This window comes from Taudactylus pleione, unplaced genomic scaffold (genome assembly GCF_031769625.1).
Source record: "Taudactylus pleione unplaced genomic scaffold, aTauple2 ptg000302l, whole genome shotgun sequence".
Taxonomy (NCBI): Eukaryota; Metazoa; Chordata; class Amphibia; order Anura; family Myobatrachidae; genus Taudactylus; species Taudactylus pleione.
In genome coordinates this window covers 6,713,626-6,857,804 of record NW_028284703.1, presented here as the reverse complement: position 1 = coordinate 6,857,804, position 144,179 = coordinate 6,713,626, and the positions used below count along the sequence as shown (strand labels likewise).

At 44.9% G+C, this 144,179-nt stretch overlaps 1 protein-coding gene across 1 annotated transcript; it reads right to left on the bottom strand.

Moving 5' to 3' along the window:
* Positions 1-38,337: 38,337 nt before the first annotated feature.
* Positions 38,338-120,048, bottom strand: DTHD1 (death domain containing 1). Its single transcript, XM_088442012.1, has 10 exons — positions 119,761-120,048; positions 73,513-74,098; positions 71,815-72,145; positions 68,816-68,995; positions 58,869-59,113; positions 56,820-56,978; positions 54,974-55,263; positions 52,560-52,777; positions 42,536-42,593; positions 38,338-40,000 (listed from the first exon to the last, which is right to left on the bottom strand). Exons 1-10 carry the CDS (start codon positions 120,041-120,043, stop codon positions 39,699-39,701), a joined length of 2,652 nt encoding a protein of 883 aa, XP_088298138.1. The 5' UTR covers positions 120,044-120,048; the 3' UTR covers positions 38,338-39,698.
* Between the last annotated feature and the right edge of the window lie 24,131 nt (positions 120,049-144,179).

Here is a 144,179-nt window from a genome sequence, read left to right as displayed (position 1 = left end):
GCACTACTCTCCAGCAAAAATAAAAAAATATTTTCTGTGTTTGTGTGCTCCTTAGCCGCACGTATATATCAATATAACATAAATGGAGGACCAAACTTTCTCCGATAAAAATAAAATAGGGAAAGATCAAGAACCACTTCCTCCTTGTGCTGTTGCTGCTGCTGGGAGTTGTTCATCATCCCAGAGAGGAAGTAGGAACACCACTACTTTTACTAAACAATTGACCCTCCAACAGTCCTTAGCAAGGAGGATGAAGTACGACAGCAGTCATCCTGAAGCAAAACGTATAACTGAGGCCTTGACTGCTATGTTGGTGTTAGACGTGCGTCCGGTATCCACCATTAGTACAGTGGGATTTAGACAATTGATGGAGGTAGTGTGTCCCCGGTTCCAAATCCCGTCTAGATTCCACCTGCATCCTCAAAGCAGCAGCGACAAGCGTGCGTCTGTCTGTTAAAGGGTGATGTAACCATCAAAGTGCGCTCCTCAAACAATAAAAAAATTCTTCTTTTTTTTCTCTTTCTGAAATGTGTGGGCTGTAGCCGCACCTGCATCCTTAAAGCAGCAGCGACAAGCGTGCGTCTGTCTGTTAAAGGGTGGTGTAACCCTCAAAGTGCGCTCCACAAACAATAAAAAAATACTTCTTTTTTTTCCTGTCTTTGTGAATTGTGTGGGCTGTAGCCGCACTTGCATCCTCAAAGCAGCAACGACAAGCGTGCGTCTGTCTGTTAAAGAGTGGTGTAACCCTCAAAGTGCTCCAAAAAATAAAAAACTATTTTTTTATGTGTTTGTGACTTGTGTGCGATGTAGCCGCACGTGCATCAACATAGTAGCAGCGCCAAGCATGAGCCTGTGTCATAAGTCAAGGGCCGGTTTGGACATCTGGTCCGGACTGAAGGATGTGCCAACAATTTCTGACAAATCTACTGTCACTGCATATGATACTGTCCTCAAAGCAGCAGCAACAAGCGTGCATCTGTCTGTTAAAGGGTGGTGTAACCCTCAAAGTGCGCTCCACAAACAATAAAAAAATTCTTCTTTTTTTTCTGTCTTTGTGAAATGTGTGGGCTGTAGCCGCACCTGCATCCTTAAAGCAGCAGCGACAAGCGTGCATCTGTCTGTTAAAGGGTGGTGTAATCCTCAAAGTGCGCGCCACAAACAATAACAAAATTCTTCTTTTTTTTCCTGTCTTTGTGAATTGTGTGGGCTGTAGCCGCACTTGCATCCTCAAAGCAGCAGCAACAAGCGTGCATCTGTCTGTTAAAGGGTGGTGTAACCCTCAAAGTGCTCCAAAAAATAAAAAACTATTTTTTTTATGTGTTTGTGACTTGTGTGCGATGTAGCCGCACGTGCACCAACACAGTAGCAGCGCCAAGCGTGCGCCTGTGTCATAAGTCAAGGGCCGGTTTGGACATCTGGTCCGGACTGAAGGACGTGCCAACAATTTCTGACAAGTCTACTGTCACTGCATATGATACTGTCCTCAAAGCAGCAGCAACAAGCGTGCATCTGTCTGTTAAAGGGTGGTGTAACCCTCAAAGTGCGCTCCACAAACAATAAAAAAATTCTTCTTTTTTTTCTGTCTTTGTGAAATGTGGGGGCTGTAGCCGCACCTGCATCCTTAAAGCAGCAGCGACAAGCGTGCATCTGTCTGTTAAAGGGTGGTGTAATCCTCAAAGTGCGCGCCACAAACAATAACAAAATTCTTCTTTTTTTTCCTGTCTTTGTGAATTGTGTGGGCTGTAGCCGCACTTGCATCCTCAAAGCAGCAGCAACAAGCGTGCATCTGTCTGTTAAAGGGTGGTGTAACCCTCAAAGTGCTCCAAAAAATAAAAAACTATTTTTTTTGTGTTTGTGACTTGTGTGCGATGTAGCTGCACGTGCACCAACACAGTAGCAGCGCCAAGCGTGCGCCTGTGTCATAAGTCAAGGGCCGGTTTGGACATCTGGTCCGGACTGAAGGACGTGCCAACAATTTCTGACAAGTCTACTGTCACTGCATATGATACTGTCCTCAAAGCAGCAGCGACAAGCGTGCATCTGTCTGTTAAAGGGTGGTGTAACCCTCAAAGTGCGCTCCACAAACAATAAAAAAATTCTTCTTTTTTTTTCTGTCTTTGTGAAATGTGTGGGCTGTAGCCGCACCTGCATCCTTAAAGCAGCAGTGACAAGCGTGCGTCTGTCTGTTAAAGGGTGGTGTAACCCTCAAAGTGCGCTCCACAAACAATAAAAAAATTCTTCTTTTTTTTTCTGTCTTTGTGAAATGTGTGGGCTGTAGCCGCACCTGCATCCTTAAAGCAGCAGCGACAAGCGTGCGTCTGTCTGTTAAAGGGTGGTGTAACCCTCAAAGTGCGCTCCACAAACAATAAAAAAATTCTTCTTTTTTTTCTGTCTTTGTGAAATGTGTGGGCTGTAGCCGCACCTGCATCCTTAAAGCAGCAGCGACAAGCGTGCGTCTGTCTGTTAAAGGGTGGTGTAACCCTCAAAGTGCACTCCACAAACAATAAAAAAATTCTTCTTTTTTTTCTGTCTTTGTGAAATGTGTGGGCTGTAGTCGCACCTGCATCCTTAAAGCAGCAGCGACAAGCGTGCGTCTGTCTGTTAAAGGGTGGTGTAACCCTCAAAGTGCGCTCCACGAGCAATAAAAAAATTCTTCTTTTTTTTTCTGTCTTTGTGAAATGTGTGGGCTGTAGCCGCTCCTGCATCCTTAAAGCAGCAGCGACAAGCGTGCGTCTGTCTGTTAAAGGGTGGTGTAACCCTCAAAGTGCGCTCCACAAACAATAAAAAAATTCTTCTTTTTTTTTCTGTCTTTGTGAAATGTGTGGGCTGTAGCCGCACCTGCATCCTTAAAGCAGCAGCGACAAGCGTGTGTCTGTCTGTTAAAGGGTGGTGTAACCCTCAATGTGCGCTCCACAAACAATAAAAAAATTCTTCTTTTTTTTTCTGTCTTTGTGAAATGTGTGGGCTGTAGTAGCACCTGCATCCTTAAAGCCGCAGCGACAAGCGTTTGTCTGTCTGTTAAAGGGTGGTGTAACCCTCAAAGTGCGCTCCACAAACAATAAAAAAATTCTTCTTTTTTTTTCTGTCTTTGCGAAATGTGGGGGCTGTAGCCGCACCTGCTTCCTTAAAGCAGCAGTGACATGCGTGCATCTGTCTGTTAAAGGGTGGTGTAACCCTCAAAGTGCGCTCCACAAACAATAAAAAAATTCTTCTTTTTTTTCCTGTCTTTGTGAATTGTGTGGGCTGTAGCCGCACCTGCATCCTCAAAGCAGCAGCGACAAGCGTGCGTCTGTCTGTTAAATTATTACATCGGTGACAGCATCCAAGTAGGCATGTCAGACAGTCCGTACATGTACTGGCAGGAAAAAGAGGCAATTTGGAGGCCCCTATACAAACAGGCTCTATGTTACCTGAGTTGCCCCCCTCCAGTGTGCACTCCGAAAGAGTGTTTAGTGCAGCCGGGAACCTTGTCAGCAAAAGGCGTAGGAGGTTGCTTCCACAAAATGTGGAGAAGATGATGTTCATAAAAATGAATTATCAACTTTTCCAGGGAGACCAGCCTCCAGAACGTACAGAGGGACCTGTTGTGGTGGATTCCAGCGGGAACTAATTAATACTCTGTGAGGATGAGGATGTACACAACACTGAAGAGGGTGAGGAATCGGTGAATGAGGAGGATGAGGACGACATCTTGCCTCCGTAGAGCCAGTTTGTGCAGGGACACATTAATTGCCAGCTTGTTTTGTGGAGGCCCATACGAACCAATCATTTCAGCCACAGTCGTGTGGCAGACCCTGGTGCTGAAATGATTGGTTTGTTAAAGTGTGCATGTCCTGTTTATACAACATAAGGGTGGTTGGGAGGGCTCAAGGACAATTCCATCTTGCACCTCTTTTTTTTCTTTGCATTATGTACTGTTTGGGGCCTAGTTTATCAAACTGCCATCCTGTCTGCCACTGCAGTGTCACTCCTAGATGGGCCACGTGTTTGTGCCGCCCACTCGTGTCGCTTAGCATAGTCATCCATCTACCTCGGTGCAACCTTTTGGACATAAAAACACTATTGTGAGGTGTGACGTGTTCAGAATAAACTGGAAATTAGTGGAAATTAAGGTTTTTGAGGTTAATAATAGCATAGGAGCAGAAAAATCAACACATTCTGTGATTTTAGCTGTTTTTATGCTTTTTAAAAAAAATATATAGATCCAAAACACAAAACCCAAAACCCAAAACACGGAAGGGTGGTTTTGGCAAAACCAATCCAGATCCAAAACACGAAGAAAGATCCAGATCCAAAACCAAAACACAAAACACGAAAAGTGGCCGGTGCACACCCCTAATAGTTACTGTAGTGAGGAGAATCTTGCTGATAAATTAAACAAAGTCGCAGCATTGGATAATCTGCGTTGAACATTGGTCATCTGAGTAACCCTCTGATTACATGCTGCCAGGGCCAATGAAGCAAATGTCCAAGGATGCAGCCACTGGCCTTGGCACGGACAGAAAACTGGGCTGACACCCCCCATTTTCTATCATGCTGGCATTTGCCACCCCTTCCCTGCCCCCAAATGACCGCAGCATGATCATCATAGACACAGATTGGTACATGCATAATACAGAACCTGCGCATGTGCCAATATGCAAATATCTGAGTTGTACGTAAACAATCTGGTTTGCATATTACTCTGAATCAGGCTCACTGTTGGCTACATTTAATTGCTGAGTCTTCCTATCATGGTTTTAATGAGCTACAGTAGCACTTGGTTCACTCACTTTACATTCTGAGGCCTACATTTTGTGACACTTTAAGCACTTGTATTTGGGCCTTTTAGATTTCACGCCCTTTGACAATAGAATGGAATTCTCAGCATTAGTCTCACAGGTACAATATGCGCTCTTGAAACTGCAGTGGTTTGGCCCATACAATATCTCTTGATAGCTTGGTAGTGCATGACTCCAAAGCTACTACTAGAAAATCATACTCTGGAGTAAGGTTTTGCTGTATCACCATTGCAACCTCCTCATCTATTTGTAAGCCTACTGAAGTCAATTGCTGAGTTAAAGATGGCATCATATCTATACTGTATATTCATATTTTTGCACACAGTTATCTTAGTGCTGTACAGAGTGTACCTCACGTTGATTCTTCACATTAGGCCTATGTCTTCATGTAACATCTGGAATGCAATCCACATTTCAGTGCTGTGTTCTGTTACCTTCCTGTTAATTATGGATGTACATATTGTTCTCCAGCTAGACCTATTATTTCCATGGCTCTATACACATGGTCTGGATTGGGATTATCTCCAGGATAATTCTAGTTTTAACTCCATCTGCATGGTGAACTTCCATGTATGGTAATTCTCTGAACCCTCTATCTTGGCAAAGTTCATGCTTGCTCCTGCTCTGTACATTGTTACCCTTGGTGTGAACAAAGGATGTTTCTGTACCGCCTCACTGCTCTTGTTATTGTTAATCTGCACACGCTGATGGCTTGGGAGCCTTATAGTGTGGTGAGGGCCAATAACATATTTATGGATCCTATAGTTGATATAGGTAGCAGCAGTGTGTGATGGAGATTAATTCACACAGTAGATAACTTAACCAGTTCTTAGGTTTATTAACCAGGCAGATCAGATTTACAGGATGACACTGGGCTAATGCAGCTTGTATGTATAACAGGTGCACAGCGCTTTATATAATGTATGCACCAGATCCAGCCAGGAATATATAGGGGGGTGCAGGTGGTGTGCGACAGGTGGGAGCACACAGCTGTATCTGTATATACATTGGTGGCAGTGGAGTATACACACAGGCTCTGTACATATATAGCAGTGGTCGTTCAGTGGAACTATCTGGGGTCACTGACCTCTGTAATGCCCTCTATTTTGGAGTATTGTTTGAGACTCTTAAGGGCACATCCTTCTTCCATGGAAGACGATAGCTGAAGATGCATAGATACTCTGCAAATGAGCAGTAGCACACATGGTTTGAAGTCACACCTACGCAGTCCAGGGTCCTAGTACTGGATGGAATGACAGTGCAGGGCACTCAATCCACCTACACCACAGTCACCACCGGTGGTCACTCAGTTACTTTGTGTCTGCCCTCCCACCCCTCATGTCAGTGCCCTTGTGTCTTTTCACCAACATGAGATGATGGATGCAACTTAGGCATTGTCCAAATATGGACTTTCCTTTTAAATGTTTCCTGTATGAAAATGTTATATCATAGCTACGTGCCAACAATTTGAATTCATTTTATAAAATAATAAATCATTGGCTGATTTCAGTAAAAAAACAAAAACAAAGAACAATCCAATCAAAAATTTGCAGATGTAGCAAGCAGACCGAACCTGGGAACACTGATCACACAATCACCATCAAGCGAGATGCAACTTTAAAAGAGCATTTTCATTGCACTGAAAACAACTCAGAACGATCCTGTTCACATCATTATGTTAATTCCTGCCTGAAACATCTGTTATACAGTACATTTCTTATTTAATCCAATTCAGGTCAGTCCAGAATAGGGCTACTTTCTTGTGTTTTTATTCTATTAGAGGAAAAATCTCAGTTAAAATGGAAAACAAGGCGTATGTTGACCACTGCTGATTAAACAAAACAAAAGATGCAATAAACATAAAATTGTAACATATAATAAACCAAAGAAGTAAAATTGTAAACATAGGAGAAGAGACTCTCAAATTACCACCTAAAAAGGGGATGTAGTCGGCATCCCGGCATGCGGAAAAGGGGATGTAGTCGGCATGCCGACGGTCTAAATACCGGCACCAAAATCCCAATGGTAGGATCCCAGCACCAGTATCCTGACCATCGGCATCCCAAAGGTAAGTATGAGTTTAGGTAGCGGGTTAGGGTTAGGCATTAGGGGAGGGTTAGGCACCGGGGATGGAGTGTTAGGATTAGGGTGCGGGGAGGGGGAGGTTAGGTTTTATACTTTAGAGGGGAAATTAGGTTTAGGCACCGGGGAGGGGTGTTAAGTTTTAGGGTGCGGGCAGGGGGAGGCTAGGCTTAGGCACTATGGGGAGAGGTTAGGGTTAGGCACCGGGGAGGGAGGGTTAGGGCAGGGGATGGGAAAATACTTTCCATGCATTCCTTTGGGTGTCGGGATTCTGACCAGGGGCATCCCAACAGCCGGGATTTCTTACCCAACCCCCTAAAGAGGGTTTTAAACACAGTCATATCACAATGATTTTACTAGTGCTCTATTAGTTTATGATGCCATGCTATATTATGTATAGGGGCAACATCATTTAATAAACAATAGAAATATGAGCACAGAGTAGTGTTTTTGATAAGAATAATTTAAGCTTTCAATTTTTCCATAAATAACAGTTTATCCCATGCCCAGTGCCTGTGTTATCTCCAGAACAATAGAGGATAGCACTTGATATCACAGCATAGTAAATTGCTAGTATAAAGGATATCATAATAACCAGTGCAAAGCCTGGGTCATACAGCAAGTTAATCTATCTCTGTGATAGCAATTTTTCTTATACTGTAACAATAGTCAAAGGTGTAGCTATAATATGTGCAGAGGGTGTGGCTGCTACAAGGATGGGCCCTCCTGCTGCACCCAGTTAGCATGCATCTGTTACTCCTGAGCCCCGTGGATGTCTTCTTCTTTCTCAGCATTGTGCATCTGCAGGCACATCTGCTGTCCCAGCCGGCTCTGTCTGTCCTCACTAATACCAGGAGGAGGCGTGGCGTGAATTTTCAGGGAGTGCATGAAGGTTTGGAAGCTAGAGGAAGGTGTGTGAGGCAGGGCATTCCACAGAGTGGATACAGCAAGAAACTCCAATGGCAATGGGAGCAGGTAATGAGTGTGAATGACAGATGCAGAACTCGTAGTCGAGTCGAGGGGTCGCGTTGAGAAATATCTTAAAATATTTGTATTGGTAAAATACAAGCAACCAACATATGGAATCGACAGAGCAGAGCAACAGTAGAAGAATATCTTGCGACGAAGATCAATATACAGCCATGGCCAAAATTTTGGAGAATGACACAAGTATTGTTTTTCACAAAGTTTGCTTCTTCAGTGTGTTTAGACCTTTTTGTCAGATGTTACTATGGTATACTGAGGTAGAATTACAAGCAACAAGCATTTCATAAGTGTCAAAGGCTTTTATTGACAATTACATTAAGTTTATTGAAAGAGTCAATATCTGCAGTGTTGATCCTTCTTTTTCAAGACCTCTGCAATTCGCCCTGGCATGCTGTCAATCAACTTCTGGGTCACATACTGAATAATGGCCGCCCATTCCTGCCTAATCAATGCTTGGAGTTTGTCAGAATATGTGGGTTTTTGTTTGTCCACCCGCCTCTTGAGGATTGACCATGAGTTCTCAATGGGATTAAGGTCTGGGGAGTTTCCTGGCCATGGACCCAAAATTTCGATGTTTTGTAACCCGAGCCACTTAGCTATCACTTTTGCCTTATGGCAAAGTGCTCCATTATGCTGGAAAAGGAATTGTTCGTCACCAAACTGTTCTTTGATGGTTGGGAGAAGTTACTCGTGAGGATGTTTTGGTACCATTCTTTATTCATGGCTGTGTTCTTAGGCAAAATTGTGAGTGGCTCACAATTGCCTTGGCTGAGAAGCAACCCCACACATGAATGGTTTCAGGATGCTTTATATATAATATATATATATATATATATATATAAATATATACTGTGTGTGTATATATATATATGTGTGTGCGTGTGTGTGTATATATATATATATATATATATATATATATATATTGATCCAAATGCGACACTCAGCGGACTTAAAATGAAGACTTCACATAACCTTACTTGCATCGTTTCGGGCTTTATTTCCCTTCATCAGGCTGCACAATACCGGGTTTCCATGGTGACGGCCGCGTCGTCGATGTGCTGATGCACTTCCGGTTTGACCGGAAGCGCTGCAGGCAGGACGGTGTGTGACCGATGGGACCCGGCGCTGACCGGAGGGGGACATGGGGCATTTAAGGTGAGATTACACTTTGCATTTTGTTGATGTATTGTGCAGCCTGATGAAGGGCAATAAAACCCGAAACGTTACAAGTAAGGTGATATGATATCTTCATTTTAAGTCCGCTGAGTGCCGCATTTGGATCAGTATACATGTTTATGTTGCTGGCACCGCGGCGATTAGAGACTAGAGGGAAGGAGTGTGCCGCACCCTTGGACTGTTTATTTATATATAATATAATGGAATGTTATATATGAGTGCCGGTCTAAACGTTGTCTTTACATATATATATAGATATATACTTATATAGATATATACTGTATATATATATATATATATATATATATATATAATGTCCTGGAAATGGCCACTCTTCAATACAAAACAACAGCATTCCTGGTGCTCATCCTCACAACAACATGAATAGCCAGAAAAAATGGATGTCACTCAGGATATCAGAATCGACTACTGTAACTAAATGGTGTTCCAACATTTCAGGGCGCAAACCCTTTTATCAAGACCAACAGAAAAAGTAATGTACATACCTTATATAGATGAACCACAAGTGCTCCCCGTCCACAAGACCATGCAGCTCATCCCGTCGAGACCCGATGAAGTCACGTGTGTGCTGCAGCGCTGACGTCCCGGTCGTCTCCAGGGGGCGTGGTGTATCACCATAGTGACCAACTAAATAAAAACAATACAATAAAAAAGGAATCAGGTATAAATAATACAAATATAAACAGGCTAGCATAGAGAATAGAGGAACCTATAACACAATCGGCTCCTAATTGGCACTTATCATAAAAAGGCAGAAATATCCATGAGCCTACAGAGAAGAAGTACATTGGATAAATCTATAGAATATTATAACAGACCTATGTCATAGAAAACGGTCTGATGAAAACTTATCTGAAGACAGAGATATGTTATACAAAATGACATGGCATACAGAAAAACTAGAAAAAGATAAAATTTCATTGAGTCCTAGTGGGTTCACTGTTTGTAAGGTGTGTATCCACCAAGATTCTCTTTGAAGTTACCCGCTAGGGCTCAATTAAATTTTATCTTTTTCTAGTTTTTTATAGTATACATGTTTTACACCCATTGGTGTTTAGCTGTATGCCATGTCATTTTGTATAACATATCTCTGTCTCCAGATAAGTTTTCATCAGGCCGTTTTCTATTACATAGGTCTGTTATAATATTCTATTTATTTATCCAATGTATTTCTTCTCTGTAGGCTCATGGATATTTCTGCCTTTTTATGATAAGCGCCAATTAGGAGCCGATTGTGTGATAGGTTCCTTTATTCTCTATGCTAGCCTGTTTATATTTGTAATATTTATACCTGATTCCTCTTTTATTCCTGATTCCTCTTTTATTGTATTGTTTTTGTTTAGTTGGTCACTATGGTGATACACCACGCCCCCTGGAGACGACCGGGACGCCAGCGTTGCGGCGCACACGTAACGTCATCGGGTCTCTGACGGGACGAGCTGCGTGGTCAGGTTAATGGGGAGCACTTGTGGTTCATCTATATAAGGTATGTACATTACCTTTTCTGTTGGTCTTGATAAAAGGGTCTGCGGCCTGAAACGTTGGCACACCATTTAGTTACATTGTTCGTTTCTGATATCCTGAGTGACATCCATTTTTTCTGGCTATATATATATATACATCTGTGAAAGATTATAGTGAACTGTATCACTGTTGTAAAGGGGGATTTGCCACCACAGTCTGAATTGTATCTGCATGTCTTTGTGCAGTTTGCAAATTTTGCACACGTCTTGTAATTAGACTCTTGGAAACGCCAATGGGTGCACCGAAAAATCCGCAATGAGGGGATGTGACAAAGAGACAATAAGCGAGAAATATATGGGTTGGGGCTTCATTTAGTCCCACATATCATCATTAGTATAGAAGAAACCTGCTTTATCTGTACATGTTTCAGAATAGGTTATTATTAGCTTTCAGTCAGGGCTGGAATTAGGTTTGTGGGGCCCCAGAGCAATTAACTTGTGGGGGCCCCACCAATAAAGTACATCCCTATTCCCAGGAGTTCATATTTCAATTCATAATTCAGTGCTTCAGCTGGTAGCGAAATACAGGAGTAAAGTTTACACTTACCTGTATCAATCACTGCTGCTTTGTGAACGTAGCCTGTTCTCTGTTGAATAATGAGACGACCAGTTACAGCCAGCCAGATGTATACGGGACAAAAGCCTGTATTGTAGAAGGGGCTCTCACTGCCTCACCGTGATTAGACTATTATCTTGAGAGGGATTCCAGGCCCGGATGGCCGGGAGGTCCTCTCAGGTAAAAGTGAAAGTGCCATGCTTTCCTCTTTCATTGATTTAGTTGCACTATACCCATTTGTCTGTGCCCCCCCTTAATTTGTCTATGCCCTTTGGCATAGTATAGAGCCCCCTCGTGTGTATGTGTGTGGGGGGCAGGGTGCAAAAGCATTGGTCACACCATCAGTAATCCAGCACTGCTGTATATGACAGAGAGCTCAGGCTGGTTATTGGTCCAAATGAAAAGTACAGTAATAACCAATCATCATCATCAGTCTTCAACCATTCATGCTAACTTTGATTATAGCTTAAATGGCTCATGCCTAAGAAGGGAAATTAGATCTTTGTGATATCCCATTAAAATAGGTCCATTTTGGAAAAAGGCGTACAGGCAAGCCCAATTTAAAACAAAACTTTATTTATAAAAGAGCAGGTTGAGGATTGACAGTTGGAGCCGTTGAGAGATGAAAGCTGATTGGGATGCCATAGAGCAGCTGGAGACAGAGAAATATAAGGGTGGCAAGAGAAATAAACAGGAGACAGAAACAGGCAGCAGAGATAGAGGCCCTATCAGGCGGTCGGAGGATGAAGCGGTCGCTCAGAAACTGGGCGGCCGCTTGCATCCTGACCGGCCGCCTCTGTTTCGGTCGTTAGGCTGTGGGTTTACACCCACAGCTCTAACGACCACTAGGGTGATGGTCGCGATGGTCATAGACTATGATGTCATAGTGATGTCAGTGGGGCCTCCCCCAAACGGCAGGCGTTCCCATGGGAACGCCTCCGTTTGGGCTGCCACCCCCCCGGCCCACCTTCCAAACGTGGCGAGCTGTTAATCAACATCGACAACTCGCCCCTTTTGGAAAGAGACCCGCTACGACCGGCGCTGTCGGTCGTAGCGGGTCTCACGCATGCGCACGAAGGAGCCGGCTCCCTCGTGCGCATGCGCACTGGACAAACATCGAGGCGGCCATGCGGTCGTAGACCGTACGGCCGCCTCTGATTGAAGCCCAGAGTGTGTAAGCAGATGGGAGTGATGCAGTAATGGGAGAGAGAGATAAAGTGGAGAGAGATAAAGTACCAACTAATCAGCTCCTAATTGTCTCTTTACAGGCTGTTTCTCCACTTTATCTCATTATTTGATAACCAGGAATTGTCACAATGTACGTTCACCACACTTCCAGATTATTAGTCCTCTCCTGTTTCCCACATGCTAAAACAGGGCTGTTCTACAAATTATGTGATTTATTTGGGGTTATGCAGTCAGGGGGCAGCACATGGGTGGGGGGATTACGACTGTTAAATTATGCAAATAGTAGAATGAGAACTATCACGGGGGTAACAGATGCTTGTCAACCTAACTGAGTGTCACTAGTTTTGATATATTCCTGGCAAACATATCTACATACCTCCCAACAATTGGACATCTTAAATCGAGACTATGCACGTGCCAAAAACAGGGTCTGGTCTTAGGGGGGGTGTGGCCTCACAGCACATCCCCCGTTTTCTTCACTATGGGGGCTGCCCCATGCTCTCGGCATCTATTCAGTGTTTATCCACTGCTATGCTCCCACAACCTTCCCCTCGCCCGCGTGACACTCTGGCCTGCAGGTGGGACAGCAGGACAGTGTCTGTAAAACGGTACTGTTTTGGTTTTAATTCATCCTAGTGCTTTGGTTCGGATTTGATTTTGGTTTAGGATTTCTTTAAAGATTTATAAAAACAGCTAAAATCAAGTAACTTGGGTCTGTTTTTGTTCTTTGTGTATTATTAACATCAATAACATTAAGTTCCAGTCATTTCCAATCAATGTTGACCACTTCACAGCACCTGAAATCACCAGGATGGGACTTAAATGTAATCCAAAACACACAAGATTCAGTTTTTAGATTCGAGTTCCAAATTGCGAGAAGACACAAGTCGGGACTCAGTTCTACGTGAAAACCCAAAGTGATTCCAAACTGTGACTCAATTCAACTAGGAACCTCTAATTTCGGGTGTGTTCATATTTCAGTAAACCGAACTCACACATCTATACTTTTTTTGTTTAATTTATTTTTAACTTTTGGACCAAATTTCCTGATTTTTGGGGCGAATAGCAGATACCAATAAAACACAATCAATACTTTAGTATTTAGGGGAGCTAAATACTAAAGTATTTATTGTAGACTGAAATAATCCCAATAACTGCAATTCCACCTTATGTAAGGATGAAATGATATACAGTACAGTACCTCTACTTCCTTATTATGCATGCATATGTTATGGGGGTACGGGGGGCACTGATCCATTTCTCTACTTTCATGCTTCAAGTCATCAATATTTACTGTACTGTGATAAAATGTTTTCCACATCTAGTATTAGAACAAAAGTACAAAATACAATGCATTAAAATTATATATTTTATTATTTATTAAAAAAGATAGAACTCTCACGATGTCCAATAGTAAAGAGGAATTGCCATAATGAACTACACTTACTGGTTATGGCATTTTCAGGGCCGCTAGGTGATCAATTTGGCCTCGGTATGAGGGTGTGGCCAAGCGAGCTGGAGCTTGGCCAGGCCAGTTGTGAATACTGGGGCCCTTATTACAGGCTAAAGAGGATGTAGCATACTTGCCTACTTTTGAAAAAGCATTTCAGGGAGATTGTGAAAGCAGCACCAATGAGCGCGTGTTACAGTGGGCGTGTACTGATAAATCTGAGAGGCGTGTCCTAAACCTGACTTATATCCAAATGTAAACCAGCCCAAAAGCAGTTAGTAAGATCTGTTTGTTGATGAAAACACACTGATACTTTTCAGAAATTCATAGGGATCATTGTGCCTTATAATAACCAATGCAAGGAAATGACACTAATGATCTCATTTGAATGTATATATCTCTGTTTTTTTATATAACAGCTTCATAATGGGGGTAAGAATGAAATGAGGGAGATTGCCAGACTCTTCAGGGAGACAGGGAGATTGCTACTATTTCAGGGAGTCTCCCTGACAATGAGGGAGAGTTGGCAAGTATGGGATGTAGTCACGTCATCTTGGGGTCATGGCTGCGTTTTCTGACAGGGACCCGAGTCAGGCACTGATCAGGGTAGTTTGTACCCCCCTTTTGCCCTTCCTCTCAGCAACCCAGGCATAACAGCAATTATAGTATAAGCTTTAATCAGTCTTGTGCAGCAGAAAGAATTTGGGCTCACTCCTCTATGCAGAACTGTTTAAAGTAACTCAGTGGGATTTGCATGAAACTTGTGGTTAAACTTCAGTATTGTTCCAGTGTTCTTTATTACTTTTATTATAATGCATTTTTCCATCACTGACCTAGAACTATGCTTCCAATAAGTTATGGCTGATGACACAATTAAAGTGATGTCTAAAATAGCAGCTTGTGGTTTGAATGCTACACCTAAATAGATTTGTCATTTTTCTCCTGCTTTAGACAGATTTATTTTAGAGGTGAGCCGGTTTGGATTTCTGAAATCCGAACCCCCCCGAGCCCCCCGATCCGAGACCGATCCGAGTCAGGCTCGACTTTTCCCGCCTGACTCGGATCTGAAATCGAGGCAAAACGTCATCATCCCACCTTCCGGGTCTCGTGGGTTTTGGATCCTATATAAGATACCCGCGTCGGCGCCATTTTCTCACTCGGCTGTGGACAGTGTAGAGGGAGGGTGGGAGTTAGGGCTGGCTGGCCTGTGTAGTGTAGTGTAGTGTTGTAGTGTAGTGTAGTGTAGTGCAGTGTAGTGTTGTGCTGTGCTGTGTTGCGCTGTGCTGCTGTTGTCCATAGGGGCTGTGTCCACTACTTCAAAGTCCATAGGGGCTGGCTGTGTTGTGCTGTGCAGTCAGTTGTCCATAGGGGCTGTGTCCACTCCAAAGTCCTGTGTAGTATCCCAGTCCTAAAAGGGTGCTGTAGTGTTGTCCAGGGGGTGCTCTGTCCGTCAGGGGTGCTCCCCCCAAGTGCAAAAAAAAATAAAATATTTTTTCTGTGTTTGTGAATTGTGTGCACTGTGGCTGCACGTGCATCAACAAAGGAGCAGCGCCAAGCATGCGCCTGTGTCCCATAAGTAAAAGGCCGACTGGCTTGTCCATTAAAGGGTGCTGTAACCCCCAAAGGGCACTCCAAACAAAATAAAAAAATATATTTTTTTGTGTTTGTGAATTGTGTGCGCAGTAGCCGCACGTGCATCAACAAACTAGTGGCAAGCGTGCGCCTGTGTCCCATAAATAAAGGGCCAGCTGGATTGACCGCTAAAGAGTGCTGTAACCCCCAAAGGGCAGTCCAAACAAAATAAAAAAATATTTTTTTTTGTGTTTGTGAATTGTGTGCGCAGTAGCCACACGTGCATCAACAAAGTAGTGGCAAGCATGCGCCTGTGTCCCATAAATAAAGGACCGGCTGGATTGACTGCTAAAGGGTGCTGTAACCCCCAAAGGGCACTCCAAACAAAATTAAAAAAAATATTTTTTTGTGTTTGTGATTTGTGTGCGCAGTAGCCGCACGTGCATCAACAAAGTAGTGCCAAGCGTGCGCCTGTGTCCCATAAATAAAGGGCTGGCCAGATGATTTGACCACTAAAGGGTGCTGAAACCCCCAAAGGGCACTCCAAACAAAATAAAAAAAATAATTTTTTTGTGTTTGTGAATTGTGTGCGCAGTAGCCGCATCTGCATCAACAAAGTAGTGCCAAGTGTGCGCCTGTGTCCCATAAATAAAGGGCCAGCTGGATTGACTGCTAAAGGGTGCTGTAACCCCCAAAGGGCACTCCAAACAAAATTTAAAAAAATATTTTTTTCTGTTTGTGAATTGTGTGCGCAGTAGCCGCACGTGCATCAACAAAGTAGTGACAAGCGTGCGCCTGTGTCCCATAAATAAAGGGCCAGCTGGATTGACCAAAGGGCACACCAAACAAAATAAATTTTTTTTCTCTGTTTTTGTGAATTGTGTGCACTGTGGCTGCACGTGCATCAACAAAGGAGCAGCGCCAAGCGTGCGCCTGTGTCTCATTAGTAAAGGGCCAGCTGGCTTGTCCGTTAAAGGGTGCTGTAACCCCCAAAGTACAATCCAAACAAAAAAAAAAATATTTTCTGTGTTTGTGAATTGTGTGCACTGTAGCCGCACGTGCATCAACAAAGGAGCAGCACCAAGCGTGCGCCTGTGTCCCATATGTAACAAGCTGGCTGGCTCATTTCTTAAAGGGTGGTGTAACCCACAAAGTGCACTACTCTCCAGCAAAAATAAAAAAATATTTTCTGTGTTTGTGTGCTCCTTAGCCGCACGTATATATCAATATAACATAAATGGAGGACCAAACTTTCTCCGATAAAAATAAAATAGGGAAAGATCAAGAACCACTTCCTCCTAGTGCTGTTGCTGCTGCTGGGAGTTGTTCATCATCCCAGAGAGGAAGTAGGAACACCACTACTTTTACTAAACAATTGACCCTCCAACAGTCCCTAGCGAGGAGGATGAAGTACGACAGCAGTCATCCTGAAGCAAAACGTATAACTGAGGCCTTGACTGCTATGTTGGTGTTAGATGTGCGTCCGGTATCCGCCATTAGTGCAGTGGGATTTAGACAATTGATGGAGGTAGTGTGTCCCCGGTTCCAAATCCCGTCTAGATTCCACCTGCATCCTCAAAGCAGCAGCAACAAGCGTGCATCTGTCTGTTAAAGGGTGATGTAACCCTCAAAGTGCCCTCCACAAACAATAAAAAAATTATTCTTTTTTTTTCTCTTTGTGAAATGTGTGGGCTGTAGCCGCACCTGCATCCTTAAAAAGCAGCAGCGACAAGCGTGCATCTGTCTGTTAAAGGGTGGTGACACCCTCAAAGTGTGCTCCACAAACAATAAAAAAATTCTTCTTTTTTTCTGTCTTTGTGAAATGTGTGGGCTGTAGCCACACCTGCATCCTTAAAGCAGCAGCGAGAAGCATGCATCTGTCTGTTAAAGGGTGGTGTAACCCTCAAAGTGCGCTCCACAAACAATAAAAAAATTCTTCTTTTTTTTTCTGTCTTTGTGAATTGTGTGAGCTGTAGCCGCACTTGCATCCTCATGCAGCAGCGACAAGCGTGCATCTGTCTGTTAAAGGGTGGTGTAACCCTCAAAGTGCTCCAAAAAATAAAAAACTATTTTTTTTATGTGTTTGTGACTTGTGTGCGATGTAGCCGCACGTGCATCAACACAGTAGCAGCGCCAAGCGTGCGCCTGTGTCATAAGTCAAGGGCCGGTTTGGACATCTGGTCCGGACTGAAGGACGTGCCAACAATTTCTGACAAGTCTACTGTCACTGCATATGATACTGTCCTCAAAGCAGCAGCGACAAGCGTGCATCTGTCTGTTAAAGGATGGTGTAACCCTCAAAGTGCCCTCCACAAACAATAAAAAAATTCTTCTTTTTTTTCTGTCTTTGTGAAATGTGTGGGCTGTAGCCACACCTGCATCCTTAAAGCAGCAGTGACAAGTGTGCGTCTGTCTATTAAAGGGTGGTGACACCCTCAAAGTGCGCTCCACAAACAATAAAAAAATTCTTTTTTTTCTGTCTTTGTGAAATGTGTGGGCTGTAGCCACACCTGCATCCTTAAAGCAGGAGCGACAAGCGTGTGTCTGTCTGTTAAAGGGTGATGTAACCCTCAAAGTGCGCTCCACAAACAATAAAAAAATTCTTTTTTTTTCTCTTTGTGAAATGTGTGGGCTGTAGCCGCACCTGCATCCTTAAAGCAGCAGTGACAAGCATGTGTCTGTCTGTTAAAGGGTGGTGTAACCCTCAAAGTGTGCTCCACAAACAATAAAAAAATTCTTCTTTTTTTTTCTGTCTTTGTGAACTGTGTGGGCTGTAGCCGCACCTGCATCCTTAAAGCAGCAGCGACAAGCGTGCATCTGTCTGTTAAAGGGTGGTGTAACCCTCAAAGTGCACTCCACAAACAATAAAAAAATTCTTCTTTTTTTTCCTGTCTTTGTGAATTGTGTGGGCTGTAGCCGCACCTGCATCCTCAAAGCAGCAGCAACAAGTGTGCATCTGTCTGTTAAAGGATTACATCGGTGACAGCATCCAAGTAGGCATGCCAGACAGTCTGTACATGTACTGGCAGGAAAAAGAGGCAATTTGGAGGCCCCTGTACAAACTGGCTTTATTTTACCTGAGTTGCCCCCCTCCAGTGTGCACTCCGAAAGAATGTTTAGTGCAGCCGGGAACCTTGTCAGCAAAAGGCGTAGGAGGTTGCTTCCACAAAGTGTGGAGAAGATGATGTTCATAAAAATTAATTATCAACTTTTCCAGGGAGACCAGCCTCCAGAACATACAGAGGGACCTGTGGTGGCGGATTCCAGCGGGGACGAATTAATACTCTGTGAGGATGAGGATGTACACAACACTGAAGAGGGTGAGGAATCGGTGAATGAGGAGGATGAGGACGACATCTTGCCTCCGTAGAGCCAGTTTGTGCAGGGCCAGAATAATTGCCAGCTGGTTTTGTGGGGGCCCAAACGAACCAATCATTTCAGCCACAGTCGTGTGGCAGACCCTGGCGCTGAAATGATTGCTTTGTTAAAGTGTGCATGTCCTGTTTATACAACATAAGGGTGGGTGGGAGGGCCCAAGGACAATTCTATCTTGCACCTCTTTTTTTTCTTTGCATTATGTACTGTTTGGGGCCTAGTCTTTCAAACTGCCATCCTGTCTGCCACTGCAGTGTCACTCCTAGATGGGCCACGTGTTTGTGCCGCCCACTCGTGTCGCTTAGCATAGTCATCCATCTACCTCGGTGCAACCTTTTGGACATAAAAACACTATTGTGAGGTATGACGTGTTCAGAATAAACTGGAAATGAGTGGAAATTAAGGTTTTTGAGGTTAATAATAGCATAGGAGCAGAAAAATCAACACATTCTGTGATTTTAGCTGTTTTTATGCCTCTTTTAAAAAAAATACAGATCCAAAACACAAAACCCAGAACCCAAAACACGGAAGGGTGGTTTTGGCAAAACCAATCCAGATCCAAAACACGAAGAAAGATCCAGATCCAAAACCAAAACACAAAACACGAAAAGTGGCCGGTGCACACCCTAATTTATTTATAGTGTATTTGAGGCTGCACTAATTTGCTGCAAAATCCTTTTCTTTCACTTTAATTGGCTTCTAAAAACAAATGCACTTTAATGTATGTGAGCGTTTATGTGGTAACATGACAAGTACAGACCGGCCTCACTTCCATCGCACCAGAGGAGGTGGTGTTAGGAGAAATAAAAATCCCTGTGGTGTTCTAAAGAAAAAGAAATGGTGTATTACTGGATGTAGACTGCATTTTACTTAATTAAAATAGGGACACATGGAAAATATGTGGTTCAGGCTTTGATGTGAAGCTGGGGGCAGTTAGGGACAGATTTTGACTCACCTGTAAGGTGATAGAGGGGCCTATTCATCATACCTTAAAATTCGATGGAGGTAATTAGGTGTAGAACTCACAGGGAGTTCTATCTAATTACCGGAGGTATTCATCATTCCTCCTCCCTATAACTATCTATTCCGAAAAGCTGTCATTTTTGCGATAACAGCTTTTCAGGAAATAGATAATTTTTTCTATCCTCACCACCCTACCGCAGCTGGAATCCGTGCTGTGCATGCGCTGTTACATTCGTAAACCCAGCGTATGCGCAGCACTACTTACAGCTGCGGTAATTTTGTGTACCCCCACAACCCCCCCCCCCGCTTACCTCCCCCCCGTCCCGCACTTACCTTCCCACGCAGCAGCCTCCGGCTCCGTCCTGCTGGTCTGACACGTGGTCTCCCAGCACACCACAGTACAGTATAGAAAAAAAAAGTTGTCCGAGCAACCACCGGAGCCAGAGGAGGGAACAGAGCGCAGGAGGGAGCTGCGGGGGACCTGTCCAGCTGACCGCAGGTAAGTCTCACCTGCTATTCGCCACCTCACAGTGGCAAATAGTAACTCCATCAAATTCCGAAAATACATAATTTTCGGAATTTGATGAATACAGTACCATAATTTCCACATCCCGATACTAATGAATGGGGAGTGTGGAAAGTAACGCAGGGGGACTTAACAAGGAGATATCACTGATATCTCCTGTTCTAAGTGTGTTCATGAATACTAAAATAACGTTAATTAAGGAAAATGTCCTTAAAAACGTTATTTTAGTGTTGATTAATAGGCCCCAGAATCTGAATGTTTACATCTCACCGACAGAAGATACCTAGCATTCCATCACGTGCATACGCACACGCAGGGGGGGTTTCCGAGTACCTAGAAACCCCCCCTGCCCGCCGATCCACTGCCGCACAGCTTAATAAGTCACCCGTCGGCATTGGGAGTAAAGTTCATTTGGCCACTGGTGCCGGTCACGCGAGCCAATCACGGCTCGCGGATCGGCAGCCAATCAGGAGCAGCCAAGTGGCCGTTCCTAATTGGCTGTCGGTCCGCGCAGCTGGCAGCCAACCAAGAGCAGCTACGTTCCCGCTCCTAATTGGCTGTCGGTCCGCGCATACCGGCACAGTATTCTACAATACCACCAGGGATCCTGAAGGGAAGGGTGCACTCTGCAGCAAACACAGCTGCGGCGAAGCGAGTACTGAGGAGTGGGGCTACGTGAAGGGGCTGTGTGCAGAGATGCCAGTGAAGGGGATGTTTGTTTGCAGATCAGATGGAGAGGGGCGGCGCCAGAAGGTACTGTGTATGCTGATGACAGGCTGTGTGTGTATGCAAATCAGAGTTAAGGTGCTGTGTATGCAATCAGATGGTGAGGGGCTGTGTGTACTGTGTATGCAGATGGTGAGGGGCTGTGTGTACATATGGTGAGGGGCTGTGTGTACATATGGTGAGGGGCTGTGTGTACTGTGTATGCAGATGGTGAGGGGCTGTGTGTACATATGGTGAGGGGCTGTGTGTACTGTGTATGCAGATGGTGAGGGGCTGTGTGTACTTATGTTGTGGGGCTGTGTGTGTACACATAATGAGTCTGTGTTTACAGATTATGAGGGGCTGTGTGTGTGTGTATAGATAAGGGGAACGAAGTGCTGTGGCGAGTGCTGAGGGCGGAGGGGTGGCGTGAGGTGAGTGGAGAAGTTAGTGCTGAAGTTAGGTGATTGGTGTGAGGAGAGGTGAGTGGTCATGTGAGGAGGTATGCTGCTATGAGGGGGAGGGGAGGTGTAAGCAGCGGTGAGTGCTTTGGGGAGGGGAGGTGTGAGGAGAGGTGAGTGCTGTGGGGAGGGGAGGTGTGAGTGCTGTGGGGAGGGGAGGTGTGAGGAGAGGTGAGTGCTGTAGAGAGGGGAGGTGTGAGAAGTGAGTGTTGTGTGAAGGGGAGGTGTGAGAGAGGTGTGTGCTGCAGTAAGTAAAGGTGTGCTGCTGCAAGAGGAGCAGAGAGGGAGGAAAGAGGACTTCCATAAGAAAAGAAGTAGGAAGAGCTGGCCACAGAAGAGAAGGCGCTGCTGGCAAGAAGCTGAGGAACAAGAAACTGAGAACCGGAGAGTGCTGCAGCATACTTACCTACCTTTATAAATCTCTTTCCGGGAGAAGCCCGGGTAAGAGAAGCAGCAGGGGGCCGTTGGGGGTGGGGCCTAAAGATTTGTGTCATTAAGCCCCACCCCCTCACAGCAAAACTGCCGCGATTGGGTCAAATTTACATAGGGGACGGGGCCAAATGCTGTGATTCATGCAGGATCACATCTTAAGCCCCGCCCCCTTCACGGAGACCCGCGATCGCCGCGGGTATTCTCCTCATTCTGCCCACTTCACTAGGAAGTGGGCAGAATGCGGGAGAAATGCCTACCCTTCCGGGGGTGCGGGGGGTTACCCGAAAAATCGGGAGCCTCCCGCGAAAACCGGGAGGGTAGGCATGTATGTGCTGCAGTGGTGGAAAGGAAAAGACCTAAACAAATCTCCCCACTGCAGCCTCTCCCAGCGCCATGGTAGGAGGCTTCGCCCACTTTCACTTATTTAATCCTCCCTAGACCACCGGGGTTGTTGGGCTCTAGGCCCGTTGGCCCAGTCAGTCCTCAGGCCTTTGGTGCTTGTTAAGTAGGCAAAAAGCCTGTGCTCTAGGTAAGTGACCATAGGCATTAGGCCCAGGTCACTGTCCTTATTTTGAAGTGGGGGTATGGAAATATCAGGGTGGTTCAATGTTTGGGCCTAAGCAAAGCCCCACTGATATATTTATACCCCCACTTCAAAATGTTCACTTCGACCACCATGTGTGTGTATATATTAGGGGTGAGCGGGTTCGGATTTCTGAAATCCGAACCCCCCCGAGCCCCCCCGATCCGAGTCCGATCCGAGTCAGGCTCGACTTTTCCCGCCTGACTCGGATCTGAAATCGAGGCAAAACGTCATCATCCCGCCTTCCGAGTCTTGAGGGTTTTGGATCCTATATAAGGTACCCGCATCAGCGCCATTTTCTCACTCGGCTGTGGACAGTGAAGAGGGAGGGTGGGAGTTAGGGTTGTGTAGTGTAGTGTAGTGTAGTGTAGTGCTGCTGTTGTCAACTACTTCAAAGTCCATAGGGGCTGGCTGTGTTGTGCTGTGCTGCTGTTGTTAATAGGGGCTGTGTCCACTACTTCAAAGTCCATAGGGGCTGGCTGGACTGTGTTGTGCAGTCAGTTCTCCATAGGGGCTGTGTCCACTCCAAAGTCCTGTGCAGTGTCCCAGTCCTAAAGGGGTGCTGTAGTGTTGTCCAGGGGGTGCTCTGTCAATCAGGGGTGCTCCCCCCAAGTGCTAAAAAAATAAAATATTTTCTGTGTTTGTGAATTGTGTGCGCAGTAGCCGCACGTGCATCAACAAAGTAGTGCCAAGCGTGCGCCTGTGTCATAAGTAAAGGGCCGGCTGGCTTGACCGTTAAAGGGTGCTGTAACCCCCAAAGTACACTCCAGTCCAAACCAAAAAAAAAATTATTTTCTGTGTTTGTGAATTGTGTGCGCAGTAGCAGCACGTGCATCAACAAAGTAGTGCCAAGCGTGCGCCTGTGTCATAAGTAAAGGGCCGGCTGGCTTGACCGTTAAAGGGTGCTGTAACCCCCAAAAGTACACTCCAGTCCAAACCAAAAAAAAAATTATTTTCTGTGTTTGTGAATTGTGTGCGCAGTAGCCGCACGTGCATCAACAAAGTAGTGCCAAGCATGCGCCTGTGTCATAAGTAAAGGGCCGGCTGGCTTGACAGTTAAGGGTGCTGTAACCCCCGAAAGTACACTCCAGTCCAAACCAAAAAAAAAATTATTTTCTGTGTTTGTGAATTGTGTGCGCAGTAGCCGCACGTGCATCAACAAAGTAGTGCCAAGCGTGCGCCTGTGTCATAAGTAAAGGGCCGGCTGGCTTGACCATTAAAGGGTGCTGTAACCCCCAAAGTACACTCCAGTCCAAACCAAAAAAAAAATTATTTTCTGTGTTTGTGAATTGTGTGCGCAGTAGCCGCACGTGCATCAACAAAGTAGTGCCAAGCGTGCGCCTGTGTCATAAGTAAAGGGCCGGCTGGCTTGACCGTTAAAGGGTGCTGTAACCCCCGAAAGTACACTCCAGTCCAAACCAAAAAAAAAATTATTTTCTGTGTTTGTGAATTGTGTGCGCAGTAGCCGCACGTGCATCAACAAAGTAGTGCCAAGCATGCACCTGTGTCATAAGTAAAGGGCCGGCTGGCTTGACCGTTAAGGGTGCTGTAACCCTCCAAAGTACACTCCAGTCCAAACAAAAAAAAAAATTATTTTCTGTGTTTGTGAATTGTGTGCGCAGTAGCCGCACGTGCATCAACAAAGTAGTGCCAAGCGTGCGCCTGTGTCATAAGTAAAGGGCCGGCTGGCTTGACCGTTAAAGGGTGCTGTAACCCCCAAAGTACACTCCAGTCCAAACCAAAAAAAAAATTATTTTCTGTGTTTGTGAATTGTGTGCGCAGTAGCCGCACGTGCATCAACAAAGTAGTGCCAAGCGTGCGCCTGTGTCATAAGTAAAGGGCCGGCTGGCTTGACCGTTAAAGGGTGCAGTAACCCCCGAAAGCACACTCCTGTCCAAACCAAAAAAAAATTATTTTCTGTGTTTGTGAATTGTGTGCGCAGTAGCAGCACGTGCATCAACAAAGTATTGCCAAGCGTGCGCCTGTGTCATAAGTAAAGGGCCGGCTGGCTAGACCATTAAAGGGTGCTGTAACCCCCGAAAGTACACTCCAGTCCAAACCAAAAAAAAATTATTTTCTGTGTTTGTGAATTGTGTGCGCAGTAGCCGCACGTGCATCAACAAAGTAGTGCCAAGCGTGCGCCTGTGTCATAAGTAAAGGGCCGGCTGGCTTGACCGTTAAGGGTGCTGTAACCCCCGAAAGTAAACTCCAGTCCAAACCAAAAAAATAATTATTTTCTGTGTTTGTGAATTGTGTGCGCAGTAGCCGCACGTGCATCAACAAAGTAGTGCCAAGCGTGCGCCTGTGTCATAAGTAAAGGGCCGGCTGGCTTGACCGTTAAAGGGTGCTGTAACCCCCAAAGTACACTCCAGTCCAAACCAAAAAAAAAATTATTTTCTGTGTTTGTGAATTGTGTGCTCAGTAGCCGCACGTGCATCAACAAAGTAGTGCCAAGCGTGCGCCTGTGTCATAAGTAAAGGGCCAGCTGGCTTGACCGTTAAGGGTGCTGTAACCCCCCGAAAGTACACTCCAGTCCAAACCAAAAAAAAAATTATTTTCTGTGTTTGTAAATTGTGTGCGCAGTAGCCGCACGTGCATCAACAAAGTAGTGCCAAGCGTGCGCCTGTGTCATAAGTAAAGGGCCGACTGGCTTGACCGTTAAAGGGTGCTGTAACCCCCAAAGTACACTCCAGTCCAAACCAAAAAAAAAATTATTTTCTGTGTTTAGCCGCACGTATATATCAAATCGATATAACATAAATGGAGGACCAAACTTTCTCCGATAAAAATAAAATAGAGAAAGATCAAGAACCACTTCCTCCTAGTGCTGAAGCTGCTGCCACTAGTCATGACATAGACGATAACATGCCATCAACGTCGTCTGCCAAGGCCGATGCCCAATGTCATAGTAGAGGGCACATACAATCCCAAATGACAAAGTTCAGGAAAATGACCTTGAAAAAAACATTTAAATCATCTGGAGAGAAACGTAAACTTGCCAATATGCCATTTACGACACGGAGTGGCAAGGAACGGCTAAGGTCGATCCCTAGTATGTTCATGACTAGTGGTTCAGCTTCACATGACGATGGAAGCCCTCCTCCCACTAAAAAAATCAAAAGAGTTAAGCTGGCAAAAGCACAGCGAAGAACTGTGCTTTCTAAGAAGATATCACAAATCCCCAAGGAGAGTCCAAGTGTAGTGGTGGTTGCGATGCCTGACCTTCCCAGCACTGGACGGGAAGAGGTGGCTCTTTCCACCATTTGCACACCCCCTGCAAGTGCTGAAAGGAGCACCCACAGTCCACTTGCTGATATGCAAATTGAAGATGTCACTGTTGAAGTACAACAGGATGAGGATACTGGTGTAGCTGGCGCTGAGGAGGAAGTTGGTGAGGAGGATTCTGATGGTGATGTGGTTTGTTTAAATCAGGCTCCGGGGGAGACAATTGTTGTCCGTGGGATGAAAAAGCCCATCACGGTCATGCCTGGGCAGAAGACCAAACATTCCACCTCTTTGGTCTGGCAATATTTCTATCCAAATCCGGACAACAACTGTCTTGCCATATGTACCATATGTAAAGGTGAAATAAGTAGGGGTAGGGACGTCAACCACCTAGGAACATCCTCCCTTATACGGCACCTGCAGCGCGTTCATAAATAGTTACTGTCAAGTTCAGAAACCTTGGCTAAGACCGTAAGCAGTCCAGGGACACCTAATTCCCATTGTCCTGTTGTATCCAAGCGCCTGCAAACCACACCGTCAACTCCCTCCTCGTCAATTTCCTCCTTAGTCAGGATCGGAAGTAGTCCTTCAGGCCATGTCACTGGCATGACTGACTCTCCTATCCGGGATTCCTCTGGAGGATCCTGCATTGCTACGCCTACTGCTGCCGCTGCTGCTGTTGCTGCTGCTGGGAGTCGTTCATCATCCCAGAGAGGAAGTAGGAACACCACTACTTTTACTAAACAATTGACCCTCCAACAGTCCTTAGCGAGGAGGATGAAGTACGACAGCAGTCATCCTGAAGCAAAACGTATAACTGAGGCCTTGACTGCTATGTTGGTGTTAGACGTGCGTCCGGTATCCGCCATTAGTGCAGTGGGATTTAGACAATTGATGGAGGTAGTGTGTCCCCGGTTCCAAATCCCGTCTAGATTCCACTTCACTAGGCAGGCGATATCGAGACTGTACAGAAACGTCAGAAAAAGTGTCCTCAGTGTCCTGAAAAATGCAGTTGTACACAATGTCCACTTAACCACGGACATGTGGACAAGTGGAACAGGGCAGATTAAGGACTATATGACTGTGACAGCCCACTGGGTAGATGTATCACCTTACGCAGCAACAGCAGCAGCGTCACCAGTAGCAGCATCTCAGAAACGCCAGCTCGTTACAAGGCAGGCTACGCTGTGTATCACCGGTTTCAGTAAGAGGCACACCGCCGACAACCTCTTAGAGAAACTGAGGGAAATCATCGCCCAGTGGCTTACCCCACTTAGACTCTCCTGGGGATTTGTGATATCTGACAACGCCACCAATATTGTGCGGGCATTACATCTGGGCAAATTCCAGCACGTCCCATGTTTTGCTCACACAATAAACTTGGTGGTGCAGAATTTTCTGAAAAGCGACAGGGGCGTGCAGGAGACGCTTTGGGTGGCCCGAAAAATTTCTGGCCACTTTCGCCATTCAGCGACTGTGTGCCGAAGACTGGAGTGCCAGCAAACACTCTTGAACCTGCCCCGCGTTCACCTGAAGCAAGAGGTTGTGACGCGGTGGAACTCAACCCTCTATATGCTTCAGAGGATGGAGGAGCAGCAAAAGGCCATACAAGCCTATACATCCACCTATGACATAGGCAAAGGAGGGGGTATGCACCTGACTCAAGCGCAGTGGAGAATGATTTCCGTGTTGTGCAAGGTTCTCCAGCCCTTCGAACTTGCCACACGTGAAGTCAGTTCAGACACTGCCAGCTTGAGTCAGGTCATTCCCCTCATCAGGCTTTTGCAGAAGCAGCTGGAGAAAGTGAAGGAGGAGCTAAGATGGAGCGATTCCGCTCGGCATGTGGGACTTGTGGATGAAGCCCTTCATTCGCTTTGCCAGGATTCCAGGGTGGTCAATCTGTTGAAATCAGACCACTACATTTTGGCCACCGTGCTCGATCCTAGGTTTAAAGCCTATGTGGTGTCTCTCTTTCCGGCCGACACAAGCCTGCAGAGGTGCAAAGACCTGCTGGTGAACACATTGTCAGCTGAAGCGGAACGTGACACGTCAATGGCTCCTTCTTCATTTTCTCCCGCAACTGGGGCTGCCAGGAAAAAACTTAGGTATCCTAAGCAACCCGCTGGCGGTGATGCAGGGCAGGCAGGACCAAGTTTGGACATCTGGTCCGGACTGAAGGACCTGGCAACAATTTCTGACATGTCTACTGTCACTGCATATGATACTGTCACCATTGACAGAATGGTGGAGGATTACATCGGTGACAGCATCCAAGTAGGCATGTCAGACAGTCTATACCTGTACTGGCAGGAAAAAGAGGCAATTTGCAGGCCCCTGTACAAACTGGCTCTATTTTACCTGAGTTGCCCCCCCTCCAGTGTGTACTCCGAAAGAGTGTTTAGTGCAGCCGGGAACCTTGTCAGCGAAAGGCGTAGGAGGTTGCTTCCACAGAATGTGGAGAAGATGATGTTCATCAAAATGAATTATCAGCTCTTCCAGGGAGACCAGCCTCCAGAAGGTACAGAGGGACCTGTGGTGGTGGATTCAAGTGGGGACGAGTTAATACTTTGTGAGGATGAGGATGTACACACTGAAGAGGGTGAGGAATCGGTGGATTATGTACAGTTTGGGGCCAATTTTTTCTAACTGCCATCCTGTCTGCCACTGCAGTATCACTCCTAGATGGGTCACGTGTTTGTGCCGCCCACTCGTGTCGCTTAGCATAGTCATCCAGCTACCTCGGTGCAACCTTTTGGACATAAAAATACTATTGTGAGGTGTGAGGTGTTCAGAATAGACTGGAAATAAGTGGAAATTAAGGTTATTGAGGTTAATAATAGCATAGGAGCAGAAAAACCAACAAATTCTGTGATTTTAGCTGTTTTTATGCTTTTTTTCAAAAAAATACAGATCCAAAACACAAAACCCAGAACCCAAAACACGGAAGGGTGGTTTTGGCAAAACCAATCCAGATCCAAAACACGAAGAAAGATCCAGATCCAAAACCAAAACACAAAACACGAAAAGTGGCCGGTGCACACCCCTAGTATATATATATAATTTTTTCAACGGACTGGGTCCAAATCCTAAGCATAGCAAATCAGATACAGGCAGCGCTCCTCTGGTACTCAATAATCCAAGTTTATTAATCCATTTCTATGCCACGTTTCAAATGTATGTATTACCTATTTTGTCAAGGCTTCTGAAAGGTTGCACAGTAATGGATTAACTAGCTTGGATTATTGAGGAGGAGGAGGAGGAGGAGGAGGAGTGCTGCCTGTATGTGTTTTTTGCCATTGGTTTTGTAACCAAAAATTGGAAACCCCCCTTTCAAAATCCTGCGTTTGCCACTGACGTGGCTACAAGCACATAAATCCTCGGACAACACTGTCACAGCATCATGGAACATTGCCAGCACTCACTGATTACATAGCTCTGAGCTGGGGGTCCTACCTTTCCCAATACAGCATATGTCAACCCATATGGATCCCCTGAGAGAATAGCGCAACTCAGACCGAGAATCCTCTGAACCAGATCTGTCATGATGCTTGAATGATTATTCATCTTGACAAAATACGTAAACAGACTTTCAGAAAAAGTGAAGATCTAATGAACAGTATTTTAAATTTTAATACTAAAATACAAAGCAATGTACTTACAACAATACCGTGAGTCAGATTAGTTGCATAAACTATAGCTTGAGACCTAGGGGTAAATTTACTAAAGTGAGAGTTTTTAGTAGTGAGTTTTAGAAGAGATGTTGCAAATAGCAACCAATCAGATACTAGCAATTATCTTCTAGAAGGTGCTAGTTAAATGTTCAATCTTATTGGTTGCTATGGGCAACATCTCTTCTAAAACTCACTTCTAAAAATCTCACTTTGGTAAATTTACCCCCCTATTATATAGGCACATAAATCAATTCAAACAACAGCTCAGGGTGTCCGGTTCTCTTATAGTACAAAAACTGCAGAAAAGCCAAAATCTGCTCTCATTGTGAGCCTGAATCAGTCACAGACAGGGCCGATGTTGACGTAGTTAATCGGTTAAAAACTTGTGCAGTCTATGCATTACAGAGTCTATGCACAAAGGCTTGAGATGCACTGAATCAGACATGTTTTGGAAAAGTGCTGGGCTAGGTGGTAACTGGGACATGGCTATTTAAATGCACGGAGATGGCCCTTTGGCTGGCTAGTGCTGGAAACGGCTTGTGAATCTTGCCATTGCTACATTAAGATATTACCCTATTGTTACTGTATGCAGTGGGTGAGGCTTATTTCTGCTTAATATGAATGATGCTAGATAGTGCATTGTATACTCTACAATTACATAAATTGTTTAGTTAAATATTGAAAATAATTAGATCTAATTATTTTTAATATTTCACTAAACAAGGTTTTTAATAACTAAATAATACAAGTGATATTTTATGTATGATTATTTCTTTGTTGTGCACCATCATAGGACATTTCTTTCCCCTCTGGTTGGATTGTGTTTATGTACTTGTGGATTGTCCTTGGTAGTACCCCCATTAAGTCAGTAGCAATATTGGTTTGGAATGAATAACGGAGGGGTCGAATGAGCCAGTAGTGACTTAAACCAGGAGGCTGGGCTTTGGCCTGGGTGGTGATCATTGTGTTGGTGGCAACCTATGAAATCCTTAGTGGGAGGAGTAGGGACAAAGCTTATTTAAGGCCAGGCTTACAAGCCTGAGGCCTCTTTCCTGGGAACATTTGTCAGGTACTGTGTGCACAGTGAGCATATCCTTATACTCTTTTTCATACCTGCTGAATTCTTTACTCTTTATTTTCCTCTATTTCTCTTTCTGTCCCCCTTTTACCTACCTTCCTCTGTCCGCTATCCCGCTATTATCTCCCTGTGCCCCAGGTCTGAGCTAGCTTCTCCCCTGAGGTTACCTTCCTAGTTCAGTGCCTGCATCATGGACCGCCCACGGAGCTCTGCACCTCCCCCCGCCCATTTCTTATTGGCTCCAGCGGCTGCTGGTGCGGACCCGGATGTCTTGCCTCAGGGCCTGTCATCATTGACTAGCCCTGCGGCTGCGCCTGACGAAGGTCGCACGTAGCGGGTGTCACAGCGCCAGACCCTGAGTGCGCGCGCCGCACGGTGCCGGACCAGGCGCTCTAGTAACATGGCCACCTCTTCGGCTGCCTCTCAGCCCAATGCGAGTGGTCACAATGCAGGCCACGCAGGTGGCGCGGATGACGCCACCTCCTCTGGCTCCCATGTCCCTGGGAGCAGCTGCCATTTTAGGTCACGGTGGGGGGGCGGGGCCAGTGGCTCTTGTGCTTTTAATCCATCCTGTGCTGTCAGGGGCTGCATCTATGTTTGCTGGGCCCCCCTTGCCTGCCACTGTCCCTGTGCCTCTGCCTCCTGTAACTGGTTTAGCAGCTCCCTCCCCACTAGCTGGTCAAAATGTGTCCCCAGCCTTTGACCCCACTACTATAATGGGGCTTTTTGTTAACATGGCCACTACCTTGGCCCCCATGTTTGCGGCCATCCTGCCTCCTACTGCACAAGCAGCGTCACGCACCCCGGTCACTTCCCTGGCTGCTACCTCCACGTCGCAGGCTGCGCTGTTGCAGACAAATGATGCTACAGCTGTCTGCGCATCTGATGGCGTTTCGGGGGATGTTCCGCCTGGTGGGCCTCTTGCCGTTGGGGTCCTACAACCTGCCCTGGCCCTGGAGGTCCTTTCTCCATCTTTTGCAGGTTCCGATGAACCCTCATGGGATGCTGGCGACGAGGCGTCTTCTGGTGCTCATCAATCCAGTAGCCACGCTGATCCCCCAGCGGAGGCGGTTGGTGAATTTTCGTCCAGTTCTTATTCTACATTTAGCGACACCAGTGGCACCAGCCCCTCCCAGAAAGCTCGCAATGCGCGCAAGCATGCAGCTAAGTTTGCTAGGATTGAGGCCGACAGGTGCTTGCGGAGGCCTCGGCGTAATCGCCATGCCCCCCGTGATGACAAAGCGCCCGCTGACAGTGCTGACGCAGGGGTGGTACGTTACACGAACACCACGGTACTGAGGGGCCTTCGCCCTAGCATTAAAGACAAAATACGGAAGGGACATTACATGGACGTATTTTCCCTTACAGATAACATGCGCAAGGAATTACGAGCCGCTAAGCGCAAAGGCGGTATTAGTTTGGAAGCCTTCCAGACTTATTCAAATTGGCAGGCTGGGATATTTGTCTACTCGGCCTGCTACTTGGAAACTCGCCCCGCAGAACACCCCAATATCATTCGGTACTTTCACCTTATCCATAGTATGCAAAGGTCCGTCAGAGGGGTTGCATGGCGTGTTTACGACGAGGAATTTCGTTGTAAGCAGGACAGGCTCCCCATTATTGATTTTGGGTGTAAGGATGTTGAGGTCTGGCTCAACGTCACTCAGGGCCCCAAATTATCCCCAGCTGCGGTTAACCAGCAATGAAAATTAGGTGCTAGCCGGCCTGGCCCGTCCAGCGGTAGTAAGGGTAAGTGCTTCGCTTTTAACTCAACTCATTGTTCATTTGGCCAGCGGTGTCGTTTTCGCCACCTCTGTAGCAAATGTGGCAATGCCCACCCAGCTTCCGGCTGCGCAAAACCTGTTGCTTCCCTGGCCCCCAGAAAGCCTGCCGGCCCCGGGACTAAAAGTTAAAGCTTTCTCCCCTATTAAACTGGAGGCTATGGCTAAATGGCTCGCATGGTACCCTGACACAGTTGCGGCGCAGTTTTTGAGTGACAGTTTTAAGTTTGGTTTTAGTTTGCCGATAGCTTCAGCCATGCCTGTGGGTTCTACATGGAACCTTCGATCTGCAATAGAGCTGCCGCATATCGTTGGGGACAAAGTCCTTAACGAGGTGCGGCTCGGTCGCATCGTGGGTCCCTCTCTTGAACCACCAATAGTAGACTTGGTGTTGTCCCCCGTTGGCATGGTCCCTAAGAAGACGCCCGGTTCTTTTAGGCTCGTTCAGCATCTGTATTGCCCATCTGGCCATTCTGTTAATGATGCCATTCCGCAGGAGCTTTGCTCGGTGTCTTATCAGTCTTTTGATGAAGCGTTGGAGCTAGTCAGGGCTCACGGACCCAACGCATTGATGGGCAAGGTAGATGTTGAATCGGCTTTCCGTTTGTTGCCCTTGCACCCTGACTCGTTCAGGTACATGGGTTTTCGCTTGGATGACGGATACTACATAGACAAGTGCTTGCCTATGGGGTGTTCCGTGTCCTGTGCTTATTTCGAAAGGTTCAGCACCTCTCTGCATTGGTGCATTGAGGCTGGTACCAGGGGGCGCGGCATAGCCCATTACCTTGACGACTTTATGTGCGTTGGCCCTGCTGATTCCCCACATTGCGGGGTTTTGTTAGAATCCATTCAGGCCCTTTTTTCCTTTTTAGGGGTTCCGATTGCCCGCGAGAAAACCTTGGGCCCCGTCTTCCGGCTGTCCTATATAGGTATAGAAATCGATACCTTGGATGGCTGCTGCAGGCTTCCAGCTGAGAAAATTCTTAAATTGAAACATGCCATTCAGGATTGCCTGGCTGTGGGTAAGGTAACACTGCGGCAAGCGCAATTTCTCCTGGGTTTGCTCAATTTCTCATGCAGGGTGATCCCCATGGGTAGAGTGTTTTCCAGGAAGCTCCAGCGAGCCACCGCGGGGGTTCGCAGGGCACACCATTTTATTCGACTCTCTGCCGAAATAAAAAGGGATCTAGCTATTTGGCTCTCTTTTCTAGCCGAATTTAATGGTGTTCTCTTGTGGCTACCCCCTCTGGTTCCCAGGTGTTTCTTTCTGAATGCAGGCTAGGTGCTCACATGTGTCTCATACTGCACCTACTGTACATGCAAAAAAAATAAAATACATTGTTTTTTGGAATCATATATTTAAATCAGGGGTGGGGAACCGTTTTTCTGCCGAGGGCCATTTGATATATATAACATGATTCGCGGGCCTGATTCAGACCACGCCCCCTCTCCGCATGATGGTACAAGGGGCGGCGCCACAATCACTGGTGATTACAGCAATGCCCGGAGCATCCTGAGGATGCTCCAGCGAGCTGAAAGGGCAGCTGTGTGACTGAAGTATTCTAAGGATGCTACAGGCAGCCCTGCTGCATAGATTCTGGGTGCAGTGAGCCATTCTAGCCAAAGCTCCGAGGGCCAGACCAAATGGCTCCAAGGGCCTGAGGTTCCCCATCCCTGATTTAAATGATCGAAAGCAGTGGCTATTGCACATTTTTGTGGCGCTGCCAGCTTGGCATGGGACTCCCAATGCTCCCTACCCCAAATAAATATATTTTGGAGGTTTGAAGGTGTCAATGATCAGGCTGCACTCTTGATGGCATGCTTTTGTTTACTGCTGGTGCTCATTAAATGGGAAAAACTGTTTTTCCAGACAGTATTTTACAGATACGTGCGGTTCAGTTCTCCAGAAATCCAAATCCACCAGAATTTCTTGAATCCGGACAGATCTGAGTCGCGTTTATAATCTCCTGAGGAGATCCGGGTGAATCCGAGTCTCGGTTCTGATCTTACAGCAGTTTGGAATTCGGATTTTAAATCTGAATTTCGAGTTTTGGATTACAAAAACGACATGATTTTACCTGTTTTTTAAAAACTTATTATTTAAAAAAAAACCTAGACCAAAGCACGAAGATGAATCAAGATCCAAAACCAAAACACGGGGGTCAGCGCACATCTCTAGTATTTTAGGGAAAAAATGGGACAGTTAAAGAGAATGAAGAGAGCATCCTATAATTGAGTACATATTCTTTCCACAATGCGCAGTTATATCAGGACCCGTCGGCACCCCGAAGGTCATTTTTACAGGTTGTTCCAAAAACTAAAATAATTATAATTAAATTTACTGTTAGGCTGCATTTTGTTCTGGTTTAAAATTCAATGAACAAAAATCCTCCCTATTTTGAGCGTTAAATGTCACAAAATAAACCTAATCTAAAAAAAAAAATCCTGTCTGTCATGGCTGGGTTTAAATATTGTTATCTATTTAATAGCTTGCTAAGGTCTGTCCCATCTACCACATGTGGGAGCTACTGTAGAGTGCATGCCACTCGTCCAACGGCACCCACTGCTAGTTAGGTCTTAGCCTAGCAGGAAAGGAGGAGGTCCCGCGGAGCCCCTGGAACAGAGTAAGTATCGGGATGGGACAGAGGGCCTGATTCAGAGCCGGACGCTCTGAAAGAGCGCTCGTTCTGAATTAGGGCGTTTTTTTTTTTTGGTGCGGCCTCCGGGCCACTCGCATAACTGTGGGTGACCACAGCCTCCGTTTGGCCAGCCACACCCCATGCCCACCTCCAAAACGGTGCGAGCTGTCGATCAAAATCGACAGCTGCCCCCTTTTGGTGCGAGACCCGGAGCAACGGAGCGCCCGTCGCTAGCCGGATCTTGCGCATGTGCACGTCGGAGCCGGCTCCGGCGTGCGCATGACGCAGTGGCCAAACATCGACCCGCTCACGAGCGCATAGCTCTTGCGAGCGGATCTGAATCAGGCCCAGAGTGTGTATGTGTGTGTGGGGGGGGGGGATTGGGGGGGTGCAGAGAGCATCAGACAGAGTAGGGTGGAGCAAGGCAGAGCAGCGGGCAGAGAGGAGGCAGGAGGTGGAGCAGCGCATAGAGGTGAGCCAGCATATGCTGGGTCCCCTTACTAGTCATTTATAAATCACCATACTCTTCCGCAGTATGTCTGTAAATATTTGTTGTAAATAATGTGTTTTTTTTTTTCATTAAACTTTTTTAAAATCCCTGTGGAAACTCAACAAGTTAACAAGTGCCCTATGCCATACTTGTAAAATGGATATTCTGTCTTGTTATCCCTTCAAAGCAAAATTGCCTAAGGCAGTGCAAGCAGTAAACTCAGTAATGAGTGATTTAAAATGAGGATTATAGGAAATAAATATGGTATGTACAGTATGTTCTCTGCATCTGTTTTGTTTTCACTGTATTTAAAATGAAATTAAAATGAATTGGATTTTACATTTAATTTTATTTCCATTTACCCCCAAAAAAACAAGTTTGTCAAATTGATTATAAAGCGAAAGGCAATTTGTAGGGTTTGGCGTATTTATCTGCATGAAGCGTTATCACTTAAACCATCTGTTGGGCTGAATATATTGCTGCTATAGAATAAACAAGATTGACATTTTCCTGAGTCCCTGCATTAATTGCAAAATACACTCTGGCAATGTGTCAAAGCAATTCTAAAACGGCATTGATGCAAAAAGCCCTATTTTAATTAGCATCAATATTTAAAGATACATTTCTAATTTTGCCTGTGAGTCACAGCGCAGTGTTTGCTTCTCATCAGGAGAGGATTGTAAGAGTTTACCTGACAGGATATTCTAATAAGATGTGTAGTAGGTTTCAGCCTAAAGCCTGGCTCATTTTACCTCTTGCAGGAAATCTGTCAGTTTGATGGTAGGAGAGAATCAAGGCTGTCACAACAATGCATTCAGAATTTAATGTTCAATGTTTTGTTTTTATATTAACAATTTACAAAAACACCACAGTGGCTGTTGAAAATATTTATCCATTTAAAATGTTACTTTAATCTTGGAGTCTACGTTAATTAGTAGATTCATCTTAGGCATTGTCTCTGTGTATTTTAAGCCTAAAAGCCTGGAAACTTATGTTAGTTTACATATTTATTGTCACTCTACAGTATGTAGGCTGCACCCAAACTCGTGCCCCGCACATCTCTGTATGATCCCTGTCATTATACTGGCACTGTACAGGAGTAGACTAGCTATATGCTTGCCTCAAGCTCGATAGTTCATAGACCAGCTTTCATTTCTTTCTGTCGTACCTGGTGATAGGCCTGGCTTAGCGTAAGTACTGTAATGAAATAATGATATCTTCGCTAAAAGTATTATAGGGAAAGACACCTACAGAATTGCTTCTGTCCAAGATTTCTCAGCATAGGCCTCAAGTGTAAAGCAATTGAGGTATGTCTTGACCTAGTTCCAAATGAACCCTTTCCCACTCTTGCACTTATGATTTTGGTTTGGCTGCCAATGTTAGAGCAAGTTATGTTAGCCACTCATTCTCCCCCATAGCTTCATATACCTATCCTGCTTAAAGATCTGATCTCTAAATGGAAGGTCTCTAGAAAAAATTATCTAGTCTTCCGTCTTGATTATATATGTGTGTATTTACTGTATATACACTGCATATATATATATATATATATATATATATATATTCGGGTAATAATACATTAATAGCCTTTGTCTACAACAATAATAATAAGATAGCAACGAGATAATAGATAAAATTTTAGTCTGGCAGCCTCAGCATTGGATTGTTTGGCCTTTCTTTGCTGTGTTCTAAAACTGAAGGTTTATCCAGGCATTACTCTTATTAGTACATCTGTGTGCCTTGCATGAAAGTGTGATGGCAGATGAAATACATTTTGTCACATGTTCTTTTCCTAAGGCTTTCATACAAGTCATTAGCACTGAACAGCTCAGAGAAACGGGAAACAGAAAATAAGTCACCATATATCTGTATTTTTCTGTTGTATGATAACACCTGTTTTATAGTTATGTATTGATTTTTTTATGCATTTATTAATTTTCAAATCAACCAACATTCTTTTGCATCTTAAGTTTGATATACAGTATATACAGCGGAATGTGTTGGGTGTGTTGTGGTCCTCTGATGGTGGAAGAAAAAGTCTTTGAGTGCCATCTTGTGGAATATGGTATAATTGCATTTAGCATGTTAGGAAATAAATCTTTATAGGTTTTGAATGACTTATGCACTGAAAAGTGTGATAAAGTCAGCCATTTGCCTGAAGGGCATACAATTGTGTAGGGAGTTCATTTGAACAATGCAAATACTGCTATCTGAATTAGCTATTTCTCTCTTGACTGTTGAACTATATGTGAAAAACTGATAATATTTGTCTATTATAGGTTTTCCTGCCAGTGCCCCAACTGATAACTAATTTATTTGCATCAGGTATCTTGCCACACATGGTACAAGGGTTAGGAGTCTGTGTACTAAGCCTTTGAGACAGATACAGTGGATGGAGATAAAATACCAACCACGCAGCTCCTAACTGTCATTTTTAAAACACAGCCTGATGACAGGAGCTGATTGGTTATTACTTTGTCTCCATCCACTTTATCTTTCTCCAAGGCTTTGGTACATAGACGCCTTAGTGAATTTGAAATTATATTTCAAATCAATCAAATTAATACAGTGTGTAGTGCAGGCAGATTAATAGTGCAATTACTGTATTTAGTTGCTTCTTTAGGTATAAGAACAGATCATTTCACAACTACTGTATACTCATCTTGTATATATTTATCTTAAAGCTAAAATAATTATAACCCTTGGTTTTACAAGTACTTATTGTATTCATCATCTCCTTATTTGCTTCATTAAACGATTGTCAGTTGTTCAGGGAATGTAACTCTACATCCAAGGGTACTATATATACACTAGCTGCTCTCTGTAGTATATAACACTAACCAAATTGAAAACAATATAACAATACTGTATATTTAGAAAAAAATAAAGAAGCAAAAGGAACTGAATCACACTGATATGTTTATTGCAAAAAAGTAAAAACTATTCAAACAATTTCTTGCAAAATGTTATATATATAAAATATAGAAAAATATTGCTTTAAAATTGAATGGGTATAAACATAAAAAATAGCTACTGTATATAAAAGTTTTACGATAGACTAACCTCCATTTATATTAATAAAGCAAAGTGTTATTCTATGAATTTTCTAGAAAGCTGTCTAATAACTTCCATTTTTTGTTTTAATACAGTTATCATTGACTGTAGCTTTAGCTTTAGTGTTCCTCTATATGCAGTATAGGTAAAGCAGTACAAACATAATTAAAATCAAAGATATAGATATCATTTTAGTCTGGCAGCCTCTTCACTACAGATTTCCTAGCCCTTAACAATTTCCAACACTTCAGAAAGGCCTATTAACCAGTTAACTAGCACGGGACGCATGACACGCCACCGCATGATAGTAGTCAGCTTGGGTTTCCCAGACGTGGCTACAATCTACATCAAACCTACTGTATATCACTGCTGATTTTCCACCAACCCAGAATGCCATAGGAACTGGTAATCAGTCCCCACTGAGACAAGTTCCTCTGCTCTGTGCATGTGGGAAAGGGGGAGGTAAGTGTCACTGGGAATTGGTTACTGATAGCAGGAGGTGGGGATGTACTATCATTGGGGGTAATTATACATAAAGGAGTATTAGTCCTGGGAGGATGGGGGTAATATATATATACATTGTGACCCATGGCACGGTGGGAAGTAGTGCCACAATGGGGACCTATGGACACTTATGGGGGGGGGGGTTATACCACTGAGTACCTATCAATATTATGGGAGATCTATTGCCACTGGGGGAATAGAAGGTAATATTACAATGGGAATCTGTGGGCACAATGGATGTGAGATACCCCCCTAGGTGTGTATATATATATATATATATATATTTTTATAATAAATATTAATTTATTTTTATAAATTATCTTTTTAATTTAAATTAAAAAAAATCCACAATTTGATGACTTTTTGTAAAAAAATAATTAAGTGCTTAAGTTACATGGTACACACAGTTGCACCCATCTGGCTTCTGGCCCTAATGACTGGCTGGTAAGTATTGTAGCACATTAGTGTTTTTGCACTGTAAGATTAAAAGTGAACTGTGAAAGAAAACAAAAAAATAGATTTTTTTACTACAAAGTAAATGAAAAACATACAAACTTAAACCTTGCACTCAGCATGCAGCAATTACTGTAGCTGTGATTAGTACTTTGACCAGGCAGTTGCTGGTATCAGTTTTAGAGAACTATCTATAAGTCTTTCATGTTTGTGATGTTTGTTTAAATAAAGTTAAGCTATTATTTGGAAATTGATAAAGTTCACATTACTTGGTGACTGACAGAATATTTGTTACTAATTGTATAGAGGCAGACTGGCATTTTCACTCATCTTAATTTGCATACACATTTACTATTACATACTGGCCTTTTAAATAATCCCTTAACAAGCTGCTTCAGTTCTTATATAATTGTGTACAATGTTTAAAGCTTTGCGGACCCAGACATGTGGGATTCCCATTTTATTTTCATCTGCTCCCCTAGATCACTCCTCCCACTTTTGTGTAAATGGCGAGCTAAGAGATGGAGCTTGTCTGTCGATGTGGGGAGTCTCTTTTTCCAGAGATTCAGCAGCTCATAAATCTGGGCGGCCGGGTTATCTGGACTCTTCAATCTGGCCAACTGAATGGTGCTGCGGCGAATAGGGAGAGAAAGTAGCATCTCTGAGGCGTCTTCTTCTGACAGTTCATGAGCCACCCATTTCAGCACACTGTCCCATAGGAGATCTGTTGTACAATAAAAAAGGTCACTGTCTGTATTTTCCTGGTCTCCGTAAGAATTAAATAAGCATGGTAGGGTTGTTGGTAGGTAGAAAAATGTATTTTATTTTAAAAGCTTGGGAGAAATTCCTTGTGACAAGTCCTAACTATACAGCTTTACTAAGGGGTTGGGTACTGGATGCCGGTGCTCAGGATCCTGGCAATCAGAATCCCGACGCTATTATCCTGACAGGGTTAGATTACCTACTCCTGTAAGTAAGTATCCTACCCCTACCTCTAAACTTAACCCTCCCTCCCCACAGTGTAAACTTAACCCTCCCTCCCCGCAGTGTAAACTTAACCCTCCCTCCCCGCAGTGTAAACTTAACCCTCCCTCCCCACAGTGTAAACTTAACCCTCCCTCCCCACAGTGTAAACTTAACCCTCCCTCCCCACAGTGTAAACTTAACCCTCCCTCCCCGCAGTGTAAACTTAACCCTCCCTCCCCGCAGTGTAAACTTAACCCTCCCTCCCCGCAGTGTAAACTTAACCCTCCCTCCCCGCAGTGTAAACTTAACCCTCCCTCCCCGCAGTGTAAACTTAACCCTCCCTCCCCACAGTGTAAACTTAACCCTCCCTCCCCACAGTGTAAACTTAACCCTCCCTCCCCACAGTGTAAACTTAACCCTCCCTCCCCACAGTGTAAACTTAACCCTCCCTCCCCACAGTGTAAACTTAACCCTCCCTCCCCACAGTGTAAACTTAACCCTCCCTCCCCACAGTGTAAACTTAACCCTCCCTCCCCACAGTGTAAACTTAACCCTCCCTCCCCACAGTGTAAACTTAACCCTCCCTCCCCACAGTGTAAACTTAACCCTCCCTCCCCACAGTGTAAACTTAACCCTCCCTCCCCGCAGTGTAAACTTAACCCTCCCTCCCCGCAGTGTAAACTTAACCCTCCCTCCCCACAGTGTAAACTTAACCCTCCCTCCCCACAGTGTAAACTTAACCCTCCCTCCCCACAGTGTAAACTTAACCCTCCCTCCCCACAGTGTAAACTTAACCCTCCCTCCCCGCAGTCTAACCCTCCCCCTAGTGCCTAGCCCCAGGGGTGTTAAGAGCCATGCCGGGCCCGGGGAAACGTGGCGCTGTGAGCCCCTCAGCCCAGAGCAAAGCCAGGGGGCGGCGCGATCAGTGTGAATGCTCCCCCACACAGGCATAGGAGACTGCTGCTCAACAGCAACGAGCAGTCTCCCATTACAGCCCAGCACACAGCAGTGAGTGCTGGGCTGCTGTGAGGTAAGAGGGAGGGGGACCCAGGACCATGCAGCAAGCCCGGGTAATTAGAACTTGCCCCCCCGGTGCCATTTTTCTAGTGAAATATGGTGATGAAGGGCCGTAACTAGCTATGGGCGACTGGTGGCACCGCATAGAACGCAGAGGCTCTGTGGGTGTCTCTGTGGGTGGCGGTGTCGCTGCCCCATGGCCCTTGCTCCTGGCTTGCAGGGTACCTGGAACAGCACCCTGCAGCCATGATTGCTGCTGCAGCACCCAGCACCCAAGTACAGTATATGCAGCACCCCAGACGGGCACCCTGTACAGTATATGCAGCCAATTGGGCGTCCTGGGAACGCCTCCTCTGAGCAATGCAATGATATCATGCATGCACCGTCATGACATGCTCAGGGGGTGGTGCAGGTACAGGAGGAGGTTGTGCCCTGTTACGGCGCTATGGTGATGCTGTAATTAATATATATATATATTTACCACTGACACCGCAGGCGTTTGAGTGCCATGAATCAAAACCAATTGTTTATGTAAAACTTTTGTGGTGACACTTGCTCTTGCACCCCAAGTTCACATATGTAAGTCACATTTTGTCAGCTTATCCCCCAGGTGTTATTAATTAGTATGCTTGGGTGTGGTTCTGTCTCTTTAAGATGAGCCAGCACTTAAACCTATGGAAGAAGAGAAAGAAAGAAAGAAAGAAAGAAAGAAAGAAAGAAAGAAAGAAAGAAAGAAAGAAAGAAAGAAAGAAAGAAAGAAAGAAAGAAAGATCTATGGGCCTGATTCAGACCCAGTCACAAGCGCTGACTGATTGCAACTGGGTCGATGGTGGCCCACAGCGCATGCGCACGACGGAGCCGGCTCCGAGACCCGGCTAGCGATGGGCAATCCGTTGCTCTGGGTCTCGCACCAAAGGGGGTGAGCTATCGATGTTGAGTGACAGCTCGCCCCCTTTGGTGGGCGGGCTGGGGGGGTGGCTGCCCAAACGGAGGCGTTCCCATGAGAACGCCTGCCATTTGCAGACGGCCCCACTGACATCACAAGTGTTGTCAGTGGAGAACTTCCGGCTCTGTTAGAGCCGAAAGCTCTCTGGGGCTTGCGATGAACGAGACCCTACTACAAGGTCACCCACAGCTATGTGAGCGGCCAAGAGGCCACTCCAAAAAAAAAAAGCCCGGCCCTGATTCAGAGCGAGGGGCTCTGAATCAGGCCCTATGTGCACTTAACACCCTGCACCCATCTTAGGAACAAAACTACTGTACATAAAATTATTACCTGTGGGTTCGCAAGTTATTAATTTTGTACTTGATGGACGACTGATGTTTTTCTCCACCTTGGAATATAAAGACATGAAAATTGCAAATGTACTGTATGTGTAAGTTTGCACAAAAATTACATTATTAAACTAAAACAAAAGCATTTATTCTGCTGTTAATGGATTTTTTTTAGTTTTCATATTGTTATAACCTTATGTAAATTAGGGGTGTGCACAGGCCACTTTTCGTGTTTTGTGTTTTGGTATTGGATCTGGATCTTTCTTCGTGTTTAGGATCTGGATTGGTTTTCCCAAAACCACCCTTCCGTGTTTTGGGTTCTGGGTTTTGTGTTTTGGATCTGGATTTTTTCTTAAAAAATAAAAAAAACCACTAAAATCACATAAAATGGGCCTTTTTTTGTTCCTACGCTATTAATAACCCCAATAACATTAATTTCCACTCATTTCCACTCTATTCTGAACACCTCACACCTCACAATATTGTTTTTAGGCCAAAAGGTTGCACCGAGGTAGCTGGATGACTATGCTAAGCGACACAAGTGGGCGGCACAAACACGTGGCCCATCTAGGAGTGGCACTGCAGTGGCAGACAGGAAGCCAATCAGCATTATGGTGCCCATTTGCATGTAGCACGAACCCGGGAGATCCGTGCTACATGCATCTGTGTGATTTGCACAGAGCAATGACAGGTCCGTGAGACCCGTCTGTGCTGCTGTGGTAAAAAAAAACCTGTGTAAAAAAAGAAAAAAATGGCGTGCACCCGCCCAAAAAAGAGCAACCAGCCCCGGGCATTAGTAACCCAGTGCTGGGTGTGCTTAAATACAGGGGACAAACGACGTAGGGGTCCCCTGTACTTAAGCACAACCAGCACCGGGCTAGTCAGAACCAGCGCTGCTTGCCAAAATACGGGGGACAAACGACGTAGGGGTCCCCCGTATTCTGCGCAACCAGCTCTGGGCTCTGATCCGGTCCTGGTTCTGGAAATACAGGGGAAAAAAATTAGTAGGGTTCCCCTGCATGTTCCAGAACCAGCACTGGACTTTTTCTAGCGCGGGGCTGATGCCACAGCCAGGGGAGCCCTTTCACAGGGCCCCCCAGCCACAGCATCAGCCCTGACCGCTAGTCAGCCCAGGCCGGGGATCCCTGGAGAGCTGGGGACCCCCCCAATAAAGGGGTCACCCTCTCCAGGGCACCCCAGGCCCAGGCTGATAGCCCGGGGCTATCCCCGCCACCCCTGGTGGCGGTGGGTGGCGGGTTGATTGTGTGGTGTGGTGTAAATAAAGAATATCAAACATTGTCTTTACAAGTAGAACTGCAAGTCCCAGCTAGCCTGCCCCGCATGCTGGTACTTGGAGAACCACAAGTACCAGCATGCAGGGCATTAAGGGCCCACTAGTACCTGTAGTTCACCTGTAAAAAAAATGTTTAAAAAAACACGTGACACACACACCGTGACAGTATAAGTTTATTAAACATACATACACACACACATGTACTAGGGGTGTGCACCGGCCACTTTTCGTGTTTTGTGTTTTGGTTTTGGATCTGGATCTTTCTTCGTGTTTTGGATCTGGATTGGTTTTGCCAAAACCACCCTTCTGTGTTTTGGGTTCTGGGTTTTGTGTTTTGGATCTGTATTTTTTTTAAATAAAGCATAAAAACAGCTAAAATCACAGAATTTGTTGGTTTTTCTGCTCCTATGCTATTATTAACCTCAATAACCTTAATTTCCACTCATTTCCAGTCTATTCTGAACACCTCACACCTCACAATAGTGTTTTTATGTCCAAAAGGTTGCACCGAGGTAGCTGGATGACTATGCTAAGCGACACGAGTGGGCAGCACAAACACGTGACCCATCTAGGCGTGAAACTGCAGTGGCAGACAGGATGGCAGTTTGAAAAACTAGGCCCCAAACTGTACATAATGCAAAGAGAAAAAAAAGGTGCAAGATGGAATTGTCCTTGGGCCCTCCCACCCACCCTTATGTTGTATAAACAGGACATGCACACTTTAACAAACCAATCATTTCAGCGCCAGGGTCTGCCACACAACTGTGGCTGAAATGATTGGTTCGTTTGGGCCCCCACAAAACAAGCTGGCAATTAATCTGTCCCTGCACAAACTGGCTCTACGGAGGCAAGATGTCATCCTCATCCTCCTCATCCACCGATTCCTCACCCTCTTCAGTGTGTACATCCTCATCCTCACAGAGTATTATTCGTCCCTGCTGGAACCACAGGTCCCTCTGTACGTTCTGGAGGCTGGTCTCCCTGGAAGAGTTGATAATTCATTTTATGAACATCATCTTCTCCACATTTTGTGGAAGCAACCTCCTACGCCTTTCGCTGACAAGGTTCCCGGCTGCACTAAACACTCTTTCGGAGTACACACTGGAGGGTAAAATAGAGCCAGTTTGTACAGGGACCTCCAAATTGCTTCTTTTTCCTGCCAGTACAGGTACGGACTGTCTGACATGCCTACTTGGATGCTGTCACCGATGTAATCCTTTAACAGACAGACGCACGCTTGTCGCTGCTGCTTTGAGGATGCAAGTGCGGCTACAGCCCACACAATTCACAAAGACAGAAAAAAAAAAGAATATTTTTATTGTTTGTGGAGCGCACTTTGAGGGTTACACCACCCTTTAACAGACAGACGCACGCTTGTCGCTGCTGCTTTGAGGATGCAAGTGCGGCTACAGCCCACACAATTCACAAAGACAGAAAAAAGAAGAAGAATATTTTATTGTTTGTGTAGCACACTTTGAGGGTGTCACCACCCTTTAACAGACAGACGCACGCTTGTCGCTGCTGCTTTGAGGATGCAAGTGCGGCTACATCGCACACAAGTCACAAACACATTAAAATTTTTATTTTATTTTTTGGAGCACTTTGAGAGTTACAACACCCTTTAACAGACAGACGCACGCTTGTCGCTGCTGCTTTGAGGATGCAAGTGCGGCTACAGCCCACACAATTCACAAAGACAGAAAAAAAAAGAACAATATTTTAATTGTTTGTGTAGCACACTTTGAGGGTGTCACCACCCTTTAACAGACAGACGCACGCTTCTCGCTGCTGCTTTAAGGATGCAGGTGCGGCTACAGCCCACACATTTCACAAAGACAGAAAAAAAAAGAACAATATTTTAATTGTTTGTGTAGCACACTTTGAGGGTGTCACCACCCTTTAACAGACAGACACACGCTTGTCGCTGCTGCTTTGAGGATGCTGGTGGAATCTAGATGGGATTTGGAACCGAGAACACACTACCTCCATCAATTGTCTAAATCCCACTGCACTAATGGCGGATACCGGACGCACGTCTAACACCAACATAGCAGCCAAGGCCTCAGTTATACGTTTTGCTTCAGGATGACTGCTGTCGTACTTCATCCTCATCGCTAGGGACTGTTGGAGGGTCAATTGTTTAGTAAAAGTAGTGATGTTCCTACTTCCTCTCTGGGATGATGAACAACTCCCAGCAGCAGCAACAGCACTAGGAGGAAGTGGTTCTTGATCTTTCCCTATTTTATTTTTATCGGAGAAAGTTTGGTCCTCCATTTATGTTATATTGATATATACGTGCGGCTAAAGCGCACACAAATACAGAAAATATTTTTTTATTTTTGCTGGAGAGTAGTGCACTTTGTGGGTTACACCACCCTTTAAGAAATGAGCCAGCCGGCTCTTTACTTATGGGACAGAGGCGCACGCTTGGCGCTGCTCCTTTGTTGATGCACGTGCAGCCACAGTGCACACAAGTCACAAACACAAAAAATATATATTTTTTTGTTTTGGAGTGTACTTTGGGGGTTACAGAACCCTTTAACGGTCAAGCCAGCCGGCCCTTTACTTATGACACAGGCGCACGCTTGGCACTACTTTGTTGATGCACGTGCGGCTACTGCGCACACAATTCACAAACACAGAAAATTATTTTTTTTTTTGTTTGGACTGGAGTGTACTTTGGGGGTTACAGAACCCTTTAACGGTCAAGCCAGCCGGCCATTTACTTATGACACAGGCGCACGCTTGGCACTACTTTGTTGATGCACGTGCGGCTACTGCGCACACAATTCACAAACACAGAAAAAAAATTTTTTTTGGTTTGGACTGGAGTGTACTTTCGGGGGTTACAGCACCCTTTAACGGTCAAGCCAACCGGCCCTTTACTTATGACCCAGGCGCACGCTTGGCACTACTTTGTTGATGCACGTGCGGCTACTGCGCACACAATTCACAAACACAGAAAATTATTTTTTTTTTGGTTTGGACTGGAGTATACTTTCGGGGATTACAGCACCCTTAGCGGTCAAGCCAGCTGGCCCTTTACTTATGACACAGGCGCACGCTTGGCACTACTTTGTTGATGCACGTGCGGCTACTGCGCACACAATTCACAAACACAGAAAATAAATTTTTTTTTGGTTTGGACTGGAGTGTACTTTCGGGGGTTACAGCACCCTTTAATGGTCAAGCCAGCCGGCCCTTTACTTATGACACAGGCGCACGCTTGGCACTACTTTGTTGATGCACGTGCGGCTACTGCGCACACAATTCACAAACACAGAAAATTATTTTTTTTTTGGTTTGGACTGGAGTGTACTTTGGGGGTTACAGCACCCTTTAACGGTCAAGCCAGCCGGCCCTTTACTTATGACACAGGCGCACGCTTGGCACTACTTTGTTGATGCACGTGCGGCTACTGCGCACACAATTCACAAACACAGAAAATAATTTTTTTTTTGGTTTGGACTGGAGTGTACTTTGGGGTTACAGCACCCTTTAACGGTCAAGCCAGCCGGCCCTTTACTTATGACACAGGCGCACGCTTGGCACTACTTTGTTGATGCACGTGCGGCTACTGCGCACACAATTCACAAACACAGAAAATATATTATTTTTTTAGCACTTGGGGGGAGCACCCCTGATGGACAGAGCACCCCCTGGACAACACTACAGCACCCCTTTAGGACTGGGACACTGCACAGGACTTTGGAGTGGACACAGCCCCTATGGAGAACTGACTGCACAACACAGTCCAGCCAGCCCCTATGGACTTTGAAGTAGTGGACACAGCCCCTATTAACAACAGCAGCACAGCACAACACAGCCAGCCCCTATGGACTTTGAAGTAGTGGACAACAGCAGCACTACACTACACTACACTACACAGCCCTAACTCCCACCCTCCCTCTTCACTGTCCACAGCCGAGTGAGAAAATGGTGCCGACGCGGGTACCTTATATAGGATCCAAAACCCGCGAGACTCGGAAGGCGGGATGATGACGTTTTGCCTCGATTTCAGATCCGAGTCAGGCGGGAAAAGTCGAGCCTGACTCGGATCGGACTCGGATCGGGGGGGCTCGGGGGGTTTCGGATTTCAGAAATCCAAACCCACTCACCCCTAACATGTACACATACTCACCTATGTAACCCTGTAGCATCGGTCCACTTGTCCGGTAAAGTATCCATAGGGGACCTGTGAAAAAAAACATACTCACCATCTCCTATGCGAGGTTCTGTCCTCTTCGTTCCAAAGTAGGCATCCCCGGACTTGGCAAAAAAACAAAACGAAAACGCGATCCACGAACTTAGTACCGTTCTATAGGACGGTACTTCCCGAATGAGAGCTTAGCGGCAGGTATCACCATGGAAACCCCGCTGCTAAGCGTTCATTGGCTGAGAGAGGTCATCTCCCGTCTCTCAGCCAATGAACGGCTCCCTCCATTGTAGTCAATGGTGGGAGCCGCAGGGTAAACTTTAATAACCTTGCGGCTCCCACCATTGACTACAATGGAGGGAGCCGTTCATTGGCTGAGAGACGGGAGATGACCTCTCTCAGCCAATGAACGCTTAGCAGCGGGGTTTCCATGGTGATACCCCGCCGCTAAGCTCTCATTCGGGAAGTACCGTTCTATAGAATGGTACTAAGTTCGTGGATCGCGTTTTCGTTTTGTTTTTTTGCCAAGTCCGGGGATGCCTACTTTGGAACGAAGAGGACAGAACCTCGCATAGGAGATGGTGAGTATGCTTTTTTTCACAGGTCCCAAGTGGACCGATGCTACAGGTTACGTAGGTGAGTATGTGTACATGTGTGTGTGTGTGTATGTATGTTTAATAAACTTATACTGTCACGGTGTGTGTGTCCTGTGTTTTTTTTAAACATTTTTTTACAGGTGAACAACAGGTACTAGTGGGCCCTTAATGCCCTGCATGCTGGTACTTGTGGTTCTCCAAGTACCAGCATGCGGGGCAGGCTAGCTGGGACTTGCAGTTCTACTTGTAAAGACAATGTTTGATATTTTTTATTTACACCACACCACACAATCAACCAGCCACCCACCGCCACCGGGCTATCAGCCTGGGCTTGGGGTGCCCTGGAGAGGGTGACCCCTTTATTGGGGGGTCCCAGCTCTCCAGGGATCCCCGGCCTGGGCTGACTAGCGGTCGGGGCTGATGCTGCGGCTGGGGGGCCCTGTGAAAGGGCTCCCCTGGCTGTGGCATCAGCCCCCTGCTAGAAAAAGTCCAGTGCTGGTTCTGGAACATACAGGGGAACCCTACTAATTTTTTTCCCCTGTATTTCCAGAACCAGGACCGGATCAGAGCCCAGAACTGGTTGCGCAGAATACGGGGGACCCCTACGTTGTTTGTCCCCCGTATTTTGGCAACCAGCGCTGGTTCTGACTAGCCCGGTGCTGGTTGTGCTTAAGTACAGGGGACCCCTACATCGTTTGTCCCCTGTATTTAAGCACACCCAGCACTGGGTCACTAATGCCCGGGGCTGGTTGCTCTTTTTTGGGTGCGGGCACGCCATTTTTTTCTTTTTTTTTTTTACCACAGCAGTACAGACGGGTCTCACGGACCTGTCATTGCTCTGCTGTGTCAATGACACAGATGCAAGTAGCACGGATCTCCTGGTCCGTGCGTGCATCTGTGTCATTGAAATACACAGCAGCACAGACGGGTCTCACTGACCCATCTGTGCTCTGTGTCACTGTCAGTCACACAGATGCATGTAGCACGGATCTCACGAGTCCGTGCTACATGCAAATGAGCACCATAATGCTGATTGGCTGAGAGCCGTGACAGACGGCTCTGTCAGCCAATCAGCACTTTGCCCATTAAAGGCAAAGGCATTTTTTTTTTAAATCCGACAGCAGATCTCGAGGTTTTGCCTCGGGAGAGGGATCCGGGGCAGACAGGGAGATCCGAGCTTGGGCTCGGATCGCCCCGGATCCCCGAAGTTCGGGTGGGTTCGGTTCTCAGGGAACCGAACCCGCTCATCCCTAATGTAAATATTGTGAATATTTGTATCACTAAATGTGAAATACATGCGTCCAAATGATGCCTACTTGCAGCGCCAATAGACACTGCATTACCATCTTGTGCCTCTTTAGGCACCACCATTGGTCCAGCCCTATGGCAGGTGCAGATTCTCCATCTGAGTATGGACTCCTGTATTTGTACAGCTTTGCGTCTCTTTAACCAACCAATTACAGCGACACGCCCATAAGACGCAACATCTTCGTGCATCTTTTTAGCCACCCCCCTGTTACCTCCCAGTCACCACCTGGGAACTTCCCTCACATTTCTTAATAAAATTACATTTTTACGGTGTGTGTTGTGTTTTTTTAACACATTTCTTTAAAGGTGAACTACACGTGCTATTGAGCCCTTAATGCCCCGCATGCTGGTGCTTGTGGTTCTCCAAGTACCATCATGTGGGGGAGGCTTGCTGGGACCTGTAGTTTCACTGTATAGACAATGTGAAATATTCTAATTTTTACACAATACACAGACACTATCAACCTGCCACCCACCGCCCAGGGGTGGCGGGGATAGCCCTGGTCTATCAGCCTAGGCCATGTGTGAAACCACAGAAAAACTGATGGAGCGCTAACGGGCAATAAATACTCTCTATATAAATATAGCAGCTGTTATTACAGGTTAGTCAAGCCTCAAAAAAGATAAACATACAACAACAGAAATACAGCGCTAAAAATGCAATCTAATAGCAATAATATGTTTAATAAATAAAATTATAAAAGACATGTGTAATTAATTCATTCATTAAAACAACATCCAATCCACCCAAAATTCCTATTCCATATGTCCTGGGAGGCGTTTTTATCCAATATAGGTAATACTCAAATACTGTGTAATCCAAGCCAGATAATTACCAAGTCCAATCTCCAAATATTGAGGGGTCTCAATTAGCAGTGCTGGCAAGCTTCCGCATACATCCGGTCCCCTGGTCATAGGTATGGCGATATGCAATACGCGGCAGGCTGTGGTTGTGATAGTCTCCACCACCTCATCTCTAACAAGGAGTGCGAGCTACAAATCCTATACGTGCCTCTTCAGTTGTACCAGCATATCACCATACCTATGACCAGGGGACCGGATGTATGCGGAAGCTTGCCAGCACTGCTAATTGAGACCCCTCAATATTTGGACATTGGACTTGGTAATTATCTGGCTTGGATTACACAGTATTTGAGCAATACCTACATTGGATACAAATGCCTCCCAGGACATATGGAATATAAATTTGGGGTGGATTGGATGTTGTTTTAATGAATGAATTCATTACACATGTCTTTTATAATTTTATTTATTAAACATATTATTGCTATTAGATTGCATTTTTACCGCTGTATTTCTGTTGTTGTAGGCCATGTGTGCACTGGAGAGGGTGACCCCTTAATTGGGAAGGGGTCTCCAACTCCCCAGGTATCCCTGGCCTGGGCTGACTAGTGGTCAGGGCTGATGCTGCGGCTGGGGAGCCCGGCGAAAGGGCACCCCTGGCTGTGCCTTCAGTCCCCCGTTAGAATGGGTCCAGGGCTGATTTTAAATATACGGGGGACCTCATGTCAATTTTTTTCCCTGTATATTTAAAACTAGCTCTGTCCCTGCTGCCTGGTGCTGGTTCTTAAATTACAGTGGAACCCTACACATTTTGTTCCCTGTAATGTTAAGAACCAGGACTAGCTGCCAAGTCCGGGGCTGGTTAGTGTTTTGGGGGGACCTCATGTCATTTAAAAAAAAAAAATTAACCATATTTTAACCATTTACAGAAAGAAACATACACAAATCACAATGATTTGTGTATGTTTCTGACCATCTCGCAGCTCAGGGGGTTGAGAGTTTGAAGAGTGATTTTGACAGAGAGTTTGCTCCTATCTCACCCGAGCTTGTCATCACGATTCTTGGTAAATTTGAGTGATGTATGTTTTAGGTGAAAAGTACTTCAGATTTGTCCCGATGGGGATTTGATTCGAGATTGCTATCTCACCCGAGTTTTACGAGTAAGATGAGAGAATTCTCTCTGTAACTCACCCGACTTTTGCCTTTAGTAAATTTGCAAGCAGGAAAAAAATGAATAAATCACCCAAGATGGTCATCTCGACCTATCTCGATTCTTAGTAAATTTACCCCTAGTAGTTCCCCTGTGAGCCATCAGCAGCCAGCAGGTGTGGATTTGTGCCTGGGATGCAAGCTAATTGCAGCTGGTGCACCAGCAGGCAGCGGCAGACATGGCCAGACAGTGCTGGGGCATTTGAATTCAGCACCAGTCACAAGTCAATCGGAGCTCGTGGACCAGCAGCCAATCTGGAGCCACCACTGTTGAGTGGCTGCTGGTGCGTGAGCTCTGATTGCCTCGCGACCGGCGGCGCTGTCTGTCCATGACTGCCTGCCAGTGCATGAGCTGTAATCAGCTGGCGGGCCGGCACCAAATCAACACTGCTATTATTATTATTTATTATTATTATTACTACTACTACCACTAGTACTACTACTACTTCTATTATTACTATTATTATTATTATTATTATTATTATTATTATTATTATTTATATATCTCTACATCACTAGATGTATATAATTTACTGAAACAAAATAATCGCCAAGGTTCCATTAGTGGTAATAAGAGATAGTTAATCCAACTCAAAAATGTAAACTGCACTTTAAAATACAGAGGGTTTTCAATTAAAACAAACAGAAACACAATTACCTTCGGTAGAGTTAATGGCAGTTTGCATACTGGAGTCCTCTGTTGTAAATCAATGGCCAGCCCGGTCTTGTAACTTTCCGTAATGTCCTTTTTGGATAATCTGTAGAATGCGACAGTCCCCTTATAGTGTGGGGAACTATAATTTCCAAACTCATCAACAACACTGAGATCTAGTGATAATTTCTGCATTCTTTGGGAATGAAATGTGAGTTTACCATCTAGAAGTTAGTAAACAAGAAGAATAATGATAGCATTATAGCATAGGACACATTTTTGTAGTATATGGGTCTGTGTGCTTTGGATAACAGCTAAGAATAAATGTTCTGCATCTTAGATTGGGCTGCACACTGAGTAGATACAATTATCCATTGGCTTGAGTGCTGTAAGTACAAACAGTGGGCCTGATTCAGAGGTGGACGCTCTGACAGAGCGCTCGCTCTGAATCAGGTCCGGCCTTCTGTTTTTTTAGAGCGGCCTCCTGGCCGCTCGCATAGCTGTGGGTGACCACCCACAGCAATAGCGAGCAGCCAGGAAGATGGTCGCGATGGTCTTGCGACGAGACCCTTGTGGTAGGGTCTCGTTGCTGCAAGCCCTAGAGTGCTTTCAGCTCTAACAGAGCCAAAAGCACTCCCACTGACATCACTTGTGATGTCAGTGGGGCCGGCCCCAGACAGTAGGCGTTCCCATGGGAACGCCTCCGTCTGGGCAGCCACGCCCCCAGCCCGCCCACCAAAGGGGGCGTGCTGTCACTCAACATCGACAGCACGGCCCCTTTGGTACAAGACCCAGAGCTACGGTTTGCCTGTCGGTATCCGAGTGTCACGCATGCACACGACGGAGCCGGCTCCGTCGTGCGCATGCACACTGGGCCACCATCGACCTGCTCGCGGGTCTGAATCAGGCCCTGTGCTCCTTAAGTTTGTTAAAGCCATTTGACAGATAAACAATATGTAGTACAGTAGTTTACAGCAATTTTGCAATATCAGTCATTTCTACGTTAGCAATGTTTTTGTTTACATTTAGGCAGGAAAACAAGACTGCTAACATAGTACTCTTTTCTTTTACTCAAAGTAAATAAATGGGAAATACTTTAGAAAAAAATATGGCAGTTGTGCTCGATCTACAGTGACTATTAAGAGTAAAACAAATTCATTCTGATATACAGTATACTATATTTTTTTGTTTACTTAAGTCAAACACCCTACGCTAATGGAATGTTATTATAACCAAATGTATACACTTCAGCAATAATTGGACTGATACAGAGATGGACAGAAATCGGGTGTACTGTATGTTGCTCCCAAACAATGTACAGAACTGTAAGTATTTTGCGGTGTTCCTGCCTCCTATAGATGTGTCCTCATACATCTAGCCTCTTTGCGTGTTAAACAGCCCTTCTAGTCACGCAATGCTGTGGTGTGATTCGGTGGTTCCGACCGCCAGTTGCACAGTGATGCAAATAGGACGCACAAGCAGCTTCTGCTGATTAAAATGACATGCGGCATGCCTCTGTTCTGTGTACAACTGAGGTTGTATCTGCATGCGAAATGCTACATTACAGTGTCACAGTCACTGACACTGTAACGTAGCATTTCGCATGCAGATGCACCCGTAGTCGTACACAGAATATAGGTGTATATCAGTTTAATCAGCAGAAGCTGCGTGTGCGTCCTGTTTGCATCAGTGTGTGAATAAGATGCATTTGATGGTAAAAAGTCGCACAAAAAGACTCTCAGTGCTACCGACTCACACGGCTCTCAAGTGATATGTAGAGCAAAGAGGTAAGGTGGACACCTCAATGTGTGTGCCTGGTTTGCTACTAGTCATCATATCAGTAAGAGCCTGCACATACCCTGCACTAGGTGCAAAAGATACACCTCCAAACAGATGTATTTCATCTTACATAGAACCTTGCATAGCCTGCAGTTCAGCTGATATGCCTTCACTGAACCGTGCCTAGACGAGAATGGTGCATTACAGCCCACTTATGTATCTTTAGCTGTAAGTGGGGATGTGACTGAAATGCATGTGACTCAGATTTGGCCGCCAACAGAAAGAAGCTGCGAACACGCTGTAAGATATATCATTTGATCTTGTGATACGTAACAGATTGCGATGACCATCGCAGAGTGTTTATTGGAAAACCCACACAATTCATCATTTGAGTGGGTGGGTGCATCATCCCATTTGGTGTGCTGCATATAAGATGCATATAAGATGAGATGATTCCATGCACGATGTGGTATTGTTAGAAGAAGCATGTAACAATATATCGGCGGGTCATATAGTGTGTACATTGCATCTCCACATCGCTGGGTCGTATTCATGTGTGCACCCAGCCCAATGTGTTCAGTACTATGAGATGCATTTAGTTAAATTTCTACATCATTGAACATTTTGGAAATTTGGTTCACCTGACGCCGCTATGTTTCCATGGAAACGACAATGAATTTGGTCCCCTTCTTCAAGAGCAATTGGTTCAGAAGGCTCAGGTGGCCCAGTGTATCCCCACTCCAGCAGGGCAGAGAGCTCCCAGTTTAATTCCTTGGAAGGAACCAGTTTAATTATAACTTTCTCTAAGTTATCTTTGTTCCTGTGCAGCACCACATTGACCAATGAGCTGCGTATAGCATGTTCCAAACTCTGAATAAAGCTAATCAAATAGGCATTGTCCATGGTCGATGACAGACGAACTATGATAAAGCTGTCAAATGAAAAGAGATTTAAACAATGACATTATTATAGTAATACAAAACTCTTATTCTTGTAAATGTAATAGAAATGTAATAGACATTTCATATACAGCATCACCATAAAGTTTTACTTTTCATCAAAAGCTGTCTGTATTTATTCCTAAGGTTATTCCTGGTGACATGTGAGAATGGGCCTGATACTGAGTTGGGTGCAAGTAGTGTCGGTGCTGCATCATCGGGTGCAGCGGTCCTGAGAAGGTAAGCAAATGCTGAAGGGTGCCGTCTTTAGTAATGAGACCCCCATCTCTGGCTACTAAGATCCGCTGAATGGGTCCGAAAGACGTAGCACCGAATCACAATTGAGAATTGAGTAATCCTCCTAAGGTTGCTCGGAATGTCCACCATTGCTAAGCTGCTGAAAACAGTGAATCTGTGTTAAGGGGCCCATACATCTGCGATGGATTGTCGCAATTCCCTGACCATCCCGACGCTTGGGTCGGTGTATTGGGGAAATCCAACATGCCGAATTTCCCCGATTCCCCGACGGATCACCAATTATCAATGCCCGCTGATTTTGATTGCCAATCGGAGGATCTGCTTTGGGAGATCGGGGAATTGCGGTGCTGATGTACGATCAGCATTATAAGGGCCGACACACCACCGTTTTCTGAATCCATTCCCCTCTCTCCACCCCCAAAATGGCTGCAGTCTGTCATGCGCAGATATAAAAACCATTGGTCAGTTGTGACCGAATTAAATTAGTGTCCACCTCTGTATCTGCCCCATTGTTAGCAGCTGGTCGTCGCTCGTTACTGGGGATATATACAGCGAATTCAAATCAAACGCAAATGTCTTTATTTCATAGTTTTAACAATACAGAACTGAGCATATAGAGACATACACCATGGGCCTGATTCTGAATCGGATGCGAGTGGGTGTGTGGAAGCGCCTTACGGATTTCAGCATACAGCAACTGCACATGCGCCAAATTAGGCATACACACACGGACATCTCAAGTGCAGACGGACTGATCAGACCCCTCATTAGGCAGTAACTGGATGCATAGTGGCCGTGTGATGGGAGTGTGGTGGGCATCTAAGCCATCATCAGTAGATGGGATGCTGGTTTCGAATGAGTCTTTTGCACCCAGCATGGAATGGATGCATGCCCAGATACTAATGATTACAGTTGTAGCTGCAGATAGAAGATCAGTGGATGGGACGGTAATGCACATGCAGACGCATGGAAGTTCGATATACACATGTAGAATCTCACAGTAGCAGAAGCTATCAAGGAGGCGGCTGCGACCATATGGAAAAGATGAAGCTACAGATGTGCATCACTTAGAATGAGCTCCATTGGCCATAAAAGGTGTTTAAAAAAAGTTATGGCACTATTGAATAGAAATCACACAGCACATTGACCAAGCCGCTTGCACGTAAACCCTCCCGGCTCAGTTGTGTTGTAGTGCAATAAGGCGTACACACTGTAGTGCAAGCTCTAATACAGTATATTGGATTTATAATAAACCTTAAAACTGTTAACCTAAATGTGCGGAGAACCTTACCTCTGTATATGTTCATTCATTTCAAAAGAGACAATTCCAGTCTGTGCATTTTTCACCACAATGTCATCTAATATAATCCACTGATCTTCTTTTAATGCCAGCAATTTCAGTAATTCACTAGGATTAGTCCCGTGTTTCCTCACTGAGGCACTTACAGCTCTGTAATATGAAAATAAGGTGTTGATGGATCTTACTAAGTCCTGGACAAATAAATAATACCTTGCATATGGAGTTTATATTAAAATGATGGTATTTAAAATAATTTTAATAACATTTTTAAACTAATAATAAATGATATGGATATTTAATCTTCGTCCTAAGCAGGTGTTTTGTATACCCATCTCAATATATAAAATGAAAGAAAAATTAGTGGGTTGGAAAGGGGGTATCCTATCAGACTTTTTTAAATATACAGAATGTGCTGGAAGTGTCTATCAATGCTGAATCAGGGGCTGGGTGAGTACAGATAAAATATAACATGCTAATATTGAGAGCACGTAAATGGTTTGTGGATCAACAATCATTAATCAACTGTAGAACCCTTTATATGTCATGTTATTTAAAAAACAATTATAGTACTGCTTTAGTAACAATGTAACTGTAATGTGCAGTTACTAATTGTTGACAATAATCTGTTACAAAATGATGCCCCTCCCCCCAAGTGTTATAAATGCCCAAGGCATTATATGCATACTTGCCAACTCCCCGATTGTCAGGGAGACTCCCCGAAATAGTAGCAATCCTCCCTGTCTCCCTGAATAGTCTAGCTATCTCCCTGATTGCACCTTACCTCCATCATGTAGCTGTTATATATAAAAAAAACAGAGATGGGATGCAGTCACAATCCCGACAGTGTAATCACGGCAAGGGATCTATAATAGGCGTCGAAATACTGACGCCTATGTTAATCCCGAAGCCGGGTCCCCAACAGGACGCCGGACCGATTGTCCAACGCCGGGGCAAAGTAACCACGTATCCAGGGATGAGGGGGTTAGGTTTAGGGACCCCTGCGGGGATTTAGGATTAGGCACCCCCCGGGGAGGGTTAGGGTGCGGGGAGGGGGGGTTAGGTTTTGGCACCCATGGGGGGAGGTTAGGGTTAGGCACTAGGGGGGGGTTAGGGTTAGACACCCCTAAAGGAGGGTTAGAGTTAGGGGGGTGGAGAGGGGAGGGTTAGGTACTTTACCTCCGTCTGGATCTGCGCAGTTCGGCTTGCCAGCATTGGGATATCGACAGCCGGGTTCTCTTCATTCATATCGGTTCCACAGAGATATATACAATCCAATTGGATCATTAGTATCATTTCCCTGCATTGGTTACCTCTGGAAGATGCAGTGCAATTTTGGAAATAAAAGCTGGGAATTTCAGTGGGCTTTCCTAGAAGGTAACATGGGGGTGGCTAGCCAGATGCAGGTGTGTTGACATGCACAGGAGTGTCGACCATGTCTGCATGATGAATGTCGGCATTGTAACTATCCCCAAAATATACCGAACCCGTATTATTGGTCATCACCTACTTATCTGCGGTAAGGTCTGCCAGTATGCTTCATCAAAATATTGTCAGACATCTCCGTAATATTTAGCTGTCCTGGCGACATCATCGTTTCCAGATTTCTGACCCGGCTGATGTAATGACTATGCGTGGCCATTGGCTGTGCATGCGCCAGTGGCCAGTATAGAAGAATGATCCTTTGGATTCCTATTTGGGCCATTTACAATATTGTAGCCAATATTCTACAATAACTAATAACATCTATAGATGACATCAGCTGTCAGGGTCATGTTACGGAAAGCTATGTGCAGTCGACCAGATCACAGCCCCATAGAAACCTAAGATATAGAGAATATCAGCTGTGGACTCTTCATATACGAACAGGGGATCCTAAAGTAACGCGGAATACTGCAGTTTTCTGAGGTTTGACCGCAAAATTAGTTTGATGAATCTCGCCCCAAAGCGTTTTCCCTACAGTAACATTTAGATAAAATAATGTTCTACTGGTAAATTGAATTTGTTAATGATGTAGATAATTAAAGAAACCAAATACCTTACCGAGTCTGGTGCGTTGCTGTGGAATGTGATGCGGCAGCACTTGACGCCCTCTTATTTTCCGAGTCACGTACAGACTTTTTTTTCTCTGGGTTTGGAGGGCATGGAACGAACACTGTGATCGGCCTGTGTAACACATGAACTGAAGGCTGTTTCACATGGATGAGTGGGCTACTAGTTACTACAGGGTGATATACATCATGCTTTACTTTCAACGCGGAGATCAGTGAGGTATCAATTGGTTGGACCTGAAATAATATCATCAAAGAATAAACGATGGATAAAAAAAATTAAATATTATAATAACAATAATATAGGGCCTGATTCAGAGCGGCACAGCTATGCTGATGTTCCCTAGTAAAGCGATTTTTTTTGCAACCGTGCATGCGTGAAAATTCCTAAAACTCCTTTGGCGCATGGATTATAAAGTCTATGCACAAAGGCGTTGCTGTGATCGAGACAGATGGCATCAGAAATATTGTGGAAAAGTGATTGGCATTCCCGGGCGGTGACTGGGAGGTGGCTCGTAGTGCACGCAAAAATGTTGTGTTATGGGAGTTTCGCGGAGGTGTCAGTGAAAGCGGCTGCCTACACAGACGCACAGCCACAGGCATAGGAGGACAGACAAGTGAAAGGAGTGAGACAAGAGAAACAGCATCTGTCTGAGGATGCCCCAATTGTTATCACTGCACATACAGACGATGAAAGTGGGCATCTCAGTCCTTGCACATTCAGCCACACAAGGGAAGGAGTTTGTATCAGTATTTGCATAAAGACACAGAAGGGCGACCGCTTATAGTAGAGATGTGCGGGTCTGGATTTCTGATATCCGAACACACCCGAATTTAGGGGTTCCAAACAATGGCGGCTCCAGATGTGGGGCTCCAGCACAGTCCAAAATTCAAATAGGGAAGCCACACCAACTGCCACCTGAAACGCTGCCAAACATCACTGGCCCGGACTAACTGGCAGTTGGTGTGGCTCCCCTATTTGAATTTTGGACTGCGCCGCAGCCCCGCCTCTGGAGCCGCCTCTGGCTAAAGTAGAACCGGGTCATGGTTCAGATTCACTTTTGTGACCCGGTTCGAACCGAGACCTGGTTCGGATCTGTTGCTGGTTCGGAACTCGGATTTAAAAACCAAACTGGGGTTTTTGATTTGTATATGTTAACTGTTTTTAATCGATTTTTAATTAGGGGTGAGCGGGTTCGGATTTCTGAAATCCAAACCCCCCCGATCCGAGGCAGATCCGAGTCAGGCTCGACTTTTCCCGCCTGACTCGGATCTGAAATCGAGGCAAAACGTCATCATCCCGCCTTCCGGGTCTCGTGGGTTTTGGATCCTATATAAGGTACCCGCGTCGGCACCATTTTCTCACTCGGCTGTGGACAGTGAAGAGGGAGGGTGGGAGTTAGGGCTGGCTGGGCTGTGTAGTGTAGTGTAGTGTAGTGCAGAGTAGTGTTGTGCTGTGCTGTGCTGCGCTGTGCTGCTGTTGTCCACTACTTCAAAGTCCATAGGGGCTGGCTGTGTTGTGCTGTGCTGCTGTTGTTAATAGGGGCTGTGTCCACTACTTCAAAGAACAAAGGGACTGGCTGGACTGTGTTGTGCAGTCAGTTCTCCATAGGGGCTGTGTCCACTCCAAAGTCCTGTGCAGTGTCCCAGTCCTAAAGGGGTGCTGTAGTGTTGTCCAGGGGGTGCTCTGTCCATCAGGGGTGCTCCCCCCAAGTGCTAAAAAAATAATATTTTTTCTGTGTTTGTGAATTGTGTGCGCAGTAGCCGCACGTGCATCAACAAAGTAGTGGCAAGCGTGCGCCTGTGTCATAAGTAAAGGGCCGGCTGGCTTGACCATTAAAGGGTGCTGTAACCCCAAAGTACACTCCAGTCCAAACCCAAAAAAAAAAAAATTTCTGTGTTTGTGAATTGTGTGCGCAGTAGCCGCACGTGCATCAACAAAGTAGTGCCAAGCGTGCGCCTGTGTCATAAGTAAAGGGCCGGCTGGCTTGACCGTTAAAGGGTGCTGTAACCCCCAAAGTACACTCCAGTCCAAACAAAAAAAAAAAATATTTTCTGTGTTTGTGAATTGTGTGCGCAGTAGCCGCACGTGCATCAACAAAGTAGTGCCAAGCGTGCGCCTGTGTCATAAGTAAAGGGCCGGCTGGCTTGACCGTTAAAGGGTGCTGTAACCCCCAAAGTACACTCCAAACCAAATAACAAAATAATTTTTCAGTGTTTGTGAATTGTGTGCGCAGTAGCCGCACGTGCATCAACAAAGTAGTGCCAAGCGTGCGCCTGTGTCATAAGTAAAGGGCCGGCTGGCTTGACCGTTAAAGGGTGCTGTAACCCCCAAAGTACACTCCAAGCCATATAACAAAATAATTTTTCTGTGTTTGTGAATTGTGTGCGCAGTAGCCGCACGTGCATCAACAAAGTAGTGCCAAGCGTGTGCCTGTGTCATAAGTAAAGGGCCGGCTGGCTTGACCATTAAAGGGTGCTGTAACCCCCAAAGTACACTCCAGTCCAAACCAAAAAAAAAAATATTTTCTGTGTTTGTGAATTGTGTGCGCAGTAGCCGCACGTGCATCAACAAAGTAGTGCCAAGCGTGCGCCTGTGTCATAAGTAAAGGGATGGCTGGCTTGACCGTTAAAGGGTGCTGTAACCCCCAAAGTACACTCCAGTCCAAACCAAAAAAAATATATATTTTCTGTGTTTGTGAATTGTGTGCGCAGTAGCCGCACGTGCATCAACAAAGTAGTGCCAAGCGTGCGCCTGTGTCATAAGTAAAGGGCCGGCTGGCTTGACCGTTAAAGGGTGTAGTAACCCCCAAAGTACACTCCAAACCAAATAACAAAATATTTTTTCTGTGTTTGTGAATTGTGTGCGCAGTAGCCGCACGTGCATCAACAAAGGAGCAGCGCCAAGCGTGCGCCTGTGTCCCATAAGTAAAGAGCCGGCTGGCTCATTTCTTAAAGGGTGGTGTAACCCACAAAGTGCACTAGTCTCCAGCAAAAATAAAAAAATATTTTCTGTGTTTAGCCGCACTTATATATCAAATCGATATAACATAAATGGAGGACCAAACTTTCTCCGATAAAAATAAAATAGAGAAAGATCAAGAATCACTTCCTCCTAGTGCTGAAGCTGCTGCCACTAGTCATGACATAGACGATAACATGCCATCAACTTCGTCTGCCAAGGCCGATGCCCAATGTCACAGTAGAGGGCACATACAATCCCAAATGACAAAGTTCAGGAAAATGACCTTGAAAAAAACATTTAAATCATCTGAAGAGAAACGTAAACTTGCCAATATGCCATTTACGACACGGAGTGGCAAGGAACGGCTAAGGTCGATCCCTAGTATGTTCATGACTAGTGGTTCAGCTTCACATGACGATGGAAGCCCTCCTCCCACTAAAAAAATCAAAAGAGTTAAGCTGGCAAAAGCACAGCGAAGAACTGTGCTTTCTAAGAAGATATCACAAATCCCCAAGGAGAGTCCAAGTGTAGTGGTGGTTGCGATGCCTGACCTTCCCAGCACTGGACGGGAAGAGGTGGCTCTTTCCACCATTTGCACACCCCCTGCAAGTGCTGAAAGGAGCACCCACAGTCCACTTGCTGATATGCAAATTGAAGATGTCACTGTTGAAGTACAACAGGATGAGGATACTGGTGTAGCTGGCGCTGAGGAGGAAGTTGGCGAGGAGGATTCTGATGGTGATGTGGTTTGTTTAAATCAGGCTCCGGGGGAGACAGTTGTTGTCCGTGGGATGAAAAAGTCCATCACGGTCATGCCTGGGCAGAAGACCAAACTTTCCACCTCTTTGGTCTGGCAATATTTCTATCCAAATCCGGACAACAACTGTCTTGCCATATGTACCACATGTAAAGGTGGAATCAGTAGGGGTAGGGACGTTAACCACCTAGGAACATCCTCCCTTATACGGCACCTGCAGCGTGTTCATAATAAGTTACTGTCAAGTTCAGAAACTTTGGCTAAGACCGTAAGCAGTCCAGGGACACCTAAATCCCGTTGTCCTGTTGTATCCAAGCGCCTGCAAACCACACCGTCAACTCCCTCCTCATCAATTTCCTCCTTAGTCAGGATCGGAAGTAGTCCTGCAGGCCATGTCACTGGCATGACTGACTCTCCTATCCGGGATTCCTCCGGAGGATCCTGCATTGCTACGCCTCCTGCTGCCGCTGCTGCTGTTGCTGCTGCTGGGAGTCGTTCATCATCCCAGAGAGGAAGTAGGAACACCACTACTTTTACTAAACAATTGACCCTCCAACAGTCTTTAGCAAGGAGGATGAAGTACGACAGCAGTCATCCTGAAGCAAAACATATAACTGAGGCCTTGCCTGCTATGTTGGTGTTAGACGTACATCCGGTATCCGCCATTAGTGCAGTGGGATTTAGACAATTGATGGAGGTAGTGTGTCCCCGGTTCCAAATCCCGTCTAGATTCCACTTCACTAGGCAGGCACTACCGAGACTGTACAGAAACGTCAGAAAAAGTGTCCTCAGTGTCCTGAAAAATGCCGTTGTACCCAATGTCCACTTAACCACGGACATGTGGACAAGTGGAACAGGGCAGACTAAGGACTATATGACTGTGACAGCCCACTGGGTAGATGTATCACCTTACGCAGCAACAGCAGCAGCGTCACCAGTAGCAGCATCTCAGAAACGCCAGCTCGTTCCAAGGCAGGCTACGCTGTGTATCACCGGTTTCAGTAAGAGGCACACCGCCGACAACCTCTTAGAGAAACTGAGGGAAATCATCGCCCAGTGGCTTACCCCACTTAGACTCTCCTGGGGATTTGTGATATCTGACAATGCCACCAATATTGTGCGGGCATTACATCTGGGCAAATTCCAGCACGTCCCATGTTTTGCTCACACAATAAACTTGGTGGTGCAGAAATTTCTGAAAAGCGACAGGGGCGTGCAGGAGACGCTTTGGGTGGCCCGAAAAATTTATGGCCACTTTTGCCATTCAGCGACTGCGTGCTGAAGACTGGAGTGCCAGCAAACACTCTTGAACCTGCCCCGCCATCACCTGAAGCAAGAGGTTGTGACGCGGTGGAACTCAACCCTCTATATGCTTCAGAGGATGGAGGAGCAGCAAAAGGCCATACAAGCCTATACATCCACCTATGACATAGGCAAAGGAGGGGGTATGCACCTGACTCAAGCGCAGTGGAGAATGATTTCCGTGTTGTGCAAGGTTCTCCAGCCCTTCGAACTTGCCACACGTGAAGTCAGTTCAGACACTGCCAGCTTGAGTCAGGTCATTCCCCTCATCAGGCTTTTGCAGAAGCAGCTGGAGAAAGTGAAGGAGGAGTTAAGATGGAGCGATTCCGCTCGGCATGTGGGACTTGTGGATGAAGCCCTTCATTCGCTTTGCCAGGATTCCAGGGTGGTCAATCTGTTGAAATCAGACCACTACATTTTGGCCACCGTGCTCAATCCTAGGTTTAAAGCCTATGTGGTATCTCTCTTTCTTGCCGACACAAGCCTGCAGAGGTGCAAAGACCTGCTGGTGAACACACTGTCAGCTGAAGCAGAACGTGACACGTCAACAGTTCCTTCTTCATTTTCTCCCGCAACTGGGGCTGCCAGGAAAAAACTTAGGTATCCTAAGCAACCTGCTGGCAGTGATGCAGGGCAGGCAGGACCAAGTTTGGACATCTGGTCCGGACTGAAGGACCTGGCAACAATTTCTGACATGTCTACTGTCACTGCATATGATACTGTCACCATTGACAGAATGGTGGAGGATTACATCGGTGACAGCATAAAAGTAGGCATGTCAGACAGTCCATACCTGTACTGGCAGAAAAAAGAGGCAATTTGGAGGCCCCTGTACAAACTGGCTCTATTTTACCTGAGTTGCCCCCCTGCAGTGTGTACTCCGAAAGAGTGTTTAGTGCAGCCGGGAACCTTGTCAGCGAAAGGCGTAGGAGGTTGCTTCCACAGAATGTGGAGAAGATGATGTTCATCAAAATGAATTATCAGCTCTTCCAGGGAGACCAGCCTTCAGAACGTACAGAGGGACCTGTGGTGGTGGATTCCAGTGGGGACGTGTTAATACTCTGTGAGGATGAGGATGTACACAACACTGAAGAGGGTGAGGAATCGGTGGATGAGGAGGATGAGGACGACATCTTGCCTCCGTAGAGCCAGTTTGTGCAGGGCCAGATTAATTGCCAGCTTGTTTTGTGGGGGCCCAAACGAACCAATCATTTCAGCCACAGTCGTGTGGCAGACCCTGGCGCTGAAATGATTGGTTTGTTAAAGTGTGCATGTCCTGTTTATACAACATAAGGGTGGGTGGGAGGGCCCAAGGACAATTCCATCTTGCACCTCTTTTTTTTTTTGCATTATGTACAGTTTGGGGCCTAGTTTTTCAAACTGCCATCCTGTCTGCCACTGCAGTGTCACTCCTAGATGGGTCACGTGTTTGTGCCGCCCACTCGTGTCGCTTAGCATAGTAATCCAGCTACCTCGGTGCAACCTTTTGGACATAAAAACACTATTGTGAGGTGTGAGGTGTTCAGAATAGACTGGAAATTAGTGGAAATTAAGGTTATTGAGGTTAATAATAGCATAGGAGCAGAAAAACCAACACATTCTGTGATTTTAGCTGTTTTTATGCTTTTTCTAAAAAAAATACAGATCCAAAACACAAAACCCAGAACCCAAAACACGGAAGGGTGGTTTTGGCAAAACCAATCCAGATCCAAAACACGAAGAAAGATCCAGATCCAAAACCAAAACACAAAACACGAAAAGTGGCCTGTGCACACCACTATTTTTAATCAATTTTTGTTGATTTTTATCCGAATTCAAAATCAAAACACTTAAGGGTGGTTTTGCAAAACCAAAACACGAAGATGAATCCAGATTCAAAACCTAAACTAAAACACGGGGGTCGGCACACATCTCTAGCTTATAGACATTGCTGCGTGTGCTTCTGTGTGTGCTTCTGCGTGTGCTTCTGCGTGTGCTTCTGCGTCCAAATCAGACTCATCTGTATGTCAGCTTTTGCGTACGAAGTCCAAGGGTAAAATAAATAGCAAAAACTATCAAATTCATTTAAAATGTAAAAAATGTCAAGGGCTGCAGTACAGCAGGGAGGCATGGCTAAATACTAGTTACTTTTGCTATGATATTTTATAATGCTATACATTTTCTATATTTTCAGTCTGTAGATTGCCAGTGTCTCAATACATCAAGTTCTATATTCAGTACAGTTTTTATATTTATGGTACAACTTACAAAAATGGAAATACAGGGCAAATAAATGAGGTTCCTATCGGCAATATATTAGGTGCACAGAGGTCTAATTAATGTGGTCACTTAAAAGTGTTAGTAGGTTGGACTATTCATGTATTATTGTTTGATTTAGAACCTATGAGAAACCACAGACAGTTAATGCAAATGTTCCTGCATAGATCCACTTTACAATACTGTATAGGGGTAGCTGTAGCTTTCTGACCCGGGACTTGGAATACGTTTCCAACCCCGATCAGACCCGGGACAAAATCTCTTTTACACAGCGGAACCCGAGTCGGCACCGTTCACACCAGAGCTGGGTCAGCACTGACCCGGCTCTCCGCTGTAAATAAGCAGCGCATCTTACCATCCCTCACCCTCCACGACCCGCTTAACTTACTCCAAAGCGGTCCAGAGGCACGGAGGGCGGGTGGGGTGCGCTGCTCCGTTCTGGTCGGCCCGGCAGTGGACACTTGGAGATGATGTCATCTCCAAGCGCCACTGAAGCCAGCCAATCGGGGCGACATGCGGTGCGACCCGGGTCATCGTGAGCTGGGTCGCTCCGTTTACACTGCAGGGTGACACAGGAATAACCCGTGCTCAACCCTACAATCCAGCCAGGTCGGATCCCCAGGTCCGGTTAATCCATTTACACTGACAAAAATCCTGGATTTATGCGAGTTCACGTGCATCAACCCTGGATTTTTTAGTCGGCGTAAAAGGAGTATAAATGTATCACCTAAGGGATCTGGCTGTTCTTAAGATAACAGCCAAAAATAATTATGTGCAAAGTATAGAGAATAAATCTGAGACATAGGGGTATTTTTACCAAAGTGCTGGTTTTCATAAGTGGAGATGTTGCCCATAGCAACCAATCAGATTCTATTTAACATTTATCTAGCACCTTCTATAAGATAATACTGTAGCTAGAATCTGACTGGTTGCTATGGGCAACACCTGCAATTCTAAAAACCCGCACTTTAGTAAACATACACAATATTGTGCTACAGGGCTGAACAGTACCAATCAATCCACCTAAACAATTGATTTCTTCTCTATCAACAATAGAATTGCAATAAATAATTGTATTATGTTGTGATCATTCTGAGACATTGGTTAGAAAAGATACATGTTTTGGAAGACCCAGGGTGCCATATTTGGGCAGAATATGTTTGTAGTGGTCGCAGAGGAAATTTAAAAGCAATGTTAGAAACGGGATGTAGTTAGGATGCTGGCAGGCGCTATCCCGCCCGTCGACATCCCGCCAACCACATCCCGACATCCCGACTAAAGATAGGCGGGTTAGGTTTAGGGGGTATGGTTAGGCACTAGGGGGGCGGTTACAGTTAGGCACCAAAGAGGGAGAGATAAATTAGGGTAGGGACAGGGGGAGGGTTAGCGTACCGAACAACAAGTTTTGGTATACTAGCCCTGCCGGGTTGCCGGGATCCTGATTGCTGGCATCCCATACCCAACCGGCCAGATGTCAGCAGCATGTGAATCATACTGCGGCATTGGGGCACTGCGAGTGACATCGCAGCCTTATATCTGCACACGTGCATTGTGATTACGTACATCTCTGAATTAGGCCCTCCTTTGTCATCCTGAACTTAGAAATTGCTCTGCAGGTAGTTAATACGTCTGTTTACATGAGTAATAAGATATGTTTGTTGCCCTAGATATTGATGGATAGTTGTTTACAATTATAATAGAAGACCTTGGGCCTGATTCACTATGGTTCGCTATTGCGACTGCAGCTGCAATTACGCACACAGGTCTATAGCAAAAATAATCTAATGGCTGCAAGCACATATCTATTATAGAGACGGCCAAAGCCAGTACAGAGAAGCCCACTACCGCTTTCACACATCCGTAATACATTGCAATCCTCCGTATACATCGGGAACATCGCGTAACATCAGCCTCTCACGGACAATTACAACAGCCTTGACGTTACTCAGAAATTGCTAACCTCGTCGTACGCAGTGAGCACTCATGCTGCGTATGCTGTCGCAGTGACTAATTTATGCTACTTGCAGTATTATAGAAATATGTAAGTATAGAAGACCAGGGATAGGACTGGTGAGATGGGAGTGGAGATGGAGGATGCCAGATGGAGGCAGGGATAGTGGACAGGCCCACCGTAAGATCGGTTTAAAAGTATTAATATGATATAATGAATCAATATAATCAACTTAGAACAGGAATTGTTAAAACTTAATTTTGCCCAAGTTGAAGCTTTAGTTGAGTTTTAATTTTTTTTTTTAAATACAACATGTCCTAATAGGATATTATAGGTAAGTAACTACCCCACTGATGTTGTTGATGCCTCTTCAACCCAAGAGTATTATTTACTGAAGGTCAAATTTTCATGAACGTTATCTATGACTTTTTATACTGAGAACGGCAAAGTTCCCCTATCAACCAATTATCTAGAGGTCTCCGTACATCTACAGATGTTATATCCAGGTGCTTACATAATATTCAGTGTACACCCCGAGGAGCACTTGTCATTGCCAGCACATTATAGTGATCTTCTAACTTGCAATAACGTCTTTCTCACAATCACACTTTTGTCTCGAGCACTGCTGTTTTGGGAAATAACTCATAAGACGTACAGGATGTTCCAGATGTAACACCTTTCAAAGAAAAGACACATATACAGATTTACCTTAAACTGCACAATTACTGAGGAGCTGAAGCAGCCTGGGGGGTAATTAAAGGAGATCCGCGAATCCACATTCAGTTTTAACGATAATCCTTTTTTAAGAACAGTAAAATTCTCTTTCTTCAAACAGGAAACTACACAAAATGTACCAAGCTTGTAGACTTTGACCTCTGCAAAACTTCCCTGCATTAAATAAATAAGAAAAACAAATACAAAATACATTGAAATAAGTTTTGCTGAAAAGAAAATTTCAAACAAATGACTGTTTGAATTGATTGGTTGTACTTGCTATGAGCAACTATTCCACTTACTCTCACTCCAAGATTTGATAAATCTCAAACTATTTTTGTTACTGATTTATTAAGTCAGCCTATCTGATGACAGTACATTACAGTGCACCATGTTAATCCCATCCACTCACATAGGGCCAGATTCTTTAAGGATCGCAACTGCAACAGCACTCGCAGTTGGCCGATTGTTGCGTACCGCGCATGCATCGCAGTGCACATACGCGAAGCCACCACTGCGATCGCACTGTTATCAAGCAGATCACGCAGCGCTATCGCAGAGTGATTGACAGGCAGTGAGAGTTTAGAGGTGGTGACAGGGAGTGGAGAGGGGGGGTATTTGGAGAAACGCAGGCGTGTCTGTCCATTTGAACACCGCTGCGTGGGCGTGCATAAATTAGCCTCTGCGATTGCATACGTAGCTTGAGTGCTTTCTGCGTGCAACAAGGTTAGCAATATCTAAGTAAGGTCAGGGCTGCTGTAATTCTGCGTGTCTGGCCGATGGTACTCGATGTTGCCAATGTTTATGGAGGTTTTCAGGGTATTACGGATGTGAGATAGCGGTAGTGGGAGGCAGTGGGTGTCTCTATGCTGGCAGTGCGATAGCAATCATTAGTATAATTTCGCAGCAGACCTGCGCGCGATGACGGAGCTGCAATCGCAATGGCGATCCTTAATGAATCAGACCCATAGTCCTCTTTGTACAGTTGGCATGGAATGGCTGAAATCAACTGGGGAGTTTGGTACATACTCTAATCAGTGAATTTTCAATTTGGCCATGAGTTACTCTAAATAAATTCCTCCATTTGTAGGCCATTGTAAGTGAAAGCACAATCATTGATATAGATTGCTCAAGCGACCACTTTACACATCGCATGTCCTTGCATCTGTTTTATCATACATTGCCTTGATACATAGGCCCAGATTTATCAATGCATAGGCAAACGCTGGGGGGGTTTCTGTCTGCCTGGAAACCCCCCTCCCCAGCCCACACCATGACCACAATAGAAATAGTACTATAATAGAATTTTGCTAGTGCTGCATGTTCTTCTCAGTATCACAAATTAAATAATCAGCACAACCTGTAGATCTTCTAACATGTATCAGCCAGTAATAAATAACCTGTGCACCAACTAGGATATCTGGAAAACTTTCACTGCTAGGGATGTGCTGCTATAGAGCCCAATATGTACATATATGTCCAGGGCAGTGCTAGGTTCCTCTGCTGCTCCCCCAGACTCCCGGACTTTCTCTAATACTCTGGAATGGTGCCCACATCTAAAATAAAAACATTCAGCTCAGGCAGGATGGCCCTACTGCCGCATCTAATGGCTCACTGTGATCTCTGGTCCTGTATATGCTGGAATTATGACACACAATACACTTTGTATGATGCATATTAAAGATGGATAAGTGCTAATTCTACCCTCTTCATGGACTGGCCACACTCACTCTAAAATCAAGCATTTGGAAACCCCTCTCTAGAAATCCTGCATTTGCCACTGCAATGAGTGATATTCTTGTTATCACACATGTGACATTACTAATCTTAAATGATGCTTCAACCAATCAGCTCCCAACTGTTACTTTACAGGCTGTGTTTGAAAAATGACAGTTAGGAGCTGATTGGCAGCAGCACCATTTAAGATTAGCACCGAGTGATAAAAACAATATCACTCGTTGATAAATCCGGGTCATAATATCTAATTGTCACCATAGGCAGCGATAAGAAATGATGATTATCAGGACCAGCTTCCATATAATGATAAATGTGCCCTGTAATGAGAATAACACACTACCTGATGATTTCCTGAAATATGTTTGTAATCTACAGGTTTAGGAAATCTTTAATAGCTTTTAACACTATGCAATTATTAGGTTTGTTTACTGTATGCAAATAGGATTAATTTCAACATTATCAGTAAGTGAAATTGGGGTTGTCTCAAGCTCTCATTTTACGCAGTGCGTCTGAGGGCCTCATTTAGAGATGGATGCAGGTGTGCAGTGAAGGAACACAGAAAGAGCCTTATGTGAAAACAAAAGCATAATAAGCTGTGTACAGGGGCAGAAGTATGGGAGACAATGGAGGCGCCTGCCGCCGGGCTCCAGCACTGAAGGGGCACCTACTCCATCACCCACAATATATTCACCCCATTTAGGGTTGTAAATATGGGGAATAGGGGGGCACTAAATTATAACTTGCCTCCGGGTGTCTGGGATGAACTTACGCCACTGCCTGTGTATATTGAGGGAGAAATGCCTCAAGAAGCATAATACTCAAAAACAGTAATATTTGCGCCTGGAGATGGAGCTAATTGTAAATGCTAAAGTCACAGTACGGTATTTTTGCATGTAATAATAATATAATGAAGTGTCATATGACCTAGTGTGAGGATAAATGAGAATGTTACATTTCCGAATAAAATGTAATTAAATACAAAAACACTTCCACAACAGTTGTTTATGTGCCGTACGGAAATGCATATTTTATTCAAAACAAATTGGCGCAAGTTTGACTCTTATTGAGGTCCGGGGCCTACCAAAATGGAATCGTTCGTATTCATTTAATAGGATGCTGCTGAACGTGCCTCCGCCATCTTGTTGCAGAGCACAATGATGACACTAGTACAATAACAACATTACAGTAGCAACAACAATTTTTTTTTTTATTAAATAATGAATAAGATAATAAAATTACGTTTTAAATTCACTAACCTTGTGTTGTCCATGATGTCCGTCTAAAGAATTAGGTGTTAAGTAACTTGCCTGAAACTTTTTTTCAATTGCTTTAATCATTATATCCTTATAGCTTCCTCTATAATTGCTACTGAATGGAATTGAAATATTGATGGGAAATGGGATTTTGAGATCAGCATCGAGACTTGAAACATTCAAAACACAGCTGACCAATTCTTCAGCATCTGATACCACTAAGGAGCTCATTTCACCCATAAACCTGCATTGTAGCCGATGTAGGACTGAAGGAGGTGCTTTGATGAAGCAGGCTAACCTTTCTTCACTCTCATCCTTTTCCTGTACTGTATATCTAGGAGAAGAAATACACAATTACATGTAAAGACTGTAACGTCCATTGGGGAAGGTACTGATGTGAGTGACTATATATTCCATGTAAAACGCTACCTTATATGTGGGCGCTACAGATGTGTTCTCCTACACCTATCCTCAAATCCTTCCAGATAGCCTCATTGGTCGCGCCACGGACTTTGAGACAAAGCTGAGCCATGCAACCCACCACATACTTGTTCACAAAATATGAATCTTATTCTCATCTCTAATGTTGCAAAAGTACAATTCTCTGAGAGCCTAGATCCGGGCGCTGGCATTGCAATCATCTGTTGATTGCAACTCAGACTCTAACCGGGGAAAAAAAGTGAAAGACAGAGGACTGATAACAGAAAGCCGTGCCATCAGGGGAACTGAGGGGGGGGCAGGTACTGAGCCGGTTGAAGGGGCCTGGCGTGGGCTCACCCCCCACTCCTCTACCCACTACCACTGGTCTGTACCTGTATAGTAGTGTAGCAGCCTGTCGGGCTGTGAGAGAGTTGCTGCAGCAGTCTGCTCTACAGGCACGGGCAGTGGTAGTTGGCAGAGATGAGGTGTCACAGGAGGCGTGATCGCTTCCTCCACCCTCCTCTGGAGTAGCCACCCAACGCTGACCGTACAATACTTTTTATTGCCAGGGCGTGTGTGCCACGCCTTCCAGATTTGGTCACGCCCCCAGTACCTGGGCCCATCAGAGGTCTCGACGGCCCTGCGTGCCATGCCTTGCACCATGAATCATTGTGCTTAATTGGCCATTTTATACCAATTCCTCTGTAATAAAAATAATGGACACTATAAGGAACTGTTCATGTGGCAACAATGTGATTAAGATGCTAAATTCAGGCAACTTGGACCATATGACGCAAAAAGGATAGGCGTATCAGGACACATCTGTATATAAATATCTGTTAATAATTAAATGTTATTGATAAAGCTTATTTTTATGTGGTGTCACTAATTTGTCAAGAATGCAATTGTAATTTATTTCATACCCCTCTATAAATAGAAAATAAATTACACTGTATGACAAAGAAAAAATAAAATAAAATGATTTCAAGCATTATGCAAATCTAATAGCCCAAAGCGGTAAATATAATAAATCATATGTTGTTGTTGTTTATTTTTAACTGCTCCATTGGAGTGCATTTAATTGTATACAACATATTTCTGAACTATAATTTACACAAAAACATGAATTAATAACTCTTGAATAATAAGTCTATATTTGGTTGAATTTTTATGATTTGTTTTTAATTAAATTAACATTTCTGTGTACTGTTTTTTTTTTCTCTCTAGCAGATGAAGTACCTGAAACGGAATATTTCTTACATGGCAGATTACTTTACTTACTTTTTATAAATCCAGTTCTCCATTAAACGTTCTACCAAAAGGTTCACAGTTGTTCCATTAACTGTGACATGTGAACTAGACAGTTCCATTAAGTTTTGTTTATCACAGTCAGAATCCTTATACTCCTCCTTGTGGTCTGATGTGGGATTTAACTCCTGGTTGTGAGCAGGCCGTTTATCTCTGTGTTTGGTGTTCTCTGCACATATTATTGACCTACTATTATCTTTCATTCTCTCTTTTGTTTGCTGGGCTTCATCTTCATTGTCACTTTTATGGGAAGGATCATTTGTATCACTTATTGTAACGTTGTCAGTTTCCTCGCTTTGTGTATTTCTTGTTAATTCTTTTTCTTGATCTGTAATCGTTCTGGGTTCAGGGGATTGTGCAATATCTGTGATTTCTCTATCATTAAGGAATCCCTCAGTATCTCCATTTGCAGCATTGCCTGCAACATTCCTATTGTTCTCTTCATCTACAGAGGTTTTATACTGAGCGGTGACATTATCCAATTGCTTCTCGGCTCGTTTAAGTTTTTTTGCTGTAATTCCAAGTATTTGCGTGACTGCGATAATGTAATTGGCGTCTTCTGCATTTATAAAACATAGGCTTTATTTTACAAAGATAAAAAAGTGACATAACATTATAACATCACCCTATACATACCGATAATACATAGGCAATGCTTATTCTTTTCTTTAAATACATATAAATAACATTGTTGTAATTTTTCTGATTATATTTGACAGTGACCACAATATTATTTCAATACAGACACTAAGGGGTACATTTACTAAAGTGCGAGTTTTTAGAAGTGGAGATGTTGCCCATAGCAACCAATAAGATTCTACGTAACATTTAACTAGCACCTTCGAGAAAATAATAGTTAGAATCTGATTGGTTGCTATTGGCAACATCTACACTTCTAAAAACTCTCACTTGTGGAACATTACCCCTTAGGGGCTTATTCATACGCACAATTCCGTTTTCTGCACATGCTCTGTAGCTGAGCATACTCAAATCTGAGCCACTGCAGGCCCCTATCTCAGCCGCCTCTCCACTTGTTGGGAAGGTGTAAACGGGCGGCAGACTTGTGTGCACTATGAATAAGCCCCTTTAATCCATTTGTTGTGAGTGATAAATGAGTCTGCAATAGGGCACTATCCAATTAGCCGTGAAGGGGGTGAGTTGCCATTGCAGCAGCATAGAAACGGCAACGACGGCACCACAATTCGCTCCCCTCGCAGCCAGGCCTCTCCTCGGAATCTCGCACATTTTTGTATGCAGTGCGCGAACACAAATTCACCAGTCCAGTGATACTATAAGTGCATCATACAGCTAAACTTTCTCGCACTGCGAGGGGATTCGCGGCTAATCGGATTGAGCCTATGGAGGCATCTAAATCAGGGTCTCTCTTCTATTTCTAATACACATCCCAAACTATCTGTAAATAATTACCAAGGGATTCGGTATGAAATACCGATGGACGGGATGCCAGCTGTCAGTACACTGACAGCGGCATCCTGAAGGTTCAAATCCCGATGGGAATGGTGAGTACTGTTCCCCTGTCCTATTTACCCCATAAACCCTCCTTTCCTGTACGCTAATACTAACCCTCCCCACCAAGCACCATAACCCCCCCGGTAAGTGCCTAACCCTAACCCTACCCTTTTAGAGCCTAACTCTAAACCCCCCAGGTGGTGCCTGAACCTAACCCCCCCTGCCCGGTGCCTAAACCTAAGTCCTCCCCCCCCACTGCAGCTGATGCTCACCCTTTCCCGGTGTCCTTACGATCGGGTTGCCGTCTGCCGAGATCGCGACGTCAGCATCCCGAATCATGTCGGGATTTCAGCATGTCGGGATGTTGTCTCGGCATTCGGGATTCCGAGGCCAGGGTTCCGGCAGATGGCATCCCACTCGTCGGGATGCTCGCCGCATCCCTTACCAAGTCCCCCCTTGCTTGTTTACATATTTGCCAAGATAATCAATGTTTACCAAGTACAGCTATTTTCTATAGAAGTTTACCAATTACCCGTTTACAAGACACACTATCATTACTTATTTTTTGTTAACAGTTATTTGTTTAGTGACAGCACATTCTGTTGCACTTTACAATTGGGAACATAATAGTAACAGACCCTCCAACTATACCGATTTGGCCGGTACAGTACCGTTTTTTAATGGTCTGTACCGGCAAAACAGGGGCTGTACCGATGTACCGGATGAGTGCAATCTCCCGAATACTATAGCAGCGCTGCGGGGACACAGACTCCCGCAGCGCTGCTGAATGACAGGTGGCTCCGTCCTCCATGGTTCTTGGCAATCTGCACTGACGCTGACATAACGACCCACAAGCGCCAGCTGCCTCCAGTCTTCAGTACCCGTGGACACCCCCCCTTTATAGATTACCATGCCCCCTTTATCTGTGGCCACGCCCCTGTACCGACTTTCAACTGAGAGATGTTGGAGGGTATGTAGTAATGGTTAATAACAGACAGACAAAGAGGTAAGAGGGCCCTGCTTGCAAGCTTGCAATCTATAGGGGAATAGGCATTATTGTGTTACATATTGTTATTATGCTTCAAAACTATGAAATAGGGGTATGATTGATTATAAGAGCATCTGGGCTCAGGAAGCAGTACATATGAGATCTATTATCATCTCATCTGCCGGAGTAAGGGAGAGAACCCCCTCCAGTGATCCCTGACAGACCCAACAGCGCTTGAGCCTAGTGCTGATGCGCTGTGTCTCACCTCCCAGCTGGTTCCAATGGGCATGAGTGAGATTTCACAAGCATCGCAAGATCTCCCATGCACAATACCAAGCCCAGCAGCCGCCATAGCCAGGGACAGTGCTATGTTGCGGCAACAACAGCTGCAGCTGTCGAAATTGATAGCTGCACCTAGGGCCGGATTTACAGCTAGGCAACCTAGGTGGCCGTCTAGGGCCCGGCGGGTCCCAAGGGGCTCTTGGCCAGGCCCCGACCCATAATCCGGCCCTGGAGTACCTGCTGCACTGTCTGTGATGTGACCTGCTACAACTAGCACCAGCTAGGGCGATAGGAGCCGTGGACAAATATACTGGCAGTGAGGGTAGCAGCACGTCCAAGGCCCTGCCCCTTGGGGAGGGGGAGGCATAGTTGAAAGCTGGTCTGGCCCTATCATTAGGCAGGCAGGGGATGCTGCCAGTGATGAATGGAGCGCCATGGTGAGGAGTGCGCAGCTGCACCCGCAGTCAGTGGCCACTCACTGTGACTTACTTGGTCCCCCACTGTACCACCGTTAAGAGCTCTGGACTGCTGGAGCTACTCGAAGAGCCATGCAGATCCACGGTTTACCGGACAGGTAAGTTTGCTGGAGCTGGTGGGGAGGAGAGAAAGGCGCTGGGGGGGTCTATACTAAGAGGGGTCTGTTCTGTGAGGGGAGAGGGTCTATATGCTAAGAAGCATCTGTTCTGTGAGGGGACAGGGTCTATATGCTAAGAGGGGTCTGTGAGGGCATGGGGGGGTCTGTGCTGTGAGGGGAGAGGGGTCTGTGTGAGGGGAGGTTTAGGTCTAAAATGAAGTGGGCTGCAGGATCTGTGACCCGCGACAACAGGGGGAAGAGCAAGGTTCAGAACATGGGGCCTCGCGGTCTCGCTTCGCTCACCAGATGCTACTATTCCCACTCTATATCCACATGGATAGTAAAAGTGTAATGAAAATATAGTGCTATGGATTGTTTGAAGGAGGGGGGCCCCAAACCGGTGTCTTGCCTAAGGCCCCATGTGGTCTAAATCCGGCTCTGGCTGCACCTGTCAGAATGGTCAATGTCATTGTCCGTTCATACATTGGCTGGCACATTGGCACGCTATCTTGTAGATGGCAACGAAGATAATGACAGGGGCGCTTAGAACCCCTGACAATTAACACATAACCCCACATTAATACATTGGGAAAAGCGGTACCTGCAGCAAATAACATGCGCAGATACCGCTTAACCCCGTAATGGAGCATCATACATCTACACCACTATTTATGTTTGTTTATTATTCATGTATTTTTTCACATATATTTTAACCTCTCATTCCACACTTAATGATTACTCACACACAGCTATACTTTACACTGCAGTGTCACTCTTTTTCCATTTTCGTGTGATGCCCTGGGGGGGTCCTGGGCTGGACGTTTTTTGGGGTGCACTGCGCCCCGGACGTGAACCCCTTAGTGTTAGGGACTGCTGGTAACAGAGAAGCCATGACGTGGCCCAGCAGCCTCCCATGTATTTGCAAATGCATGCAACTAATATCTCTGAATTTCTATGACCATATAGTCTTCATATACTGTTGCAGGTATTATTCAGTGTGCTGAGGTACAATAGGGGGTTAAATCCCCCTCCTTTTTCTACTTAGTCTGACCCCTCCCTTTCATGCACCTGATTAGTACTGCTAGATTGATTGAGCAGCTGCCATTTTTGTTTGTTTGTTATGAGTTGCATGAAGGAGCCAGCATTAGTAGGGCATGCTGGTTCTAGTAGTGCTAGTTGGAGTTCCCAGGGGTGACTCCCAGGTAAGCTGGCTCTCAATTTGGATGCATTTATGTATGTGCCTTTATCATGAGGCCTTACATTTGACAAAATTATATATGTGCCTTTATCATGAGGCCTTATAATTGGTATATTTTACATTTGGGGTGAGCGTTTGGGTGTAGGGCCCCTGGGACTGGTCTGGCTGGGCCTCCTCAGGGCATCACCACTTAATACACATAGTTGCTTTTCACATCACCTTTTATGTTTGTTTATTATTCATGTATTTTTTCACATATATTTTAACCTCTCATTCCACACTTAATGATTACTCACACACAGCTATACTTTACACTGCACTGTCACTCTTTTTCCATTTTCGTGTGATGCCCTGGGGGGGTCCTGGGCTGGACGTTTTTTGGGGTGCACTGTGCCCCGGACGTGAACCCCTTAGTGTTAGGGACTGCTGGTAACAGAGAAGCCGTGACGTGGCCCAGCAGCCTCCCATGTATTTGCAAATGCATGCAACTAATATCTCTGAATTTCTATGACCATATAGTCTTCATATATTGTTGCAGGTATTATTCAGTGTGCTGAGGTACAATAGGGGGTTAAATCCCCCTCCTTTTTCTACTTAGTCTGACCCCTCCCTTTCATGCACCTGATTAGTACTGCTAGATTGATTGAGCAGCTGCCATTTTTGTTTGTTTGTTATGAGTTGCATGAAGGAGCCAGCATTAGTAGGGCATGCTGGTTCTAGTAGTGCTAGTTGGAGTTCCCAGGGGTGACTCCCAGGTAAGCTGGCTCTCAATTTGGATGCATTTATGTATGTGCCTTTATCATGAGGCCTTACATTTGACAAAATTATATATGTGCCTTTATCATGAGGCCTTATAATTGGTATATTTTACATTTGGGGTGAGCGTTTGGGTGTAGGGCCCCTGGGACTGGTCTGGCTGGGCCTCCTCAGGGCATCACCACTTAATACACATAGTTGCTTTTCACATCACCTTTTATGTTTGTTTATTATTCATGTATTTTTTCACATATATTTTAACCTCTCATTCCACACTTAATGATTACTCACACACAGCTATACTTTACACTGCACTGTCACTCTTTTTCCATTTTCGTGTGATGCCCTGGGGGGGTCCTGGACTGGACGTTTTTTGGGGTGCACTGCGCCCCGGACGTGAACCCCTTAGTGTTAGGGACTGCTGGTAACAGAGAAGCCGTGACGTGGCCCAGCAGCCTCCCATGTATTTGCAAATGCATGCAACTAATATCTCTGAATTTCTATGACCATATAGCCTTCATATATTGTTGCAGGTATTATTCAGTGTGCTGAGGTACAATAGGGGGTTAAATCCCCCTCCTTTCTCTACTTAGTCTGACCCCTCCCTTTCATGCACCTGATTAGTACTGCTAGATTGATTGAGCAGCTGCCATTTTTGTTTGTTACACATAAACACAAGTTGAGAATCTAACGGGTACATTTACTAAAGTGCAGGTTTTTAGAAAGTGATGTTCTAGAAGGTTAAATCTGATTGGTTGCTATTGGCAACATCTCCACTTCTAAAAACTCCTCACTTTATTAAATATACCTCCTAAAAGTTAAGAAACTAGTCCTGTTAGTGGAAGAGTGCGGGGTCAACAGCGACACTATGATGAAAAGATCATGTATCCAAATTGTGCATGTACAAATACTAATTTTAACAGGTTTCCCCTTGAAGTCCTAGGCCGTGAATACCATTCTGCATTTTAAAAGATTATAATACAAAGTTTTTAAGAGTAGTCTCTGCTGTGATTTGTGGTGAATAGTCAACCCGTACTTCAATATCCTACTTATCAGGAACAGATGCAGAATATGAATGATATAATGGAATTAAATTATCACTGGGTTCAATTGCATCACAGTTTATCCAGTGTGGGAGAACATGTTATGCACAGGATTAACATTAAAAGCGAGATATATTAATGATTGCATTTATAATGTGATCATTATCATCCATCATCGGAACCGATATGTAATGCCGCCATATGTATTGCCGGCAGACTAAATACCAATGCTAGAAGCCTGAACCATCAGGATGCCGACTGGGACTGGTAAGTACCCTAACCCTCCCCTCCCCCCCCAACCCTCCCTTAGTGGTGCCTAACCCTAACCTCACCCCGCTGGTGCCTAACCCTAACCCTCCCTTCCCGCACCTTAAACTTAACCTTCCCGGGGGGGTGCTTATCCCTAACCCCCCCTGGTGACACCTAACCCTAACCCCCCCTTCCCCTAGTCTAATCCAAACCCTCTCCGGGGGCGGTGCTTAACCCGAAGTACCCCCGGGGGTGCCTAAAACTACCCCCCCCACAGCTAACAGTCCCCACTTGCTTTTTTTTGAAATGCTGGGCGTCGGCATTTCGGCGTCTGGCTAAAGGTAGGTGTCAGTATTTAGACACCTATCTTTAGTACAGAGTTGGGCTTCCAGCGCCGGGATTCCAATGTCCGACATTCCGGACGCTGGTAAATGAACTGCCTCCTCCATCATCATCTACTTACCTGCAGCAAGGCCTGCTGGTGTTCTTCATCCTTCATCTTGCTGGGACAGCTTCTCAGTGATGCCATCACAACCAGGTTTATGACTTGAGTTATGTAATGAGCATGCGCTAATGGCCCTATTGGAGAGGGGTACTTCTGATCCCTCTTTGTGCCATGTTACTGTATTGTAGCTAGTGGGCTACAATGGCCAAAGCCATCAAATATTGTTTAATATATCTTTCCTTTAGTCTGGTAAATAACTGCTTCCTCCTTTTGGTACACTGCACTAACACTCAGATACAAGCTGATACTGTAACAACATAAAAATAAACACACAATCCATTAGCATTAAGCAACACTCACATACATGACAAATAGTCATGTACTCTAGGCCTCCCTCCCTCCCTCTGAGATAGCCATATCTGGGTGTAAACTGGAGTGTTATGAGCGTGTAGGTCGACTTTTTAGCAGGGTGCCTGTTTCTAACAGATCTCCTGCACACAGCATAGGGTCGGTGTAAGTCCCAATGCTATTGATGACAGCTGACGCTGTGGACAGAGAAGCAGTAGGCGGCACAATAATATGCATGATGGGTCTGAGTTGTACGCTATACCAATATTTTCTTAGTTGTACAATTATTGGTAAACTGTGCATGCATCTCAGTTGTACAGCACACGTGTCAAAGTACTTTACTGTAGTCACAAGCAGCGACATTTTATTTGCAGAGTGATTGACAGTTAAGGGGCATTTGGAGGAGGTAATAGGGTGTGCTGCCAAAAAGGCAGACGTGTCATGACCATTTGTGGTGTTTCGCTGCCTGTGTCTGTGATCCCGTATGCAAAATAACATGGCTCCAGCGTCTCAGTATGGGCAGTCTTTTTACGCACCCATACAGTCAATCGGGAGGCCAATTATCGAGGGATCTGCATTTGCGGCTGCGTATTAGTATGAAGTTGCTTGGCATTGCGATACCACCTGTAGGCGTCTCCATACAAATCCCGGCATCTGCCACGGTAGCCTATTTTCGCATATCCTCTGCGTACACAAACGCAGTAGTAACGGCATTAGTGTACAACTCTAAATCAGGTCCGAGGGTTCATTAACAACCGGCGTAGAAGGGTGGATAGTTACATTAGTCCAAGCTAGTAAGCGGGCTTCCACCGCCATCCGACTCACATACAGCCCAAACATGCAGAACTAAAGAACATTATTCAGGTTCTATCAGACTAAATCAGACTAAACAGAAGTCAAACCAAATCAGTCAGGAGCTAAAAAAAGAAATGACAGTACAAAGTCAGCAGGTGCATGCAAGTCCAGGAACAGAACATAGGTCAGGGCAGGTAGAGTTCAATCCAAAGCAATTGTTCAAGGTCAGTCAGTACACAGATAAATAGCAGACAATTATACAAGAGAAGCTTAACCTACAACGAGCAGTCTAATTATTTATAAGCAGCATTTTCCTATCATCGTGCACGTACTATCCTGCTCCTCTAATGATCAGCAAATTTTCTGAAGTGGACTTACTTTTGCCTAATCCTGATTTATTTCCATCCAATTCTACTGAGTATTTGCTTTCCTCATAGCCACCAGCAGCTTACTTCCTCTTAATCACAAAGCGTCTCTATTTGATCAATCACATTGCAGCAGAAATATTGTAGAAACAAATCATGTGTTTAGAGCTATAGTGCGGAGATGTTATAATTCAGCTGTGTGCTCTCAGAAGAACAAGGCAAAGCTTGATTTAGTGATAGTGTTCCGTATGAAGCGGCATTTCATTTTAGTTTCCCATAAGACACGAGAGAAAAAATTTGATCTCAACATTTCTGAGTACTTGAACGATAATAATTTCAGTTTTACTAGTGTTACAGCTAATATACAAATATCATTATGTACTCTCACAGTAGGAGTCCCACATCTCACTAGAGTTGTGTAAAGATCCAGAAATTCTTTTTGCCGCAATTCAGATGAATTAAACTCCCTAACATTTGATACTTAAGGTGCCTACACAGTAGGGATGTGCAGGCTCTGATTTACTTGGATTTACTCGGTTCTTATCGCCACTTTACCGCAAATTCGGATTTATTATATTGGCTATCCAAAACACATGATAAAATGCCGTTTTGAGATCCGAGTAAATCCGAGTAAATCCGAGCCTGCACATCCCTACTACACAGTAGTCGACATTTTAAATGATTTTGCCGATAACACACCGTTACACAAATTTGTTTTATCATCCAGTGTGTACACACTATATTGCTCACTATGCACGCTCCCGCGGGTCGCTAACAACATCCCCAGTCATCTGTATTTGCAGGTCAATGTGGGGATGCCATTAGCGATGCCATGCTGCCGAATGCAGCACAGCCCCGCTCCCCTCCCCCTGCCATCGTTCCGTCGTAGCCGGCCTCAACAAGTGTGTTTGCCGGGTCCGTCGCTGATGAGGTCGCTGGGTACACACATCTTTTATTGTCTACCCAGCTTTCAACTTATCAAAAATAAATACATGGACAATAGGAGTTGTGATTAATTTAGGTTACATCAACCAATTGCATTCAAATTATAAAATATAATTGAGTTAATATAATTATAGTTTGTCTGGTGGCGGATAAAAAAGAACAATAAAATGCATACAAAAACACTCGTTGGTACTCAACTCTCTAGAAAAAGCATGCCAAGATGGACTGTGTCATTTCCCGATAGGGATCAACTGGCTTATATTTAAAAGGAGACCGCACCCATCCAAAATATAGATGGTGCCCAATGAAATCACTTCTGCCAATATTTTTGGGATTTGAGGTGTTCTAGTTGTATTGCTTTGCATAGGGGCCCTGTGGCGGGAGTGGTCCATGTGACCAGCAGCGCTATACAGACTGGCGGCAGCATCGCCTTCACCCACCATTCAAACCAATGTCACTGTGTGCCCTGTGCACAGACTGCTATGTAGCCTGTCCTATTCACCCACCACTCACACCAATGTCACTTTGTGCCCTGTGCACAGACTGCAGTGTAGCCTATCCTATTCACCCATCACTCTCACCAATGTCACTGTGTGCCCTGTATACAGACTGCTATGTAGCCTATCCTATTCACCCACCACTCACACCAATGTCACTGTGTGCCCTGTGCACAGACTGCTATGTAGCCTCTCCTATTCACCCACCACTCACACCAATGTCACTGTGTGCCCTGTGCACAGACTGGTATGTAGCCTATCCTATTCACCCACCACTCACACCAATGTCACTGTGTGCCCTGTGCACAGACTGGTATGTAGCCTATCCTATTCACCCACCAGTCACACCAATGTCACTGTGTGCCCTGTGCAAAGACTGCTATGTAGCCTATCCTATTCATCCACCACTCACACCGATGTCACTGTGTGCCCTGTGCACAGACTGCTATGTAGCCTCTCCTATTCATCCACCACTCACACCGATGTCACTGTGTGCCCTGTGCACAGACTGCTATGTAGCCTATCCTATTCACCTACCACTCACACCAATGTCACTGTGTGCCCTGTGCACAGACTGCTATGTAGCCTATCCTATTCACCTACCACTCACACCAATGTCACTGTGTGCCCTGTGCACAGACTGCTATGTAGCCTCTCCTATTCATGCACCACTCACACCGATGTCACTGTGTGCCCTGTGCACAGACTGCTATGTAGCCTATCCTATTCACTCACCACTTACACCAATGTCACTGTGTGCCCTGTGCACAGACTGCTATGTAGCCTCTCCTATTCACCCACCACTCACACCAATGTCACTGTGTGCCCTGTGCACAGACTGCTATGTAGCCTATCCTATTCACCCACCACTCACACCAATGTCACTGTGTGCCCTGTGCTCAGACTGCTATGTAGCCTATCCTATTCACCCACCACTCACACCAATGTCACTGTGTGCCCTGTGCACAGACTGCTATGTAGCCTATCCTATTCACCCACCACTCACACCAATGTCACTGTGTGACCTGTGCACAAACTGCTATGTAGTCTGTCCTATTTAAGTGAACATGGGCCCAAACCATTTCTCCCCCCACCACTTACTGACCGCGCACATGGTGCCACACCTATCTCTTGCATTTATGATATTGTCAGGACTTCGACTATTTCAGTACATATAAACTACACTTGCCAAAGTTCCATTGTGGTCGTTGGAGGATCTGTCCTGGTTGCTGGCGTTCATCACATGCAGTGTGCAGAAAGTCAAAGTGATCATCTGTTTCTTAGGTGTCGTCAGGTTGTTGGATTCCTTGATTGCTTATTATTCCAAACCTGATTCTATTTGGGTCACATGTTCTGAACTTCCTATTGATCACAGACCTCTAGTATAAAGCCTGTTACTAACTATGCCTCCTTGTCTGTGCAACGTTACTTTCAGGTCTTCCTTGGACTCCTGCCAGATCCCCGCTGTGCCTGATGTACAGTATGCTTTGGACCTCACTACATTCCTGCTCGTGTTTCGGTTCAAGTTCTGATACAGGTTATCAGCTGCACTACAGAGCTCAGCATTGCCATTGTCTTTCCGTTGTTATACTGCTCTATTACTGCTATTCCATTTTACGCTACACTATTGGGTTTACTTGTTATAATTGACTCATACGGACATTGGGGTTACTTCTTCTACAGTTGTCAACTGCAACGTTACAGTCTATCCTCATCAGAACCCCATCACATTGCAGGGCTCAACCCTGCTCCGGATCTTCATCCTGCCACAGGGCTCAACCCTGCTCCGGACCTTCAGTACGTCACAGGGCTCAACCCTGCTCCAGACCTTCATTGCATTGCAGGGCTCAACACTGTTCCAGACCTTCATCACATCTCAGGGCTCATCCCTGTTCCGGATCTACATTACGTCTCAGGGTTTAACCTTGTTCCGGGTTTTGTTACATCTCAGGGCTCAACCCTGTTCCGGACCTCCGTCACGATACAGGGCTCAACCCTGTTATTGACCTCCATCATATCCTGAGGCTCTAGCCTCGTGTCGGACCAGGGGTTTCACCCCACACCAGTTCAGTGTGTACTTTGAACTTTGTTTCTCACAGGGGCATACCCCTGCATCTGTTAGTGCATGTCATGAACTTTGTGTTATTGAGATTTAATGTGGAACTTTGCCATACAGTTTTTGTTCTTGAATAAATTCTATTTACTTTATTTCGTGATATTTCATGAAAAGGTCATTCCTAAAACTACCTCAGTTTATATTTCCTAGTAAGCCTGGCTCTTCCTAGGAGTCTCAAGTGTCTGAAGCCATGACAGATATCAATACATGTTGTTTTTGTTACTGCTCAGCTTTAACTTGATGGATCGAAATTAAACAAAGTGCAGGTAATTTCTAGGAATTTCCACTACAAAATGATGCAGTTTTAACAAACAGACACACAATAATCTTATTATATTAGTATACATTAACTGAACTCTGAACTCATTCTTTTTGTCAAAACATGCAACATTGACACAATAACAAAGGTTAAAGAGGGATTTCCAGAAGCAAAGAGACTGCTTCCTGGTACCAGTCACTAACATAATAAACTAATCACACCCTTATGAACTAGGGGTGTGCACCGACCACTTTTCATGTTTTGGTTTTGGATCTGGATCTTTCTTCGTGTTTTGGATCTGGATTGGTTTTTTCCAAAACCACCCTTCCGTGTTTTGGGTTCTGGGTTTTGTGTTTTGGATCTGTATTTTTTTGAAAAAAAGCATAAAAACAGCTAAAATCACAGAATTTGTAGGTTTTTCTGCTCCTATGCTATTATTAACCTCAATAACCTTAATTTCCACTAATTTCCAGTCTATTCTGAACACCTCACACCTCACAATAGTGTTTTCATGTCCAAAAGGTTGCACCGAGGTAGCTGGATGACTATGCTAAGCGACACGAGTTGGCGGCACAAACACGTGACCCATCTAGGCGTGATACTGCAGTGGCAGACAGGATGGCAGTTTGAAAAACTAGGCCCCAAACTGTACATAATGCAAAGAAAAAAAAGAGGTGCAAGATGGAATTGTCCTTGGAATTATGTTGTATAAACAGGACATGCACACTTTAACAAACCAATCATTTCAGCGCCAGGGTCTGCCACACGACTGTGGCTGAAATGAATGGTTCGTTTGGGCCCCCACAAAACAAGCTGGCAATTAATCTGTCCCTGCACAAACTGGCTCTACGGAGGCAAGATGTCATCCTCATCCTCCTCATCCACCGATTCCTCACCCTCTTCAGTGTGTACATCCTCATCCTCACAAAGTATTAACTCGTCCCCACTTGAATCCACCACCACAGGTCCCTCTGTACGTTCTGGAGGCTGGTCTCCCTGGAAGAGCTGATAATTCATTTTGATGAACATCATCTTCTCCACATTCTGTGGAAGCAACCTCCTACGCCTTTCGCTGACAAGGTTCCCGGCTGCACTAAACACTCTTTCGGAGTACACACTGGAGGGGGGGCAACTCAGGTAAAATAGAGCCAGTTTGTACAGGGGCCTCCAAATTGCCTCTTTTTCCTGCCAGTACAGGTATGGACTGTCTGACATGCCTACTTTTATGCTGTCACCGATGTAATCCTCCACCATTCTGTCAATGGTGACAGTATCATATGCAGTGACAGTAGACATGTCAGAAATTGTTGCCAGGTCCTTCAGTCCGGACCAGATGTCCAAACTTGGTCCTGCCTGCCCTGCATCACCGCCAGCGGGTTGCTTAGGATACCTAAGTTTTTTCCTGGCAGCCCCAGTTGCGGGAGAAAATGAAGAAGGAGCTGTTGACGTGTCACGTTCCGCTTCAGCTGACAGTGTGTTCACCAGCAGGTCTTTGCACCTCTGCAGGCTTGTGTCGGCCGGAAAGAGAGACACCACATAGGCTTTAAACCTAGGATCGAGCACGGTGGCCAAAATGTAGTGGTCTGATTTCAACAGATTGACCACCCTGGAATCCTGGCAAAGCGAATGAAGGGCATCATCCACAAGTCCCACATGCCGAGCGGAATCGCTCCGTCTTAGCTCCTCCTTCACTTTCTCCAGCTGCTTCTGCAAAAGCCTGATGAGGGGAATGACCTGACTCAAGCTGACAGTGTCTGAACTGACTTCACGTGTGGCAAGTTCGAAGGGCTGGAGAACCTTGCACAACACGGAAATCATTCTCCACTGCGCTTGAGTCAGGTCCATACCCCCTCCTTTGCCTATGTCATAGGTGGATGTATAGGCTTGAATGGCCTTTTGCTGCTCCTCCATCCTCTGAAGCATATAGAGGGTTGAGTTCCACCGCGTCACAACCTCTTGCTTCAGGTGATGACGGGGCAGGTTCAAGAGTGTTTGCTGGCGCTCCAGTCTTCGGCACGCAGTCGCTGAATGGCGAAATTGGCCAGAAATTTTTCGGGCGACCCAAAGCGTCTCCTGCACGCCCCTGTCGCTTTTCAGAAAATTCTGCACCACCAAGTTTATTGTGTGAGCAAAACATGGGACGTGCTGGAATTTGCCCAGATGTAATGCCCGCACAATATTGGTGGCGTTGTCAGATATCACAAATCCCCAGGAGAGTCTAAGTGGGGTAAGCCACTGGGCGATGATTTCCCTCAGTTTCTCTAAGAGGTTGTCGGCGGTGTGCCTCTTACTGAAACCGGTGATACACAGCGTAGCCTGCCTTGGAACGAGCTGGCGTTTCTGAGATGCTGCGACTGGTGACGCTGCTGCTGTTGCTGGGTAAGGTGATACATCTACCCAGTGGGCTGTCACAGTCATATAGTCCTTAGTCTGCCCTGTTCCACTTGTCCACATGTCCGTGGTTAAGTGGACATTGGGTACAACAGCATTTTTCAGGACACTGAGGACACTTTTTCTGACATTTCTGTACAGTCTCGGTATCGCCTGCCTAGTGAAGTGGAATCTAGACGGGATTTGGAACCGGGGACACACTACCTCCAGCAATTGTCTAAATCCCACTGCACTAATGGAGGATACCGGACGCACGTCTAACACCAACATAGCAGTCAAGGCCTCAGTTATACGTTTTGCTTCAGGATGACTGCTGTCGTACTTCATCCTCCTCGCTAAGGACTGTTGGAGGGTCAATTGTTTAGTAAAAGTAGTGGTGTTCCTACTTCCTCTCTGGGATGATGAACGACTCCCAGCAGCAGCAACAGCAGCAGCGGCAGCAGGAGGCATAGCAATGCAGGATCCTCCGGAGGAATCCCGGATGGGAGAGTCAGTCATGCCAGTGACATGGCCTGCAGGACTACTTCCGATCCTGACTAAGGAGGAAATTGACGAGGAGGGAGTTGACGGTGTGGTTTGCAGGCGCTTGGATACAACAGGACAACGGGATTTAGGTGTCCCTGGACTGCTTACGGTCTTAGCCAAAGTTTCTGAACTTGACAGTAACTTATTATGAACGCGCTGCAGGTGCCGTATAAGGGAGGATGTTCCTAGGTGGTTAACGTCCCTACCCCTACTTATTCCACCTTTACATAAGGTACATATGGCAAGACAGTTGCTGTCCGGATTTGGATAGAAATATTGCCAGACCAAAGAGGTGGAATGTTTGGTCTTCTGCCCAGGCATGACCGTGATGGGCTTTTTCATCCCACGGACAACAACTGTCTCCCCCGGAGCCTGATTTAAACAAACCACATCACCATCAGAATCCTCCTCGCCAACTTCCTCCTCAGCGCCAGCTACACCAGTATCCTCATCCTGTTGTACTTCAACAGTGACATCTTCAATTTGCATATCAGCAAGTGGACTGTGGGTGCTACTTTCAGCACTTGCAGGGGGCCTGCAAATGGTGGAAAGAGCCACCTCTTCCCGTCCAGTGCTGGGAAGGTCAGGCATCGCAACCACCACCACACTTGGACTCTCCTTGGGGATTTGTGATATCTTCTTAGAAAGCACAGTTCTTTGCTGTGCTTTTGCCAGCTTAACTCTTTTGATTTTTTTAGTGGGAGGAGGGCTTCCATCGTCATGTGAAGCTGAACCACTAGTCATGAACATACTATGGATTGACCTTAGCCGTTCCTTGCCACTCCGTGTCGTAAATGGCATATTGGCAAGTTTACGTTTCTCTTCAGCTGATTTAAATGTTTTTTTCAAGGTCATTTTCCTGAACTTTGTCATTTGGGATTGTATGTGCCCTCTATTATGACATTGGGCATCGGCCTTGGCAGACGACGTTGATGGCATGTTATCGTCTATGTCATGACTAGTGGCAGCAGCTTCAGCACTAGGAGGAAGTGGTTCTTGATCTTTCTCTATTTTATTTTTATCGGAGAAAGTTTGGACCTCCATTTATGTTATATCGATTTGATATATACGTGCGGCTAAACACAGAAAATATTTTTTTATTTTTGCTGGAGAGTAGTGCACTTTGTGGGTTACACCAGCCTTTAAGAAATGAGCCAGCCGGCTCTTTACTTATGGGACACAGGCGCACGCTTGGCGCTGCTCCTTTGTTGATGCACGTGCGGCTACTGAGCACACAATTCACAAACACAGAAAATATATATTTTTTTGGTTTGGACTGGAGTGTACTTTGGGGATTACAGCACCCTTTAACGGTCAAGCCAGCCGGCCCTTTACTTATGACACAGGCGCATGCTTGGCACTACTTTGCTGATGCATGTGCGGCTACTGCACACACAATTCACAAACACAGAAAATATATTTTTTTTTGGTTTGGACTGGAGTGTACTTTGGGGGTTACAGCACCCTTTAACGGTCAAGCCAGCCGGCCCTTTACTTATGACAAAGGCGCACGCTTGGCACTACTTTGTTGATGCACGTGCGGCTACTGCGCACACAATTCACAAACACAGAAAATTATTTTTTTTTTGGTTTGGACTGGAGTGTACTTTGGGGGTTACAGCACCCTTTAACAGTCAAGCCAGCCGGCCCTTTACTTATGACACAGGCGCACGCTCGGCACTACTTTGTTGATGCACGTGCAGCTACTGCGCACACAATTCACAAACACAGAAAATAATTTTTTTTTTGGTTTGGACTGGAGTGTACTTTGGGGGTTACAGCACTCTTTAATGGTCAAGCCAGCCGGCCCTTTACTTATGACACAGGCGCACGCTTGGCACTACTTTGTTGATGCACGTGCGGCTACTGCGCACACAATTCACAAACACAGAAAATAATTTTTTTTTGGGTTTGGACTGGAGTGTACTTTGGGGGTTACAGCACCCTTTAACGGTCAAGCCAGCCGGCCCTTTACTTATGACACAGGCGCACGCTTGGCACTACTTTGTTGATGCACGTGCGGCTACTGCGCACACGATTCACAAACACAGAAAATATTTTTTTTTTTGGTTTGGACTGGAGTGTTCTTTGGGGGTTACAGCACCCTTTAATGGTCAAGCCAGCTGGCCCTTTACTTATGACACAGGCGCACGCTTGGCACTACTTTGTTGATGCACGTGCGACTACTGCGCACACAATTCACAAACACAGAAAATAATTTTTTTTTTGGGTTTGGACTGGAGTGTACTTTGGGGGTTACAGCACCCTTTAATGGTCAAGCCTGCCGGCCCTTTACTTATGACACAGGCGCACGCTTGGCACTACTTTGTTGATGCACGTGCGGCTACTGCGCACACAATTCACAAACACAGAAAAAATATAATTTTTTTAGCACTTTAGGACTGGGACACTGCACAGGACTTTGGAGTGGACACAGCCCCTATGGAGAACTGACTGCACAACACAGTCCAGCCAGCCCCTATGGACTTTGAAGTAGTGGACACAACCCCTATTAACAACAGCAGCACAGCACAACACAGCCAGCCCCTATGGACTTTGAAGTAGTGGACAACAGCAGCACTACACTACACTACACTACACAGCCCAGCCAGCCCTAACTCCCACCCTCCCTCTTCACTGTCCACAGCCGAGTGAGAAAATGGCGCCGACGCGGGTACCTTATATAGGATCCAAAACCCGCGAGACTCGGAAGGCGGGATGATGACGTTTTGCCTCGATCTCAGATTCGAGTCAGGCGGGAAAAGTCGAGCCTGACTCGGATCGGACTCGGATCGGGGGGGCTCGGGGGGGTTAGGATTTCAGAAATCCGAACCCGCTCACCCCTATTATGAACCCCATAGGCTATTAACAAAACAATGCAAAACACTAAAGGGCCCCATACATGGTATGATGTATATCGAACGATGCGACCAACGATCTGACAGCCGACATATGGGGCAGTCCCCACACACCGGCCAATATGCCAGCCCCCTTGCATAGGCCCACATGTGATCTTTCCTGACTGCTCCAGATCTCTTGTGCATGCAGAAAGGTCAGGAGGAGCGAAGGTCGACCCCACGAGAGCACGCAATGGATTATTTTGTGCTTACACACGGAACGATATAGCTGCTATATCGTTCCAATACGCTGGATTGGCAGCTATATTCTTCCATGTACATACCTCCCAACATGACCCTCTCCTCTAGGAGGGACACAATGCTCTGGTCCTGGACTTCCCTGGTAAAAGGTGGGGCTGCAGCACAGTTCAAAATTCAAATAGGGGAGTCACACCAACTGTCATTTCACACGCTGCCAAACATCACTGGCTGGGACTCACTGGCAGCTGGTGTGACTCCGCTGAGAGACTGAAGTTCAGTCGCTATGGGGCTCGCAAAACAAGATGGGGAGGCTGTCGATGTTGATTGACAGCTCGCCCCATTTTGTGGGCAGGTAGGGGGGGTGGTTGCACAAACGCAGGCGTTCCCATACGAACACCTGCCGTTTGTTGGGTGGTCCAACTGACATCACTATTGATGTCAGTAGTGGACTTCCTGATTTAATAGAGCAGAAAGTCCACTTGGCCATGTGGCAGCTAGACCCTACCCCAGGGTCTCGTCGCAAGGCCGATGGTCGCGATTATCGCGACGGTCTGCAGCCCGCTCGCACAAGCTTTGGGTGGTCACCCACAGCTTTGCGAGCGGCCGGAGACAGAAAAAAAAAACACGCCCACAAACCCTGCGAGCGGCTGGCAGCAGCGAGCGGTTCTGAATCAAGGACTATATGCACGTTATGCGTGACTCATACTCTGGCCCTATGTGACCATAATCTGCAAGGACACATTGCTTTGTGTTGTGCACAACTGAAAGAATATTTGCTACCAATTCAAATGTTATAAAAATTTTAAAAAATTCTGTTTAAATTAAATTTTAAGTTTTACTGTTTGCAAACTGAACTGGACCAAAAAACAATTAACCACATCTAAGTGTGGAGTACAGGAGGTGGCACAGGGGGCACGAGTTTGGTTGAACCTCTGTGGTATGGTGATGACATTGGTTTAATTCCTAAACAAACAGGCATCTTCTGGACCATGTATTCTCCTACAGGAATAGTGAGTACCGTCTGAAGACACTGGGCCTGATTCAGAGCTGGACGCTCTGACAGAGCGCTCGATCTGAATCAGGGCCGGCCCTCTGGTTTTGCAGAACGGCCTCCTGGCCGCTCGCATAGCTGTGGGTGACCACCCACAGCTATAGCGAGCGGCCATGATGATCGTCGCGATGGTTAAGACCATCGCAACCATCGGGCTTGCGATGAGACCCTTGTGGTAGGGTCTCGTGGCCTCAAGCCCAAGAGTGCTTTCAGCTCAAGCAGAGCTGAAAGCACTCCCACTGACATCACTTGTGATGTCAGTGGGGCCGGCCCCTGACGGTAGGCATTCCCATGGGAATGCCTCCGTCTGGGCAGCCACGCCCATGGCCCGCCCACCAAAGGGGGCGTGCTGTCACTCAACATCGACAGCACGCCCCTTTTGTAGCGAGACCCGGAGCGACGGCTTGCCCATCGCTATCCGGGTCTCGTGCATGCGCGCGTCAGAGCCGGCTCCGTCGTGCGCATGCGCACTGGGCCACCATCGACCCGCTTGCGAGCGCATAGCACTCGCGAGCGGGTCTGAATCAGGCCCTCTGTCTGCCCAGGGAGGATACATTTCTTCAGAGATTCCCCGTCACAGAGAATCCAGCATATACAGTAGGTAAGGTGTATTTTTATTTAGTACACACAAAAAACGGTATATAAATACAGGCAGCATTCTTAGCAATATATGCCGCCTACATGTGCTCTTCTGTTTATATACTACCAGCTTGGTAGGCAGATTGGAGGGCACCAGCATAGACAGATATATATATATATATATATATATACATACATATATATATATATATATATATGGTCTAGCATTGGCCCTACCCTTAACATAACATGTTAAATGTCGACATCATGACCACGTCGACATTTTAACCATGTCAACATATTAGTTGTTGACATAAAGTCCATGTCGCCATTCTGACCGGTTACCATGCAAGAACCCACATCTGCTTGTGGTGAGGACTTCTCTGCTGTTTTGTTAGATTATACCAGCAGTGAATTGCATGTTGTATCAGATACTATATTTCATCATAGGCTGTACTAGTAGTGTCCAAAGCTATTAGAACAATAATGTATCCAGCACATTACAACAGCAAAACACCAGCATATTACAGTATATGCAATCAACCTGGCCTAACATATTATACCAGCAATGCAATATCAGACTATTTTATCAGTTCAGTTGTGTCCCTTGCATGTTATACTGTAAAAGCCCCATAATTGCCAATGCCTGTATCAAGACACATTGTCACAGATGATCTAAACAGAATGACGGACACACTGTGCGGTTTGACAGCAGAAGTGTGTCTATACTTTCTTCTCACCAGCTGTTTTTACGCTCTCTCATCCTTTGTCCTCTGCTTTACAGCATGACAGAGAGACAGTAGAAGCGAGGGGACTAAGGACCTCATTCAGAGTCGGTCGTTGCGGCCGCACGGTCGTACGACCAACGACCGCAAAATCTGATCGTACAGCAGGGCGATCGTAAACAAAGTGACGCCCATTCGTTAGCACTGCACCTCCTCTTGCTACTGACTGATCTGAACGAACGAACGAGTCTATCGTAGTCAGGCGCTGTCAGTCGCTGTATGCTAATTATGTTCTGATGATTGCGGCCGTATGTGCTGTTTTGATGGTCACATGTCATGTTTACATGGACTATCGATCAGCTTGTTATAAGCTTGTTGTCAATTATCTAATTAAGTGTTTAACTCTTGCTGTTCTTTAAAATGAGTTTTTTATCATGTGTCAATAAACTTTATTGTTCATTTCGTGGTTGTTTTCTCCGTTTTTTTTTTTCACACAATTTTCAAAACAAAGTAAGATTTATTAACTGTGAATGTACCTTTGCTAATTGTGTTAACTTTATAAATGCATGTGCATTTTGCGTTAGGATCATTTGCACTTTTATGTTTGCAATTGCACACTGCGTGTTGTAGCCAAACAAATGTGACCTTATTTTTCGGGCCACATGATTAAAGGATAGGCCAATAGTGTTTTTTTTGAGGAAAGTGTAAATATTTTAGCCAATCATATTTTTTGTACCCCATGTATATTTGATGTTTTCTGTAAAATCGGCCATTGCCATCATGAGAGCCGCAGCCTTTACCAGGAGAGAGTTGCTTATCCTGGTAAACATACTGGACAGGCGGATTACATCCGCAGAGCCGCCCATTTCCAACCACATAAAGAGGGCGGCCTATGCGAAGGTGAGGCGAGCCCTCCGATCAGCGGGGTTTAGGCGCAATATTGCCCAGTTAGAGAGGCGCTGGTCGGACCTGCGCCGCCGGTCGCCTGCGCTCCTCATGAATTTGCGGGCGCAAATACGCAGACGTAAGTATGCATTTGTTTAAAAGTAATAATTACTGGACTGTTAAAAATGTATGTTCCTTTGCCAATTATTTTAGTCAATGTTAAAAATCCCTCCTGTATGTTGTCCCTATTGTCCAGAATGTGTAAAGTGTACTAGTATTGTGTAGCCGAAATTCTAAAATATTTTTATTTTTGGATTTTATGTTTACATTTTAGAAGCACAGCAGAGACAGAGAAGGGCACACAGAATGCAAAGACATGCTGGTGAAAACCAGCAGCCCTCACCTGCATCTCCTCAACCCAGCCCTCCCTCCCCACCACCATACTCCCCCAGTAACCCTCCCTCCCTCTTCCAATCCTCCCCAAGTCTTCCACCCTCCCCTGCCCACTCATCCCAAATGTCTCAAATCTCCCCTCCCTGTGATCTTTCCTGCTCCATTTCCCCTTCAACCATTCCCCCCCACTCCCGAATATTCTCCCTCACCCGAAGGATCTTCGGCACCATCTGTTGCTGTGTCGGAACACTCTGAGGGTATGTTTTTTTTTTTTGGGTGTTGTTATCCATGTATTTGTACAAATTTCTGACCTTTTTTTGTTGGTTTAAAAATTAGCTGTATGGGGTTCAACATCATTGCGCTGTAATGCTGTTTTTCAGAATTACGACCTTATGTTTAGTGGCTGGCCCTTTTTTTATTGGGGACCACAAAAATATAGGTTTAGTGGTTTTTAAAAAATGTTTTGGAGTTTTAGGAAATGATGATTACATTTGGATTAGTATTTTACAATGTAAAAAAACATGTCACCAAACTTGGCAAAGTGCTAGGAACCAGACTACCTTTGTTGATGTTGTGTACACTGTGTTTAAAATGTACTAAGATGTAACTTTATTAGGAAAAGTGATGTTTGCCATAGCAAACAAACACATTGTATTTTAGGATTATCAAGAACATTCTAGAAGTGAATACGTGCATTGTGTTTTAAGGATATGGCCATCATGACTTAAGAATACACCTCCCATTATTTTTAACATCATCATAGTGGTTTTTGGCTTATGCCACATAGTTAGGGTTTCCAATTATTTTTACAACATAAAAGTATAAACCTATTAATAATGTTGTGTGTCTGATACTTTCAAACGCACCATAACATCAGTGAGTTTAACACTTTTTGGTACATTGAATAATGTGTAATGTTCAAATGTTTCTAATTTTAATGAAGTATTTAATCCTCAAAAATTTTTAATTTTCCACAGATCTAACCCACATCCTGAGGGAAATTCGTGAGAACCTCAGAGAGACCTCGGGCAATATAATACAGGCATACTGCTGCCTACAAAGATTAGTGGGGCGTTTGGAGGATGTGCAGTTTTTTTGTTTTCAATTTTTTACATTTTTATGACACTTTAAAAAAAATAAAGTTTTTGTATTTCAAACATTTGTCCTCTTTTTTGCCACACATTAAAGGTTGTAATTCTGCATGTAAAAAAATTTGGACCAAAGGTGGGTGCCTTTCCATAGTGTAAGAACTTAAAAAATGTATTAGTAAACCTTAAGAATATTTGCAGTAATGTTGTATATTTTTTAATTCTAGGTTGGCATACATTATCCACCTCAAAATGGCTTTCAATTTTTTAAAACAAACAAAAAAACAACATTTCTATTTCATTTAAAACATTTATTAAATAACAAACATGTTGCCAACAGGCTTTTACTGGTAAAAAAAATTTCATAACAGATTCACACATAACAAATGTCCTCATGGTTTGGCCAAATAAAACATCTGGCTTAGTCAAACATAAACAACTATAGTAAAAAACAAACAGATTTTTGATTGGGAAACATAGAAATTACTAACACAAAAGGCAAATTAACTAAACATGTTGGGGGATATCTGTGCAAAATGTGTTAGTTGTCCAAAAACATACAGGGTATTGCCAATGGGTTCCATTTTTTTTGCAGGTTTTGGAAAGTGTTGTGATTTGGTTGGTAGGAAAAGAAAACAAAAGAAAAAGGTACACATTAAAATACATTTGGAAAAATTTTATTTTAATTTAAAAAAATGTAAATATGACTACCTAAAAAAACGTGAAACAACATCATCGTGTTAGGCCCCCCCCGACAGCATCACAACACCTTCCTCTGGGGGGCCATCCTCTGGCAAGGCCTCCTCTGGCTGCATGGGTACTTGACTCCTTATTGCAATATTGTGTAAAATCCCACACAGGACCACAATGTGAGAAATCATATCCAGCGAGTACATGAGTGCACCACCAGAGTGATGGAGACACCGGAACCGGCCCTTTAAAAGGCCGATAAAACACTCCACCACCTGCCTGGTGGCAGTAAACGCAGCATTATAGTGAGTTTGGGGCCCTGGTGTGGGAGTCAAATAAGGAGTCAGCAGCCAGGGCGTGCAAGGATATCCACTGTCACCTGCTGGAAATGGGATACCAAAAGATACATACATTTACCATGAGAACCTGTTTACACTATTTCTAGAAATACATACTGGATTTTTACTTACCAAGAATCCACGCATCACCAGCTTGCAGTGTGCTTAATTTTGGCCAAATCCCTGAATGCTGGATCACATACTCATCATGGCTGCAGCCTGGGAATTTTGCATTCAGGGAGAGGATCTGGAGGGAGGCATCACATAGCACCATTACATTTAGGGAATGGTAATGTTTTCGGTTCCTATATATTTGTTCCCTGCATGCAGGGGGCTGAAGTGCTATGTGAGTGCCATCCACTACCCCTATGACGTGTGGAAAGCCTGCAATTTCAAAAAACTTCTGCTTTACCACATCAAGGGCTTCAGTATCCAAAGGCATACTAATAAAATGTGCTAGATGATTGAAAAATGCATCTAGCACACGCCTCAGGATCCGTGAAAATGAGGGCTGGGAGAGGCCACCCACCAGCTCCACAGTGGTTTGGAAGGACCCTGAGGCGCATAAATGTAACACCACCAACAACTGTGTAGTGGTGAGATTGCTGTAGGAATGTAAATCTGACTTTCTAGATCATTCTTTATTATTGAAAGAGTGTCTAGGATAATATTTGGAGGCAGGCGATAAGTGGTTAAAACCACATCATCAGGCATTCCAAAAAGGGTGACACATGTTCTATATATCTTGGCCCTTGCACGCCTCCTATGCCTACACCCAGGAGGAGGAAGGTTGTGGGGGTCAACATGGCCACTATTAGCTGTCCAACATCACTCTGTAAAGTTAAATTTATATTTTTAATTTGTTCTACAGAGTGTTTTTTGATTATTTGTGCAAAAATACTTAGCTTTATAATTATGGTGCATATTCTTACAGGGTCGGGCAGTTCCATCTTCGGAAATCACTATATGTGTATTTGTTGTACGTTTTTAAAATTAGAGGGAATAAAAAAAAATTTGATTTTTTGAGGTCAAAACAATATTACTACTTTTAGTGTTAAAACCATGCTTAATTTTTAAATTTGCCAATATGAATTGTTGTTAAATGTACAAATTTACATTTACAAAATAGATCAATAAACAATATTCCAAGTAAAATTGTATAAAAAATGTAAAACAAAAATATAAATAAGTGTAGGTTTGAATAAATAGACACTTACCTGATTCAAGTCCAAAATGGAGTGTTAAACACCTTTAATAAATATTTTAAAAAATATAAAAATTTGTATCAAAAAATGTAATTTTTTTATGATTGTTGATCCCCAAAAAAACAAAATCAAAATGGAGTAGGCTGGCACACTTACTTGATTCTTCGAATAATGTTGGATTTTAGAAGAAGACAAAAGCCTGGCCAACCAAACCAAACAAGTAACCGGCTCAAGCACAACAATTAATGTGGTTTGTTAAAAGTCCGAACCAATCAAATTTGTCAATCAAAAACCACCACCAAAAACAAAACACTAAAAATTTTTTAAAAAAAGGAACACAAAAACCACCACCACAAAAAAATAAAAAAAAAAAACCAAACACCAAAAAGAAAGGAACACAAACAACAAACCGCCTGAACATGTCCATCGTTCCCATCTCACCGTCTCTACCTCTACTGCTCCAGTGAGCATAGTGACGGACACGCTGCGGTATCACAGCCGCCTGGGCTACATCCATCGGAGCTGTCATGTGGACCTCCGTTTCTGGCCCCTTCTGCCGCCTGTACTCCAACGGCAAGCACACAGTGGATACGTGGGCATACATCAACCTCCCCAGAGCAGCTCATTGAACCTTCTCCCCTGGCTTTTCATCTCCTCTGGCCGCTTTCACAACAGTAGCCATAGGCACCAACCTAGCACTTTTGGTTGGCTCTCCGTTTACATCACACCAGCTGGGAGTAGCAGCAGACACCACCCTGTCAGTGTGCCGGCTACCTTTCCTAGGTGGTAAGATCTCACTGTCATTTGCCAATTGTACAAGACGCTTACTGCAATATTCTTCTGAATGAATCGCTCTTTCCAGCTGGAATTACTTTATGCATGCAAACTTTCTGTCCACTAACAGTCTGATTTACTAACGTTCTTCAGTTCCTGTGTGGAATGTATGAGATGCTTTGCCACTAACTTTATGTCTGCATAAGCTGTTTAGTGCATGCCACTTTTTGCTACAACATATGACATTTCTCTTATAGAAGATCTCAGGTGGTTCATTTATCCAGGATTCATGTATTTTGACTGCTATATATATTTCTAAATGTCAGTTTTTTAATATTAATACTATGTCATGTTTATTTGAATATTAAAATTTTTTTTTACCTCTGTCTAGCGCTCTCCATCAATTTCTTTTTTGTTCACTCTCTATTCGGGAACCAGCAATCCCATTAACTCTTGGGTTGAGCAGCAAGACAGAGGTAATCTGTATTGATTGATCGTTTGTAAATCACATGTGTGTGCAATTTTATTCTGGGATAGCAAGAAATTCTTGATTAACAGTTATTTTTATTTTTGTGATTGTTTTGTATTTTGGGCATCTAATTGTTTTAGCGCTTGGTAGATCCATTTCCCCTTCCCTTTCCCCCCCCCTCCCCTCCATTTTTTTTCTCTTGGTATCTGAAAATGCTGCTACGCAAAACACAATGCTAGATGTTTTAAAAACTGTTTTATCCAAAAACTGTTTAAAAAGCACAAAGAAACATTTGTGTTACGAATTCCCTAATGCACACGCAAGTGAAATGAGTTACAAGGTAATTAGCAGTGTTAATAGTTACAATGCAGCAATCTTAGCTGCTTGGTTTGTGTGGTTCCAAATCAAAACATCGCAGGTAACATCAGATTAACGATTGTACTGTTGTGGCTTACGGACGCTTCTTGCCTACCTTAGCCTGGACGATCATCCTGTTCGTAGAGTGACATTTTCATGCATCCGCAATTCTTGGTCGTACGGAGCAGGTAATTTATGCACTCCCCTAAAACGCTTGGAAACACTGAAGAACGCCTCCATTTCCAGACCACCACCCCCGTATACTCCCACAAACGGTCTTTCCTGTCAATCAACTTTAGCAAGCCACTTCCGTGTTGGAAGCCCTACGACCGACAGTATTTTTGATCGGTAGAGCTCGTACGCATATGCGCACTGCTAGCCATGCGCAGACGCAGAAAGAAAAACATCGTATGCGTACGACCGTGTGGCCGCAACGACCAACTCTGAATGAGGTCCTAAGTCTGGGCACCTTCATATATTCTCTATTGGTCACATATTACATTTGTTTGTGACACTATCGCATTAATGCTTCTTTTTTAGGTGACATTGTGGAATATATCTAATTTTTTGATGCAAAGGATTATCTAAGTGTATGCTTGCAATTCATGCCGTTTATCAAAGTAGGCGACCCTTTTAGTCATAATTGGTACTGATGCTATGATATACTTTATCCAGCTGTTCCCTACTTGAAGTACACAAAGAAATATCTTGTGATGACATATGGTGGATATTTTACAAAATATCCCTATTGCAGAGGGGTGCAACATTTTCAATACCTGTTACAGGTTGAGTCTCCCATATCCAAATATTCCGAAATAAGGAATTTTTTTAGCATGACTGAGATAGTGACACCTTTGGTTTTTGATGGTTCAATGTACACAAACTTTGCTTAAGGTATGAAATTATTAAAAATATTGTATAAAATTACCTTCAGGCTGTGTGTATAAGGTGTATATGCATTATGTGTTTAGATTTGGGTCCCATTCCCAATATATCTCATTATAGTATGCAATTATTCCAAAATACGGAATAATTTGATATCCAAAATACTCCTGGTCCCAAGTATTTTGGATATGGGAGACTCAACCTGTATAAATTATTCTATTAGAGGACTAAGAATGTGTTTACTTTTATATATACATTTCTTTGAAGTTGCATTAACACACTGGCAATACTGCATACCTGTTTTGCAATGCTTTATTCATTTATGAATTTTTTAATATATGCTTACTCCGAACTATCTTGGACCCTCCTAGACTCACACAGGCCGCTGTTCGGATACTTCATGTCAAATGAGATACAGGGTGGATGACATAGGGCTAAAGGTACCCATACATCTGCGATGGATGTGATGGAGGTGGAAACGCCGATCTGTCGGCCGGAAATGCCGACCGGGGACCATCGATGTTCATCGATCCATCACAGGATCTCTGAACTTTCACTTTTTTGATCGTGATTGTCATATCAGTGAAATCCAACATGTTGGATTTCAGCGATCCTGCGATGCTGCGTTGCAGGATCGCGGCAGTCCGTCGCAGATGTATGGGTACCTTTGCGATGTTTAGCACCCTTAAAATTATTAATATGGCTTATGACACCCCTTTATGTTAAAGGTATAAGAATAAAAGTTACATTTTAACATACTTCAGAATCTTTCACTTTCTGATAAGAGTGCCCCCAGCAAAGAGTCTCCTATTTTCTTCCCCATTGTACCTTTTTCTGACTCTGGGGAGCACCACCAACATATTAAAATGTATGCAATATCCAGAGCCAATACCTGATCAAGTTGTTCTTTGAATATTTTTCAACCATCTCTATTTCTAATCACCATAGACAACTCAGAGATGGTACATTTTCTATTTATCCTGTGCGAGCTCTAAAACCATATGCTCACTATGTTATAAAAGCCCCATAATTGCCAATGCCAATATCAAGACACATTGTCGCAGATGATTTAAACAGAAGCATAGCTCCTGTTGTTGCTGGGGAATATGGTGACCGCCCACCTACTGCCAAGGCTCCCATTCTGTTTTGGGGAGCCACACTGTGCAGGCACCCAGATCTACTGCCACATGTGTGTCAGCTTATTTATACAAATTCCCTAATGCACTTAGGGAGACAGATTATAATTTTGCACAAAAACACACAAACAAAACAATTGTCTAATATAGATACAAACTATATAGAGTATATGTTAGCTATGTCATAGCATTCACTTTCTAGGTGCTACTCAGGTGGCAATTCCGCTTGTGGCTGATATAGTTTATTTCCATATAAATTATACCCATTATCAGGGGCTGGCAACTTTCAGCCTGGGGGGGCAAATGCATGCAGACGGCCCTGGCAGAGGAGTAGAGTGTAGCCAGGGTGCCCGAAGAACGTGCGTGCTACGGCGCCCCACCCTCAAGTGTTCCAGGGAGGAGGCGGGTCCATATGGGATTAATGTAAAGTAAAATTAAAGATATGGGGCAGCCCCGTCGTGGTGCCCATATGCAGTGCCCCCCAGTGCCCCAGGAGAGGACCCCCTTATGCAGACCTCCAGTAGTGCCCCGAGTAGTGTCTCCCCTATGCAGTGCCCCTTATACAGTGCCCCCAGTAGTGGTCCACCCTGTGCAGTGCTCCTTGTGCCCCCAGTAGTAAGCCCCTTATATAGTACCCCCAGTAGTGGTACCCCCTATGCAGTGCCCCTTATATAGTGCCCCCAGTAGCAGTCCACCCCCCATGCAGTGCCCTCAATAGTGGTAACCCTTATGCAGTGCCCCTTAAATAGTGGCCCCAGTCGTAGTCTCCCACCTATGCAGTACCCCCAGTATTGCCCTTTTTATAGAGCCCCCAGCAGTGGTCCCTCGATGCAGTGCCCCCAGTGGTAGTCCCCTCCCCCCTATGTAGTGCCCCTAGTAGTAGTTCCCTCTCCCATATGCAGTGTCCCTAGTAGTTGTCCCCCCCCTTTGTAGTGCCCCCAGCAGTAGTCCCCCCTTGTAGTAGTAGTCCCCCCCTTGTAGTGCCCCCAGTAGTAGTCCCCCCAGATGTAGTCCCCCCCTTGAAGTGCCCCCAGTAATAATCCCCAGTAGTGGTCCCCCCCTTGTAGTGCCCCCCTGCAGTCACCCCCCCTTGTAGTGCCCCCAGTAGTGATCTCCCACTTGTAGTGCCCCCAGTAGTAGTCCCTCCCTCTTGTAGTGCCCCCAGTAGTGGTTCCCCCTTTGTAGTGCCCCAGTAGTCCCCCCCTTGTAGTGCCCCCATTAGTAGTAGCCCCCCCTTGTATTGCCTCCAGTAGTAGTAGTAGTCCCCCCTTGCAGTGCCTCCAGTAGTGGTTCCCCCCTAGTAGTGCCCCCAGTACTAGTAGTCCCCCCCCCTTGTAGTGTCCCCAGTAGTGGTCTCCCCCTTGTAGTGCCTCTCCCCCAGTAGACACACGTAATAAAAAATAAAAAACACTTACTTCAATCCCCGTTCCCGCCGTTGCCATCCGCTCCTCCGTCTGTCCTTCACGGGCCGGGCCGCTCTGCATTATGGGAGAGACGTCATGACATCATGACGCCTCTCCCATTGTGGGAGCCGGAAGATGGAGCGGCTCCTGCAATGGGCGCAGCAGCAGTCAGTGAGAGTCTGACAGACTCTCATTGGCTGCTGATTAAAACAAACACACAGCTGCCGGTGACGGCACCTGTGTGTTCGTCACTTGTGCAGCGCTGACCGAACTCTGTCCAGTCAGCGCTACACATGCGGTGCAGCCTCACAGTGACACAGACGGCCCGCGGCCCGCATGACGCTGCGGCCCGGGGGGCACATGGCACCCTGCCCCCCGGCCCAGCCTGCCACTGCCCATTATATATAATTTTAAATAAAGAAAGCTGAAGAGACCACGGCACTCACACTTGCTCAGTCAGAAAAATGCAGGTGAGACAACACCAATAGCTCCTTGTCGTAATTTTAAATACATATATACAGTAATACAAGGCCTTACCATCACTTTTGCAATGTTTTGCTTTGCCTATTACATTTTAACTGTGTGTTGTATCATGGTATTTCTTATTGGCCTTAAGAATGAGGTAGCATTTAAGTTCTTGCATGTTCTATATATTCATATTTCTTGATTAAGTAGAGTTATTCTGCTATGTAAAAAGGGGGTGGAGTAGAATTGTATGAAATCTCCCCAATGGCCTTTGAAGACAACTGTGCTGGTAACTAACTATTCAATTAGGGATTGTGGGGTATATTTATTAAATTGCGTATTTATAGAAGTGGAGTTGGTGTCCATAGCAACCGATCAGATTCTAGCTATTATCTTCTAGAAGGTGTTAGATAAATTATAAGCAGAATCTGATCGGTTGCTAATCTCCACCTCTATAAACCCGCAGTTTAGTAAATATACCCCTGTGTGTTAGGTGTGCCGTGCATTCTTGAGCTAAACTGGAATCCATGCTTGGATACAAATATATATACAGTGTATATATATATATATATTAGGGATGTGCAGGCTCGGATAGGTTCGAGTTTGCACGTGGAGTTCGGATTTTTCCCTCCAAAAAAACGGAACTCAGAACGAGGCAAAACGTCATCTTACATGGACGAACATCATCATTCCTGGTATTTTGTCCAGGAATGATGATGTTCGTCCATGTAAGATGACGTTTTGCCTCGTTCTGAGTTCCGTTTTTTTGGAGGGAAAAATCCGAACTCCACGTGCAAACTCGAACCTATCCGAGCCTGCACATCCCTAATATATATATATATATACATACAGTCAGGTGCATAAATATTGGGACATTGACAGAATTTTCATATTTTGGTCTCTATTCACCACCACAATGGCTTTGAAATGAAACAAACAAGATGTGCTTTAACTGCAGACTTTCAGATTTAATTTGAGGGTAATTACATCCAAATCAGGTGAACGGTGTAGGAATTACAACGGTTTCTATATGTGCCTCCCACTTTTTAAGGGGCCAAAAGTAATGGGACAAACTAAACAATCCTAAATCTAACTTTCACTTTTTAATACTTTGTTGCAAATCCTTTGCAGGCAAATACAGCCTGAAGTCTGGAACACATAGACATCACCAGACGCTGGGTTTCATCCCTCGTGATGCTGTGCCAGGCCTCTACTGCAAATGTCTTCAGTTCCTGCTTGTTCTTGGGGCATTTTCTCTTCAGTTTTGTCTTCATCAAGTGAAATGCATGCTCAATCGGATTCAGGTCAGGGGATTGACTTGGCCATTGCATAACATTCCACTTTTTAGCCTTAAAAAAATCTATGGTTGCTTTTGCAGTATGCTTCGGGTCATTGTCCATCTGCACTGTGAAGGGCCGTCCAATGAGTTCTGAAGCATTTGACTGAATATGAGCATATAATATTGCCCAAAACACTTCAGAATTCATTCTGCTGCTTTTGTCAGCAGTCACATCATCAATAAATATAAGGGAACCAATTCCATTGGCAGCCATACATGCCCACGCCATGACACTACCACCACCATGCTTCACTGATGAGGTGGTATGTTTTGGATCATGAGCAGTTCCTTTCCTTCTCCATACTCTTCTCTTCCCATCACTCTGGTACAAGTTGATCTTTGTCTCATCTGTCCATAGGATGTTGTTCCAGAACTGTAATGGCTTTTTTAGATGTTGTTTGGCAAACTCTTATCTGATCTTCCTGTTTTTGTGGCTCACCAATGGTTTACATCTTGTGGTGAACCCGTTATATTCACTCTTGTGAAGTCTTCTCTTGATTGTTGACTTTGACACATATACACCTACCTCCTGGAGAGTGTTATTGATTTGGCCAACTGTTGTGATGGGGGTTTTTTTTATTCACCAGGGAAATAATTCTTCTGTCATCCACCACAGTTGTTTTCCGTGGTCTTCCGGGTCTTTTGGTGTTGCTGAGCTCTCAGGTGCATTATTTCTTTTTAAGAATGTTGCAAACAGTTGATTTGGCCACATTTAATGTTTTTGCTATCTCTCTGATGGGTTTGTTTTGATTTTTCAGCCTAATGATGGCTTGCTTCACTGATAGTGACAGCTCTTTGGATCTCATATTGAGAGTCGACAGCAACTGATTCCAAATGCAAATGTCACACCTAGAATCAACTCCAGACCTTTTACCTGCTTAATTGATAATGAAATAACGAGGGAATAGCTCACACCTGTCCATGAAATAGCTTTTGAGTTGATAGTCCCATTACTTTTGGCCCCTTAAAAAGTGGGAGGCACATATAGAAACCGTTGTAATTCCTACACCGTTCACCTGATTTGGATGTAATTACCCTCAAATTAAATCTGAAAGTCTGCAGTTAAAGCACATCTTGTTTGTTTAATTTCAAAGCCATTGTGGCGGTGAATAGAGGCCAAAATATGAAAATTCTGTCAATGTCCCAATATTTATGCACCTGACTGTATATACCTATTTTATAACCTGTAATTGAAGGCATATAATATATCTACATGTTTTCATTATTATACTTCTGTATTTGTTATTATTCCTTCTCTCTGGCGTAACCTTCAAACACAATCAGCACAATTCTTTTTATGAAGCTGCTATAATAAAGACATCAGTAACAAGGAGGGAGTTTGGCACCTTTTACATTGTGATAAATATTAGGTAATGTATGAGAACTCTTACATATTGTAACAAGCTATGAAGTCCACTTTTGCTATTCCAAAACATGCTTAATTTGCATGGCTTGGAGTGTTGGTAACTGTTAATAATATCAATTATACGTATTTGGTCACTTCCCCTCTGGGGCCTCATATCTGAGCACCAAAAGGAGACAACAGTGTCTTTGATTATTGGTGATTTACGTTTTCTATGGGGATAATTATTACCCTCTAAAAGGGCCAACTGGAGGAGCAACCAATCAGATTCAAGCTAACCTTTACTGTATCTTGCTCATTCTAGGATCTGATTGGTTGTCATGGGCTACAACTTGACTTATCCTCCTTAGAATTATTTTTAGATCTATCTCTTAGGGATCAGTCCTATTAGCCAAAAAGGGGGCAAATTGCCAATGCCCTTATGGCCCAATCCCACAGCCCTATGGGACTGAGAACAAAAATCTGTGAGTCTGGATGAACCATAAATGTGGCACATAGTCACACTTCCTATGCAAGGGAACTGGTGACTAATAGGACTGACCCCTTGGTGTTTGTGTGCCACACTAGTTATACTAGTGTATTTTGTTGTATAATTTAGTTATTATTCCTCCAGTGGATGTGATTATCATTCCTATTTACAGTGAAGCCAGTCCTCTTTTTCCATAGTTCTGTATTGGTGTATAGACCAGTCTGGTGGGCTGCCTGCTGAATTGTATGGTTTTGGGCAAGTCTTTCCCTGTTTTTCACCACACCTTTGTAGCAACATACAAAGTTTCAAATAGCAAATAACATTGTAATATACAGTAGTTCCAGGTAACTTCCATACAAATGCTTATTCCACGTTAATGTTGGACATGTGCCCCAAGCATCTTACATACAAGGAAACCTACTTTCCTGCCTTACCCCATTACTCCCCTTCCATTGTTTAATACGAATTGTTGATCACAGAACTAATATTCATTATATGTAAAAATGGGTTTAAAGATGAAAATAATAAAAATAATTTAAAAGTACAGGTTGAGTCTCCCATATCCAAATATTCAGAAATACAGAATATTCCGAAATACGAAATATTTTAAGCATGACTGAGATAGTGAAACCTTTGCTTTTTGATGTGAAACAAATGAATTTCATGTATGTACACAAACTTTGTTTGAGCCACAAAATTATAAAAAATATTGTATAAAATGATCTGCAGGCTGTGTGTATAAGGTTTATATAAAACATAAATGCATTCTGTGTTTAGATTTGGGTACCATTCCCAAGATATCTCATTATAATATGCAAATATTCCAAAATACGGATATTCCGGTATCCAAAATACCCCTGGTCCCAAGCATTTTGGATATGGGAGACTCAATATATTTTACTGTGTGTAAAATGATTTTTTTGTAAATGTTTTCTAGCTAAGTATTGATTTAACATGGAAGAAAACAGCAGTTTTATTTATACAAGGAAAAGTTCATGAATAAACATCTATCAGCAATCCACAGCATGGCCTCAAGCAAAAAGCTAAGATGAGATACAAACAATGTATACTGGTGGAAATACACAAACAAACATCAAATGGTTCATAAATAGACACATCCAGCTGATTTAGACACACATATGAAATGGCTTTAAAATTTGTAAAATCATTTACTGTATTTGAATTGTACAAAATTCCAATATGAAAGAAGTTCTGACCCTGGTACTAAAACATGTGGGTGTACAGAGTTCCTGTATTTGCAGAAATTAGTGTAATTGTCTAGGGGCACGCTCACATAACAAAATTAGCAATGACGTTGTATAACAATCTACATTTATATTTGGGGGTTCATTACAACTACACCCCACCACTAGTAGCTTCACTGAAATGCCTTCCACCAATAGCGGCTTCTGCATAGGTGTTTGATAGTCCTTATGCCTTACAGTATCCTTCAACACTTTTGTAAGCTTATATGGGGAGGCCATATTTGCCTTCTGTTTCATGTCATTGTATGTTTTTTTTTTGGTTTGTATTATGATCCTCTCATTGTACAGCGCTATGTAATAAGTTCCAGCTTTATAAATAAAGCACAATAATAAATACAGGAAATAGCAATGTCAGAAAGAGTGACTATACTGCTCAATTGTCTCATTATGGGGTCCATTCATCATCACTAAATGACCGTTACACGTGCGGAAACTCTAGTATCCGCATATTTTAGATAACGGGCCATTCATCATCAGTGATCTAATGGGACCACCTGATAATCAGCAAACACTGAAATCTTAAAGTTTTGGGAGTTTGCCTGTCAGAACAAATGCCATCTTCAGATGGCGCTTGTTGTGCCATCTGTTCCTATGGGAAGGAGTATTTGGGATGCGAATAGACTTCCAGCGGATCCCTCCACTACCTCCTCACTGCCTCCCCAGTGGCTTTGTATAAGCGTGGCCTCCGATCATACATGCACAGTAGCCAGCCACGGGGGAGGTAAGTAATGGTGCTACTTCTTTAGCAGTGTTACTAATCACGGGGACAACTGCTTTCAGAGCAGCTGTCCCCACACTGGAGCAATGTTGCATTGTGATCGGTATCCCCTGCGGCAAGGTGGATACTTAATCATCGGGGGCCTGGACGGCCCCCAATGATGAATTGACCATTACAAGTCAAATTAGTTATATCAGTGAAGTGACATCTGGACTGTGTTTTACATCCATGCATTTTTAGGTTTTTCTTAGCGCCGTCCTTAATTTCACTTTCTGTGCTATTTGAATCTAATTTAAATAATATTGATTTTGTATATCAGAAGATGATATATTTTGGACCTCCATAGAAATCATTTTGTTTTCCTGTAATAATGGCAGCATAGTATGTCACAGGCTCATATTTTTCAGAAATTGTCAGTCTATAGACTTAGGGGCCAATTCAGACCCGGATGCCAAGTTGCATTCTCTCGCAGCCGTCAGGGGGTGGATATGCAAATGCCGCGATCGCACAGCCAGGCTAAAGGATGCCCTCTATGTCTTAGAGAGTGACGGCAGAGTGAACGCTCACCGGTGTAATGACGCCCACTTTTCTTTCTTAGCACACGTCATCTCCAAGTGTATGATTATTCAGTAACATCGAGAGCCATCGGAGCTGCTCCTACCCCGCCGCAAGCACTGCGTTCACTGCAGGCAGAAATACAACCAGGTGACGTGTACAAAGACGCTGACATGCTAATTATGCATGCCAAAGAACGCCGTTTTGACGCTCAGACACACCTGCATTCGCACATCTACTCCCCCATTTTCCCGGACCTTCCCCTGTTACCACCCACAAACGGCTCTGTCTGTCACTCAAAGGAGCGGCCCATCTGCGGGCATAGAGTGAGCACTTCCCCATCGCACAGACTGGTTCGCGCATGCGTATTTTGAAGCATACGCTGATGGGTAACAATCGCCCATAGCGAGCGAATGCAGCTTAGCGTCCGGGTCTGAATCGCCCCCTTATTGCACAGTACCACTTCTTCTGTGCTAAATGCAGTTATTCATTATCTGCTCTTATTCTAAATGCATTAAGACTTAGGGCCTCATTCAGAGGCGGTCGGAGGATGCAAGCGGTCGCTCAGAAACTGGGCGGCCGCTTGCATCCAGACCGCCCGCCTCTGTTTCGGTCGTTAGGCTGTGGGTTTACACCCACAGCTCTACCGACCGCTCGGGGCTTACGACGAGACCCTAGGGTAGGGTCTCACTTGTCGTAAGCCCCGGAGAGCTTCTGGCTCTGTCAGAGCCGGAAGCTATCCACTGACATCACTAGTGATGTCAGTGGGGCCTCCCCCAAACGGCAGGCTTTCCCATGGGAAAGCCTTCCCGGGGGGATGGCAGCCTCCGTTTGGGCTGCCATCACCCCGGCCCGCCTTCAAAACGGGGCGAGCTGTCAATCAACATCGACAGCTCGCCCCCTTTGGAAAGAGACCCGCTACGACCGGCGCTGTCGGTCGTAGCGGGTCTCACGCATGCGCACGAGGGAGCCGGCTCCCTCGTGCGCACGCGCACTGGCCAAACATCGAGGCGGCCGTGCGGTCATACACCATACGGCCGCCTCTGAATAAGGTCCTTATTACTTACTAAAGGGAAGTATTGAAAGCAGAGTACCTTAGTGCTCTATTATTAGCTACGTGATGTTTAGGAATATAGGGGTATATGTATCAAGCAGCGATAACCCTTTTTCTGTGTGTTTTCACCGCCAAAGGGTTTAGTACTGATTCCCTAAACTGTATTAAAAGTAGGGGTGTGCACCGGCCACTTTTCGTGTTTTGTGTTTTGGTTTTGGATCTGGATCTTTCTTCGTGTTTTGGATCTGGATTGGTTTTGCCAAAACCACCCTTCCGTGTTTAGGGTTCTGGGTTTTGTGTTTTGGATCTGTATTTTTTTGAAAAAAAGCATAAAAACAGCTAAAATCACAGAATTTGTAGGTTTTTCTGCCCCTATGCTATTATTAACCTCAATAACCTTAATTTCCACTCATTTCCAGTCTATTCTGAACACTTCACACCTCACAATAGTGTTTTTATGTCCAAAAGGTTGCACCGAGGTAGCTGGATGACTATGCTAAGCGACACGAGTGGGCGGCACAAACACGTGACCCATCTAGGCGTGATACTGCAGTGGCAGACAGGATGGCAGTTTGAAAAACTAGGCCCCAAACTGTACATAATGCAAAGAAAAAAAAGAGGTGCAAGATGGAATTGTCCTTGGGCCCTCCCACCCACCCTTATGTTGTATAAACAGGACATGCACACTTTAACAAACCAATCATTTCAGCGCCAGGGTCTGCCACACGACTGTGGCTGAAATGATTGGTTCGTTTGGGCCCCCACAAAACAAGCTGGCAATTAATCTGTCCCTGCACAAACTGGCTCTATGGAGGCAAGATGTCATCCTCATCCTCCTCATCCACCGATTCCTCACCCTCTTCAGTGTGTACATCCTCATCCTCACAAAGTATTAACTCGTCCCCACTTGAATCCACCACCACAGGTCCCTCTGTACGTTCTGGAGGCTGGTCTCCCTGGAAGAGTTGATAATTCATTTTGATGAACATCATCTTCTCCACATTCTGTGGAAGCAACCTCCTACGCCTTTCGCTGACAAAGTTCCCGGCTGCACTAAACACTCTTTCGGAGTACACACTGGAGGGGGGGCAACTCAGGTAAAATAGAGCCAGTTTGTACAGGGGCCTCCAAATTGCAACTTTTTCCTGCCAGTACAGGTATGGACTGTCTGACATGCCTACTTGGATGCTGTCACCGATGTAATCCTCCACCATTCTGTCAATGGTGACAGTATCATATGCAGTGACAGTAGACATGTCAGAAATTGTTGCCAGGTCCTTCAGTCCGGACCAGATGTCCAAACTTGGTCCTGCCTGCCCTGCATCACCGCCAGCGGGTTGCTTAGGATACCTAAATTTTTACCTGGCAGCCCCAGTTGCGGGAGAAAATGAAGAAGGAGCTGTTGACATGTCACGTTCCGCTTCAGCTGACAGTGTGTTCACCAGCAGGTCTTTGCACCTCTGCAGGCTTGTGTCGGCCGGAAAGAGAGACACCACGTAGGCTTTAAACCTAGGATCGAGCACAGTGGCCAAAATGTAGTGGTCTGATTTCAACAGATTGACCACCCTGGAATCCTGGCAAAGCGAATGAAGGGCTTCATCCACAAGTCCCACATGCCGAGCGGAATCGCTCCGTCTTAGCTCCTCCTTCACTTTCTTCAGCTGCTTCTGCAAAAGCCTGATGAGGGGAATGACCTGACTCAAGCTGGCTGTGTCTGAACTGACTTCACGTGTGGCAAGTTCGAAGGGCTGGAGAACCTTGCACAACACGGAAATCATTCTCCACTGCGCTTGAGTCAGGTGCATACCCCCTCCTTTGCCTATGTCATAGGTGGATGTATAGGCTTGAATGGCCTTTTGCTGCTCCTCCATCCTCTGAAGCATATAGAGGGTTGAGTTCCACCGCGTCACAACCTCTTGCTTCAGGTGATGGCGGGGCAGGTTCAAGAGTGTTTGCTGGCGCTCCAGTCTTCGGCACGCAGTCGCTGAATGGCGAAAGTGGCCAGAAATTTTTCGGGCAACCCAAAGCGTCTCCTGCACGCCCCTGTCGCTTTTTAGAAAATTCTGCACCACCAAGTTTATTGTGTGAGCAAAACATGGGACGTGCTGGAATTTGCCCAGATGTAATGCCCGCACAATATTGGTGGCGTTGTCAGAGTTTCTGAGATGCTGCGACTGGTGATGCTGCTGCTGTTGCTGCGTAAGGTGATACATCTACCCAGTGGGCTGTCACAGTCATATAGTCCTTAGTCTGCCCTGTTCCACTTGTCCACATGTCCGTGGTTAAGTGGACATTGGGTACAACGACATTTTTCAGGACACTGAGGACACTTTTTCTGACGTTTCTGTACAGTCTCGGTATCGCCTGCCTTGTGAAGTGGAATCTAGACGGGATTTGGAACCGGGGACACACTACCTACATCACTTGTCTAAATCCCACTGCACTAATGGCGGATACCGGACGCACATCTAACACCAACATAGCAGTCAAGGCCTCAGTTATACGTTTTGCTTCAGGATGACTGCTGTCGTACTTCATCCTCCTCGCTAAGAACTGTTGGAGGGTCAATTGTTTAGTAAAAGTAGTGGTGTTCCTACTTCCTCTCTGGGATGATGAACGACTCCCAGCAGCAGCAACAGCAGCAGCGGCAGCAGGAGGCGTAGCAATGCAGGATCCTCCGGAGGAATCCGGGATAGGAGAGTCAGTCATGCCAGTGACATGGCCTGCAGGACTACTTCCGATCCTGACTAAGGAGGAAATTGACGAGGAGGGAGTTGACGGTGTGGTTTGCAGGCGCTTGGATACAACAGGACAATGGGATTTAGGTGTCCCTGGACTGCTTACGGTCTTAGCCAAAGTTTCTGAACTTGACAGTAACTTATTATGAACACGCTGCAGGTGCCGTATAAGGGAGGATGTTCCTAGGTGGTTAACGTCCCTACCCCTACTTATTCCACCTTTACATAAGGTACATATGGCAAGACAGTTGTTGTCCGGATTTGGATAGAAATATTGCCAGACCAAAGAGGTGGAATGCTTGGTCTTCTGCCCAGGCATGACCGTGATGGGCTTTTTCATCCCACGGACAACAACTGTCTCCCCCGGAGCCTGATTTAAACAAACCACATCACCATCAGAATCCTCCTCGCCAACTTCCTCCTCAGCGCCAGTTACACCAGTATCCTCATCCTGTTGTACTTCAACACTGACATCTTCAATTTGCATATCAGCAAGTGGACTGTGGGTGCTCCTTTCAGCACTTGCAGGGGGTGTGCAAATGGTGGAAAGAGCCACCTCTTCCCGTCCAGTGCTGGGAAGGTCAGGCATCGCAACCACCACCACACTTGGACTCTCCTTGGGGATTTGTGATATCTTCTTAGAAAGCACAGTTCTTTGCTGTGCTTTTGCCAGCTTAACTCTTTTGATTTTTTTAGTGGGAGGAGGGCTTCCATCGTCATGTGAAGCTGAACCACTAGTCATGAACATACTATGGATTGACCTTAGCCGTTCCTTGCCACTCCGTGTCGTAAATGGCATATTGGCAAGTTTACGTTTCTCTTCAGCTGATTTAAATGTTTTTTTCAAGGTCATTTTCCTGAACTTTGTCATTTGGGATTGTATGTGCCCTCTATTATGACATTGGGCATCGGCCTTGGCAGACGACGTTGATGGCATGTTATCGTCTATGTCATGACTAGTGGCAGCAGCTTCAGCACTAGGAGGAAGTGGTTCTTGATCTTTCTCTATTTTATTTTTATCGGAGAAAGTTTGGTCCTCCATTTATGTTATATCGATTTGATATATACGTGCGGCTAAACACAGAAAATATTTTTTTATTTTTGCTGGAGAGTAGTGCACTTTGTGGGTTACACCAGCCTTTAAGAAATGAGCCAGCCGGCTCTTTACTTATAGGACACAGGCGCACGCTTGGCGCTGCTCCTCTGTTGATGCACGTGCGGCTACAGCGCACACAATTCACAAACACAGAAAATATATATTTTTTTGGTTTGGAGTGTATTTTGGGGGTTACAGCACCCTTTAACGGTCAAGCCAGCCGGCCCTTTACTTATGACACAGGCGCACGCTTGGCACTACTTTGTTGATGCACGTGCGGCTACTGCGCACACAATTCACAAACACAGAAAATATTTTTTTTTCTGGTTTGGACTGGAGTGTACTTTGGGGGTTACAGCACCCTTTAACGGTCAAGCCAGCCGGCCCTTTACTTATGACACAGGCGCACGCTTGGCACTACTTTGTTTATGCACGTGCAGCTACTGCGCACACAATTCACAAACACAGAAAATAATTTTTTTTTTGGTTTGGACTGGAGTGTTCTTTGGGGGTTACAGCACCCTTTAACAGTCAAGCCAGCCGGCCCTTTACTTATGACACAGGCGCACGCTTGGCACTACTTTGTTGATGCACGTGCGGCTACTGCGCACACAATTCACAAACACACAAAATAATTTTTTTTTTGGTTTGGACTGGAGTGTACTTTGGGGGTTACAGCACCCTTTAACGGTCAAGCCAGCCGGCCCTTTATTTATGACAGAGGCGCACGCTTGGCACTACTTTGTTGATGCACGTGCGGCTACTGCGCAGACAATTCACAAACACAGAAAATAATTTTTTTTTTGGTTTGGACTGGAGTGTACTTTGGGGGTTACAGCACACTTTAATGGTCAAGCCAGCCGGCCCTTTACTTATGACACAGGCGCACGCTTGGCACTACTTTGTTGATGCACGTGCGGCTACTGCGCACACAATTCACAAACACAGAAAATAATTTTTTTTTTGGTTTGGACTGGAGTGTACTTTGGGGGTTACAGCACCCTTTAACGGTCAAGCCAGCCAGCCCTTTACTTATGACACAGGCGCACGCTTGGCACTACTTTGTTGATGCACGTGCGGCTACTGCGCACACAATTCACAAACACAGAAAATATATTTTTTTTTGGTTTGGACTGGAGTGTACTTTGGGGGATACAGCACCCTTTAACGGTCAAGCCAGCTGGCCCTTTTCTTATGACACAGGCGCACGCTTGGCACTACTTTGTTGATGAACGTGCGGCTACTGCGCACACAATTCACAAACACAGAAAATAATTTTTTTTTTGGTTTGGACTGGAGTGTACTTTGGGGGTTACAGCACCCTTTAACGGTCAAGCCAGCCGGCCCTTTACTTATGACACAGGCGCACGCTTGGCACTACTTTGTTGATGCACGTGCGGCAACTGCGCACACAATTCACAAACACTGAAAATTTTTTTTTTTTGGTTTGGACTGGAGTGTACTTCGGGGGTTACAGCACCCTTTAACGGTCAAGCCAGCCGGCCCTTTACTTATGACACAGGTGCACGCTTGGCACTACTTTGTTGATGCACGTGCGGCTACAGCGCACACAATTCACAAACACAGAAAATAATTTTTTTTTTGGTTTGGACTGGAGTGTACTTTGGGGGTTACAGCACCCTTTAACGGTCAAGCCAGCCGGCCCTTTACTTATGACACAGGCGCACGCTTGGCACTACTTTGTTGATGCACGTGCGGCTACTGCGCACACAATTCACAAACACAGAAAATATTTTTTTTTTTGGTTTGGACTGGAGTGTACTTTGGGGGTTACAGCACCCTTTAACGGTCAAGCCAGCCGGCCCTTTACTTATGACACAGGCGCACGCTTGGCACTACTTTGTTGATGCACGTGCGGCTACTGCGCAGACAATTCACAAACACAGAAAATAATATTTTTTTTGGTTTGGACTGGAGTGTACTTTGTGGGTTACAGCACCCTTTAACGGTCAAGCCAGCCGGCCCTTTACTTATGACACAGGTGCACGCTTGGCACTACTTTGTTGATGCACGTGTGGCTACTGCGCACACAATTCACAAACACAGAAAATAATTTTTTTTTTGGTTTGGACTGGAGTGTACTTTGGGGGTTACAGCACCCTTTAATGGTCAAGCCAGCCGGCCCTTTACTTATGACACAGGCGCACGCTTGGCACTACTTTGTTGATGCACGTGCGGCTACATGCGCACACAATTCACAAACACAGAAAAATTTTTTTTTTTTCGTTTGGACTGGAGTGTACTTTGGGGGTTACAGCACCCTTTAACGGTCAAGCCAGCCGGCCCTTTACTTATGACACAGGCGCACGCTTGGCACTACTTTGTTGATGCACGTGCGGCTACTGCGCACACAATTCACAAACACACAAAATAATTTTTTTTTTGGTTTGGACTGGAGTGTACTTTGGGGGTTACAGCACCCTTTAACGGTCAAGCCAGTCGGCCCTTTACTTATGACAAAGGCGCACACTTGGCACGACTTTGTTGATGCACGTGCGGCTACTGCGCACACAATTCACAAACACAGAAAATAATTTTTTTTTTGGTTTGGACTGGAGTGTACTTTGGGGGTTACAGCACCCTTTAACGGTCAAGCCAGCCGGCCCTTTATTTATGACAGAGGCGCACGCTTGGCACTACTTTGTTGATGCACGTGCGGCTACTGCGCACACAATTCACAAACACAGAAAAATTTTTTTTTTTGGTTTGGACTGGAGTGTACTTTGGGGGTTACAGCACCCTTTAACGGTCAAGCCAGCCGGCCCTTTACTTATGACACAGGCGCACGCTTGGCACTACTTTGTTGATGCACGTGCGGCTACTGCGCAGACAATTCACAAACACAGAAAATAATATTTTTTTTGGTTTGGACTGGAGTGTACTTTGTGGGTTACAGCACCCTTTAACGGTCAAGCCAGCCGGCCCTTTACTTATGACACAGGTGCACGCTTGGCACTACTTTGTTGATGCACGTGTGGCTACTGCGCACACAATTCACAAACACAGAAAATAATTTTTTTTTTGGTTTGGACTGGAGTGTACTTTGGGGGTTACAGCACCCTTTAATGGTCAAGCCAGCCGGCCCTTTACTTATGACACAGGCGCACGCTTGGCACTACTTTGTTGATGCACGTGCGGCTACTGCGCACACAATTCACAAACACAGAAAAAAATTTTTTTTTGGTTTGGACTGGAGTGTACTTTGGGGGTTACAGCACCCTTTAACGGTCAAGCCAGCCGGCCCTTTACTTATGACACAGGCGCACGCTTGCCACTACTTTGTTTATGCACGTGCGGCTACTGCGCACACAATTCACAAACACACAAAAAATATTATTTTTTTAGCACTTGGGGGGAGCACCCCTGATGGACAGAGCACCCCCTGGACAACACTACAGCACCCCTTTAGGACTGGGACACTGCACAGGACTTTGGAGTGGACACAGCCCCTATGGAGAACTGACTGCACAACACAGTCAAGCCAGCCCCTATGAACTTTGAAGTAGTGGACACAGCCCCTATTAACAACAGCAGCACAGCACAACACAGCCAGCCCCTATGGACTTTGAAGTAGTGGACAACAGCAGCACAGCGCAGCACAGCACACCACAACACTACTCGGCACTACACTACACTACACATCCCAGCCAGCCCTAACTCCCACCCTCCCTCTTCACTGTCCACAGCCGAGTGAGAAAATGGCGCCGATGCGGGTACCTTATATAGGTTCCAAAACCCGCGAGACTCGGAAGGCGGGATGATGACGTTTTGCCTCGATTTCAGATCCGAGTCAGGCGGGAAAAGTCGAGCCTGACTCGGATCTGCCTCGGATCGGGGGGGCTCGGGGGGGTTCGGATTTCAGAAATCCGAACCCGCTCACCCCTAATTAAAAGGCTGACCGAGGAGAAATAGGAGATAAAGGGGCATATGTATCAAAGCTTGATGTTAGATACAATTGTGAAATATATATCACCAACCAATCAGCTCCAAACTATCATTTCTTAAACACAGCCTGCAAAATGTAAATTAGAAGCTGATTGGTTGGTGATATATATCTCACAATTTTATCTCACATCAAGCTTTGATACATATGTCCCACAGTATCTCCAATCACTTCTTCTAACGCCACCTTATGGCGCACTTACTAAGCGATGAAAAGCTGAGATTTTGGTCGCTTTCCCCTAGAACATTGCGCCATCTGAGGATAGTGCTATGTGTTACTTACCAGTCCTGGTGTCGCTTCCCGCATGCGTGTGCGCCGTTGGTCCAGAATGAGATCTTGCGGTCTCGTGAGATCTTGCGAATGCGAAGCATATCGGCCACCAAGTACCATATTGCATCAGCACTAGGCTGATGTGATACAGCTAGGACAGAGGTGAGTTACTGTGGGGGTCTATGCACTAAGCCTTGGAGATAATTACAGTGAGTGGAGATAAAGTACCAACCAATCAACTCCTAACTGTCATTTCTCAAACACAACCTGTAAAGTGACAGTTAGGCGATGATTGGTTGGCACTGTAGCTCTTTCCAAGGTTTAGTACATAGACCCCTGAGTCACCGTTTTGGCAACTCTCTTGTTAATACATTTAATTTCAGGGCATCCGGCAGTGCTGAGAAAAGTGTCAGGTTAATATATCTTCCTATCCATCAGCAAAGTTAAGTTAAATTAAATTAAATGTTGAAAACTACACACTTATATTCCTGTATATATAACAAATTAGAACACCATGTAATAAATGCAATTCATGTATGACATTAAAAAATAAAAATAAATACTAAGCAACTATGGTTTAATCTGTGTTTTCCATGTTCTTACCATTATTTGTACTCAGGTCCTTGAATGTATCCTGAAGTCCTTTTAGGAGACGAAATGTGTTCTGCAAACTTTCCGTTGTCGTACTCAATTTAGCACAAACGGTTCTGCTGAGGTTGTGAATTAAGAGAGTTAATGAAAATATTTGCTCTTTTAGATCTTCATTATTTTTGGGATGAGAACCTTCCAGTACATCTTTTAAGTTTTCATTGCACTGTGCAATCTGTGCCAGAATCAAAATGAGAGGATCCTCAGCACTTGTTATATCACTTGATGATAATTCCATTCTGACTGTGAAATTATATTATTCTGTTACCAGCTGGGCTTAATCAGGTTGCAGTGAAATCTAAAGTGTGTTTTTATGTCCACCGTTCTGCCTGTAGCAATGATCCAAATAGGCTTACCGCAAGCTGCCAGTCAATGGGTTACTATTGACAGCATGTTGCCAAAGCAACAGGAAGGAGTGGCAGAGGCTGCACAGTACACATAGTGAATTGTCCACGACTGCTGTAAATCATTTTACTGAGTGACATGTGGTTTATTTGAAGTATTTACTTCCACATTGTAACACTGCAAATAAGCAATAATCTCTGTGCAAATAATAACCTTCTGGGGCAACTCTGCAGTATAAACATTATGTGGCTCATTCTGAGTTGGGAGCAAAGCAAAAAAGGCAAGTAACTCTGCAGCCGGACAAACCATGTTATACCCCTTTTACACCAGAGCAAAAACCTGGGTTTTTGCTGGGTCTACCTGGGTCGCAGCTCTTTGTAACAGGGTCCCTGAAAAGTAACCTGGTTCAGTGACCCATCAATCCAACCCAGGTAGCTACCAGGGTTGGACCCGGGATGGACCCGGGTCATGGTGCAGTGTAATCGGTGCGACCCAGGTTATCCGACCTGGGTCATGCCTAAAATGAGCTGATTGGTGGTTGTGGAGCGGTCAACTCCCACTTTTTATGACCTCACAGGTTTAGCAGTGCAGACCCAGGTTCAGTGTGAACAGTGCTGCCCTGGGAGTAACCCAGATCGAAGGTGCAGTGTAAATGGGGTCTGACCTGGGTTGTAACCATGTCCAAAAACCCAGGTCGGAACCGGGTTTTTGGTGGAAAAGAGGTATTACACTGCAAGGGGTGCAAGTACATTTTATTTTTGCATGCAGGGTTAATACTGGCTGCTTTTGCATGTAGCTCACAGATGCTAGACAGCTTTATTTTACACTGCGATTTATATTTAAGTTTGGACATGCTTCTCTCAAATCTAAATCTCTCTGCACATTTCACATCTACCCTTCCTACTGCAGGGCAACATTGTCTTGCCAAGGTGCAGTTACTTCATACTGTACTTGCCTACTTTTTTTTTCTCCTCCACGGGAGAAGCCCAGGGAGGAGAAGCAGGTGAATTTGCAACGGGGGCGGGGCCTGATGGTTTGCGTCATTATGCCCCACCCTCTTCACGATAAATGACCACGATTCGTGAAAATTAAAATAGGGGCAGGGCTAAATGACACTAGTCATAAAGAATCGCATCATTAAGCCCCGCCCCCTACATGGGGACACGCGAGTGCCGCGGAAATTCTCACCATTCTTCCCACTTCGCTAGGAAGTGGGCAGAATGCTGGAGAAATACCTGCTCTCCAGGTGGTGCGGGGGGTTACCCCAAAAAATTGGGAGCCTCCCACGACTTCCAGGAGAGTAGGCATGTATGAGCTACTTGCTGTATTTTTTTGCTTTTATTTTGCACACAAAGGGTCTGATTCTGAGCCGCACAGATCTCTGTTCATGGATGCAAAAGGCGAGTTTTGACATTAGCGAAACAAATTCCCGCATTGGCATAAGGTAGTACATCTGGCTTCCATGGCTGCATGCTACTTAGAGTCCCTATGTCTTCAGAAATTCAATTATTATTTTTCCTCTTGTGGTTTGTTTACGTGTATCAGATGCTTTTTAAACCTGACCTGTTTACAATCTAATTGTTCATCTTTTGCCAAACAGTAAACTGTACTTAAACTTTTTGGACCTTTTCCTGATTTCATTATAACTTAACTTTTTTCCTCCTAAAAGTGCAAATGAATTAGTAGTGATGGCCGCGCAATGCTGCCATTCTGACCATTTCTCTAGCACCTGATAATCACAAACATTGCACTTTGGGGTAGATGTATGAAGCCCAGAAACGGTATCAGCGCACGTTAAGTGTGCTGATACCGTTTCTCCCCGATGTATGATCGGGGGTGTGGGCGGTAAATGACAGGGGCGCTATGTGCCCCTGTCATTATCGGCGCTGCTATCTACAAGATAGCAGCGCCGACAGCCTGGGCTATGTACGAACGGTCAGATCGTCTGACCGTTCGGCCGGCTGTAGCTGTCGTTATCGACAGCTACAGCCTGGCGCTAGCCTATACCCACAGCAGGGACAGCGCTGTCCCTGCTGCCGGCTCCAGGCTGCACGCGGGGATCTCGCGATACTTGCGAGATCCCGCGCATGCTCATTGGAGCCGGCCGGGCCTGACACACATCGCATCAGCACTAGGCTGATGCGATGTGGTCTGTAGCGGGTAGCGCCGGAGGGGGGAGTTAACGCTCCCCCTCTCCGGCCGGTGAGATGTTCACACATCTCACCGGTAGTGCTTCCTGCTTCGCCTCGGTAAAGAGGCGAAGCAGGAAGCGTTATAGCGGCACTTAACGTGCCACTATAATACATCTACCCCCATGTGTGGTACACAGGAAAATCTGCAATGTTGTGTTACCAATTTACCATAGTGCTAAAGAGCGAGTGAGACTGATATACCACTACCAATATAAGATACTGTACTTTTATCATTTGAATAAAGTTAGTAGGATGACGTCTTCCTGAGTGTATGGTGTAAGAACAATAGATAAGTTACACATGTACAATCCCCACAAAAGAATGTTATTATATTATTTAATGTTCATTCATTGTTTTGAATTCTAGAAAAACACACAGGATTATCTTGCTTTTAATCACAATTATCTTTATTCACATTTCTCATGATACACCTAATAGTATCCATTATTTGTTTTTAAATATTTAGCTTTTTTATGCTAATAGATATTTTGTCTAACAACTATAAAGGCTATGTTTTAATAAAGTGCACCACCCAAAAAACAACCTGTTTTCTCTTCTAGTTTTCTATAGGTTACAAGGGGCATTGAGATTGTCTTCATTAATTGTATCATATTTGTGTATTTTAATAACTAAAGTAACGTGAATATTCGGGTTGTTGTTCTTTCATGTTAGTGTTATGAGGGGGTTTGTGGCACATTGGTGTGATGTCACAGCCATGTGCCACACTGTGCCCAATGTGAGTAGCCAAGGACGCTGTCTAGTCTGTCAAGGCAAGAAAAATCAGATGTGGGAGCGTCGCTACAGATTTGGAGGGGGGCAGGGTCAGATATCTGTCCAATCTGGCTGGTTGTAATGAAAACCTGGTAATGTATGGGAGCAAATGACAGTCGATCATATGGTTTTATGGTTTTAAACATTGAAAAAAGGACAAAAAAAATTGTTTAAATTGGTTAAATTTGTGTGCTTTAACCAATTTGTCTGAACAACCATTTTTGGCTATTTTCCAGTGTTTGTGAGCAAATGGACGTTGTGGTAAATTTGACAATTTAGCAGTTCCCATAGTGACCTATAGTTGCGAGTTGAGTCCTGCTCGTTCTCACGGCAAACTTGCACCACAAATTGGATTTGCTACTTTTTGTGTGCACCTCCTGAGCAGGTGAAAAGAGAGGTAAATTCTTTATTGTAAGGTGAAATTGTCATAGGAACAGTGCAGAACCTCTTATACACCCCTCCCTATGAATAACCACGCTCTTGAATGGTTTTAAATAGCATAGGTTGGGCTATAAAAGCTATCACTTTTCAGGTGAGTTTATCTTAAAAGCTCATTAATGGTTTAAATGATGGGGTACAGTACATGTATGTAGAGATGTTGCATTAATGGGAGAGGGGTTTTAGAACTTGCAGATGGGAGCTAAAAGGCATTTTCTCCAACTTTTTACAAAATTGTTTCAATACACTGAAAAATTACTTTACAGACAATTTTCTGTAGCCCAAAATGCAGGAAAAGCACTTACTTGCTATCATTTCTCCAACATTAACATAAACAGAATACGCCCATATCTTTCACAAGACACTGTAAATACTGTAATTCATGCACGCATTATCTCCCACATTGATTATTGCAATAGTCTCCTTACTGGTTTTCCCCAATACAGATTCTCACCACTGCAATCTATTTTGAATGCAGCTGCGAGGCTGATATTCCTTGCTAAACGTTTACCATCTGCTGCTCCACTCTGTCAATCCCTCCATTGGTTACCTATATTCTATCGAATTCAATATAAAATACTTTTACTAACACTTAGGGGTATATTTACTAAAGGTCGATTTTAATCAATTTAAATCAATCAAAAACGATCAACATCAATGTTTTGTTTCTGGGGCTAAATCACACATTTACTAATACTTAAAAAACGAATTCAAAAGTTGTCTGTTAGTAAATGTGTGATTTAGCCCCAGACACACAACATTGATTTTAATCGATTTTAAATGGATTAAGATCGACCTTTAGTAAATATACCCCTTACTGTAAGGCCATTCACAAAACTTCACCAACATACATCTCTTTGCTTATCTCACAATATCTCTCAACCTGACCTCTCCGCTCTGCACAAGATCTGCGCCTAAAGTCATGCTGCTAGGCTAGTTGGCTTTCATTAAATGAACCCTGGTGTGTGTATGTGTTTGAATGTGTCTGGCTCGTATGTACAGTAGTATAGATTGTAAGCTACAAAGGAGCAGTGACTGATGTGAGCTAATAAATATTCTCTGTAATCTATTGCATAATGTGTAGGTGCCATATAAATAATATTAAATAAATAAATCTCTCCTGGTGATTTCTGATTACTAAAGTGAGCAGTCATAGGCAGGGATACATATCAAAATTTATATTTTTCATGTGGATTTTAGTCAGACAGATCTATATTAAGACCTTAACTAGGGCTCTCTGGTCAGCACCATTGCCACCCCATGGCTCTGGCTTCTGGCTGCAGGGTGCCTGGAACAGCACCCTGCAGCCAGTATCGCTATAGCAGTGCTGTAAGTAGCATCCTTGCCATAACTACAGCTGCTCGGAGCATCTTGAAGATGCCTCGGGCACTGCGGTAGTTGTGAATGCCGGCACCCCCGGGAAGGGAGGGTACTATTTACCTGGGCCTGGGCTTCTTGAGGGGCCTGGCGGGGGCCCTGTTCCGGCGCCACCCCCTCCCTTCTCTCTCCCTCACAACAGCCCAGCACACAGCGTGTGCTGAGCTGCAGTGGGAGACTGCTCGTGGCTGCCACAGCAGTCTCTTTTGCTTGTGGGGGGGAGCGATCACACTGATTGTGCCCCCCCTGGCTTTGTGCCAGGCTGGGGGGCTCACAGCTTCACGACGCTACAAGAGTGTGTTTTATTGATTTTTTTGCTCAAGGGGGCATGGACATGCCTCCCGTAATTAGGCCACGCACCTTCTGTACCTGGGCCCAGAAGGGCTCTCTATGGCCCTGGGCCCCACCCCCTTTGTGCATGACATCATGGGCCAGTACAGGGTGCTCAGAGTCCTTGTTACGGCTATGATCCATACAATAATTTGCAATGCCCTGTTCCATCTCCAACATGCCGTGCCCCAACAGCTCCCACTGCTATGGAGTTAGGACAGACCTTAGCTTAACAGGAGAGGAGGGTGGAACCTTCTGCAAGGTCAGAGCCGGCCTGCCATATACTACGCTAGTTAGATTATGCCAGGACATAGGACACCATCCTGCAGAGGGTGATGCCAGAAGCAAGATAAATGCTCCATGCACAGAGCCACCTGGCCACAGTCCGCACAGGACTCTGTGGAAGGATCCCAGGGCTCTTCCTCCACTCTCCTCTGACTCTGGCAAATGCTCCCTGTGATAAAGTCTGCCTACCCCTGCGCAAGGAACACGGCTCATATGGGGGCAGTACAGAGTGGGTGGATTTTTGGGGGATGGCAGAGCGGGGGGAATGGAGCGGGACTGAGGAGCAGCAGGCAGACACAGTTGCCGGGTCCCTTTACTAGTATTAAATACAGTAATTCAATACCTGTGAGTATTACTTTGTTATTGATCCCTGGCTTCATACAGCTGGTGTAATACGTTGACAAAATCATCGGGCTACCTGCTCCCACCAGACAATACACACCATTCTTCTGTCCCTCTCTTATAGAGTCGGCTTCAGTCATTTGCATATGAGTTATGTGCACAGTCTGCAGTTGTTTGGGGGTGGTGATGGGGAGGGGCATATATAAAGCAGATTCGCTGCTACCGATGATGCAGCACTGATCCTTCTTGCGTCTACCTCTGAATCACCCCCATTGTCATGTTTATTGCTCACTAGCTGATGTACCTGGTTTCACCCGAGTAGACCTTAGATATTTACTGTTTCCATTTCCATCTCACCTTTCCAGTAACACATTAAACCTTCACCTCTATAGTAATACATCACTGCTATAGCAAAACAATAACCTCCCTCACCTGTGTACTAACACTATACATTTATCTGTCAAGGTGCCCACACACATAGCAATATTTTACACGATTTGCCCGATTTCGACGAATCGTGATGACAAATCGTGTAAAATATGCCCAAATCGTGAGTGCCCACTCACGATCACGATGCCAGTGCGCGTCCCCGCTGGTCGCACATCGCATCTTCAGATCTGCTGTGCTGTAGGGCAGATTTTCCGATCTGGGACACAATGCACTGGATGCACGATAGATCTTAAGTCAGATTGGACATTTTTTACTCCAAGTCCAGTGGCGGAACTCCCGGAGACAATGGAGTCTTTGGCCGCCGGGCTCCAGCCCTTAAGGGGGCACCTGGCTCCATTGTCCCCCGGGCCATTCTGGTCACTGCTATGGAGATGGAGCGCCGCTGATCGGCGCTCCACTTCCAGCGGCGTCAATATGGAGGGTGCGGTCGCACCCCCTATTTGCCGGGCGCCCGCTGAGTGTGTTACCAGCGGGCACCTGGCTCCTTCTTTCCCCCCGGCGGCAGCCGGAGGAATGGAGCTCACTCCTGAGCTCCGCTTCCTGGTCCCGCAATGCACTATGGGAGTGACATTATGATGTCTCTCCCATAGTTCCGAGGAGCGGGCGCCGGGGACAGAAGGCAGCAGCACTGGAGCGGGGTGTGTGTGCTTGCGGGGGGGGGCTCACTACAGGGGGCATTATTGATGGCTCACTATAGGGGGCATTATTGGGGGCTCACTACAGGGGGCATTACTGGGGGCTCACTACAAGGGGGCATTACTAGGGGCTCACTACAGGGGGCATTACGGGGGCTTTCTACAGGGGGCATTACTGGGAGCACTACAGGGGGCATTGCAGGGGCTTACTACAAGGGGCATTATGGGGGCTTACTATGGGGCATTATGGGGCTTACTACAGGGGGCATTACAGGGGGCACTACAGGGGCTTACTACTGGGGGCATTACTGGGGGCTTTCTACAGGGAGCTTACTACAGGGGGCATTACTGGGGGGTTTCTACAGGGGGCATTACTGGGGGCTTACTACTGGGGGCATTACAGGGAGTTTATTACTGGGGGCTTACTACAGGGGGTTTACTACTAGGAGCACTACAGGGGGCTTACTGTATGAGGACACTACAGGGGCCCTTACTACTGGGGCACTGCAAAGGGGGACCACTACTGGAGGTACTGCATAGGGGGACCATTACTGGGGGGCACTACATAGGTGGAACTGCACAGGGGGACCACTACTGGGAGAACTGCATAGGGGGGCGGCAGCTAGGGCTGGCATAGGTGCTGGGGTGGTGGTACATTTTAATTTGGGGGGGGGCACCAACATTTATCTTGCCTCCGGGCACCTGGGATGAAGTTACGCCACTGTCCAAATCGTGTGTAGAACTGCCGAGGAGCTGCCGGGGGAGAGTTCAGGGGAAATCGCACACATCGTGGGATCGTGTGCAGATCGCCATGTGTGTGGGCACCTTCAGATATCTGTCCAATCTGGGTGGTTGGAATGAAAATCTGGTAATGTATGGGAGCAAACAGCAATCTACCATTTGCTGACAAGCACTGGAAAACAGACAAAAATGGTCGTTCTCAGACAAATTGGTTAAATCAAATGAATGTAACCAATTTGAGCAAACATTTTTGTCCATTTTCCAGTGTTTAAGATCATATGACTGTCATTTGCTCCCATACATTACCAGGTTTTCATTCCAACCAGCCAGATTGGACAGATAATTGTATAGTGTATGCCCAGCTTTAGACCTGCAGCACCTTCAGAGTATATATTCAGAGGTTTGCATCAAGAAAATTGTCATTTGAAAATTAACTGCTTTCACAATGCTGTCCCCCAGCCTAAAGGTGCCTATACATCTGCAACGGATTGTCGCGATGTAACAATGCAATCGGAAAAGTCGATCTTCCGAGTGGAAACGCCAACCACCCACCATCGATGTTCAGCGATCCATCGCAGGATCGCTGAAATTTTACATGTTAAATGTCCCCGATTAGACAATCACGATCAGTTTTTGATCACAGCCGTCAAATCGGGAAAATCCAAAATGTTGGATCTCTGCGATCCTGCGATGCCGGGTTGCAGCATCGCAGGATTGCGGCAATCCGTTGCTGAGGTATGGGGCCCTTAACCCTCCACCCAAAATGAATAACTTGCTGTCCTCACGTTGCGTTATAGAAATCTATTACTAGTTATATAGCACACACATATTATGCAGCGCTTTACAGAGAATATTCAGTCATTCACATCTATCCATGCCCCTGTGGAGCTTACAATCTACAGTCCCTACCACATGTACATACATAGACACTGGGGCAAACTTCATTTGCCAGGATGTTTTTAGATTGTGGGAGGAAACATACACAGACATAGGGAGAACATACAAACTTCATGCAGCCTCATACAGCTCTGGGTCTCACTTTTGCTATAACGCAATCAGATCATATCATCTCCAGCGGAATCAGTATGATTTATCGCCGGTCTCATGTCAAATCCCGACAGCAGAAGCCCTGCAGGGGTGAAGATCCCAAACGTCCAAAGGTAAATATATACTAACCTAATTCTACCCCCTAACCCTAACCCTCCTTAAGGGGTGCCTAACCCTAACCTCCCCCCCATGTGCCTAACCCTAACCCGCCTCTAAGTGCCTAAACCTAACCTCCCCTTCCCCGCAGCCTGACCCTAAATCTCCCGGGAGGGTGCCTAACCCTAACCTTCCCACAGGGTTGCCTAACCCTAACCCTCCCTTCCCCTAGTCTAACCCTAATCTCCAGGAGGGGTGCCTAACCCTAAATCCCCCGTGGGAACCCCTAACCTAACCCCGCCCCTGCGGCTGTACATGCCCGGCTTACCTTCAATCGGTAAGCTGGGTGTCGGGCTCCCGTCGTAGCATACTTACCTACCTATCAGAATCTCTTCCTGGGAGAAGCCCGGGTAAGAGAAGCAGCAGGGGGTCGATGGGGGTGGGGCCTAACGAATCACGTCATTAAGCCCCACCCCCTTGTGGCAAAACTGTCGCGATTGGGTAAAATTTACATAGGGGGCGTGGCCAAATGCTGTGATTCATGCAGAATCACATATTAAGCCCCGCCCCCTTCACGGAGACCCGTGATCGCCACGGGTATTCTCCTCATTCTGCCCACTTCACTAGGAAGTGGGCAGAATGCGGGAGAAATGCCTACCCTTCCGGGGGTGCGGGGGGGTACCCCCAAAAATCGGGAGCCTCCCGCGAAAACTGGGAGGGTAGGCATGTATGCGTTGTAGGTCTAATGACAGGCGTCAGGATTTCGACGCCTGTCATTAGACAGTTGCCGGGATTAGACAATTGGGAAGCCGACGGTCGGGATTACGTCCGTTGACTTCCCGACTGCTTCCCTCTCCAGCTACATTGTATTTTTTCTCCTGTGCAGTGATGCTTCCCTGCCAAACATACATATATTTAGACTCCTGCTTTTCTCGTATCTTCCATATGAATTAGGCCCTTGAAAATGATATGTAGTTATTGTTTGACGTGTTTAAGCATAAAATCTCAAACCTCAAGACTCTATAAAGTAATTTTCTTCTTTCTAATTACATATTGACTCCTGTGGGAGATGTTGATCTGCATCTCCTCCTGTAAAACACTCAAAGCCATCTGTCTATAATTATCTTTATCCCCAAACAGGACACAGACCTTTTATCTGTTTGTTTAGAATTAACCTTTAATTCACAAACTGCTTGTTTAACATTGCTACAGATCTCAGGTTTTAGTTTCTTTTCTTAGCCATTAATGAATCTTTTAAACTAGTCTCTACATGTCTCCGAATTATCTGCAGCTGTATCTAAGTACAGGTAAATTCCATTTGAAAAGGCTTTTGCATTCATATGTCATGTAAACCCCTGTTTGACTGGTGTGTGGTTGTGGTGTATATCTCTGCTGCTGTACATCTACCACTGAAATATTTATTGGACAGCCGCCCGGCTGTAGCTCAGTCTCTCTCACCTCAGGCTTCTGTAAGTGGACAGCACACGGGTGATACTGCACAAGTGTTTAATAACAGCAAGGTGCATGTACTGCAGATCAGGGCCTGATACAGAGGTGGATGTAGGGTTGATATCACACGCAGTTGGCTAATGTTTGAAGTTCGTGCATGTGTTTGAGTTGCACTGTGCATGCTTCCTAACTTTTGTACTGTACAGACTTGCAGAACAAAATCAGATAAACAGTAGCAGAAATGCAAGAGCCGTTCCTGGATGGTGACTGGGAGGTAACAGAGGGGTAGCTAAAAAGATGCATGGAGATGTTGCATTTTATGGGAGAGTCAGAGGCATGTCACGGGCGTGTCACTGAAAGCTGCTACATACACAGATGCACAGTCACCATTGGTGTAACTATAGATAAAGGGTGCAAAGGGTGTGCTTGCTATGGGGCCCGGAAGCTTAGAGGGCCCACCGGCCTAGCAAGCAACACCCTCACCCTGCCAAGGACAGCGCCAATGTAAATTTTAATCAGGAGCCAGTCGCGAGCCAGTAGGAACTTGTAGACCAGCAGCCAATCAGCAGTGGCTGTGGTCCGCGAGTTCCGATTGGCTTGCAACTGGTGCCTGATTAAAGATTACATCGGCCCCCTTATACCCCTTTCACCGCAAAAATAACCCGGGATATCGCTGGGTCGACCCGGGTTGAGGCGCAATGTGAACGCACCACTTGAAAAATTCCCGGGATAAGCAACCCGGGATTTCAACCCTGCAATCGAGCAGGGTTGAACTCAGGAACAAGCCGGGTTGATGTGCAGTGTGATTGGGCCATACACGGGTTATCCAACCCAGTACTCGGCAAACAGCTCTGATTGGATGTTTGTGTGTCTCCCTTGATGATGTCATCAGCCAGAGCCCTGGACACACACACAGCACACTGCAAACAACAACAACAGAGGCAGCATTCTTGCAGTTAAAGGCTTTATCTCCAAAATCAGCACTACAGCCACGTTGATTTGGAGTGATGACGAAGTGAGGGAGTTGCTGGCCATAAGGGTCGAGGAGAAAATGAAAAGACAAATCACAGGCACAGTCAAAGACGCTGCTTTATAAAAACATAGCAAAGATACTGGAATCCCTCTGCTTCCAGAGGACTCAGCAGCACAATTTTTGAAAGTACATGACCACAATAGAAATAGAAGTGGCGCTACCCGCTTAGACTGACAATACTATGACATATGTTCTAGTATATTTGGACACACTGCGTTATGTAAACCGATCAGTCTGTCATCCAGCAGGGGAAAGCAGCATGGCCTCTGACACAAAAACCACCAGCAGCATGCCTGCCTCCCAAGCATGCCCATCAGCAGGGCCGGATTGAGGGCCACATGGGCCTGGAGCTGAAAATGATTAAGGGCCTATTTTGAAAAGTGTGACCAGTGCTGTATGGTGTTGCCAGAGCCACATGGGCATATACACCCGCTATAATCTCAACACCAATGTCTCCGTAAATATGTAAAAGAAAAATAATTCTATTTTGTGAGGTAACTAGAAATACAATTTTACTACTTATGATTTATGGCTGACCATGTGGACAGCAGATGGTCAGTCAACATTATGCTGTCATGATGATGGGCCTATTTTTATTTGGAGGCCTGGAGCTGTAGCTCCAACCGCCCCATTGTTAATCTGGCCCTGCCCATCAGCCTCCCAAGCATGCCCATCAGTCTTGCAAATATGCCCATCCTCGCCACTGTTACTACCAGATGACCCAGCCGACAAAATTCCACAAGGTTCTGCAGCCCATGATGACAGCGCTTTAGCAAGCATTCAGGCGGTTGTTGAGACACAGGCCGGTGCCAGTGGGACGCCCACAAATACCCAAACCCCAGTTTTATGCAAAAACTGTAAGTATTAAATTAAAATACAAAACACATAACACCCTGGATTACATGTATGAAGCAGTGGAAAAGGTGGACAGGTGTGTCAGTGGAGAAGTTTCCTATGGTAACCAATTAGTTCTCATGGATAACTTCTCCACTGTAAATTCATTTTTAACACATAAACACAATTATTAATTCATACAGTTCAAATAAAACATAAAAAAAATATATACCTGTTGCAGAGTGTAGCTTGTGTGCAGGTGGGAGAAGGCCACAAACACGTTTGCTAACATCACTGCTATTTGTATATACGCTCACTGATGACTCTAATTTTATGGCTTTTCTTCCTTTTCTTTCTTCCTTCTTCCTTCTTTTCTCAAAAGAGAAAAAGACCCAATAAAACCGAGCAAGCCGCCCGTGTAATGACAAGTGTCCTGATTGAAAAATGACAGGAAATGAATGCTGCAATGTCTGCACAGGAAGACGCTCATCTAGACAAATTTCTGCAGGCAGAGCGTGATATGCAAAATTCATTTGTTACCCAGCTCATAGGCATGATGGATCGTCACTGTAGGGAATCATATGAACGCCATAGGGTATCCCAGTCACGGTCAAACCTAGGTCACAGCCCCACCACAATAGCAGGGTCCAAACTACCCAAATCAACCTTATCCCCAGTACAATCATGCCCATTACTATGACCATATTCAACCTCCTGAAAGCCAGGAAAATTCTGAGTATCATGTTTACAGGAATTTACCATAACTACTTTTTTATTTTCAAATATTTTGCCAAATACCTAGGCCTTCTGGTGCTAAAATTTTATATATTTTACCTATGTGGACTTTAAGTAGGCAATGCTTTTACTAAAAATGTGTGTATATATATATATATATATATATATATAAAACAATATATATATATATATATATATAGTATCCAGACACATGCATATATATATTATATATACACATGCATATAGATATGTACACACATACATATGTCGCACAAATTCCTCACACATACGTTACACATACACATACCTGGCAGCAGCTGCGGGTTGTAGAGATGGGGCTGGGACCTGGCACTGTCATTAGGCTCCTCCCTCTAGCGGTAAAATGCAGTGATTCGCGGGTCAATTGGGAAGAGGCGGGCCAAATGATGCAATTCTAATGGATTTGCATCATATTGGCTCCGCCTCCTCCGATTGACCCTCAAATCGCAGCTTTTTGCCATGAGGGGGGCGAGGCTTAATAATATGGCACTCCTCTCATCTGTCAGGGGGGTTTCTGGGCAGAGCCGGCCCTAGCCAATTTGGTGCCCTAGGCAAAATTTTGACTGGTGCCCCCTAGCATAGATTACACCACCACCCCCTCCCTTTTTATAGTCAGTTACTGTCAGACGCACCACTGACAAAACCAATCTTTGCCATCAAGCCTTTCCCCCAGCTAGCCTGCTAAATTTATTGATGCTGTGGCTGGCTGTGCTTTATTGTTATTTGTGTTTACTTAGTGAATCCCTGAGCGCTGCGGGCAGCAACCTGCGTTATTTACAATGGCTGGCTGTGGTGGCTTGGACAAGATGGAGGTGGAGCCGTGAGTTGTTACTCGCGGTTCTGTTCCGCAAAGGCCATTGGGAGGTGTGGCAGCGGCTGGGCAAGCGTAGCATGCCCTCCCGTGGCCATCTTAGCTCCTCCGACCTGTACTGTCAGAATGAGCTTCTATGCAGAAGCTCATTCTGACTTAGGGGCCGGACAGATGCGGATCCCAGTCACATGACCGGCCGCCGCATGGCCATCCGCTGTGCTGCCCGAAAGGAGAGCTCTGATCCCGGCAGCGCGCTGGGGGAATCAATGGGTAGCTGTTGCCGGCGTGCTCTGGGTAGGTGGGACTGGGAGCAGCGGCTAACGGCAGGCTGGCGACAGGCGGCGGGGGGTAGGACAGACAGGCAGAGGCAGCCGCACGCAGAGCTCAGCCCAGTGGAATGCCCCTAGCATGCTGAGTCGCCCCTAGGCATTTGCTTATAATGCCTATGCCTAGGGCCGGCTCTGTTTCTGGGTACTCAGAAACCTCCCCTGTGTGCGCTACTGGTCAGAGAAATTTAATTCTGACTCCTGCACGGCCCATTCTGGCAGAAAATGCTCCTTCCTAAGCTCACATATGTTGCGCAGTACACAACATGCAGCTACAATGTCAGGTATGATCCGGAGGTCAGAGAAAGAAGGAAATTACCAAGCTCAAAATTTGCACAGGAAAAAGAGTATAATGATGATATTCTAAATATTTAAAACAGATGCCATAAAAAATAATAAAAAATAAATCTTTTAATAAGAAGAATAATAAGGATAACAATGGTTACGTACTGTATAGTATGATACAATATTACTTGCTTTGAACCGATGAGTAAACAATAATCACAAATCAGAAGCAGATGTTCAGAGCTCTATGTATATAATGTAACACAGTGTTTAACTTTTTTATCAACAATGTGTCTTTCTTTAAATAGACATATCACATTCTATGCAAAACAAATGTAGGAGCAAAATAAAAAAGATATTTTTAATTTAATATAGCCACATCCGGCTAATTAGAAAAGTAGTAAAACACAAAAAATTGTGAATAAAAAATATTTTGTTTCTCCCTCAACAGTTCTTAATTGTTGTAATAACCAAGGTGTTTATGAATCCGGCCACCATAAATGTGAAAATCCGCTGTAGTTAGTAAGTAGTAGTTAGTAATCCCTGTGGTGCCACTTACTTGTGTATATCAGCACTTTATATGAATGTTCCACAGGACATTGTTTTTATATGTATAGTGCATTAAAACACAGTGGTGTACATCCAATATATTTTGTGGAAAAAAGGTCTGGTATAGATGCTAAGCACTATAGATTATATCAAGTAGTAACTGATTTCACCAGTCAGCATGTAATAATACTTTCAAGGAGAGACTCACTTTTCAGTTGTTAATTTGCTTGACAATGGAAGAACCTGTATGGATGCTGTATGGAGCAATGACCAAGACTACATGGATCGCACCTGTGTTCCAGGAAACTGACCTGATTAGGTGCTCACTCTAGATCTGCGGTCTTTTCAGCTGCTGCACCAGGACGTTCCGTAAGTGTTTAGTCGGAGAACTGGAGCTTTCCAGGTTGTGCCTCCGTGGCGGGCAGCTTCGCCGTGAAGTGCTTTATTTTTATATCCACAAATTGGATGACTCTGGCAGTCACAGAGTGGATAGGGAATCAAGTGGAACTTTGAGGGTAAACAGTGTTGAGGAAGATAAATGTAGATGTCCCTAATGCGTTTCTTCAATTTAGGATTTCTTCAGAGGGCATTTTCAACGGCCATCCTGGCTGAACGCAGGGTGTGGGTAAAAGTAATTTGTTCTGGGCTCAACTGCACATATTGCGTGAAGCCCTTCATCAGCCAGCGCCGTAAATCGTAGGCTGCATCCTCAATAATGTGAATGGGGATCTCCACCCCATCGATAGTCCTGTGTCTTTTAGCACATGACATCATTGTAATAGAAAATAGAAAATCACAGTATGTACAATTGATAAATTGGTGGATAAGTTTCAGCTGGGCTGTGGATGTAAAGCTAACATTCACATACACTGTGCTGCCACAGCGAACAAGTACAGATAAAAAAATAAGTATAACTATGGCTATTCACAAATTGCCTGCTATGACAGATGAGTTAAATATGACACAATCTGAAAATGAATATTATTTTCTTACCTCTCTTGGGAAAAGCTTTCCGCCTCGGTCATCCTCTGCTAGGCAGTACAGATTTGAATTTGCAAGGACTCTCGAGTCATGTGCTCATCCGGGCCACCCAATAAAGACATCTGTGAAGTTTTAAATAATGTATAATAATAATGAATAATAGTTTTTCAAAAAAGGAAACACATTAGTACATATGTACACATTCACTGGTAAAATGCTTACTAATACTTGTGGTCCACAGCGGCCTGTAACATGATGGAATGCCAGCCTTTCCTATTATAATAGACTGCCGGGTTGTCATGGGGAGCAATGATGGGGATGTGTGTGCCGCCTATGGCACCTGCACACTGTGGATACCCACGCCTCAGGAAACCTTGTATTGTGTCCTTTAAGCACTCTCCTTGCGGCAGGTTAATGAACCGCTGGTAGAGAGTATCCAGCAATGCCCGTATCACCTGGTACACTATGTTGCAGTGTGGATATCCCCATGGGCACCGAGAGGGGGAAGGAGCGGGTACAGTTTACCAGAGCCCGGACTTGCTAGAGGGGTCCAGTGGGGCCCGGGTCCGGTGTTGCCCCCCCTCCCTCACAGCAGCTCAGCACACAGCTTGTGCTGGGCTGCAGTGTGAGACTGCTCGCGGCTGGTGCAGCAGTCTGAAAGGGGTCTGACCCAGATCACTACAAGGTTGGAGCCGGGTTTGTGATGTTTGAAGCTGGGGGGAGGCGTGGCTGTGATAATGTCCAAGGCCATGCCTCCTCCCAGCTTCAGTAAGTTCAGTGAGGAGAGATTGAGCAGCGCACCTGGCTCAGGAGTGCGGGACTGGGGGAGGGGGTGGGAATATATAGACCTATTGGTCCATATATCTGGTGTTTCAAAATACCCATTCTACATCATTTTTTTCTTTATACTATATTATAACCATATGTTTGTGCTTGTTATAACATTTGGATTGCATATTATGTTTATTAGACTTTTTAATTGATACATTTATATATGTTGGTTTTTCTTTTTTTGGTTAATTTACATTGCATTTATGCACCGTATTTTCTAGAAAATTGCTTTTAGGTTTGTTTCTCTTGGAATCTTTCCTGGGAGACTACCCAGGGTATACGGCACCATTTCTATTATATGCATGTATATATTTTTTATTTTGGTTTCATATTAAATTATTTTTGCAATTTTTAAGTATTGTGTACACAACACACAGGGATTGTCCCTAGACATTTGTGTTTTTCTCAATTTTTTATTTTTTGTTCTATGGGGGCCCGCGTACCTCTGGGTACACCCCTGACAGTCGCTCACATAGAAGGCCATAGTGAGATGGAGAAACTGTGCCTGCCATAGGGCTGGTGCAAGTTTCGATATATGGTGGCGTCTAAAGACCCACCAAACGGAAATGCAGCATCTTATGGCTCTGCAAGTGGGCATCTTAGTCCTTGTACATTCGGACACATGGATGTACACAAGGGAAGGGCTTTGCAGCGGCATTAGCATAAAATACTTGACTGCTGCAAAATACACAGCAGCGGCCAAGTCTGCCTCCACATCTGAATCAGCCCCAGAGTTTGTAGTGGTACAATATTTAGTTATTGGTGTTGAAATTAATTTGCATGGGGTAACCCACTAATATGACAGATTAATGCTAGCTTCCACATTATGATCAAAGCCTGAGGATCCTGGGTTTCGTTTCCACCACCAGCCAATCACAAGCCGTCAGTCTAGAAAAATGTTTGTGATTGGCTGTCAATAAAGGGTATGTCCAGAGGCACACTGCTTTGATCATTTCTGTTGATTGTTTTTAACTTTTTAAAATTTTCTTTTTGTTTGTTTTTTTCAAATACTTAAGAAGGAAGAACATATTTTATTTCCTCACTGAACTACAATAAGTCATTATTAATGGAAAATAAGATTTCATTTTTAAAAAAAGGGAATTTGGGTTTTAGGTCATCTTTTATATAATGTAAGTTTATATTTTTAAAGTGTTTGTGCTGACTTGTTATTATGTTATGTTATAACTTGTTATAATGGGGAGGAGTTTTATTGAGCTGTGGGCCTGATTAAGGTTGGTTCGCAAGACTGCGTTTGCACGTACCCCACTCGCTGCGAAAATATGCTCATGAATGCAATCGCACGGCAACTGCAGTTCTATACCAAGACGCCCACCACTGTATAAAGCCGACCACTTCCCATGACATGCATCCGCAAGTCAGCGAATAACATCGAGTAACATCGGAACCATCCACACAGTTGTGGTTGACCTGACCCTACCGCACAAACTGCTAAGCTTCCTGTCACCATCTAGACCTCTGCCAGTGTATGCTATTACAGGGGCTTAATTATGCACGCCCCTGTAACAGCGTTTAAATGCCCAGGCACGCCTGCATTTCTCTGACCACCTCCGTCACCACCATCAAATGGTCACTTCCTGTCAATCACTGCTTGCTCACTACAAACGCTTCCCGATCGCAGTGGGCAGTTCTCGCAAGCGCACTGCGTTTTATATGCATGAGCAGAATGCAAACATCGGCTGGCTGCGTGCAAACGCAGCCTTGCGAAACAACCTGAATCAGGCCCTGTGTCGATTGAAGTTGACATTCAATGGGTCCCAATATCCTTAATAACACTGGCCCCTCCAACCTCAAGGCTAAAGTTATGCTGTGTATAATGTATTACACCTAGAGACTTCACAGCTTTTATATTAATCTGGCAAAAGCAACAATTAGGAATTTGGGGGGCAGCTGGTGGGGATTGTGAAGGGGTTTCTGTGTTCCTACACGGATGGTGATTTCATTTTAGCTTTTTGTAACTACTATACTGCATGTAACAATTTACTTTTAAAGGACCACTTACCTAAAATTTAGTTTACATGCAAAAACTTTGGAAACTAATTGTGAACTAACTGACACAAAATAGTGATAAAAAAACCAAAACAAAACATAGGCCTAGACTTACCATCCCGCTGTTTGTCAATGATGGCTTTGAAAGATGGATCATCGGTGGCTTTGACAAACTACAGAATAGTAAATGTACAGATTTGTCCACATACAGTACACCTATGCTTAAATCAGTGTTATTTGGTGCGCTACAGACTTTGAGACTAAGCCATAACATGTGTCTCACCACAGACTTTTTCACCAAATATTAGTCACATTAATAATGCAATAAAATTACTAGAGATGAGCGGGTCTGGTTCTCCGAGAACCGAACCCACCCGAACATAGGGGATCCAAGTAGGATCCGAGTCCGGCTGGGTTTTTCACGCTAACGGAATCCAAAACGAGGCAAAATGTCATCATCCCGCTGTTAAATTCTCGTTGGTTTTGGATTCTATAAAGGTCCCGGTGATCGGCTCCATTTTCACTCCAGCTGTGGATAGTGTACAGAGAACAAACATGCTCTGTGCTGCTCTGTCTGTTCAAGGGTGCAGTGGTATCAGACTGGGGCTCCAGTACATAAAGGGGGATGCTGCTGTGTCACTGTTGACCTGTCAATCAAGGGGCTGGGGTGGCTGCAGTAAATAAAGGACTGCTGCTGTGTTGCCCATAAAGGGGCTTGTGCTGCTGTATATAAAGGGGGGGATGGTGCTGCTGTGTCACTGCTGTCCTGTCAATCAAGGGGCTGCAGTACATAAAGGGATGCTGCTGTATTGTCCATAAAGGGCCTGGGGCTACAGTACATAAAGGGGGCTGCAGTACATAAAGGGCTGCTGCTGTGTTGTCCATAGAGGGTCTGGGGCTGCAGTACATAAAGGGGTGCTCTGTCATCCATGGGTGCTCGGTCAATCCAGAGGTGCTCTTCCCCAGTATAATAAAAATAAAAAAAGTTAATTAAAATTAATAATTATCATTCCACATAAAATAAAAAAATATTTTTTTTGTGTGTGTTTGCTAGCTACAATATTATTGTCTGGTGACACCGCCCGCCAGACCACAGTTTATCGTCCACGTATTTGTGACTCTGCAGGTGGTCCGTCCGCACTCCGTAGGGGTGTTTTATTGTCCATAAATGGGTTCTGTGTTGTTTATAAAAATATTATTTTTTTTTCAGTTTTTGTTTGTGTTTGCTAGCTATGCTATTATTGTTCGGTGACACTGCCGGCCAGGCCACAGTTTATCATCCATGTGTTGTGACACTATAAATCATAGTGCAGTGTGTTATTCTTATTCATAAAACATATTGTGACACTAAGGTGTAAATTTACTAACATGGGAGTTCTATTAAGAAGTGGTGTTGCCCATAGCAACCAATCAGATTCCAGGTATTATCTTTTAGAAGGTGCTAGATAAATGAGAAGTAGAATCTGATTGGTTGCTATGGGCACATCACTTCTTAATAGAACTCCCATCTTAGTAAATTTACCCCTAAGTGGTAGCGCAGTGTTTTACTCATAAAAAAATCTTGTGACACTGTAAGTGGTAGCGCAGTGTGTTATTCTTTTCTTATTCATAAAAAAATATTGTGACACTGTAGGTCATTGATACCACAATGTAATATTTTAAATTGGTACAAATTGATGTGTGGGCTATACCCCACTTAATTTGTGTTTGTTGATATGGAGAACGATCAGTTGAGAGGATAGCAGGAACCACATAGTAGTGCTGGAGGTGCTGCCAGTGCCATCAATCATGATGATACTAGTCCATCTGCATCATCTACTAAAGACAATGCCATAGGGAATATAGGGCTTAAGTCAGGGCATTTAAAGCAATCTTTCACAGTGGTAAAGAAAAAAGATCAAAGGGAAAGTTAGCTGCAGAAAGACATAAAATTGGCAATATGCCTTTCACCACACGAAGTGGCAAGGAAAGGCTAAGGCCTTGGTCTATATTTATGCCTGGTGGTTCTGCCTCTTATAATGATTTATGCACAAGTGAACATGCTAACATAGAAATCGAGGATGCTTCTGTGGAAGTGCACCAGGACATGGAGGATATTTGTATAGCTGACGCTAATGAGGATGTTGATGATGAGGATGTTGATGATGTTGTTGATGAGGATGTTGTTTGTGTAATTCAGGCACCAGTGGAAGAAACAGTGGTTTCCCATGATAAGGAAAAGCCCATTGTCATGTCTGGTCATAAGACAAAAAAATCCACTTCTTATGTGTGAAATTATTTCTACCAAAATCCAGGCAACAATTGTCAAGCCATCTATACCCTATGTAAATCAAGAATAAGTAGAGGTAGGAACCTTAACCATCTAGGAACCTCCTCCCTGTTACGTCATCTGCAGCGCATCCATCAAAAAAGTTTTTTTTAAATTCAGAAACTTTGGCTAAAAAAATACCAACAAGCAGTCCAGCGTCAGCTAGCTCCCTTCTCTCTGCCTCATCCAATCACCAGCCATCTTCACCACCAACACCTTCATCAACAATTTACTCAATCACAAACCAATTGGTTAGTTTGGGCCCCCAGAGGACAAGCTACCAATGGGCTGCTGATATTGCTGGCAATGATCTCTACATGCACAAACTGGTTTTACAGAGGCAAGCTTTTGTCACCATCATTATCCAATTCATCTCCCTCATCAGTGTCTATCATCTTTCTTCACACGAATATTAATTCTTCCCTGCTTGAATCCACAATTACAGGTGCCTGTAATTTTTGGATGTAATTGGTGGTAGAGGTCTTCGTCATGGAATTTGTAGTTCATTTTGATGAACATCATAGTTAGCCTCCTACGCCGATGGATCCCAGCAGTGCTGAAAACTCTTTCAGAGTACACACTAGAGGGTGGGCAGCTCTAGTAAAGCAAACCCAGTTTGTGCTAGGGCCTCCAAATTGCCTTTTTTTCATGCTAGTAGTTAAACGGACTGTCTGACATGTCTATTTGGATGCTATAATTAAAAATAGTCCTCAACCATTCTTTGAATAGTGACTGTATCAGATGGAGTCACGGTAGAGGTCTCATTAATTTAATTATAGGCAATTCTTTTAGACCCAACCAGATGTCAAAACTTGGTTGCATTGACTTACCTGCATCACCAGTGGGTCTTTTGGGAAAGTTTAGTTTTTACTTGGCAGCTGCACATGCTGGAGAAACTGAAGGAGAAGTCATCGCTGCATCACGTGCCACTTGAGCTGACAATTTGATTGGAAGGTCCTGACAAGCCTTAGTTCCTGGTGAAGCGAAAAAAGGACTTGATCTACAAGTCTAACGTACTTTGCAGAATCTTTTCGTTTCAACTCCTCCTTCAGTTTCTCAAGTTGTTTTTCCAACAGTCTAAATAGGGGAATTACCTGACTCAAGCTGGCAGTATCTGAACTCACTACACAGGTGACTACTTCAAAGGCTTTCAGCACTTTGCACAACATGGAAAGTATTTTCTACTGGGCATGAGTAAGGTGCATTCCCCCTCCTCTTCCTATCTCATAGTTTGATGTGTAGCTGTGGATGGATTTTTGCTGTTCCTCCATCTGCTGAAACATATAAAGGGTGGAGTTCCACCATGTAACTACCTCTTGCTTCAGCTGGTGACAGGGCAAATTCAACATTTCTTGCAGGTGTTGCAATCTTTTAAATGTGCCTGCTTAATGGCCAAATTGTCCAGAAATTTTTCAGGCCAGAGAGAGCATCTCCTGCACGGCCCTGTCATTTAAAAAAAAAATTTGCACCACCAAGTTGATTGTGTGAGAAAAACATAGGACATTTTGGAATTCACCAAGCTGTAACGCTCTCACAATATTGGTGTCAGAAATTATGAATCCTGAGGAGAGTCCAAGCGAGGTAAGCCATTTTGCTATGACTTCCCTGAGTTTTCTAAAAGGTTGTCAGCTATATCCTCTTAGTGAAACTGGTGATACACAGAGCAGCCTGCCTCTGAATAAGCTGCTGTTTCTTAGATGCTGCTGCTGCTGTCGGTGCCACTGAAGGCAATACACCCACCCAGTGGGCTGTTACAGTCATGCAATCTTGCATTTGCTCTGTTCCATTGTCCAAATATCTGTGGTTAAGTAGACAGTGGGTACAACGACATTTTGGAGGATACTAATTAATTTTTTTTAGCGGCCCTGTACAGGCTGGGAATTGTTTTTCTAATGAAGTGGAATCTAGATGGGATTTGGTAACAGGGACACAGGACCTCAGTTAATTGTCTAAAACTAAAACCAGCTGCATTATTGGTGGATATAGAATGCACATCTAATACCAACATAGATGTTATGGCGTCAGTGATCTGCTGTGCAACTGGGTGACTGCTGTCATATTTGCTTACCCTTGCAAAAGGATTGTTTAACAGTCAATTGTTTTTTTAAACTACTGTACTACTGGGATGAAGATCCACTACCAGGAGAGCAGCAGCAACAGCAGGCATAGCGCTCAAGGATTCTTCTGGAGCAAGAACTAATGTGAATGATTTAATGTTTTTTGTAAATGCCTCCTCCCCTCCTCCTTCATAAATTTGCTTTGGAATCAAAAAATTTAATTAAATTTACTACTAATCAAACCTTCCTTTCCCTGCCTTCAACTACATACATACTACAACTCCCTCAGGCCTCTTGAATAATAAAAACATTTGTTTCCTGATGCGCCATGTTGGAAGTTGAACTGCCACAGCCCCTGAAATCTTCTACATGCAGTTTCTGAATGCCAAATATGTCCAGAAATTACATATAGTGCGTAAAGCAGGCTGAGGTGAACTGAGGCACGCCACCTGTTGTTGACAAATAACTTCCAGTAGGCCCGGCAAACATCACAGATGCTAGGATTCTAGTTCAGCTGGAGAGCTACAGGCTGATTTCCTCTAATATAAACAGCAAGTCTTGGTCCCATTATCCCTAACAACTTCCCTGAGCACAAAGTAAATGTCTGTTTACAGTGCGTACTAGCAGCACCCCCACAAGTAAGGCCACATTTCGATTAGTTGTATAAAAACCTCCTCCAGATCAAAGATGTCTTTCATGAACTGAAGAACTTGTTCCTACATTGATCTTCCTTCATAAATCTTTATAATGACTTTATACTAGGGGTGTGCACCGGCCACTTTTCGTGTTTTGTGTTTTGGTTTTGGATCTGGATCTTTCTTCGTGTTTTGGATCTGGATTGGTTTTGCCAAAACCACCCTTCCGTGTTTTGGGTTCTGGGTTTTGTGTTTTGGATCTGTATTTTTTTTAAAAAAAGCATAAAAACAGCTAAAATCACAGAATTTGTTGGTTTCTCTGCTCCTATGCTATTATTAACCTCAATAACCTTAATTTCCACTCATTTCCAGTCTATTCTGAACACCTCACACCTCACAATAGTGTTTTTATGTCCAAAAGGTTGCACCGAGGTAGCTGGATGAC

What these genes read in the sequence shown, in the direction of transcription:
- DTHD1 (XM_088442012.1), bottom strand. Translation starts at nt 120,043, where the DNA reads ATGGAATTATCATCAAGTGATATAACAAGTGCTGAGGATCCTCTCATT. An exon ending in TGGAAACATAGCGGCGTCAG is followed by an intron (nt 52,778 to 54,973) that starts GTGAACCAAATT and finishes ACTAACTTCTAG; the next exon opens with ATGGTAAACTCACATTTCAT. An exon ending in TGCCATTAACTCTACCGAAG is followed by an intron (nt 42,594 to 52,559) that starts GTAATTGTGTTT and finishes TTATATTCCAAG; the next exon opens with GTGGAGAAAAACATCAGTCG.